Here is a 144,179-nt window from a genome sequence, read left to right on the forward strand (position 1 = left end):
ATAAGGCAAGAAAGAGGGAATGTAAATGAGGGAAACCTGAGACACTTTTTTTTTTTTTTTTATTAATTTATTTGAGAGAGAGAATGAGATAGAGAGAGCATGAGACGGGGGGAGGGTCAGAGGGAGAAGCAGACTCCCCGCTGAGCAGGGAGCCCGATGCGGGACTCGATCCTGGGACTCCAGGATCATGACCTGAGCCGAAGGCAGCTGCTTAACCAACTGAGCCACCCAGGCGCCCCAAACCTGAGACACTTTAATTCAGGACTCTGAGCTGATATGTCCACTGTTGTCACTTTTTCTAGGACAGCTTCCTTCTACCCCATTAGAACTATGAATAGTACATACAGTATTTTAAAATGTAATCTGGCTAGGGGCGCCTGGGTGGCTCAGTCGCTAAGTGTCTGCCTTCGGCTCAGGTCACGATCCCAGGGTCCTGGGATGGAGCCCCACATCGGGCTCCCTGCTCGGCGGGAAGCCTGCTTCTCCCTCTCCCACTCCCCCTGCTTGTGTTCCCTCTCTCACTGTCTCTCTGTCAAAAAATAAATTAAAAAAAAAAAAATGTAATCTGGCTATTCTACATTTCTAAAATTTTTGATCTACCGTGGCATTAGCAGAGTAAAAGTGGTATTCTCCCATGACTGAAATAAAACAGCCGCTTTTTAAATGATGTATTAAATCATATACTACATATATTTTAAGGCATCTGATACTGTAGAACTTAGTAATGATTTTGCTCTTAAGACTTTTAGTGTACAGTTCGGTGCAACTTCAGATATATTTGTTAAATTTTTATTTCAGAATAACTGACAATGAAGCTTGTCTTTATAAATTTGAATATAGAAAACAAATTATTCTAACATATGAACCCTTTGCTTCAAAAATATACAAGTGCAGTTATATTTGGGTAAACAGAATACATTGTCATAAGTTTTCTTTAAAAAAGTACCAGGAATCCAAGGTATTATAATTGTAAAATCTGGTTAAATTTCCTCCAAGTTGGAGATACTAAGTCCCTATCCCATACTTACAAAAGTCATGTTAATGTGTACCTTGGGTTTTTCATTTTTATTAATCCTCATCAGCTGTGTCTGTTTAGCCCATCCACCATCTGCTGGGTTTTTAATTTCAGTTATTGTATCTCTATTTGATACTTTTTTGTAGTTTTCATCACTTTAATAATTTTTGTCATTTAAGTCATTGAATATATAAATCAGTTATTTTAAAGTCTGTCTGAAAATTCCAACATGTAGATTATCTGTAGATTTGTTTCTATTGTTTTTTTCTTCTTTTTCTATCTTTTTTTTTCTTCTTTTTCAATCATGAGGTCTTATTTACTGCTATTTCTAATAAATTTTATAGAATTCTGAACATTGAATATGACGAACTGTAGGGAATGTTTGTGGCTCCAGCTCAGGGGTCTGTAAACTGTGCCCCATGGGCCAAATCTTACTTGCCATCTAGTTTGGCCTGGCCTTTGAGCTAAGAAGGTTTGCCATATTTTTAAATGGTTGAAAAATAATTAAAAGAAGAGTATGTGGCAACACATGAAATACAAAATTCAAACCTAAGTCGCCATAGTTTGGTTGGGACCCAGCCACGCTCATTCGTTTATGTACTTTGCCGTAGTTAGGCTGGAACCCAGCCACACTCATTCCTGTATGTACTGTCTGTGGTTGCTTTGTGCTACAGTAGCAGAGTGGGGCAGTTGCAACAGAGACCTTATGGCCCACAAACCTAAAATATTTATTGTTGCCAACCCCTTACTCTAGATAATGACATCTTTCTCCAAGAGAGGATTTACTGCTGGTAGGCCATTACATTATCAGGAAGATCACCTTAATTCATTCAGGGATTTAGTTGATTCAAAGCCAGTCTTAACATTTTATGAGGGTTGGTCAATTTCTGGCTCACCTTTACTCCTAGGGTATAGTTTCCCAGGGGTTCCAACTAAACGTCCGGTGTATTTACCCAGGTTCTCATTCCTTGATGGGCCCCCAGTACTTCAACCACAACTTCCCTTCTCTCTGAGATTGTGGCTCTTCAAATCCCACCTTAGTATGTTTGTACTAGTAACCTTTGTTTATATAGATACATAAAGAAGATCAATTTAAAGGCATGAAGGAATTACTAAAGCAGCAAGGACCTGAAGAGCTATGGTCCAGAGAGCAGGAAAGCTGTAAAGGATGACCCAACACTGAGGAGCGTGCATGCATGCATGAGTGCGTGTGTGTTTACTTTCCAGCTTTTCTAGTTCTTATAGGGAGTTTGCTCTGCTAGAAACTAGACGGACATTATCAGAAATAGAAGTTCAAGATGGTCACATCACTTCCCTACTCCAGATTCTCCAGTGGCTTTATAATACCATTTAGGACAAACCAAGTCCTGATAGTTACTTCCTAGGCCTTACACAATCTGAATGACTACTGAAATGAGATGAAACACATTTAGGCCTGAAGAGGCACAGAGGGAAGAAAGCACAGAGTTGTACCACTAGGGCACTAAGGCATATACTCACGCTAATGAGAGTTGTTTATATTTAAACTTTTTTCCCCTATTTTCTTTATTTTTAATTGAGATAATTACAGAAAATGTATGTTTTCAAGTGTTCAGTTTTGATAAATGTATTACTTATGTACCAACACCTTGTTCAAGATCTAAAGCATTTCCATCACCCTAGAAATTTTCCTCCTTGCTTATTCCAGTTAATCTTCCCTCTACAGAAGCAATCACTTTGATATTTGTATCTTTATAGATCATATTAATTTTTTAGGTTGCAAATCATATCACTACCATGCTGGTTACAACACGGCCATGAGTCTTTGGATGGTGTTAATGTATTTTCATTGTTCATATTTCACCTACTTTTCTGGATCTCAGATTCTTGGTGTTTTAAGACAAAGTCTGCTTTTTTTTTTTTTTTTTTAAGATTTTATTTATTTGACAGAGAGAAAGACAGCACAAGTAGGCAGAGCTGCAGGCAGAGGGAGAAGGAGAAGCAGGCTCTCCACTGAGCAGGGAGCCGGACGTGGGGCTCAATCCCAGGACCCTGGGATGACGACCTGAGCGGAAGGCAGATGCTTAACCGACTGAGCCACCCAGGCGCCCCCTAAGTCTGCTTTTTTAAATTTAACTTTTATATACCTCTGCTAGAAATCAAACCTCTTCAAAGAAGAAGCTCATCTTTTTTATTCTCTTTTTAGCATTTGGAATATGTAGCATAGGATCTAAGCCAAATAAAAGTGTTCAAGAAATGCTTACTAGCTGTTTTTATTTTATTCAATATTCACTAAATATTCATTATGGGTGAAAGGTATATCAATCAGAAATATCTGTACTGCGTATCATTACAGGAAAATATATTTTATGAATTTTCTAAAATGGGAAAATTTACAAATTATTTTAATCATTAAAAAAAATAACTTATCTAGCTCATAGCCTCTTTAATGAATAGAAGCTAGGCTAACACAAATGGTCATATGTTATGATTGGGTACTACAAGTAACCTGGGCTTGGGAATACTATTGTACTATACTAAACTATTTAAAAATTAATTTCTAGAATCCCAACCCTTATATTTCCATGGCAAGTCACATACATTATTTCAATCCTCCATAGCCTTTGGGAATAGGCAAGGGTGCATAGTATTCTCAACTTGCAGTTAAGGAAAAGATCCAACAAATAATCGAATTACACAAAATCCCCTTTCCATTAACCAGTGATGCCAGGGCTAGATTATTATTCTTTTGTTCATTTCACTATCCTAGGCTGCACGTACACAAGGGACGGGCCAACTTGTATTCCAGAATTCAATTTCCGTGTTTCTTCTCTGAAAATTCATAGGTTACCCATTCCTTCCATCCTCCAGCATAGTGTTGAGCACTGAAAACATATAGCAAAGTTAGTGCTGTAAACATTTCCTCCTGCTTTATAACACAAGGTTGATAGGAACTTTAGAGATTAGAGGTGCAATGACTACTCTAGACTTTAAACCTACTTAAAAGACCGTTACTTTTGAGTAGGATGAAAATACAGTCTCTTAGTCTCTAACCTATTACTAACATAGTAATTACAAAAAAATTTTCCAATCAACCAGTAAACATATAATACATATGAAACATTGCTATACACATTCTTGAATACATTTTTATAATTCATCTATGCACCTGTTAAAGCCCAGAGATATGGCCATGTCCAAAGCCTTCTTGCTTCTCACTCCGGCTAAACAAGAGAACACTAGACTGTCAGATTTGGATGGTTTTACTTCATTGTACTTCTCTTTGAAGTCTTTTGGGTTCATCTGTAGAGCTTCACCTACCTCATCCACTGAAAGAAAATGTTCAGAATTTTAATTAAATTTTAGATACAGTAAATTACTGAATATATACTTTTGTGATAAAGCAATTCAAGTCACATGTCACTTACGTGGTATATTGACAGACCCAGGAATTTTTCCATACTCGACAATTTCCCATGTCTGTCTAACATCAATTAACATAATTTTTTTGGAATTCAAGAGGTTCTTAAGTTCCTTATAAGTGACATCTTTAAAAATAGCAGTACAAAAATTGTGGCAGCTTCCTTTTGTTGACTTCAAACCTGGAAAGAATAAAATAATTTAGGCACCTTCAAAGTAACATTGCTATTAACATCTGGAAAGCAGGTCAAAGGAATTTCCCCCCTGGTTCCAGCCAGCTAGCTATAGTGATCTTTTGACTTCACTGACCTGTGTATGTATTTTGTACACAGCCTGACAGAGCCACAGGGTGTACCCCTCCCCTCTTGCCCTGCATGCTTAAGGGCTGGCCTTGTGCCAGCTCCATATTCTACTCTCTCCAAGCCCTTAATTGGATGGAACTTGTAAATACACATTCAGCATTTGGTAACTGAATTCTGCAAATAATTTGTAAGTCTAACCATAATCCAAGTTACAATGTTAAGAAAATTTTAATTTCCGGGGAGCCTGGGTGGCTCAGTCATTAAGTGTCTGCCTTCGGCTTAGGTCATGATCCCAGAGTCCTGGGATCGAGCCCCGCATCGGGCTCCCTGCTGCGCGGGAAGTCTGCTTCTCCCTCTCCCATTCCCCCTGCTTGTGTTCCCTCTCTCGCTGTGTCTCTGTCAAATAAATAAAATCTTTAAAAAAAAAAAAGAAAGAAAATTTTAATTTCCCCTTGCAAGCAAAGATAATAAGCCATATGTTAGATGTGGGAAACTTACATGTGAAACTACACTTGTAAGTAACTTAAAGGCACTGTTTGTATCTGTTAAATAATTGGTGAGGCGCCTGGCTGGCTCCGTCAGAAGAGCATGGGGCTCTCGATCTCGGGGTTGTGAGTTCAGGCCCTATGTTGGGTGTAGAGATTACTTAAATAAAAGCTTAAATAATTGGTAATATAATACAGTACTGGGTAAGAACCTGTAAAATAGATTCATGGGTCCACACTGATATAAGGATATAATTGAATAAGTGGGGAGAAGGGATTATTTCAATTGATAAATGTAGAATGAATGATGAAAAGAGAAAATCACCATTAGGTTAACATCGAGTAATAATTATTTCAGCAAGAGCCATTGACAGATGCTAGAGTTAGTGGGTGAAATTTTGATGAGAAATAGGATAGTATCTCCCCAGGAGATGCTTACTAAATAAGAAAAGGAAACACCTGAAAGATACCACTTTAGCCAATTATTCAAAGATCACTTCACTAAAAAAAAAAAAAGATCACCTAGTAATGAGAAATGTCGACAACATGTACTCTCTGATATGATGCTCAAAGAAGAGCACATCACTTTCTTAGTATTTTTGCCAAAATCCATGCCCTAAATCAAATCAGAGGAAAATCTCAAACTCAATCTACAAAATAATCAGTACTCTTAAAAAAGTGTCAACGTTATGAAAGACAGAGACTGTGGAACTGTCACAGATTGAAGCAGACTGAGGAGCCATGACAATGTAATAACAACATAGAATCCTGGATTGGCTCTGGGACTATAAAGACCGCAGTAGGAAAACTGGTGAAATTCAAATAAGGCCTGTGGATTAGTTAACAGTATTATGTCGGTATTACTTTCCTGATTTCAATAATTGTACCATGTGAGATGCTTACATTAGGGGAAGTTGAGTAAGAATAAAGGGAACTCCATTTTACTTCTGCAACTTTTCTACAGGTCCAAATTGTTTTTTAAGCATGAAAGAAAACCCAAAAGATTTTTTAAATAAAATAAAAATTTTAAAAATTTAATAATCATATTTCACAACAAAATGACCACTATAAGGTAAATAATGCTTCAAATGTTTAAAATATTAAATATCTTATAAAGTAAAATTGGTTTAAACAGTATAAACTAGCATAGGAAAAGGTTTAAAGATCTAAGTCCAGAAACACACACGCAATATACCATCTATGAGAATTCAGTATTTGGTAACAGTTATATTTCAGACTAATGGGGAAATTTTGTTCAACGAATATGTAGGGCAACTAGCTAGCCATCAGGAAGAAACTTTAAGCAGGCTATTGTCTCGTTCCTTACATGTAAATAAATTTAAATTTCAGTCTAAAAACTAGTATCTTAGAAGTACCAATAGAAAACATGAGCAGATAATTTAAACCTTGGGATAAGAAGACCATTCTAAACATGGCAAAATCAGAAGTCATAAAGTTTTGACCTCATAAAAATGCTAAATTTGTATATGGGAAAAGAACAATGAATAATTAGAAGATAAGTGGCAGGCAGAAACAAAATATTTGTAACATAGAAAAGACAAAACATTAATAGAGCTCATACAAATAGGATAAGGACAAAATTACCAAAGAAAAATGGTCAAAACACGAACAGGGAATTGACCTGAAAAATACCAATGGTCAATAAAATGTAAAAAGATGCCCTATCTCACTACTTACTAAGGAAATGCAAGATATAAACAAAATTTTTCAAATTTTGTCAGATTTGTAAAAATTAAAAGGATTGATAACATCAAATATTGGTGAGGGTATGAGGAAATGGGTACTCTTACATTGTTGGGAATGTGTAACATTAAAATCTTTTGAAAGGAAAATTTAGCAGGAATAACACTTTATGTAGGCATATCTTTTTTACCTCACAATTTTACTTTTAGGAACCTATCTTAGTACAGGAGTATTAGCATGAATACATACAAATGTATATATGTATAAATATATTCATTGGCAGCATTCTCTGTAATACTGAAAAGTGGCAAGAAGCTGGAAGTCTATCCATAAGGGAATGGTTATAAGTGGTACATTTATACAATGGCATATTATTTAGTGTAAGTTCTCCAAAATATAGTACTAAATTTAAAAAACTAGTTGGAGAGCACAAGGTATAAACTCGGGGTTCCCAGACTTTCTTGGTTCATCCTTTCATGTCTTAGTAAATTTTCTGCAGTGCGCACAGGCCAAAAGAAATGCTTCGCGGTCCTATTTATTAAGTAGTTAAGAAAAGCCAAAAGTAAGTTGTGAAAAACCAGCTTTTCTTGTAAAAACCAAACACTGTTCTATTTTCATTTGTCTTTCTCATTGATAGCAAAAGATGGAAAAATGGATAAATACAATAGTTAAAAAAATAGATTTCCCCGCAATTCTACTCCAAGGTATGTACCCCAAAAATTTGAAAACAGGGACTCAAATTCAGACACCAATGCTCATAGAAGCATTATTCACAATTACTCACAATAGCCAAAAGGTGGAAACAACCCAAGTGTTCATTCAACAGAGGAGTGGATAAACAACGGAATATTATTCCGCCATAAAAAGGAATGAAGTTCTAACACATACTACAGCATGAAATTACAACATTGAAAAAACGCTCAGTGAAGTAAGCCAGACACAAAATAACAAGTATTTTATGATTCCACTTATATGAAATATACAGAATAGGTAAGTTCATAGAAAGTAGGTTAGAGGTTACCAGAAGTTGGAGGGAGGGCTGTTATTGCTCAATGGGTTTGAGTTTCTGTTTGGGGTGATGAAAATTTTTGGAAATACAGTGGTAATGACCCCACAATGTTGTGAATATAATTAATGCCACCGAACTGTACATTCAAAGATGGCTAAAATGGCAAATTTTATGTTACATATATTTTATCACAGTAAATACATTAAAAAAAATAAAAATACAGATTTTCCCATCCTCTTCAGATTTTGAAAAATTGGCCCATGTTATCTACAAGATTCGATCTTAAAATGCCTGGGATAAAACTATTTCTCACTCAACTTGCTGTTTTGTGAATTCCCAGAAGACAAAAAGTCAGCAGGCTGAGTTCACACTTGGTACTATCCCTCATTGTTAGGAACTGGAAAACTATGGTAATTTAAAAAATTGTTAAACTCAAGACAGTGGTGGTACTTCACCACTGGGAAACAAAAATCATCTCGGCATGTAACCTGTGTAACTGAATCAAAGATAGTTATGTTTTTCTTATATATTAGAGTCAAACTGACATTTAACTTTCTCTATACTCCTGTTGGGGGGCATGGGGTGGGGGGAGATGGAGAATAGGTGTATAACCAGTGAGGACTAGATTTCCTAGCTTTCCACTCTGAGCCAAAGCACAAATACTCCCTTAATGAGTCTCAACTCCCCCAAGCCTCTCATGGTATGAGGTCCAGTCCACACTAATTCTTTAGTTAAAGCTATACTGTATTTTTTTGTACAGCAAGGCCTCTACTTGTAAATCAACCATTTCATCTATTGCTTGATCAAAGAAACAACAATCAGTTCCTACACTGAAGGAAAACCGGCTGTTTGGGATTTACTGAGATGATGTGGGGTTCTCTTGAGGGATTCTCAAGAGTAACACAGGCTATACGTGATTTTCACATTTTTGAGCCTCATTTTTGAATAAACTCCAATTTTGCTGTTTCCACACTGGTAAATCTAGCCTCACCTGCGTATTACCTACAGCCTACATAATAAGATACAGTCCGAACTTCTTAGTATGCTCTATCATGTCCTTCAATCTACTTTACCAGCATAATTTACCAGACCTCCTCTTCCCCACTCCTCCTCTCCCTCAATAACCCTACCCTCCAGCTACATTTTTACAGTGGAAAGAGCAGGGATTTTAGAGTCAGATAAACCAGGTTCAAATCCTGGCTTGTTTGTCCACTTAGCTCTGTAATCCTGGGCAGATTACTTAAACTCCCTGGGACTTAGTTTCTTATTTATAAAACAGGAATAATATTTTAACCTTTCTGAGTTGCTGTGAGGTTTAAGTAATCTATTTAGTGCAATCTTTAAATATATATTTTTGCCTTCCTTCATGATTTATGCACACTGAAGGGAAAACCTTCCTTCCTCATCTCTATCTGGCACACTCCCTTGAAGACTCTGTTAAATGCCACTTGTCACTAACCCAACAGTTCTACTTCTAAGTATCTATTCTAGTGAACTACTTGTACATATAAACAAAGAGGTATGTACAATGGTAATTATTGAAGAAATTTTTATAACAGCAGAAAAAAGGAAACCAAAATGTCCATCTATAGGGGACTGGTTAAATAAACTGTGGTAATTCATACTATGGAATATATGCAGTGGTTAAAAGAGTTCTATGTACTGCCATGGAGAGCTTCTGAATACCTAAGTGAGGAAAAAATGCAGAAAAGTATGCACAATAGATCACATTATATATATGATCTACATATGATATGCGAAAACATAATGAGTGGAAGATCTAAATAAACATTTTTCCAAAGAAGACATCAAGATGGCCAACAGACACATGAAGAGATGTTCAACATCATTAATCATCAGGGAAATGCAGATTGAAACCAGAAAGAGATATCGCCTCACTCCTGTTAGAATGGCCATTATCAAAAAGACAAGAAATAACAAGTGTTGGTGAGGATGTAAGAAAAGGGAACCCTAATGCACTGGGCGGGTAAACTGGTGCAGCCACTATGGAAAACAATATAGAGATTCCTCAAAAAAATTAAAAATAGAACTACCATATGATCCAGCAATTCCATTTCTGGTATTTATGTGAAGAAAATGAAGATGCTACCTTGAAAAGATACATATACCATCATGTTCACTGCAACATTATTTATAACAAGCAAGATATGGAAACAACCTAAGTGTCCATTGATGGATAAATGGATAAGGAAATTGTGGTACACACACACACACACACACACACACATGAATTTTCAGCCATAAAAAAGAATGAACTCTTGTCATTTGAGACATGGACCTCAAGGGCATTACACTAAGACAGAGAAAGACAAATACCGTGTGATTGTATATGTGGAACCAAAAACAAACAAACAAATAAACAAACCCTCAAACCCAAGTTCACAGATACAGAGAACAGATTGGTGGTTGCCAGAGGCAGAGAGTGGCAGGGCAGGAGAAGTGGATAAAGGTAAAAAAAAAGGTAAAAATTAAAAAATATTTTTTTTAATTAAAAAAATAAGAATCCTCATCTTCATAGGGAAAGGGGAGAGGGAATGTAGGCCTCGTAGGGGAGAGTAAATGATTTTTAGGAAAGATGAATGGGCTCTTAGAAGAATAGATGGGAGGTATGACAGTTTGTGATAAAGTTGGGGTGTGGTGCTGAGTTCCAGTCTCCTTTCCTGTGATGAGTCAATTGCCCCTGGTTGATGAAACTCCCGGGAGGGGACTTATGAAACTGAGTTCCTTTTGGAGGTAAGAGGAGTTCAGTGAAAGCCTCTCTCTGCATTTGCTGTTTTTCAAACGCCTACAGCTCAAAAAAAAATCAACCTACCAACCCAAATTTCAGTGTGAGATAAATATGATGACCTAAAAATATTTAAAATCACATCATATTAGACAATGCAAATTGAAGATCTAGTATAATTCAGAATGGTCTGATTCATACTGTATACATGTTTAGAGGTTTGTTTTTCTATTACAATTGTCAGGTCTTTTTAGTAAGGAGAAACCTATAGGAATAAGCATTTTTTTTTTTTTTCAAACAGAAAGCGTAAGAAATTTAGGATTACTTCTAGGGGCGCCTGGGTGGCTCAGATGGTTAGGCATCTGCCTTCAGCTCAGGTCTTAATCCCAGGATCCTGGGACTGAGTCCCATGTCAGGCTCCTAGCTCAGCGGGGAGTCTGCTTCTCCCTCTGCCTCTCTCCCCTGTTCATGCTCTCTGTCTGTCTCTCTCAAGTGAATAAATAAAATATTAAAAAAAAAAAAAAAAGAAATTTAGGATTACTTTTATATATCTCAAAGTTCTAGATTCAATTACTGTTTGAAAAATTTTTTTAAAGTTGATTTATTTATGTAATATCTACACCCAACGTGGGTCTTGAACCCATGACCCCAAGATCAAGAGTTGCATGCATGGTCTTCCAAGTGAGCCAGCCTGGCACTCCTATCTTTGAATTATTTAATTTCGATTAGCCTAATGTGATTTAATTAATTGTATGTTTGAAGAAACTATATATAGAAATCATATACATGATTTGGGTTTTTCATAAATTTAGCTTCTTTTCTATATTATAATATAGCATAGTTTTGTACTATGTTGTACTTTAAAAAACTAAGCTAAATTTCACTTAGGGGGCACCTTGGTGGCTCAGTTGGTTAAGCGTCTGCCTTCAGCTCAGGTCTTGATCCCAGGGTCCTGGGACTGAGTCCCATGTCGGGCTCCTAGCTCAGCGGGGAGTCTGCTTCTCCCTCTGCCTCTCTCCCCTGTTCATGCTCTCTGTCTGTCTCTCTCAAATGAATAAATAAAATCTTAAAAAAAAAAAGAAATTTAGGATTACTTTTATATATCTCAAAGTTCTAGATTCAATTATTGTTTGAAAAAATTTTTTAGTTTATTTATTTATGTAATATCTACACCCAACGTGGGGCTTGAACCCATGACCCCAAGATCAAGAGTTGCATGCATGTTCTTCCAAGTGAGCCAGCCTGGCACTCCTATCTTTGAATTATTTAATGTCGATTAGCCTAATGAGATTTAATTAATTGTATGTTTGAAGAAACTATATATAGAAATCATACACATGATTTGGGTTCTAAATTTATTTTTTCATAAATTTAGCCTCTTTTCTTCTATTATAATATAGCATAGTTTTGTACTATGTTGTACTTTAAAAAACTAAGCTAAATTTCACTTAGGGGGCGCCTTGGTGGCTCAGTTGGTTAAGTGTCTGCCTTCAGCTCGGGTCATGATCTCAGGGTCCTGGGATCCAGCCCCGCATCAGGCTCCCTGTTCAATGGGGAGCTTGCTTCTCCCTCTCCATCTGTCCCACCCTCTGCTTGTGCTCTCTCTCTCTCTCAAATAAATAAAAATCTTTAAAAAAAATTTTCACTTAGAAATAGTCTACCATTACTTCCTACCAATTCAGTTTGGTATTCTTTTTATAATTTCAAATAAATAAAGTTTTGATGTGAAAAATGTAACAAATTTGAAACATAAAAGTTTTTGCTTAATAATAATGACAATCATCATAATAACAAATCACTCTTGCCACAGCTATAAAATAAATTTTCTGGTTTATCTATACTCTTCTTTTGGATGTTGACACCTTAGAAACCCCACATCAATATCTGTTGAATATTGAAAATTATTTCTAGAGACCACGTAATGGTCAATATAAACAACACACAACCAAGAAAAAATATATTAGAAATAATGATTGTTACTCCAGAGAGAAAATATTAGGAAGAACACTTGGTGTGCTTCCTTCTCAAATGGGTACTTGGGTTTAGTGTGAACATTTTATGACTTCTAATGTAATCACTTTAATAAATATTTTGACTTTTTGAGAACCACTCACAGCAAAATTTGAAAAGCAAGTGAACCATCCCAGTGAATAAAAGGTTAAAATGGAAATCTTAGATAAGGCAATGCATTTATTGCGTGAAGTGGTGAGTTTAGTATGAAAGGGGAATACCCTATACTAGCTTTCAGCTTCTCAAAGCTACTTGTCTTCTCAACCTCCATTACTACTCGATCACAGTACTTTCCCTTAAATAGCCCAGCGAGTCCCCAGGTCCTCTGAGCTGTCACCTTCCCCAACCTCCCTCTTTATTTAAAGCATCTTCTGTTGCTGGCAGCTGATTCATATTGACAAAGCACCTCCGTGTTTTCTGTTGTTCTTTGTAGGACTAGGATCAAGTAAAGGCCTTTACACAACCTGGCTATTACCGAGAAAGCTACTTAGATTCTTAGAGAGGTCAGAACTCAGGGGAAAGATAGGACAGGATGCGGTAGATGAAAGTTCACTCACTTTGTGCCACCACCAAGGTGTGTGAGTACAGCCCTCAGCTGCAGTGTACATGACTTAATAGGTCGGGTTTGGGATCCTGCTTCAAACCCGCGTAAGTCTAAACAGAAGCAAAGAGGAAGACAAGAACAACAATAAAGCTAGCAGAATAAGACTTGAGGGGATACCTTCAGAGAATAAAGGTAGACAGCAAGTTTTTGTCCTCATGGAAATGTAGGAGACAAAGGACATTTTCAGTGTTATGGGGGGGTCACTGATTAAGTAACAAACACTCATGTTAGCAGCCTCAAGTCATTAAGAAGACAAGGATTGACAGTATTCTCTTTGGAAAGTCTTGGTTGAAAGATTAGAAACCCATCCTGGCAATTGGAAGCAACCTAAATGTTCATACAGGAAATGGTTAAATTAATTATGAAGCATACCATGCAGCATTTACAAGGAAAGAGGCAGACATTTAGTGACTTGGAGAGATGTCCATATTGCTAAATGAAAAAGCTTCCCCTTTGAGATCTATATACACACAAGATACAATACTTACGTTTTACAAATGTCCAGAAAAACATCTGGAAGGAAATAGAAAACTATTCCTGGGGAGTGGGATTGCATGGACAGGAATTCTGGGGCATAGGGGCACCGGGGTGGCTCAATCTGTTAAGTGTCTGCCTTCGGCTCAGGTCATGATCCCAGGGTCCTGGGATGGAGTCCCACATCAGGCTCCCTGCTCAGCCAGGAGCCTGCTTCTCTCTCTCCCTCCGCTGCTCCCCCTGCTTGTGCTCTCATTTTCTCTCCCACCCTGTCAAGTAAATAAAATCTTAAAAAAAAAAAAAAAAAGGAATTCTGGGGCATAAATTAAAAAACAGCAACACCTATATATTATATATGTAGTATTTTTATGTATACATTTATGCATACTCATAAAAAAGTGTTTAGAAGGATGTGTACCAAACCACTTTTGGAGAGGAGGGTGGACTATGGGAGGGTGTATAGAGGGGATCGTAAGCCGCTCTTTATCGTCAGTTTGAATATAATGGGAATACAATAATGTATCACTAGAATTTTTTTTTTAAGATTTTAAGTAATCTCTACACCCAACCTGGGGTTCCAGATTACAACTCTGAGATCAAGGGTTGCATGCTCAACCGAGCCAGCCAGGCACCCCACTAGTAAAAAATTTTTAAAATGAAAAGCACCTTTTCTCTAACACTTTCTCCAACTCGCGGAGAATAATTGCTTTTTCCATTGCAGTCTCACGGGGCTGTGTGTGGTGACTGTTTACTTGTGTCTGTCTTTCCCCAAAATGGAGACGTGAACCGCGGAGGCTGTATGCCCAGCAGGAGGTCTGCATTTCTAGGTGCTCAATAAACAACAAACTTGCATAGAAAAAGCACATTTTAAACTACAGAGGATGTACCAAAAGTTCAAGTGGAGTAACTGGGAGGGAGAGTTGGGGACACAGCGTTAGGCCACAGTCTCTGCAGCTGCATCCACAAATGAAAATTCTGCTAAAGGAGAGGCAGCATGTAAAGCAAAAAGAAGGGACTGGAAGCCTGCTCTTGAGTAATACACCCAACGCCTCCACTAACCGTTTCTCTGGCTTGTTTTGCCGTCCGCAAAATTAGGAGTGGTACTTTAATAGCTCTAACGCGTTATCATTCTAGGTGACTGTTGCCATCAAGCTCTGAGCGCGGCTCCCTAGTGGGTCACAGGTGTAACTCGCAAGCTGGGCTCATCCTTAGTCTCTCTCGGGCAGACACTGGCCGTGTTGCTCGCTCCTCTGAGCCGCCAACTGACTTCACTGCCCAGTCAGGCACCAGTATCTTTATAAAAGCCTCCCCACGCGAGCTCCCTGGAGCAACGCTGGCCTCTCTCCCTGCGTCCCCCAAGAGCACCCCCAGACCCAAGTAGCCCAGAATCTGAAGGAAAGTAGGTGCTATCTTCCCAGGTGCCAAGAGTAATGAGTCTGATTTTTAACTGGAAGCCTCAAGAAGCGAGCACCCCCACCAATGCCATTGCTTCCCCGGGCCGGAGGTTAGGCACTCTCCCTTTCCCCAGGGACCGCCGAGCTCACCCCAGAGCGCAGCCTCCGCGGACCCCAGGATCGCCCGGCGCGCACACCCGAACAGCCGCAGCGGCAGCACCATCGCCGGGTTGCGCCCACCGGGCCGCTGACTTCCTCCTCCGGCTCCTCCTCCTTGTTCTCCGCCGCCCAGCCACCCGCGCCGGGCTCTTGAGCGCCCCCGGGCCGGACGCCGGCCGGAAATGGGGAGTGCTGCAAGGAGTGATGGCTGAGGGAACCGTGCTCTACTCTGAACACTTTAAATTGGAAAGAAACTCGGGAGTTTTTAAGTATTTTAAATATTTAAATAAAATTTAAATATTTAAATTTCGACGCCTGGGTGGCTCCGGCGTTAAGCGCCTGTCTTCCGCTCAGGTCAGGGATCCCAGGCTCCTGGAATCGAGCCCCGCATCGGGCTCCCTGCTCAGCGGGAAGCCTGCTTCTCCCTCTGCCTCTCCCTGCCTGCCCCCCTGCTTGTGAGCGCTCGCTCTCTCTGTCAAACAAACAAACAAACAAATAAATAAATAAATAAATAAATAAAATCTTGAACAAAGACACTGAGAGTTAAGCTTGCTTTTTCTTTTGGATTATTATTTTTTAAGGAGAGACAAAGCTTAAAAGTGGAAAGTAGAAAATATACCAAAGATGAAATTTAAAGATTTTTTTAAAAAAGATTTTATTGATTTATTTTTGAGAGGGAGAAAATGACCGGGGGGGGCGGGGGGTAGGGGCAGAGGCAGAAGCAGGCTCCCCATGGAGCAGGGAGCCCCGGGCGCTGCTCCATCCCAGCACACTGGGATCACGACCTGAGCGGAAGGCAAACGCTTAACCGGCCTGAGCCACCCCGGTGCCGAAATTTAAATATTTAAAGTAAATAAATTTTTCCAACTTACTTTATAACAGGATTCTTGTAGATTAATTTAAAGCAAACTACATAGACGCTTTTCTAAGAACTGCTCCTAACTCCAATAGCTGGTACAACTAATGTCAGTATTAAAATAATCTCATGCTGTCATCTTTCCCCCACAACTTTGATATTTGACTATAACTGACCATAGCTTGTCAGAGTTAGGCCCAACTATTTTATAAAATGTGTTAGTTTGCAACTGCTACTGTAACAAATTACCACAAATTTACTGGCTTCGAGCAATATAAATTTATTATGTACAGTTCTGTAGGCATCAGCAAGCCTGTGTTCCTTCTGAAGGCTCTAGGGCAGAATTTCTTTTCTTGCCTTTTTCATCGACTAGAAGCTGCTGGCATTCCTTGCCCATCTTCAAAGCCAGCAGTTTAGCATCTTCAAATCTCTGACTTATGCTTCTGTTGTCACATCCCTTGCTCTTCCTCTGACCCTCTGCCTCCCTTTTATAAAGACCTTAGTGATAACTTGGGCTACTTGGATGATCCAGGATAATTTCCCTTGCTCAAGATCCTTAATTTAATCATATTTGCAAAGTCCTTTTGCCATGTAATTAATGTAACATGATCACAGGTTCCAGGAATTAGAACACCTTTGCGGGCGGGGAGTGTTATTTAGCTTACCACATAAAGTTTATTATTACTGTGGTTCATTTCCTTATTTTATTTTATTTATTTATTATTTTTTAAAGATTTTATTTATTTGTTTGACAGAGAGAGACACAGTGAGAGAGGGAACACAAGCAGGGGGAGTGGCAGAGGAAGAGGCAGGCTTCCCACCGAGCAGGGAGCCCGATGCGGGCTCGATCCCAGGACCCCGGGATCATGACCTGAGCCGAAGGCAGACGCTTAACAACTCAGCCACCCAGGCGCCCCTCATTTCCTTATTTTAAATGTATTCTCAATTTGGTCCCCCAATATAATGAAAGCTATATTTAACTGCAAATTAATTTATAATGGAAAATTTTAAAATTAATTTCTAAATGGTATTATTAAAGTGTGTGTCCAAGGAATAATTTAATTAAGCAGTTTAAAATTATTCAGTTTTCAAGAATTTATTTATTTATTTATTTTTAAAGATTTTATTTATTTGACAGACAGCACAAGCAGGGGGAGCTGCAGGCAGAGGGAGAGGGGGAAGCAGGGTCCCCGCTGAGCAGGAAGCCTGATGTGGTGCTGACCTGAGCTGAAGGCAAATGCTTAACTGACTGAGCCACCCAGGCGCCCCATTAGTTTTCAGTAATTTAATAATTAATAGCACCACTTCAAATTTCTATGCCAGTGCCATAACTTACAATTATGTTTTTCCAAAATATTTGGAATTTTAGCTATAGTTTCTATATGATCTATTTTGTGGATTAACTTTGAATTAAAATGTCATTATATGTTGTAAATTCATGTACTCCCCATGGCATCCCCAAGCTGTCCTGAATACATCAAAACCATAGGTAGTATGAACACAGGTATGGAAACAATGAAACAATGTGCTTGGCCTCAATAAATCATATTCAATTTGATTTATGCTTTTGCAAGAGCACATATTATGAAAGAATTCTTTTTCCAATGTTCGTGACTAAGTATTTGAGAAATATTTTTCTGCAGGATTTTTTATCTGAAAAGATGAATAGCTCCTCCCACAACTAGTACAGTGCCAGACTTGGTTTATTAGCAAAAAGTCTTGTCAAAAGAGAATCTTGATTATTGTTCCTTGGACAAGTGTCCAAGTTCTTCTTTCAGAGAGTCAGGAAGTCTTAAAGTGGGATGGAAAGGAGAAAAATAGTTTAAATATTCTGGGAAAGGTCTACTAGTGCTGAGTTGATATGAATCATTAATTCTCAAACAACTCATTTTATTTCTTGGCATAATGCAAGTGAAAGGCAACTGGAAAGGAGGATACTTTCCCCATTTCTTTCTAAGTCCACATCAAGCCTCCATATATTTGACAAATCAAATGAAAAATTAGGAAATGTGTTGTTTTTCATGCAGCTTTTTTTTTTTTTGAAAGAGTTTCTATCAAAACTTAAAATGAATATCTGTTGACTCAGGATTTCCATTGCTATCTACTAATGATATTTGCACAAGTAGGCAAAGATAAAGGGTACATCAACAGAAAACTGGGGAAAAAAATGATACATCCATTCACTGGAGTTTTAAGCAACTAGTCAAAAGAATGAGGCTAATCTAGAGTTATGTCCAAGATATTCTGTCAAGCAAAAAAAAAAAAAAACAAAAAACCCCACAAAACTAAGTTGTAAAATAGAATGTAGATTGCTAGAAATCAAGATAGTTTTGGAATTTTATCATTTCCAAGAAAAATTTTATGGTGTTTGCATAATTCCTAAATTTCTTTTTTTTAAAGATTTTATTTATTTACTTGAGAGAGAGCCAGCATGAACGGGGAGAGGGAGAAGCAGACTCCCCACTGAGCAGGGAGCCTGAGGCAGGGCTTGATCCCAGGACTCTGGGATCCTGACCTGAGGGGAAGGTAGAGACTTAACCTACTGAGCCACCCAGGCGCCCCTAATTCTTAAATTTCTATGTTCTAATTCAGTCTGTCTTTTTAGTCTTTTAATCCATATGATAGATTTTTAAAAATCCCATTTACAGCAATGCTATTTAGTATGGAAATTATTTAGCTTTGTTCAGGTTTGCATATCTTTTTTTCCTCCACGTTCTGTTTCAAATCTGATGTTAAAATAAATGAAAACTTCTGATTTGTGATGTAAACAGTTTTGACTTAACAATTACACCACAATACGACCTATTCTTATTTGGGGAATTTTTTTTTCCCTAAAGAAAAAAATAGGGAAAAAATTTTTTCCGTAAAGAAAAAATTTCGCCTACTCCAAAACATTACTTATCCCTATATCTAGCACAGTAACTGGCATATTTGTACTTAGTTATATTTGTTGAATGAATGGTTTCCATAAATACAATGTAAACACCTAATGACCTCCTTTGCCAAGTTCTGTGCATAGAAATAATGCTAACTATTTCGCAAGAAATGAATTAGAGATTTTACTGGAAAATCAGAGTTTTTGGTTTATCTCTGGTATCTTAGACTCTTAATCCAAGGTTCTATCATAAGGCCACCTGCCTCCTGGCTGAAGAGTTGTGAAAGATGACAAAGCTCGTAGGACTTACCCATAATTAGAGTTGATGTTTGCAATATCATTAAGATATTTTCAAACCGACTATTTTTACTAAACATATGAGTGTGCAGACCACTTTAACGGATAATCGAGCTTCGAAGAGGTATAGGTCAAGAAATTTCCTGTCTAGGGCGCCTGGGTGGCTCAGTTGGTTAAGCGACTGCCTTCGGCTCAGGTCATGATCCTGGAGTCCCGGGATCGAGTCCCGCATCGGGCTCCCTGCTCGGCAGGGAGTCTGCTTCTCCCTCTGACCCTCCCCCCTCTCGTGTGCTGTCTCTCTCATTCTCTCTCTCTCAAATAAATAAATAAAATCTTTAAAAAAAAAAAAAAAAAAAAAAAGAAATTTCCTGTCTAGTAAGTAAGCGAGGACAGGTAAGCCAATAATGAAAAAAATGCAAGATTACATGACAAATGTCAGATGTGACTTTACTGCACAGAAGAGTGTGACAGAGGGAAGTCGGAAGCTATCCCTTCAGGCCCTCACCAACAAGTGGGACTTAAGCCCGACTCCGGGAAGACCTGAGTTGCGTACTCCAGGACACTATTCGGACAATAGCCTTGAGTCCGTTGCTATTATTCTAAGATTAGTCTGGCCTACCGGGCTCTGCAGACCTACAGAACGCAGGCGCGACGCGAGCTGGCCCCGCCCTGTCCACGCCCCACTCCGGTGCGCCACCGCCATTGGGACGGCCTCAAACCCCACCCCGGATGTGGGCGGGCACACGAGGCCTCGCCTCTGCCGACCGGGAGGTCGGCCGCACAGGCGCAGTCTCTTCTAGTTGTAGACGCTGCTGCTCTGCCCTGCGTGGTGAGTCCGGACTGCGGTGCAGGGGTGGCCGCAGTGTCTCGGTCTTCGCTTCCTCTACCCCAACCCCCTCTGGCAGGACTGGCCTGGAGAGAGGCCTGTTACGCGCCCCCGTCTTTCCGATCCCGGGGGGCTCCAGGCGGTCAACGGGGGCCGCGTGAGTGCGGCCAGATTGGGCGCCGGCGGCGGAACCGGGGTTGTTTGGGCGGGAGGGGTCCGCAGGGAGGGACCCGAGTCTCCGCTTTATCTGGAAGCAGGCGCTGCCCCCCCCACTCCCCGCCGACACCCTTCCCGCCTCCCTCCCGCGCTCTCTTCTCACTACCCATTTTCTCTTGAGAAACTTGGGAAGCTATTGTTAGTGACTGGAGGGTAGTATTAGGAGCCCTGGAGAAGAGCTGCCGGGGTCAAAGTCTCCATCCACCACTTACTGGTCCGGGACCTCTGCAAGTCACTTAATCTCTGTGTGTCTCAGTTTCAAGTGTAAAATGGGGGAAGTAATAGTAACCTGTCTCATAAGGTGGTTGTGAGAATTACGTGAGGTAGTATCTTTTAAGTGCTGAGAGCCGAGCGTGATGCACAGCAAAAGTATGTAAGTGCTGTTCATCTTTTTGAGTCTGGTACTAAAAGGAGAGTGTGTCCTTCCTCTCCCCACGCCGAAAATAATTGCCCAAGAGTCCAAGGGTAGGGAAACAAAATTTTTTTTTCTTTTTTGAGACTATGGGCTTTTGTTTGTATGGCATGTTTTTTAAAAAATCAAACATTAATAAACAACTTAGTTGTACATCCTACAGCAGAGAAAAGACAGATGTTAGAGTAATACTGAAGTTGAAAACTGAAAAGTTTTGTTTGGGAAACCACATGAAAAAAAGGGCCAGAATTTATTTGTCCTGTAAAGAATTAACATATCAAGTCTGAGACTGCTATCCTTAGAAAGTTCTGCTTGCAAGGCTACACCTTGTTTGGCATCTGGAAACAGTATAGTTTATGCTGTTCACTATGGTTTATGCTGAAGTTACCAGCCTCCAGGAAAAACCCGGTCCTGTGAGTCTGTAATGAGCTTCCCTGGGCACAGACATTGCTGGATTTTCCTTACTGGGGGAAAGAGTGTGCTCTGTTTGACCCTGTCTGGCCGGAAGAGAACATAAAGAAGCCTGCACATGGATTCCTGCAAACTTCACTTGTGTCTTTTTCCATTATGCTCATGTTGTATGTCCATACTGCATTGCCGTAATACAAGTTAGCCATGAGTACAACCACATGCTGAATCCTGTGAGTCCTTCCAGTGAATCTCCAAATACATGGGTGGTCGTGGAACTCCCCAGACACAATACTGGTGATAGAAACTACTTGAAGCTCCAGTAATTAGATTTTGTCTCTTTTTGCTTAAAAAGGGAAAGAAAAAGAAAGCTATACAGATAAGTAGTTGCTAAATAGTGGGTTACTGTCCAAAATTATTTCTATGTTTAGATATAGTGCATGTGTCAGAAAAATCACTGGAAATTGACTACATTGCCAAGTTGAGTTTGAGTCTCTGTCTTTTACAGCCCTTTTATAGATTGTAGGTGAAATACCTGGGGTTTTTTGTTTTTTGTTTTTAATTCTGCAAGCACTATCTATGTGTTGATGTCTATCTTTATTAAGAGGTTATCTGTGAAGCTGGGGAAAGGTATGGCCAGTTTCTCTTGGGCCATTTTTCCTGGATTCTTTTAGTTATGCCTGTATTTTCAGGACATCAAGTTGAAAGAGTTGGAGGTAAGTCTGTAAGTTTGGGGATGGAAAGATCAGATTTGCCTTCTGATTATATCTTTTTTCCCTCAGTAAAGTAGAAGACTAGATACTATTTTGAGAAGTAGGGAGATGGAGGAGTTAGAGGTTTAGAAGAGTGAGAAAGGTTGCACATGGCTGTGTGTGTGAGTAGTAGGTAAGTACGTTTTCCAGGAAGTGTAGTAGATAATGGCAAGTCTTGATCCATTTGATGTTGAGATTGTGATTATGAATTTAGTGGATCCAGTCTGCTTTCTTACAAGATTTTCTCCAGCCTGTTTGGATACAGACATGCAGAAAGTGGTTAATTGGGTTCATTTAGGTTTGGGGTTTTGTTAGGGAGATGATGTGGTAGTCGTTAAGGCTGTGCACACATATTTTGTTCTTTCAATGTACATGGTAAGGTTGCACTCTTTTGTACACACCCCACATCCCATTCCCTTACCCCCATGTCTACTTGAGGTTAAATGTGTCATATGACTTGCTTGGGCTGGTAAAATGACAGACATCATTTCCAAGTGAAGCTTTAAGAACCAGCACTCCATTTGCTACTTCCCCATCTCCCTGCCTTGCTATAGTGATCATGGAAGCACTTGGTGAGATGCAGCCTCTTGCCAGCCTGGGCACTAAAGGTGAATAGGAGTGGCTGTAGAGGCAAAGCTGGAAGAACTCGAATTTGTGATTAGGGAACAGAATACTTGAATTAGTGATTTTGCAAGGTAGAACTATAGGGTAAGTGGGTGAGGAAGTTTGGAGGGAAAAGGCAGTCGGAAATGAAGTGGTCAAAGAACTCAGAGGCCTCCTGCATCTCTAACCCTGAAGGCCATAATTTGTTGCCGCTCTGTTCAAGAGTGATGACCCCTGGAATTAAAGAAATGGCTCTTAAAATGGTAAATTAAAAAGCTTCCATATGTGGAATATAGTATAACTGAATCAAGATTCAGAATTTATTTATTCATTTTTAAAGATTTATTTATTTTAGAGAGAGAAAGCATGTACATGAGCACGGGGAGGGGCAGAGGAAGAGGGAGAGAATCTCAGACTTCCTGCTGAGCGTGGAGCCTGATACGGGGCTGGATCCCATGACCCTGAGATCATGACCTCAGCCAAAATCAAGAATTGGCCACTTAACCAACTGAGCCACCCAGGTGCCCCAAGATTCAGAATTTATTATTGAGTTGAAAGATTTCCACCTCGATCAATAAAAGCAAATAAACAAATAGCCATAAAAATTTCAGTGTAGCTTAGCCATAGAACAGATGATATTAGGTAGGATTTAGGCTAAACTTTAACAGTGATTTAAAAAAAAAGCTTAATTTTTTATCTAAAATCTTAACAATTAACTTTGGGTTTTTAAAAAAATATAAAGGACAGAGGTAAGTAACACCTTGAAGAAAGAGACAAATTAAGTGTGGGACATTATACAATGTTGCTATTGAAAGTGTGGTCTGTGGGAGCACCTGGGTGGCTCATTTGGTTGAGCGTCCAACTCTTGGTTTCGGCTTGGGTCATGATCTCAGGGACCTGAGATCGAGCCCCCTGTTGGACTCCACACTCTGTGGGGATTCTGCTTGAGATTCTCTCCCTCTCCCTCTACTTCTCCCCCTGCTCGTGTGTGCTCTCTCTCTAAAATAAATAAACCTAAATCTTAAAAAACAAAACAAAACAAAAAAAACATGTGGTCTATGGACTCACAGCAATGGCTTTCCAGTGGGAGCTTGGTAGACAGGCAGAACCTCAGGTCCTGTGCCAGACTTGCTGAATCAAAATCCACATTTTAACAAGATCTTTAAGGTGACTCAAATGTACTGTCCTGATCTTTTAAAAAAAGCCAGTGTCTTGGGCCGCCAGGGTGGCTCAGTCGTTAAGCGTTTGCCTTCGGCTCAGGTCATGATCCCAGGGTCCTGGGATCGAGCCCCGCATCGGGCTCCCTGCTCGGCGGGAGGCCTGCTTCGCCCTCTCCCACTCCCCCTGTTTGTGTTCCCTCTCTCGCTATCTCTCTCTCTGTCAAATAAATAAATAAAATCTTTAAAAAAAAAAAAAAAAAGCCAGTGTCTTAGGAAAGTATAAGATGGGAAGAACAGTTTCTGGATTAAAAGATGCTAACAATTAACATGACATAACCAATACAAAGTGCAAACCTTGACTGAATCTTGATTTTTAAAAAAACAGTATGGAAGATAATTTTGGGTCAGCTGAAGAGGCTAGAATATGATGGAATATCAGAATAGGGAATTATTGTTAATTTTCTTAGATGTGATAATGATGTGATTATTCTTAAAAAAGATACAGGCTCTTTGCAACTTTGAAATTGTTCAGCAAAAACAAATATACTCACATACATGTATATATGTCTCTCTGTACACACTGATATTTAGATAAAACAAATAGGGCAAAATGTTCTAGATGTGGACTCTAGGTAGTAAGTATATGGTTGTTTATTATATGTTCTTTTAACTTTTGTGGAAGTTTAAATTTTTTCGTAATAAAAAAGTGGGGAAAAACCCCAGAAGAAATGCAGTAGCTTAAAACAATTTCTTTCTCAGTTGTTCAGTGCTAGGTCATACAGTGCAGGTAGGCTGGCTCTGCTGTGCTGGGCACATGGCTTCCATCCCTGGTCCACTGTGGCCTTTCCAGCTTCTACTGTTTCCTAGCTAGTGGGACGGGAGAAAGGGCAAGGGGAGCACATGACCCGGAAGCAGCACTTATTCCCTTGACCAAACCTTTCGTTTTTTCATCCACCTGGACATCATGTATCTAGGGAGTAGTTGGTAAAAGTCAAATGTAATGTGCATTTGTATATTGGTTTAACCAAGATTTCTTTGGTTTCACCTGATGTTCTCTTCTTCTGTTGATGTACTAGGGCCCAACTAAAATGGAAGTCATTTCTATTTTAATATACATTAAGTAAAATACCTAAAATTTTAATTTTGAGGATTAAAGTGTATTCGTTTCCCCCTACCCCCAACCTTTTCAGTAAATAACAGATGCGGGTGAAAGAACCTTCCAAAGCTTTGCCTGAGAAAGCCAAAAGGAAGAAAAGACCTGCTATACCTTGTGATGAAGACTCTTCAGACGACATTGCTGGTAAATTGTGATATCTGGCGTCCTGAATGGTGTTGTGGAAAATAACCGTATATGTTTTTAATCAATAAGTCCTTTGCTCTTTATTTTCACTATTTTCTGCATGAACTTTAAAATCAGCTTGTCTAGTTCCAAAACATTCTGTTGATGTTTTTATTGAGATTTTGTTTAGTTTATAAAGTAACTTAGAATTGGCATCTTTTTGTTGTTTTCCATTTCTCATGACCTGTTAAAGCCAGGCCTTTAAGCCTGGAAGATGACTGGGGAGCTGCTGGCCTCAGGCTTGCTTTTCTCTTGAACTTCATGCCTTCTGTTTCAGCTTTTCTGAGGATTTTCTTCCTTTCTCACCAGTTCAGCTCTCCATTTAAAAAGACATTTTTAGGGGCACCTGGGTGGCTCAGTCGTTAAGCGTCTGCCTTCAGCTCAGGTCATGATCCCAGGGTCCTGGGATCAAGCCCCGCATCGGGCTCTCTGCTCGGCCGGGAGCCTGCTTCTCCCTCTCCCACTCCCCCTGCTTGTGTTCCCTCTCTCGCTGTCTCTCTCTCTGTTTGTCAAATAAATAAAATAAAATCTTTAAAAAAAAAAAAAAAAAGACATTTTTAATTTTTATTTCCATTTTTGAGTGTTTTTAACTTGGATAGTGTTTCAGAGTAGTTAGATTGTTGTATTGAAGGAAGTCTGAATTATATCTTTAAACATTTGTTTTATTCTTTGAAATTATTTTTTTCAGGGATTCTGATGATTTTTTTTTTAATTTTATTTATTTATTTGACAGAGAGAGACACAGCAAGAGAGAGAACACAAGCAGGGGGAGTGGGAGAGGGAGAAGCAGGCTTCCTGCTGAGCAGGGAGCCTGATGCGGGGCTCGATCCCAGGACCCTGGGATCATGACCTGAGCCGAAGGCAGATGCTTAGTGACTGAGCCACCCAGGCGCCCCGATTCTGATGATTCTTATGTTAGCTCTTCCTTGCCTGTCTTCTAGTTATTTTTTCTCAAATTGTCTAAAACTCCTACTTCCTTTTCATTTTGCTTGGTCTTTTCCTTTTTATCTTTTACAGTGTTTTCTGCAGTGTCTTTTTCACCATATGCCCTTTTTAGTTTTGTCATCCTTTTTGTGGTTTTTATTTATTTTTTCCTCCATTTCTTTCCTGAGCTCTGCCAGTCACTTCCTCCTGTTTTGCCACCTCATGCTGGAGCATTTGCTTCTGTTTTGTATTTTTATTTCATGGCAGTGATTTCTGTGCCATTTGTTTTTCCTTTTTCTTATATTGGATAGAATTTATGGCTTTGATTTTTCTTTGTTTTCTCATTCTTTAACGTAGGGTCACCTTTCTTGGACCAGTTAGTTTTAGAATATTTGTGTAAGGAGGGCCAGAGCATTGTCAAGACCAGCTGGAGTTTTGAGTGTGAGCTCAGTTAGCCTTTACTTCTTTCCACTCAACAAGATTAGGCAGCCCTGGGGTTTTTTCAGAACCCGAAGGATCTTTTCTCGCTGCCTTAGAGACAAGACTGTTTCCGGCAAATTTGGCTTGTTTGTTTCTCACTTAGTGAATTAGAAATTGCCTTCTTTTGCTTCTTCTTTTTTTTAATATATTTTTTCTATTTATTTATTTATTTATTTATTTGATGTAGTGTTCCATGATTCATTGTTTGCGTATAACACCCAGTGCTCTATTCAATACATGCCCTCTTTAATACCCATCACCAGGCTAACCCATCCCCCCACCCCCCTCCCCTCCAGAACCCTCAGTTTGTATCTCAGAGTCCATAGTCTCTCGTGGTTCGTCTCCCCCTCCGATTTCCCCCCCTTCATTTTTCCCTTCCTACTATCTTCTTTTTTTTTTTTTTAACATATAATATATTATTTGTTTCAGAGGTACAGGTCTGTGATTTATCAGTCTTACACAATTCATAGTGCTCACCATAGCACATACCCTCCCCAGTGTCTATCACCCAGCCACCCCATCCCTCCCACCCTCCCACCACTCAGCAACCCTCAGTTTGTTTCCTGAGTAAGAATTCCTCATATCAGTGAGATCATATGATACATGTCTTTCTCTGATTGACTTATTTCGCTTAGCATAATACTCTCTAATTCCATTCTAGTCTCCCACCTTCTTTTGCTTCTTAAAACAAAACTGGAGATAGGGGAGCTCCTGCCAGGGTTGTTGCAGCACAGAGATTTAGGTTTCATTCTGTGTCTGCAAAGCATGCGGGGTTCTCTATGGGATCTACAGCTGCAGTATGCTCTCTGCTTCCTTCTGTATGCGCCCCTATTGATCCCTGCTGCGCTGAGGTGGGACTCTTCCACTGAATTTATGACTTGGGGCTTCAGTTGTCTCTTGGTTTTCCTGAAAATGAACTTGGTGTTTTTGTTTTCTATTCTTGTTGACATTGGACAGTTTCTGAGAGGAGAATGGGAAAGTGTTGATTTTAGACCATCATTTGCAAACTGGAAGACCTCCTTGTAAAGTTTTTTAATATTTAAAGTGAAAAATGTGGAGACTTTAATAATTGTTTTGATTTGTTAATGTGAAACAACTATAGACTTTAATACATTTATATATTTTATTCAGGAATCCCTAGAGGACTTATTTGGCAGATGAAATTTAGACAATTGTATGATTAAACAAATTACAGAAAACTGAGGAAATCTTATTAGCACAGAATTTTTTTTTACATCCCCCCCCTACCAAAGATTGTGAATACTATTTAAACACTGGTTAACTCTTGTAAGAAAACATCAAACTTTCAAATTTACTTATAAAAAGTATATATGGTTGAGGGCGCCTGGGTGGCTCAGTTGGTTAAGCGACTGCCTTCGGCTCAGGTCATGATCCTGGAGTCCCTGGATCGAGTCCCGCATCGGGCTCCCTGCTCGGCGGGGAGTCTGCTTCTCCCTCTGACCCTCCCCCCTCTCATGTGCTCGCTCTCTCTCATTCTCTCTCTCTCAAATAAATAAAAATCTTTGAAAAAAAAAAAAAAAGTATATATGGTTGAGGCATTTAAAAGCTAATAGAGTTAAGTTAGACTCCTGGGACCTCTTTATCATGAATTCACTTATCTCTGAATTCATTAACAATTTCAGTTTTATATGTCTGAATTGTAGAATTCCTGGCCAAATCCCACCCCAGAGATGATATAGAAGGTGTATGGAATGATTTTTCGCCTTAGAATTTTAAAATATAAAAACTCAAAGCATTGATATCTAGTAACCCACTTCTAGGTCCTGTATTTATGTGGTCATCTATCAGTCTTCCCCAGAACACCCCTTTCTTTAATGGCATGTGTCCTTGCTTTTCTTTTTTTTTTTTTAAGGTTTTATTTATTTATTTGACAGAGAAAGATATAGCGCGAGAGGGAACACAAGCAGGGGGAGTGGCAGAGGGAGAAGCAGACTCCCCGCTGAGCAGGAAGCCCGATGCGGGCCTAGATCCCAGGACCCTGGGACCATGACCTGAGCCGAAGGCAGACGCTTAACGACTGAGCCACCCAGGTGCCCCACGTGTCCTTGCTTTTCAAATATAGGACTTTGGAATTACTCCTTTTGTGTCTATTTTTATACCTTGCTCTTGGTGTAAGATTGGAAGTCCTAATCTTTCCCCAGATTTACACATTACTTTTATTGAAATTATATTTTACAATAAGTCACTTGTCAGGACTCACATACTTAGGCTTCAGGATGAAAAGGAACGAATGCTTAGCCTCTCTCTAGTTAACTAATAGGTGAAAAGGAGTGCTGTGCATTTGGGAAGGGAAGTGGAGAAAGTTGAAATGTACATACTCGTGTTTCCCTCTTCAAGTTACTCAGTCTTTCCTTTGCTGTTTAATTTTGGTGGATAGTTGTAGTTTTGGTGTTTGAGATAGATGAGGTGGAGAAGTGGAAGTGTTCAGGTATTTGGCAGAAGTGGAAGTGTCATTGTGTCCTTGGGAGAAGAACACAGTTATCTGAAGAAATAAAAACATACTGGCCGATTTTGGCCAGTTGTCTCCACACAGTATACCCAGTGGGACTCTGTTATAAAGGATAATTAAGGACCACGCAGCGTCATTTGTTATTTGGAAACATTCAGTAAGGAGAAATCTTGTTCCTGTAAATTATGCCATATTGTTTGTTCCTCTTTCTCCTTTCTCTCAATAATGATGAAAATAGCATCAGAGCAGAGGTAGGCTCTGTGGAAAGATTTTATGTGTGTATCTTAATGAGAAGAAAATATATTCAAAATGCTTGACACAATAGCTGCTCAGTAAATTATTTATTAAACTTTTTATTTTTGAACTAATTTTGAATTAATAGGAAGGTTCAAAGAGATATACAAGGGGGTCCCATTCAGTCTTCACCCAACCTCTCCTGATTTAACATCTTGTATTTCTATAGTACAATATCAAAACCAGGAAAATGACATCAGTACAATCCTAGAGCTTACTCTAATTTCACCAGATATGCAAAGCCTCGTGTGTGGGTGTCTGTGTGAGTGGGTATAACTCTGTGCACTTTTATTACATGTGTAGTTTTGTATAACCGTCACAACTGAGATACCCGACTGTCCCATCACCACCCCAACGGTTACCTGTTTATAGCCACACTCCCTGTTCTCCATCCATAGTCCCTGGCAGCCACAAATCTGTTCTCCAACTCTCTATGTTATTTCACGAATGCTTTATAAATGGAATCATGCAGTATGTATCCTTTTGAGTTGTTTTGTTTTCCAAATCTCTTTGCTTTTTAGTTACAGTATTTTAATGCTATTGACTTTGGCTTACTAATGGTAGCACTTTGGCTTAGCAAAGAAAATGTTCACATTTTGTTTTGTCTTATTCAGTAGGTTTCACTTGCCAGCATGTAAGTCATGCTGTCAGTGTGAATCATGTGAAGAAAGCAATAGCTGAGAATGTGTGGTCAGTTTGCTCGGACTGTTTAAAAGAAAGAAAATTCTGTGATGGGCAGCCAGTACTTCCCTCTGACATATGGTTGTGCCTCAAGTGTGGTTTTCAGGTGAGAAGCGTGATTTTTATATGTGAGTTTGTCTGAAATATTTTTCTTAAATGCTTATTGTGAGTTGGACTGTTGGTAATGTTTAGAACTTAAAATAAATTTATTCATGTTTAGATAGAACTCTCCAAGGCTCAACTTAGAAACATTAGTTAAGGTAAAATAAAAGGAATATTATATTCAGAAAGTAACCACATGTGGTTTAGAAATACTTTGAAAGGGAATCCAACCTACTTGCAGTAGTTCTCACGTCTGGACCTGCCTTTACCTATTTGTATTTACTTACGAAATGGATCCAAGTTTTTTTACATCTTACTAGATTAATTTTTTTTTCTCTCTATGAAAGGATTCTTTTTTTTAAAATAATTTTTAACAGCTTAGAAGCTATTGATATCTGTAATATTTTTTGAAAAACATTTAAGATGTTTTAATCAATTTTAATTGATGTCTACAATTTTTCTAAAATAAGAGGAATCCTTATTATCTCACATAGTTCGTAAGTAGGACCACATCAGGATTAGTTAATTCAATGAAAAGAACATTGAAAACTGAGCTTTCTTCCATTTTTCTTTTGTCCACCCTCAATTTCATGGCTTTTTATGGCCGAAGATATTTCATGCATTATATATCATACAGCCATCCCCAAGGCCAGAAAGAGGGCAAAAAGGACATCCCTTTCCTGTTTTTGTTTCAATTTTTAAGTATATGAAACTTTTCCCAGAAACATCTAGCAGACTGCCCCTCATGTTGCATTGATCAGAACTGGATCTTATTTCTTTACTTACCTGGTGAGGGAAATTACTGTGATTGGTCTGAGTCTCATTAGTTGCCAGTGGGTTTGGGTGGAGGTGTGGACAATTTTAGAAAATGTGTGCATAGGAGGAGGGCACTGGTCTGCGAAGATGCTCGGTGCCCCACAGTGTGCAAGGCAGAGAGTGTATACATTTTTAAATAATAGGGAAATGAACTCAGCTCATGATTGTTTTAGGCAAATACTATATAACAAAAAGCAAGTTAGCCTCTTTGCAAGAAATTAAATTTAATGAGAATCTATATTATTTTCTGAAACTTTTCCCTCCTGTTTGAAATTAAAAACCAAAACTTTTTTAATGAGTATGATTTAAGTTTTGATTAATTTGAAACAAACTTACATGTAAATTGTACAAATAGCATTCTGTTCATCTTTAGGGATGTGGTAGAAACTCAGAAAGCCAACATTCACTGAAGCACTACAAGAGTTGGAGAACAGAATCTCATTGTGTTACAATTAGTCTGAGCACATGGATTATATGGTAAGTTAGATTTTATTACTACTTGTGTCCACTACAAAAAAATATCATTTTCTTTGAGCTTTACTAAGTAAGATATTTAAAGATGTTATACCCCCCTTATGCTTTTTAGCCTGAACACAACCTGTGGAATACTTTAAGTAACATTACCCATGAATATAAAATTTAAATAAGGAAAAATTTAGTCATCCCTCTACTTTTTTTTTTTTTAAACATTTTCTTCATAGGATAAAGAAACATTCTTCGTAGTTGATTTTTCATAATGAACTTGCTAATACAGAATTCCAGAGTTCTAGAGAAGGAAGGTACTTCAAGCAGTCAGGTGGTTTGGTGATTCCCTGGAGGGGAAAGGGTAAGCCTGGGCATATGCAGTGTGTAAAAACTGCTCGGGTGATTCTACTACTTAATCCTGGCTGGGAACCAGGTCCAGTTCCCTCATTTTACATATAAAGACACTGGTTACAAAGTAAACATCCAGGCACTAAAACAAGTCTTTTGATTCCCTAGTTTCTTAGGAGCACAGCGCACCGGCTTCAGTGGCATAAATGGAAACCATCAAAAAGCTTTCCATATGTTTTACAACAATTTTTTTTTTTAATATATATATGTATTTTTTTCAACAAAAATTTTCTAAAATTTTCAAAAGCTTTCAAGTTTTCCTTGAGTGAATTTTCAGAGGTTTTCAAGTTTTCTTTAAGACAAAAATATTTTAGCTTTGTGTTTTTGCTTCCGGGATCTAAAATTAATATAACAATATTTTGACTTACAGAAGAGATCATCATCTTATAATTTAAATTCGTGGCACGGGTCAGGTCCTTGCTGCATTTGTGTTTGTGTTGTTCCCAAGTAATAATATTGGGGAGAATGAGGAAAGCATAGAGACAGCTTACTATGTAAATGATACATTGGAGCTAAGGGAGAGGGAGATGATGCCATAGTGTGGCAGCTCAATAAATATTTCTCTGTAGCCTGAATAGAGCAGTGGTCTCAAACAATGGGGCCCATCACAATCACCAGGAAGGCTTGTTAGAATAGACTGCTGGGCCTTGGCCTAGAGATTCTGATTTAGTAGTTCTTGGGTAGGGCCTAAGAATTTGCATTTCTAACAAGTTCCTAGGTATTGCCAATGCTGTTGGTCTGGGGACCACAGTTTGAGGACCACAGTAATAGAGGAAGGTGGAGGGAGAGTTGAGTGGCACCTGGTAGAATAGCCTTATTTCAAGTGAGTCTGTGTCAGAACTTCTGTTGTAGCTCTTAGGACCATAATTATGGTGTGAATCATGATGTAATTTAAGCAAAGAAAAAAAAAACCACACAAAAACCAAAAAAAGTTACCTAGCATAATAGTGTTTAGTTTTAACTTTATTGATTTTATAACTTTATGCTTAATTGTATAATTGTGTTTTCATAGATATATAGATCTATAAGGATGATCAATTTATTGATCATTTTGTCTGTAGAATGTTAAATTTATATTATAATGAAAATAATTTAAGTCATATTTGGGGGTCTGTAAAATTTTTTCCTTTCTAAGGAAGAAATTTCAAGCTGGTCACATGCATTTACAGAAACTTAAAAGGTTGGGGCTATTTTCTTTTTCCCATCTAATTCCTAAACCTTAAAAAGTTTAACAATTTCTAGGGCACCTGAGTGGCTCAGTTACTTAAGCATCTGCCTTCAGCCCAGGTCATGACCTCAGGGTCCTGGGTCCTGGGTCCTGGGGTTGAGTCCTGCATCAGGCTCCCTGCTCCGCGAGGAGTCTGCTTTTCTCTCTCCCTCTGCCCCTCCCCTCCACTTGCGTGTGTGTGCGCTCATTCTTTCTCTCTGAAAAAAATAAAATCTTTAAAAAACGAGTTTAACAACTTCAGTAGAAAACTTTACTAATTTGGATTAAAGAAAAGGCCAACTTGAACTAGAAAAAAAACTTGGAAACCCTAAAAAAGAAAGGAATATGGTAGATTTGATAAAATTATGGCTAACAAAGTGTTGCTTGATAGTGGATTTAATGCTGCTTTAACAGATAATATTTATTAGCACAGTGGTTTCTTATCTTCTTTCTTCAGAATCACAGAGGTGGAATTTGAAAAATCCATAGGTACCATTCATTGGTCCTCTGTTAGATGAGGGCTTTTGTATTGTCAAGTTCCATACTGCTTCTTATGCCTGACCAGAGGCACTGATTTAGCACTTAGAGTTAACATAGATGAGTGCTTTTATTTATCTTTTTACTTTTTCAGGTGAGTGCTTTTAAAGTACTCAAAAGTTTGTTGAAAGGTGTAACATTTACCCTGTACTTTTATTACCTTACTGATTTGTGAGCCCTCCTATGTCCCAGTTTCTCATCTGTAAAAAGGAAGTATACTTCTAGAGAGCTATTTATTTTTAAAAATGATAATACTGTTTTGGTTGTTGTAAGGAATTAAACCAGAAAATGCATGTAAAGTATTTATAACAGTGCTTGCCACAAGTAGATGCTCAATTAAATTGTTTTTGGTTATTTCTTTTTTTTTTAAGTTTTTTATTTTTTTTATTCATTTGAGACAGAGAGATACAGAGCACGAGCAGGGGGAGGTTCAGAGGGAGAGGGAGAAGCAGACTCTCTGCTGAGCAGGGAGCCGGATGCGGGACTCGATCCCGGGACCCTGGGATCATGACCTGAGCTGAAGGCAGAGGCTTAACCATCTGAGCTACCCAGATGCCCCTTTTTTGGTTATTTCTAATGGAAACAAGTAGAATTAATTTATGTTGAGCTGTCCTCTTTTCTCCAATTCACTACCATTGTATGGTTTTTATTCACATTTTCCTTTTGTACTCTTAAAGTTACAATATATTTTATAGCAAGTAAAAATTAAATTGCAGCATCAGTAAAAATTTCTTGACATTTCAATATTTTGCAAATGAGCAATTTTTATTATTTTTGGCAATAGTTATGTCAGTAAATTTTGAGGGTTTATAATAGTGTAAACCTGGTAATTCTACATTGTTTGAATTCCGTCATGGTCTATTAGAAAAGATGTTTTGGGAATGTTTTCTGTGACTTGTTTCCTTCACAGATTTATCTATGTATCTATGTATTTCTGTATGCAAGTGATAGAGTAATATTTGTATTTTGAGTATGAGTAAATATTTGACTGAATTTTGAGTGCTATTTAGAAAAAGAATCCAAACCTAGCTTATAGCCATTAATCTCAGGACCCTTATTAATTATAAGAAGATTGTGAATATGTAAGGTGGTATTGGTATAACACATTATACTTTCAATATGTTCAAATATATGTTTTTATTTGACCACTGGATCTTATGAAGTTAAAGGAAGCAGGTAATGATAATACATAGAAGAAATCTTTATTAATACTATATGCACTAATGAGTAAACTTAGTGGAAGCTAATTTTCTAAAAAGTAATGTGCTTTGAAAATCTCTTTGGGAGCTCTCTCTTCCCAACTAAGCCCCAAATAAAACAAAACACTTACCCCGTCTCTGTAAGTGGCACCTCCATCACTTAAGTATTCAGGCCAGAAACCTAGCACTTACTTTCTTTCCCTTTTTATCTTAATTTTTAATCCTTTAACAAAAGTAGACAAAATGGTATAATGAAATCCTCCGTACCCATCACCCAACTTTAAACATTCCCAACTTGCAGCAAGTCTTTCCTCTAGACCAGAATTTCTCAATCTCAGTACTGTCGTCATTTGAGCTGATAATTCTTTGTTGCAAAATTCCTCCTGTTTGAGAATCACTGACTTACCCTCATCCACTTCCCTCGTTCCATGGCAGTTATTTTTATACTTCTCTGTTTCTACCTGAAATTTCTGTAAAATAAATCTGTTCATTTTTCTCCAGATCTCCTGCTTCTACCCTGACCTTCTATTCCTGATTGCCTCCATCTGACATTAGTCCGAGTGATGTTTTTAAGATATAGATTGGATCACATCACTCCCCTCAAAAAACTCCTCATGGCTTTCCATTACACTTAGGATAAAGTACCAGAACTTTAATTTGAATGATAAGGCTCTGTATGAACTGTCTCCTGCTTATTTCTCTAGACTTACCTAATGCCTCACTCTACATGTATACTTTTTGCCCCACCCCACCCCACCCCAATTTAAAGACAAGACTGGATAAATATCAACTTTATTACTTTATTACCTGGTGTGCAACATTATTGAAGATGCTTTCATAATATCTGCTTACATATTTGTATTTTTTCAGGTGTTATGAATGTGATGAAAAATTATCAACACAGTGTAATAAGAAGGTTTTGGCCCAAACAGTTGATTTTCTCCAGAAGCATGTTTCTAAAACACAAACAAGTAAGTTAAGCAGTTGCCAAAGAAATTTGTATTAACGTATGGTATTTTATATTTCATATAGAGAGTTTGTAAATTCATAAATAATACCTTAGATTTTGCTGAGACCTTTCTGCACAAGTGCCATGCATTCTTAGGTAGTAATCTTGTGATGTTATCTTGTGTTGTATTTACGTAACTCATATGAGAAGCTAGAGAGGGTAGTGACTAGATCTTGGGCTTCTGAGTCAAACAGTGCTGAGTTTGAATTCAGGCTCCACTTAAATTACTTATTGTCTGTGTGTCTTTTACTTCTTAGTTTACTTACTTTAAAAATTAGGATGATCATTCCAATGTGTGGGGTTATTGTGAGGCTTAGAGATAATGTGTTCTAAAAATTTAGAAATAATGTATGTAAAAATGCTTGCACGGTGCCCAACACGTATTTATGAAGTGGCATCTATTCTTTGTTATGTAATCATAGTGTGGTTCTGATGCTAACCATCTAGAGTTAGGCTAACCTTACAGATTAAGGGCTTGCTTAGTCCCACACAAGATTGCCCTCACTTCAGACACCATCCTCAGGCTCCTGCATTTTCAGGCCGTCCACATTTCTGACAAACTGGCTATAAATTTAGGGGTTCCCACTACCCTTCTTAGGTTGCTAGAATGACTCAGAGAACTCAGGAAAGTCCTGTAGTTAAAATCATAGTTTTACTATAGCAGAAAAAAGATACAAATCGGGACCAGCCAAAAGAATATACACATTGGGCAAGGACTAGAAAAGTCCCAAACATGAAGCTTCCTGTATCTTCTTCTTGTGGGGTCAGGATACATCACCTTCCCGGCACGTTGATGTTTATCATACACACAGAGTATTGTTAACCAGGAAAGCTATCTGGAGCTGTGGTGTCCAGAGTTTTTAATTGGTGTTTTATTGAATAGGCACCAGTGCTTGACTCATTGGCCATGTGATTGAACTCAGTCTCCGGTACCTCAACCCTCTAATCACACATTGGTCTTTCTGGCATGGCTAGCTGCCATCCTGAGTAATCTTATTAGCATAAACTGTCTAGGGGCCCACCAAGAATAAGAAAGACACTCCTGACCCTCTGGAAATCCCAGGATTTAGGGGTTACTTCTCAGGAACCTGGTACAAAAGGCGGCCAAATCCGTTATTATTCAGTAGTAATGTATTATATATTATATACTTCATTAACTATGTATGTTGTTACCTAACATATAAACAATATATAATACATGTTGATCTAAATGAAGAGTATATAGGGAAGCAGTTTCTTCATTCAGAAATATTAAGTGCCTACCACATGCTGGGTTTTATACTTTATTCAATATTAGTGATAAAACAAAAGAACAGTTTTATCTTGCTCTTTTGGGGTATACAGTATAGTGGGAGAGACAGACAAAAAAAAATTTATATATAAACTTCTGATATGTGCAAAGGAAAAGAAGAGATTGCAGGGATAGGTAATAATCTAGTGGTCACAGTGATCAAAAAAAGCCAGTATAGCTGGAGTGTGGTTTGCTGGGAGAGAGTAGAATGAAATGAGGAACTGAGTGGGGAAAAAAAAAATGAGTGTGGGAGTTCATGAAGGATACTGTAAGGAATTCCATGGTAAAGAATTTTTATTTTATTGGAAGTGTAATGGAAGCTATTAAAGTGTTTTAAGCAGGGGAGTAACGTCATTTCATCTTTTTTAAATAACATTATTCTAATTGCTGTATGGACGGTTGGAGTTAAGAGTTGAGGTGAGGAGATCATTAAGGTCAGAGGACGTTGTTGTGGTAGGGCGGGTGAGAAACTAGTAGAGGCCCTGGTGGAAAGTGGGTGGATTAGATGTAGTGAGTGAGGGAGAGTGGGAAGAATCCATACTCACCTCGGGGTTTTGGTACTAGGTGAAAGGGTGAATGGACATGATAATTTTGAAATGCCTTTGGTGCAGAATTGAACTGCTTAGCAGGTGGCATTCAGAAACTGAAAAATTACATTAAAATATACTAGTTGTCAGCTATATTTTCTTTTTTTTTTTTTTTAAAGATTTTATTTATTTATTTGACAGAGAGAAAGCACAAGTAGGCAGAGAGGCAGGCAGAGAGAGAGGGAGAAGCAGGCTCTCCGCTGAGCAGGGAGCCGGATGTGGGGCTCGATCCCAGGACTCAGGGATCATGACCTGAGCCGAAGGCAGCCGCTTAACCGACTGAGCCACCCAGGCGCCCCTATCAGCTATATTTTCTATAGCCCAATATACAAGTGTTTCTGTTAGCTATTGCTCGAGACAATGATAGCGAACAAATTGGCAAAGGAACTGGAGGAGGTCAACACAGGTTCCAGACAGAAGAAATGATTAATTTTTTTCACTCATTTATTTATTTAACAAACATATATTGAAACCTTACTCTGTCCCAAGCATACTAGTCATAGCTCCAATTCTGCTCAAATAAAGAACCAGGAAAATATGGTGATGATAGACATTTAACACTTCAGGAATACTGTTGGTCTTAATGCTGCCTCCTGAAAACTGCACTTTTTTTAAAAGATTTTATTTATTTGTTTGCTTATTTACTTATTTATTTGAGAGAGAGAGAGAGAGAAAAAGAGAGAGTGGGAAACAGCATGAGAGGGGAGAGGGTCGGAGGGAGAAGCAGGCTCCCCGCTGAGCAGATAGCCCGATGTGGGGCTCGATCCTAGCACCCTGGGATCATGACCTGAGCCGAAGGCAGTCGCTTAACCAACTGAGTCCTAGGCGCCCCTGAAAACTGCACATTTAATGTGCTTTTTTGGCCACAATAAGATATGTAGGGGTATGATGCCAGGGGTGGCCAAAGTACAATTATAGGAAATATTTTATCTGAATTTTTTTTTTTCCATCTTAGAGGTTTCTTGAGGTTAAGGATAAAGCCAGTCTGATTTCATTCCATTTTTACAGATTTCTTGAATTTATTATCATAAAGGATATAAGGTAGGGAGCATGGAATGATATGGTAGAAAGAACATGGGCTTTGTCACGGTGTGGGGTCGGGCATTCAAATTTGACTCTTTCAATCACTGGCTATTTGACCTGGGGCAGGTTACAGTTCATCTGACCCTCATTTTCCTCAGCAGTTCCTCCCTCTTTTCCGTGGTATTTCAGGGAGTAAAGACTGATTAGACAGTTCCTATCCTAAAGAATAATGATAAGCAGAATAGAGTTGTATTCTGAGTGATGTTCAAACAAAGTTCTTTAGATACTCAAAAAGGGGGGCACCTGGGTGGCTCATTCGTTAAGCATCTGCCTTCAGCTCAGGTCATGATCCCAGGGTCCTGGGATCGAGCCCCGCATCGGGCTCCCTGCTCGGCAGGAGGCCTGCTTCTCCCTCTCCCACTCCCCCTGTTTGTATTCCTGCTTTAGCTGTCTCTCTCTGTCAAATAAATAAAGTTTTCAAAAAAAAAATAGATACTCAAAAAGGTTATAATGTTCAATTGAAAAGAACTTGAGAAAGAATCGTGAATGAGTTGGCTTTCAAGCTGACCCTTAAAGGAAGAATTTTGGATAGGTAGAGATGAGAGAAGCAATGATTTCAGGTAGTGGGAGGCACCGGTGTAACCCTTAATTGTGTTTACGGAACCACGGGTAGCACCTGGAATAATGGGAAACAGGTGTTTGAGGGAGTTTGAGTATGTGTCGAGCCTTCAAAGTTAGGGAGAGACATAGCCCTGAATTCAAGGTTTCCAGAAGTTCCAGGTCAAAATGTCATTATCCTTGTGTTCCAAGCTACAATATCTCTCAGGCAAGTTTGATTTAAAATAAGATCCATTGGCATTCTAGAAGTAAGTTTTTTTGGGATAGTAATCTGCAATATTCTTTCTTGCATGAGGCTTTATTTTTATAAAATACACTAAAAATCAGATATGAAAGTAGCTATTGAGGTTTGTAGGAATGCTGGATTATGATTATGCAGCTATTAAATGATAATTGTGAAGACTGTAGAAATATAAAAATGTCTGAATATGGCAATTCAAAAAGAATATGAAACTATATTATGTTTTAGGTGGGAGGATAAGAATGGTTTTAAAGGATTCTTTTTATATTTTGCTCTAAGAAAACTGCTGAGAAAAGCCTGTACCTGTACCTTATACATGTCGTTAAGTTACGCAAAGCCTGAGCAGTTTCATGTCTAATACATCTAATTTAGCTACTCTGCACAGAGAATCTTGGCCAGTGTCCCATCCATTTGTAAATACCATCAGCTCAGTGAATCTCAGCTTTTGGTCTCAGTAGCCCTTTAGATTCTTAAAAAAATTAGTGAGGACGTAAAGAGTTTTGCTTAGGTAGGTTATATCTATCAATATTTATCATGTTAGAAATTAAAATAAAAAATTACAATATTTATTAAATCACTGAAAAATAGCAATAATTTCCATGACATGTTAACACAATGTTTTTAGGAAAGATAACAATTTTGTAAAACAACACAAACTTAATAAGTGGCATTTACATTTTTATAAATCTCTTTAGTGTCTAGCTTAATAAAAACAATAATTATATTCTCTCTACTTCTGTATTCGTCTATGATATGGTGTATAGTCTCTGGAAAATGCATTATATAACAGAATGAATGAAAGTAAAAGCAAATAATATCCTAGGCTTACTATGAAAATATGTTTGACCTTAAGGACCTGGGAAAGGAGGAGGGTGTCTTCAGATCCACTTTTAGAACTGCTGAACTAGCACATTTCTGTCTGTATTTTCTGTCTTCAACCTTATTTGCCCTAAGCACATCCTATTTCAAGGACACTTTCCCAGTCTTTTACCTTATCTTTTCTACTTATGTGCAGCATACCTTAGAATCTAAGAACACATGGTTTTGTGGTGTTTAGTTTTCCTGTATATATGTCTTTTTAAAAATATTTTTAAAATTTAAATTCAATTAATTAACATATAATGTATTATTGGTTTCAGAGGTAGAGGTCAGTGATTCATCAGTCTTAGATAATACCCAGTACTCCTTACGTCAGGTGCCCTCCTTAATGTTCATCACCCAGTATATGTCTTTTTATAAAACTGCATGTTCCTTGAGGATTATACCCTGGCTCATAGTCTCTTTGATTCTCAGTGTGGCTAAGCAGTAAATATTGCTGAATTGAACTGAGCTAGCATGTGATGAGTTTTACTGAAGAAGTAGGAAAAGCGTTGCATTTTCACCAAAAAAGCCTTGAATGTTAATCTCAAAATTATCTTATTTCTTCATTCAGCTTTTAATATACTTGTGCTTCTACCTTGTGCCAGATGCTGTGCTAGATATTGGAGATATAATAGTGAATGAAACAGATCTATTTCTATTTCTACCATTTCAATCTTTTGGTCAAGTGAGGGATAATTGACAAATCACACTTAATTGCTTAATAATTGCTTAGGTAGTGCTGTGATGGTGCAAGTGCAGGGGACTATGAAGATACTTTGGAGTAGTATCGAATGTAGACTGGCTATTTTTATTTAGAGCCAGAGCCTTTTTTTTTTTTTTTTTTTGAGAGAGCATTTGCGAGTGCATGAGCAGGGGGAGGGGCAAAGGGAGAGGGAGAAGAAGACTCCCCACTGAGCGGGGGCTTGATCCCAGGACCTGAGCTGAAGTCAGACACTTAACAGACTGAGCCACACAGGTGCCCCTAGAGCAAGAGCCTTCTAAGCTAAGAGCTGAAGGATATGTAGAAATTAGGTAGGCAAAGAGGAAAGGGGTGTATATTCAGGTGGAGGAAATAGCTCATTGATGAAGGAGCTTGATCAGGGAATTCTATAGAGCTGTAGGTTAAGTTTTGTGATGTTGGGGGCTGGTGAGAGGGTGAGACTAGAGGTAAGTAGGAATAGATATTGAAGGGCCTTGTAAGTTTAGAGTTTATCCTGTAGGCAGTTAGGAACCACTAATGGATTTTTTTTTTTTTTTTAAGATTTTATTTGCAAGAGAGAGAATGAGAGACAGAGAGCACGAGAGGGAGGAGGGTCAGAGGGAGAAGCAGACTCCCCGCTGAGCAGGGAGCCCGATGTGGGACTCGATCCCGGCACTCCAGGATCATGACCTGAGCCGAAGGCAGTCGCTTAACCAACTGAGCCACCCAGGCGCCCCCACTAATGGATTTTAAGTGGAGAAGTAGACAATCAGTTTTGTATTTTAGGAAGATCACTTAACTGTAACATGGAGATGGCTAGAAATGCCTTTGTATATATACCTACTCATTCATGTGGCAGTATCAATTTATTATATGACTGAAGATTTTTTAAGGCTAATGGTTAACTAGGAGTTAGTGGAATTTGGAGAATAGACAGGTGAGGTAATTATTATTTGGTTCTAATGTACAGGAGTGTGGGGCCGGCAAGTTTTTTTCTTTTTACTCTTTAAAGATTAAACTTTTCAGCTGTAGAAATGGGCAAATTACATTAATGCTACATGACTGGCTCAAGTAATTGCATTAGGCAGTTGAGGAAACCCCAGTGCAGGTTCCCAGAGGAATGCTTACAGCTGTGTAGATTTCACATCTGATGCTAGGATTGCTTAAAAAAAAAAAAAATCCACACCTTCCCCTCAAACACATACCAGAAAATTAAAAAGAAGTAAAATCCCCGTATAATAAGGTCATCTATAACACAAGATTTAAAAAAAGCAAGAAAACTTTATTGTGAAAACCGAGAAATATGTATTATTAGAAAGTGGGCCACTGTTTTCTGAAGGCTCATGAAATATGTCATAGTCTTGTAAATGTCATGTAAATATTCTACAAATACTTACTGAATATAGGTATTCCTGGTGAAATAATATCATTGAATATTGGTTTACTTTTTGTGAACTACATGGATGATTGACAATCCTACATTGTTTTCTGAATAATTTTGGCCCATAATTAATACTGGTGGAATGCCACTTTCAAAGAGCTTAAAGAGGGCATAAAATATATTCTGTTAAATTCATTAAGCTTATGCTTTTGGTGTAAAAAGACACTAGGTATGTTGGTTCTTTTGGTTTTATTAGGAATAAGTTTGCTGTATCTTTTTTTGAAATAAGAAAGTAAAGGGCGGGGCGCCTGGGTGGCTCAGTCGTTAAGTGTCTGCCTTTGGCTCAGGTCATGCTCCCAGGGTCCTGGGATTGAGCCCCGCATCGGGCTCCCTGCTCTGCGGAAGCCTGCTTCTCCCTCTCTCACTCCCCCTGCTTGTGTTCCCTCTCTTGCTGTGTCTCTGTCTGTCAAATAAATAAATAAAATCATTAAAAAAAAAAGTAAATGGCATGTTTGGGATCTGAAATAATATATCTGAGGATAAAAAATATTGTGCCCTTTTATAGCAACAATTTGAATATAAAGTAATACTTTATAACTTTTTTTAAAAAGGAATACATTTTGTTTTGCTATAAAGTGACAGTCACACACCTAATAAATTTATCTGCATTTTCAAAAATAAGCACTAAAAATAGTTACTTCCATGTGTAAAGGGGTTAGGGACAAAAAGATGTTGGACATTTAAAAAACAACTAATTGTTACCCATAGCGATATAAATCCAGAGTTCTCTATTGAAACTACAGAACACAGGAAATTATCTGAGTGACTATTTTCTCAGTTCTCCCAAAGATGGCACTAACTAGTTAGTACCTTTGCAAATATATAGGGAGAAGTTAACTGCATACAGTGAGTGCCTAGGGCATTAGGGCTTTAATTCTTTTCAGGAACCCTTTGAGAAGGGCTGCTATAAACTTTAATAAAGGTGTAAATTCCCACCAAAGACATCCAGCGATTGATTACATCCAGCTTTTGCTAAAGAGTAGTGTGGCCTTTTCTTTCATATCACCACTAATATTTCATTAGTGTCTTAAATTATCACACTTATTAACCTTATAATCCATTGTTATCCAGACAGATAGTAGATCAAAACGGTTAAGTTTGTGGAATATGAAGCCAGACTGCCTCGGTTTGAATCTCCTGTCACTAAAAACTGTGTGCCTTAATTTCATTGTCATCTCTACAGTGGGGACAATTATCAGAGAAAATAATTCTTTCAGACTCTTTCTTTAAATAAGCAAACTGCAAAATAAGTTTATTTTCCCTGTGCCCATGGGAAACTCAAGAATCACCAGTGTTCCCCTTTTGGTTTAACCAAGGTAATTTACAAATATTTATAACTTTAAGAAAAGGTAGACATTTAATATTGCTTGGCAACAAATTTACTAGTCACTGTTTTCAGTTTTCTCCCATGAAAGCTGCATCTCTTTGTACTTGCTCTTTATTTCTGTAGGTTATTTATTTATTTATTTTTGGAATTTTTGGACAGTTTAGAAACACACCTTAAATTTTGATTACTGTTGTTAAGCTGCCTTCCAGAAAGATTATACACAGGGCATAATTGACAAGAATACCTATTTTCCCATATTTAGCTTTGTTTATAGTTTTTAGGGGTTTTATTTTTTGGCAATAATGAAGTTTTTAATGTCCTCATTACTAGATCCATCAATCTTTTCTGTAAAGATTTTTTAGTCTTTTGGGCCATGCTTTGAAAACTTTTGTACTCTATTATAAAGATATTCACCTACAATTTCTTTCTTTTTTTAAGATTTTATTTATTTGACAGAGAGAGACACAGTGAGAGAAGGAACACAAGCAGGGGGAATGGGAGAGGGAGAAGCAGGCTTCCCACTGAGCGTGGGGCTTGATCCCAGGACCCTGGGATCATGACCTGAGCCGAAGGCAGACGCCTAACAACTGAGCCACCCAGGCGCCCCTCACCTACAATTTCTTGTACATTACTTTTTAATATATATCTGATTTGATATTTTTAAATTTGGTTTAAAAAAAAAGATGATCATAGGATCTTTGTATTGGAATCATTTTTATGGTAGGAAAATTTGAGCTACTTAAGATTACTTTTTAGATAGCCTTAGTATTAGCCAAGTTGTTGAAAAAAAATTTTTTTTTTCTTTTCTGGTGCTGTGATCACCCAGTTTTCTGTCTTGCAAGACCTGTATGTATAGAACCTATCAGGTCTATTCAGTTAACCAGCAGCTCTTTGAGTACTCAGATTCTAGGCTTAAAGGGAAACGACAGAGATCTAAAAGAGCTTTAAAAATTTTATCTGGAATGCCTGAAGCTTTCTCTCAATGTTCTTTGATTTCTGGGTCTATGTTTATTTTATTACGAAAGTACAGTATCTGATGACAGTGTTGGTAATATAAAGAGATAAGGAAGGTGAGATAGAGTAAATCCCTTTTGATATAATAACCTTGTACCCTGAAAATCTTTGATGAATCTTTCTAATTATGGGCATTTCATGGGATCAGGTAAAAGTTGAGAACAAAATAAATAATTGGTAATCAAATTTTATATAGTTTGTCTTTTTTGTTATTGCTGTAGCAGCCTTATCCTTCTAATTATACCGTACTTCAAAACATCTTGAAGTTCAGTCCTTAGTGCATTTGGTTTTGTATTTATAAAGGAAGAGTTCGTAAAGTGAATATAATCTAAAATCACTGCCAGATTGAGAAGCGTTGTTATCTCTATAAGCAAAATGATTAGTAATCATTCCTCATTAATAATACCTTACTCTTTATTAAAACACACACATCTGTTAGTATGTCAAATTATTGAGAGACTAATTCAGATACCCTTGTTTTATTTTTTATTTTTTTAAGATTTATTTATTTGAGAGGGGGAGGGGCAGAGCCAGATGCTTAACGACTGAGCCACCCAGGAGCCCCAGGTACTCTTGTTTTAAACTAGAATCTTAAATTCTCAGCTGATAGTTTCTTAGTGAGCAAATGTACATACTTAGTTTCTAAAAGTTTTGCTAAGATGTTATTATGAATGTGAGGTTTAATATCTCTATGCTGTTTGCTGTATATCAGTCTTTATACTCATAAATCATAAGCAATTAAATATAAACATTTACAGATAGTAGTTCATATAGTACCTGATAAAATGGAAATTTAGTAAATCAATTGAATTTGAATTGTTACATTTTATAAATATTCTACTTAGTAAAACCAAAAACTTGCACTTAAAAACACACTTAGGGGTGCTTGGGTGGCTCAGTCATTTAAGTGTCTGACTCTTGATTTCCGCTCAGGTCATGATCTCAAGGTTGTGGGATCGAGCCCTGTGTCCTGCTCTGCGTTCAGCTGGGAGTCTGATTAAGATTCTCCCTCTCCCTCTGCCCACCCCCCTGCTCAGTACTCACACGCTCTTTCTCTCAAATAAATAAATCTTTAAAAAAAATTAAACACATTTAAATAGTTCTTAGAAAATGTCATTTTATTTTCTAGTTAAATTATCTGATCTATTTAATATTTAAGTCTAATAGCATAATTGTGAATATGTTCTCACAGACTTACATGAAAAGGCAATAAACAGACCCTTGCCACTTGTGTGAAGTGGCTATTTAACCATGAAATAAACTATTTTTATTGCCATTGCCCTGTGGATATGTTCTTTCTGGCAGTGCTGTCCATATTTGGTGGCTCTGCATGGAGAGCCAGGTGGTGCTGAAAAGCATCGCACAGTGAAGCGTGGATATATCTAGGTTCAACATTTGTCATCCCTTACTGCTTAAGGGAAGGGTAAAATCTGTTTTTCCATATGTTTATGCTTTTTTTTTTTGCCCGCAGTTTTGTCCAGATGGTCTTATGAACATTGTTTACTTTAGGATGTTATCCCAGATGTTTTGAAAAACTGATAGGTAAATGTGGTACACAGATACATAATAATTTGCATGTTACAGTTTTAAAAAATGTTATTCTTGTAAGAATAAAATGTAATTTATTTCTGGAAATATTTTGTAAGTGAATGATAAATGTATTAAAATACAAAAATATGAAAAATATGTTTTATATATATAATATGTATATTTATATATAATATAATATATATTTATATATATATAAAATATAAAATATGTTTTATAGATGTGTGTGTGTGTGTATGGTTAGTATAATCTGCATAGTTTATTTTCCCCAACATTTTTTCATGTTAATAAGCAAAAAAATATTCTGGCAATGTTAACTGAAGGAAATACTTTTGAGGAGTCATTTGATCAGGGTTGCATATACCTAGATATGTAAGACTCTTGCCTTCCTATCTTTTATAATTCTTCTTATTGTACTTAAATCACTGAAGAGAAATTAGGTGGTAAAATGGCAATAGATTCATAATCAAAAGATTGTCATTATGACTTTGGGCAAATCACTTAACCTGTTGGAGATTGAGTTTTGTAAATATAAAATCAGAGTAACAACTTTACCCAAAAAGATGGACTAATGCTTGGATTTAATTACTCTAGCGTCTGAAATCTCTTAAAAGTCACTATGAAGCCATCTAGTGGCAACATTAATAATGAGAGCTGAAACCTGCCTATTCTAGGCTCTAGTTGGAATCTCAGATATAATCAAGAGGTGGACTGCTCTCATTTGCAAACCCAGCCAGGATCCATATGGGGCCTCCTCTTGTTTGTGAAATGCTTCTTGACCACTGACTGGCTTATTTCATTTGCTTTTACATCCACTTGCAGGTTTGAATACTGTCTTGCTTTTTCCTGCTTTTCCTTTTCTCCATGCCTGTTCTCTGCCCTTGAATGACCTTTCCATTGATTGTACCAGCCTTTGCCCCCAAGCTCTAGTATGGGGTTTAATTCTTATTACTTGTTTTAATATATGGAAGACAGGAGAAGAGATCTATCTTGCTCATTCTTTTCTGTGTTAACTCAGAACTCTAGGGTTTGGAGTAAAAAACAACTCCTCAGTATCTGGACAACACACATCCAGTAACAACTAATAATGTTTAAAGAATAAGCCAACAGGGGCACTTGGGTGGCTCAGTCAGTTAAGCAATCTGACTCTTGATTTCATCTTAGGTCATGATCTCAGGTCCTGGAATCAAGCCCCATGTTGGGCTCCATGCTCAGCAGGGAGTCTGCTTGAGGATTCTCTCTTTGTCTGCCCCTGCGCCTGCTTGCGTGTGCCTTTTCTCTCTCTGTCTCTCTCTCTCAAATCTTAAAAAAAGAGAAAAGAATAAGCCAACAGGAATAAAGGGGAAAAAAAAAAAAACGGGCAATAGGGTTTATGGGAAAATATTACATCATGGATAAAAGTTGCTAAGAGTTGAAAGAAAAATATTTTCCATGCAATAGATTTACTTAATGAAAAAAAACCTTAGAAACCACCAGTTCATTTTTCTCAATGAGGTAAGATGTTTCCACATGTTAAAAAAAAAAAAAAAAAGATGTTTCCACATGTTAGAAAGAAAAGCCAAGAAGATATGAAAACCACAAAGTCAATAAAAAGGCAAAACTCATAGTAGCAATTCTGAAAATTAGAAATAAGAGCTAAGCTTGAGGGCAAAAACCCAGGATGTTACAGGAAATGATTAAAGAGAAGAAAAAAGTGAGGGCAGATAAACAATGGCTATGAAGGATCACTTATGAAGGTATGGATTTTGGCACAAATAACAATTTTGGGGAGGCTCTCGGGCTGTTTTCACCCACTTACGTGGTGCTTACCTTGCCAGGTGCTTTGCAGATAGTCGCTTTGCATTTAATCCTTATGAAAATCTTATAAGGAAATGTGTTAACCCCCCTTGATTGATGCTTTTTCTTTGGCAAAAGTCACAGTTGCCAAGTCACCCCTTATTTGAACCAACAGGATGCGTATGACATCAGTCTGCCCATACTTGAGATTACAGTTTCTCTTTATGGTCTTTTCTCTCTGCTTCTGTCCCTGAAAACAGGGCTACCTCCAGCCCTGTTCATCTCCCTTAATGTTGTTGCATAGAAGGGCAGGATGGGAGGGGATGTCTTATTTACTCTTAAAAACACATCAAAGCATGGAGGGCTAAGGTGCTACTGAATCTGCTGTTTAATCTGGTGTGTTTTCATTTATATTGAATTTTTATTATGTATGTTCTCCCCAACATTACACCCCTGTGGAAGAAAGAGCAGTACTAAGACATTTTCTGATCTCCATCAGTCTGATTGGGGAGACAGCCAAATATTTAAAAATTAATTAGCAATGCAAGGTAGTATGTCAGTATTAGATGAATAAAACATATAATTGCAAAGAACTACAAAATCTGAGGGTTGAAAGAAATTTAAAAGAATATTTTGGTTAAAATAAAAGATTTGAGAACTTGGGAATTTCCTGTCAAACTTCAAATTATATATATATTTTTAATAGATTTTATTTATTTGAGAGAGTGAGAAAACATGAGTAGGGGGGCAGGCAGAGGGAGAGGCAGAGAATCTCAAGCATACTCACACTGAGCACAGAGCCCATCGTGGGGCTTGATCTCATGATCCTGAGATCATGACCTAAGCTGAAATCAGGAGTTGGCTGCTTAACACACTGAGCCACCCAGACGCCCCTCAAATTATGTTTTGATTCAGAAAGTAATGTGCTGTTGAATAGATATGATGTCAGTTTGTAAATGTTAGAAATTGTTCATTTTCAGATTGTTTTGAAACATGATGAATTGATATAATTTTTAAATCTTCATTAATTATATAAACCAGTGAGCCCAAAACATGTACTTATGTACCATATATATAGGCATTTTCCTTTTTATATTATAGTTCTAATTTTTTAAGCTTTTTATTTTGAAGTTTCAAACTTAGAGAAAAGTTGCAAGAACAATACAAAAAAAATTGCCATTATATGGTGATTTTACAATTCCATTATTTCTTCTGTGTATTAGTTGGCGTTTTCTTGTAAGGAAGAGTTTTTCCCTTTTCCTCCAATTTAAAAAACCTATTATTGATTCTGACCCATTCTCATTTTGTTCAGTGAATAGTAAACTATTAACGACCCTTCTTTATTTTGGTATTCAGATTGTCCCAGAGTGGACTAGTGGGAACCTATTCAGGATGGTGCATGTGTATTTTGACCTACTCATCACTTTTTTTGAGCACTTCCTTATTTTCTGGCACAATAAAAGTGTTATAGGCTTACTTTGTTTCTTTGCTGTCCTAGGTTTAGAATCAGCCTTTTCTTCAAGAAGTCTTCATTTCTTTTAGTGGGGAATAGTATTTAGGAACTGGGATCTGGATGTTTTCTTCTTGTTTTTTTACTTTATTCTTTTATACTTAACTATTTAATTCATCTGGAATTTATCCCTCAGTGTCGTACGTGGTATTAATACATAGCAGTAAGATACAAACTGGAGACATTTATTTGTGTTTGTATTCTTGCCCTTCAGGGATACCAATTCAGGGGAAAATCTTACTTAATTTTAATTAATGTATTTAAATTATTTCAAATTATATATATATATATACACATATTTGATTTTACATCTTATGTCAGTTATGTTTTCTCTAACTTAGGTGCATTTTCTAGAATCCTAAAACTTTGTGAGGAAAAATGTGAAACAGGTGAAAAAAAGAAGGGAAGAAAAGGCAGCAGTGTACCGTCTGTGAAAGGAATTTCAAATTTAGGAAATACTTGCTTTTTTAATGCAGTCATGCAGGTAAGAGCCATCAGGAATCTTTGTAAAATGTAAAAGATAACTTTATATTTATTGACACACCTGTAAACTAGCAATTGACTGCTAAACGTTGGCCTAGAAAGGCCTGTTTTCTTTTTGTTTTAGGCTATCTGTAGCCGTTGCTATGTACATACATACATAGACACACCACCTTTTCGCACAGTGCTTCCAAAAGGCCTTCTCTGTGTTTTACCATGGTTCTGTCCATAATACTGACATTTATTAAATGTGAAATGTGCTCAGTCAAGTTTTTTAAAACTCAAAAATTTTTTTGCTCTGCTAGATGACATTTGAGAGTTGAAGAGACCATTTTTTCCATAGAATCAGAGGATATTACAACCGAATCAGAAGACTTTACATTTGCTTTCTTTTAGAACTTGGCACAATCTTACATTCTTATGGAACTGATGAATGAGAACAAAGAAAATGGGACAAAACTCAAGATTTTTCCTTCCCCAGACACTCAGCTGGTAAGAGGAATGACTACTGGGATAATAGCTCTTTTTAGATGAGCCACTGATGGCGCCAAAATTGATCTTTTGTATTTCTCAGCACTGTTAACTGAGATGGTGTTTTGAAAAAATATTTTGAAAAAATAATTCAAAAGCATTTTGTGAAAATAATCCGATTTTAAAATTCTAACGTTATACCTTCAAGATCTGTTATGGTTCAAACGTATCATGGGTCAAACAATACAAAGATATCAAGGCAACTTGCAAACAAAAGGGGTTTGGATTTAGTTGAGCAAAATGTCTAGGACTCCTGTTTTGTAGTTACTGGTAACATTTGCTTAAATATAGCATTTTAGTTCTTTAAAAGTAGATTTAATTTTAATAGTGAGCATCTAAAGATTTTTTGGAGCCTAGTCTAAAAATAGGCTTTTAAGCTAGTGAGAAAAGAAATAAAGAAAAAGAGCAGCCCTTAACATTCAGAAGCTGGCTTGGCACCCACAGTTAGGCCATATTGTTCAAACAGTCTCACAGAATGCCAACCTCGGGCCAGGTTGCTCTGAGACTGATAAAAATAAGACAAAGCAAGGCCACTTCATAATTTTATCTGAACTCAGACAAAAACAAGGTTAGTCTACCACTTAGAAAAATCTCAAGCACTCTCTCTTGACCAAAGTGAGAGACTGCTACTATTTACTAGTTACAGCTTTAGCCTCATTCTTATCTCCCAAAGAGACTAGAATTTGGGTTACCCTAACTCAAAGATAAGATTTATCAAGATACCCAGGCTAAGAATTGTCTCTACTTTCTGACAGCATTCAGTTGAGAGCAAACCTTTGCTTCCTTAGACTCTCCCCCAGATTACTCAGCCAAAGCCCAAATCCTGTATCAGTTCTTTCCAATACCCCCTTATTGAGACACCCTGTGGTTTCCCATGGTGTGTGTTCTTCCTAAATGCAACAAGTAATAAACCCCTCTTGTTCAACTACCAGTGTGTTCCTGGTAGTCTTTGGCTGGAGGGCCCTGACAGTAGTAATTAGGTTTTTAGTTAGAAATTCATTTGTGTGTGTGTGTGTGTGTGTGTGTGTTTTGGAGGAAGAGATGTATGTATAGCTCATGGCTTTTGAAAACAAGAAAGGGGAGTTCTAAAAATTCTTAGCCCAATGTAGTAATATTAGATTTTTCTTCCACAGAGGCAGTTTTGAAAGACAGTATTGTTGTATTTCTTTGTTGAAAAGGCAACCTGTAAACTTATTGCCTGTTCAGCCCTTTAAAATTTTTATAGCAGAGCCCAGTGCCCTCTTCTAAAATGTAGTGAGGTAGTGAAAACTACTAAATTGGAGTTAATGCTTAGTCATTTGAAAAGATTTCCTATTAAATGTGATTGAATGTTAGGTACTTTACATGTGGAACTGTATCTTGAGAGGACTATATGGCGATTAGATATTATAGCTGATCACTTTAGATTTGTGTTCTTCTAAGAGGAGAGTTTCAATCTTAGATCTTTGGTCTTTGGGACATAGATTTGACCTGAGCTGGAGGACTACCAGTGTAGATCACTACTCTTTGAATCACCAGTTTTACTTTGTCCTTTGCAATCTATATGCCTTTTGTTTCTTTTCCTTACCTTATTGTATTGGCTTGAACCTCTAGTAACATACTGAATAGAAATGATGAGAGAGCAGACATCCTTGCCTAAAATCCCCAGAGTAGGAGAAAAATATTCAGTCTTTCATTAACACCAGGAATGAAGTTAACTATAGGTTTTTCATAGGTGTTTTTTTTTTTTCTTTTCATGTCTGGAAGTTTGTTTTGACCTCATTCACCAATTTACCCATCCCCTCACCCCCTGTTCTCTATGTCTATGAGCTGGTTTTTGGGTTTTTTGTTTTGTTTTGTTTTAAATTCCACGTGTGAAATCATATGGTATTTGTCTTTGTCTGACTTATTTCACTTGGCATAATGCCTACAAGGTCCATCCACGTTGTTGCAAATGGTAAGATATCATTCTTTTTTATGGCCGAATAATATTCCATTGTATATGTATACCACATCTTCTTTATCCATTCATCAACTGATGGACACTTGGGCTGCTTCTCTAATTTGGCTATTGTAAATAATGCTGCAATAAACATAGGGGTGCATGTATCCCTTTGAATTAGTGTTTTTGTATTCTTTAAGTAAATACCCAGCAGAGTGATTACTGGATCATATTATAGTTCTATTTTTAATTTTTTGAGGAACCTTCAAACTGTCTTCCACAGTGGCTGCACCAGTTTGCATTTCCACTAACAGTGCATGAGGGTTCCTTTTATTCCACATCCTCACCAACACTTGTTGTTTCTTATGTTTTTTATTTTAGCTATTCTGATACATAAAGTGGTATCTCATTGTAGTTTTGATTTGCATTTCCCTGATGATGAGTGATGTTGAGCATCTTTTCATGTGTCTGTTGGCCATCTATATGTCTTCTTTGGAGAAATGTCTGTTCATGTCTTCAACATGGCAGAGAGCAGTTTTGATATTCAGAAGCTATGCAAAATTATAGCCTGTCCTTTCTGTGGTTTTAGTCAGATGGTAGATTTTTAAGGATAGTTGGTATGAAATATATATATAACATGTGTTTCATAAATACATGAATGAGACAACCATATTTGATAGTTGTCTTAGAAAATAACGTTCTGTAATGTCCTAAGATTATATTTGGGATCTGCTTTTTATTCATCATTTATAAGGAGAGAGGGTTACTGGTGAAGATAATATTTTAGAAAACAAAACTTGGTGGGGGAAAAATTCTAGAATAAAGTGGGTTTCTCCTTCACACAATTTTAGCTGCTGTTGTCAAGCTTTATGTCTCTCCCTTGTAAAGAAGGAGAGTGGTGTATCAATTTTGTGACATAATTTCCCATTCCTTACTTTATTAGTAAAATATTCGGGGAAAAGAAGAGTGTGGAGTTTTGCTAACAAATGTAATTTGTGATCATATATTAAGATGTATACATATCAAGTAGATAAGTAATTCTGCTTTTAGGAGAGCACATTTTTTAAGACTTTATTTTTTTAAGTAATCTCTACACCTAACGTGGGGCTCAAACTCACAATCCCGAGATGGAATTGCATGCTGGACTGACTGAGCCAGCCAGGCGCCCCTAGGAGAGCACATTAAGGGACAGTTATAAGCAACTAGAGATTGGTGATTTTACTCTTAAGCTAATAGTTTTACTAAGTAAGGGGCAAATGTTAGGAGAATAACCTGTGTTTTTCAAGGTAAGGCATTTAATTCCATTTTCCATTTTTTAATATTCATCTTATATATGTAGGAATAAAGTTTCTTAATACACTTAAGGCAATTTAGTTATCATCATTTAAGCCAAGTATAACTTAGATTTTTAATAATATTTAGTTTCAAAATTGCATATTTCTGACATAGAGTTGATCATGTTTTTAAAGGACCCATTAATAGTGGAACTTTCAAGTCCTGGACCATTGACCTCAGCCTTGTTGGTGTTTCTTCACAGCATGAAGGAGACTGAAAAAGGACCACTTTCTCCTAAAGTTCTTTTTAATCAGCTTTGTCAGAAGTGGGTGCATCTAAATTCTTGATATAAATAATTGAGTTATAAAATTCTAATGTATCACTTAATATGAGTAGTTTCACTCTTACTGTAACATCGCTATTATTGTCTAGACTCTCAAGAGAAAGAACTAATACTTATTTAGTTGCAACTCTGTGCTTTATGTAAATTATATCTCATAGTACTCCGAAGAAGTGCTTGTTTATCCCCATTTTATAAATAAGGAAACTGAGACTCACAGAAGTTGAGTAGCTTACCTAGTTTTATAGTGACAAAGCCAGGATTCAAATAGAGGTCTGTCCTGATTCAGAAGCCCATGATGTAATAACAAAGGTAAGAACATAGAATTAAAAGGTGCTATTAATAGGTCATCTAAATCTAGTTTTCTTATTTTTACTTTTATTTTATTACTTTTTAAGTATACTCTACTCCCAATGTGGGGCTCAAACTCATGACCCCAAGATCAAGAGTTGCATGCTCTACCAACTGAGCCAGCCGGGTGCCTTCCTTAGTTTTAAAGATGAGCTTTGAGGCAAATAGAATTTAAGTGAATTTCTCAAGATAGTACTGTATGTTCAAAAACAAAATCCTTGTGTGCCCAGAAATACATACATACCATAAAGGACCTGACTTAACTTTAATTCTTTCATCTAAAAAACTGAGAGCTTATTTGTGTCAGGTACTTGCTAGAATCTAAGGGTACACAATGTATAATATATTAAAAATAGACCCTGTCATGGAGCTCTTGAACTAGTCCCAGTCCACAATTACTAAAATATATAGAAACAAAATTCTTTAAATGGGAACTTGCATTTTTGTATATCTCCAGGCTTTAAAATTTCATTTTAATTTAAGCTAGTTATTTGTGCTATGGTATTATATTTTATCTTCCAAAACTATACCAATGTTAATTTTTTTAAAAAATTTTAATTGTGGAAAGGACACTTACCATGAGTTCTGCCTTCTTAAAAATTTTTAAGTGTACAATAGATTATTGTTGATTAAGGTGCAGTGCTGAATAGCAGATCTCTACAGCTTGTCCATCTTGCTTGAATGAAACTTTATGCCCATTGATTATGCCTGTATGTTCATTTCTCCTTCACTCCAGCCCTTGGTAGACACCGTTGCACTCTCTGATTCAATGAATTTGCCTATTTTAGATTCCTTATATAAGTGGAATCATGCTATTTGTTTTTCTGTGACTGGCTTATTTCACTTAGCAAAATGTGCCATGGTATTTTGAATGTAGTACAAAATAAAGAGGGTTTATTATGTTTCATTTGGTTGGCAAATGCTGTTTTTTTTTCAAAGCCCAAAGAACAAAAAAATCCTCAGATTTTTGTGACATTGGTGCCTCACAGAGTTGAAAAGTTTTTAGGATTCTATGTGCTTTCGAAATTTGTTTTTGGCTCTGCCAAAAATAATTGTTTTGTATCCTCTTTTTTTTTTTTTTTTTTTTTGTTTTTTTAAAGATTTTTTTAAAAGATTTTAAAATCTTTTAAAAGAGAGAGAGCGCGCATGAAAGGGGAGGAGAGGGAGAAGCAGGCTCCCCGCAGAGCAGGGAGCCTGACGTGGGGCTTGATCCCAGGATCCTGGGATCATGACCTGAGGCTAAGGCAGACGCTTAACTGACTGAGCCACCCAGGTGCTCCTGGTTTTATTGAAGATTTATACAATTTTTAAAAATGTTAAAATAATAGGTGCTCATGGATAAAAGTTCAAAATACTATTTGTACCATATTTATTTTTTTCAAAAGTGATTATGCAGGCACAGACATATATAAAATTGTTTGCAACTTGCTTGTTTTGCTTAATATGTTTTTTTACATTTTTCCATATTAGTATATGTGGGTATGACTTATTTGATTTAATGTGTGTGTGTGTATCGCACTTGTGAAAGTACATCCGTAGGATAAATAGACTTACTGGATCAAACATTATTTGAAAACATTTAAAAATTGCATTTGCTTTATTATGTTTACTTTAAAAAGAGATTTCTTTAAGAAAACTAATTTTAAAAAAATCTGGCGAAGATTTAAGCCATATATGTTGAGTCTATTTTTGGACTCTGTTCTGTTCCATTGATCTATATGTCTACCCTTACCCCAGTTCTGCACTGTCTCATTACTGTACCTTCATAGTAAGTCTTAGAATTGGATAGTGTGAGTGCTCAGACTTTTTTTTTTTTTTTTAAGCTACTCCAGGTCCTTTGCTTTTTTATATGAATTTTAGAATCAGTTTGTTAATTGGGATTGCATTTGGAGATCAGTTTGGAGAGGACATCTTAACAATGTTGAGTCTTCCAATGTATGATTTTGAAATATCTTTTCAGTTATTTAGGTATTTGATTGTTCCCATCAATTTTTTGTGGTTTTCAGCTTACAAATCCTGCACTATCTTGTTAGATTTACCTTAAGAATTTCATATTTTTAAACACTATTTATTGTAAATTGGTACTTTAGAAAAAATTCAATATCCACTTGTACATTCCAAATATAAGGAAGTGTACTTGATTTTTGTATATTGATCTTATTTCTTGTTCCCTTGTTCAAGGGTTATGGTAGTTTTATGTAGATTCTTCAGGATTTCTTATGTAGACAATAATGCCATTGGTAAATAAAGACCATTTTATTTCTTCCTTTTCAATCTGTATCCTTTTATACTTTTTTCTTATCTTATATAACTGGCAAGGACCTCCAGTACAATGTTGGAGTAGTAAAAAGTAGGCATCTTTGCTTTGTTTCTGATATTAGGGGTAGAACATTCAGTCTTTCACACGTAAGTATGACAACAGCTGTAGGTTTTTCATAGATGCCTTTTATCAGGTTGAGGAAATTCCCATTCCTAGTTTTTTCTGCGAGTTTTCATCAAGAATAGAAACATTCAGTGAACTCCAGTACTCATTTTTTTCTTAAAAAAACAACATATTTGTTATTTATTTTATTTATTTTTTTAAGATTTGTATTTATTTGAGAGAGAGAGAGAGCACGAGTGAAGTGAGGTGCAGAGGGAGAAGCAGACTCCCCACTGAGCAAGGAGCCCGCCTCAGGGCTGGATCCCAGAACTCCGGGATCATGACCTGAGCTGAAAGCAGATGCTTAACCGACTGAGCTACCCAGGCGCCCAACGAATATTTGTTATTTAAATAAACATTATTTATTACCATTGGGACACATTGATTCCTGGCCCAGAGAAACCATGAGATAATAAATGTTAGTTGTTTTTTTTTAAGAAAAAAGAATGGGTATTGCATTTTATTAAATGCTTTTTCTGCATCTGTTGAAATATCATATGTTTTTTAATCTGTTGATACAAGAATTGTATTAATGGATATTCTGAATAGCTTTAGTAAAGTATATTTGGCATGCAGTAAGCTGTACATATTTAAAGTATACCATTGGGTAAGTTTTGACGTATATATATTTTTGTTTGTTTTCTCTTTTTATATTTTGTCAATATGCCTGGAGTAGAGAGAGTTTTTGGATTATCAACAGACTGATTCATCTTCATCCACAAGACATCTCCACGAATTCTCTCTTGTTCTGAATTTCTTTTTCTTGATAATCTATTCCTGTTTTATGAGTATGCATACATTTTCCTCTTACAACTTGAGATTTTTAAGTTTTCTCCTCTTTCCCACAGTAACACTTTTACTAAGGTACATTTCCTGTGTATATTTCATGTTCTCCTCATTTTGAATACATGAATCTCTTCATATGTTTGTTGATTTTTCTCTTTAAGTTTGAAGGTCTCTTTGGTATTGGTAGATCAGATAGGCTCCATTAGAGATTCTGTAAGTCATCATAGAATTTTTTACCCAGTCCTAGGTAGAAGAAAGAAAAAAATCTAGGTTTATTAAATTTTCTTGAGTGGTTTAGAAGGCAGTACTGCTTTGTGCATAGTTAAGATGGAGATATAGGCAGGGACATGGTAGAGACAGTTTCTCCTTTGTTCAGGAACAATTTCCATTCTGTGCATCTCCTTTGAAAGCCATAGACTGGTCCTCCTACCTGCCACCTAGCAGATGAGGATCTCTGAAGGATTCCCTGGTTTCCCCTTGCAGTCTTCTTCCATTTCATTGGCCTTCCTTGATGCCTACAGCACAAGTGTCATGTCATCCAGTTTCAGCCTTATATGGATTCCAGACATGGAAACCCAAATAGGGTTGGGATTTGTGTCCATCTTGGTTTCTGTCCTCAACTCTGATCTAGAAGGTGAACAATATCTATCACATGTGGAAAGGGAAGCCCACGAGGGGAGTAAATCAGAGTCTTCTCAACATCCTATTGCTTTTGCTACTTCTTAACAAGAGTGAGTAACTGAAATTATGACTCCTGTTATAGGCTAGATTCACTACTATTTCAGATAGCTTTTTAGCACCAGGGACTCACAGTAGTGTATTACTGGGGTGAATGTTTATTATGAGATGAGAAATAATGCTTAAAGTACTGGACTTAAGAATCAAAAGACCTGGATTTATGTCAGTGGCACTTAGCTTGTTCTTCAGTTTTCTCAAGTGTAAAACAGAGTTCATATTAATTATGAATTTCATAACAGCACTGCTGTGCATATCAAATGAGATATGTTGCACATATCTTAATGAGACCATTGTGAACTTATACTACCATAACATATTCTTACTCTTTTATATTCCTTAGACAAAATTCTTTCTTTGTCTTAGAGCACTATCTAAATTTAGTACTTATTTTCATTTAAAGCAAAATGCTCATTTTAGTATTGGAGTTTATTGCAGAAAATACTACTTTTTTTTTTTTTTAAAGATTTTTTTATTTATTCATTTGACAGAGAGAGAGCCCAAGCAGAGGGAGCGGCAGGTAGAGGGAGAGGGAGAAGCAGGCTCCTGCTGAGCAGGGAGCCTGATGCGGGACTCAATCCCAGGAGGCTGGGATCATGACCTGAGCCGAAGGCAGACGCTTAACCGACTGAGCCACCCAGGCGCCCAGAAAATACTACTTTTTAATACTGAAATCACCTAAATATTTGCTCTGTTGAAGTCTCCATGAATAGCACGTGATCCTTTAATATATTACAAGGAAATCTAATTGTTAAATCCTTAAAATAAATACATTCACAGAGATATCAGTTTATAGTTCTTTATTTTAATATAAATAACCTCTTGTTTTTCTTTTGGTTATTCAAGGTAGGAAGATAATAGATCAAGGTGGCTTGGGTTTGAATACTGTTTTTTTTGCTTGCTATGTGACCTTGCAAATTCTGTAAATAATCCCTCTAAGCCCTCGTATATAAGCTGGAGAAAATAGGGCATCCCAAGCTTGTTTGAGGATTTTATGACTTGACATATGTAAAGCTTAACATATGTACTGTGCTTGCATGTAGTAGTTGCTTGATAAATGATAGCCATATTATTCTCTGTGTACTTAAGATCTCATCCTAATTGGAACAGTGACCATATCTGGTCTTTCTACTTAGTAGGAAAAGGACTAAATTGAATCTTTGACTATATGCTATTTAAAAATGATTTTAGATGGTAGTAATATATTGTTGATGAAATGATCTTTTATTCTTTCCTGTTTTGTTTTTAAATCATAGGGCCCCCCGATTTAAAAGTTTCCAGCAACAGGACAGTCAGGAGCTTCTGCATTATCTGCTGGATGCAGTGAGGACAGAAGAAACAAAGGTCAGGTTTTGTTAAGTTTATCACATATACTCTTTAAGAGGAGGGTACAAAACTGAAGGAATTAATTTCTACCATCATTTTAATGTAGCTTAAGAAGTAATTTGATTTTTTTCCTTTCTATTTATTCCTTTATATATTTTCTTGCCTCTTCTTCTAAAAGAATATTTTCTCCTAGTCTTTGCAACCCCATTATCCTTTATTAGTTAATACCCTTTGTCTATGAATAAAAAATCAACTCAAGCTAGCTTAAAGAAAAGAGAATCTAAGAATCTAGGGACAGGAAGGTCTCAGGAATCCAGAGAATATTCTCCTAATTTCCCTGGTTTCTCTGGCTCTGTAGATTTTCTTTATTCATCTCCCCACAGACTGAGTTGTTTCTGTGCTTCTCTCTCTGAATGGTAGCACATGATCTCCATATTTTGCATATGTTGCAGTTCTGCATATATAAAAACAAAACTGGCTGTTTGTGAATCTTAATTCTGAATTCCCAAGAGAGAAACTTTGTTACCCCATGTTGGATTAGGATCCACTCAGGGATCAGTCATTTGTAACAAGGGAAGAAGGATTCCAGCCTCCTGGATCAGGGAATGTTTCTGAGAAAGGAAGGAATGGCTCATGGTCTGGATAGATTTCCCTAGTGTTCATTGTAATCCTATCCCTTAATCGATTGGGTGGTAGTTGACTTTAATATTAAATGAGTGAAATTCATCTTTTTTTGGTGGGGTCCTGCAAATGGCATACAATTTTTCAGAGAAAATGCAAGATATTAAAGATGTCAAGTACATAGTACATACCCTCATTCTCCCTTTTTCACTCATAGCGGACATTATTAATCCTTCATAACAGTTCTACTGGGTCTGGATTCAGCCTCAGAATCATTCTCAACTTAGCACTGCAGGCAGGCCCTGTCAATCACAATTGTCATAATAGGTGAAATCCAGTTTTCCATTCAAGGTAAATATACTTCTTAATCTATGTTAATATGTGGTAAAGCACCATATGAAGATGAAGTACTCATATGCTTGTGGTAGCTGTTACCATGTTACTACGCAAGGTGGACCTTCCTCTTTTTTTTTTTTTTTTTTTAATCTTCAGTTGTAATGTAGTAGTCTAGCTTTCAGTGAAGAGAGAGGGTTCTGTAGATTGCTTTGGGTAGTATAGACATTTTAACAATATTTATTCTTCCAATCCATGAGGATGGAATGTCTGTCCATTTCTTTGTGTCATCTTCAATTTCTTTCATTAGTGTGTTAAAATTTTCAGAATACAGGTCTTTCACCTTTTCGGTTAGGTTTATTCCTCAGTATCTTATTTTTGATGCAATTATAAATGGGATTTTTTTTTTTTTTTTAAGATTTATTTATTTGAGAGAAAGCTCGCACATGCACGTGCGAGGTGGGGGAAGGGCAGAGGGAGAAGGAGAGAAGCAGACTCCCTGCTGAGCGGTGAGCCTGGCAATGGGGCTTGATCCTAGGACCCTGATTTCATGACCTGAACCGAAATTGAGTTGGTCACTTAAGCGACTGAGCTACCCAGGTGCCCCGGGATTATTTTCTTTATTCTGCTTCATTATTGGTGTATAGAAATGCAACAGATTTCTCTATACTGATTTGTGTCCTGCAACTTTACTCAATTCATTTATCAGTTCTAGCAGTTTTTTGGTGGGGTCTTACAGATTTTCTATATATAGTATCATGTCAGCTGCAAATAGTGAGTGTTTGACCTCTTCCTTACCAATTTGGATGCCTTTTATTTCTTTTTGTTGTCTGATTACTGTGGCTAGAACTTCAGTTGAATAAAAATGGTGAGAGTGGACATCCTTGTCTTGTTCCTGACCTCAGGGAAAAGCTCTATTTTTCCCATTAGGGATGATATTAGCTGTGGGTTTTTCATATTATGGTCTTCATTATGCTGAGGTATATCCCCTCTAAACCTACTTTGTTGAGTTTTTATCATGAATGGATGTTGTATTTTGTCATATGCTTTTTCTGCATCTATTGAAATAATCATATGGTTCTTATCCTTTGCTTATTGACTTGATGTATCATGTTGCTTGATTTGCAAATATTGAACCACCCTTGCAATCCAGGAATAAATCCCTTTTGATCACAATGAATGATTTTTTCTTAATGTGTTGTTGATTTGGTTTGCTAGTATTTTGTTGAAGATTTTTGCTTCTATGTTCATCAGAGGTATTGGCCTGTAGTTCTTTTTTTTTATGGTGTCTTTTATCTGGTTTTGGTATCAGGGTAATGCTGGCCTCATAGAATGAATTTGGAAATTTTCCTTCCTTTTCTATTTTTTTTGGGATAGTTTGGAAAGAATAGATATTAACTCTTTAAATGTTTGGTTCAGTTCACCTGTGAACCCATCTGGTCCTGGACTTTTGTTTGTTGGGAGTCTTTTGATTACTGATTCAATTTCTTTGCTGGTTATCTATTCAAATTTTCTATTTCTTCCTGTTTCAGTTTTGATAGTTTTTATGTTTCTAGGAATTCATCTATTTTTCTAGGTTGTCCAATTTGTTGGCATATAGTTTTACATACTAGTCTTCTATAATTGTTTGTATTTTTGTGGTGATGTTATTTCTCCTCTCTCCTTTGTAATTTTATTTAAGTCCCTTTTCTTTTTTTCTTGATAAGTCTGGCTAGAGGTTTATCAATTGATTTTTTTTTTTTCTTTCCCAGAGAACCAGCTCCAATTTCACTGAGCTGTTATATTGTTTTTTTAGTTTCTCTATCATTTATATATGCTCCAATCTTTATTATTTATTTCCTTCTGCTGGTTTTAGGTTTTATTTGTTGTTCTTTTTTCTAGCTCCTTAGGTGTAAAGTTAGGTTTTTATTTGAGATTTTTTTTGGCTTCTTCAGGTAGGCAAATATTGCTATAAACTTCACTCTTAGAACTGCTTTTGCTGTATCCCAAAAGTTTTGGACTGTGGTGATTTTATTTTTATTTGTTTCTATGTATTTTTTTTTTATTCTTTTATTTACTGGTTGACCCATTCATTGTTTAGTAGCATGTTATTTGACCTCCATGTATTTGTAGTCTTTCCAGATTTTTCTTGTGGTTAATTTCTAGTTTCATAGAATTGTGGTCAGAAAAGATGCATGGTATGACTTTGATCTTCTTGAGTTTGTTTTGGCTTGTTTTGTGGCCTAATATATGATCTGTTCTGGAGAATGTTCCATTTGCGCTTGAAAAGAATGTCTATTCTGCTGATTTAGGATGGAATGTTCTGCATATATCTGTTAAGTCCATCTGGTCCAGTGTGTCATCCAAAGCCATTGTTTCCTTGTTGATTTGTTTAGATAATCTGTCCATTGATGTAAGTGGGGGTGTTAAAGTCCCCTACCATTATTGTATTATTATTGATTAGTTCCTTTATGTTTGTTATACACTCTTTTATGTATGTGGGTGCTCCCATGTGGGTGCATAAATATTTACAATTATTATATCTTCTTGTTGGATTATCCCCTTTATGATTATATAGTGTCCTTTTTTGTCTTTTGTTCTAGTCTCTGTTTTGGATTCTGTTTTGTCCGATATAAGTATTGCTACCCTGACTTTCTTTTGACATCCGTATGGGTGATAAATGTTTCTCCATCCCTCACCTTCAATCTGCAGGTGTCTTTAGATCTGAAATGAGTCTCCTATAGATAGCATTTGGATGGGTCTTGTTTTTTTTTTTTTTTTTAATCCATTCTGTCACTCTGTGTCTTTTGAAGTGATTAGTAAAGTAATTATTGATATGTATTTATTGCTATTGTATTGTTTTGTAGTTGTTTCTGAAGATTTTCTCTGATCCTTTCTTTCTCTTTTTCGTGGTTTGCTGGTTTTTGGTAGTGATCTATTTCTCTAGTGATATATTTAATGATATGATTTCTTTCTCCTTATTCTTTGCATATTTTTAGTGGCTTTTGACTTATGGTTACCATTAGGTTCGTATATAACATCTTCTGCGTGTAGCAGTCTATATGAAGTTGATGGTCATTTAAGTTGAACCCGTTCATTACTCTTCTCCTTCCCACATTTTAGGTATATGATACCATATTTTATATCTTTTTATTTTGTGAGCTCCTTAACTGATTTTTTTTTTACAGAAATACTAATTTTTACTGCTTTTGTGTTTCTTACCTTCATACTGTCACTTTTGGTCTCTCCTTTCCATTCAAAGAGTTCCCTTTAATATTTCCTACAGGGCTGGTTTAGTGGTCAGAAACTCCTTTATTTTTTTATTTGTCTAGGAAACTTTTTTTTTTTCCTCTCCTGTTTTGAATGATAGCCTTGCTGGATACAGTGTTCTTAGCTGCAGATTTTTCCCACTCAGCACTTTGAATGGATCATGTCTTGGAAAATGTCTGCTGAAAAATCCCCTAATAGCCTTATGGGGTTTCCCTTGTATGTAACTGTCTTTTTTTTGTCCTGCTCTTTTTCCATTTTTTTCTTTATCACTATATTTTGCCCGTTTAATTACAATATGTCTTGGTGTGGATCTCCTTTTGTTGATTTTCTTGGGCCTTCTCTGTGCCTCTTGAATCTGGATATCTGTTTCCATCAGAGTAGGGAAGTTTTCAGCTATTATTTCTTCAAATAAATATTCTGCCCCCTTTTCCCTCTCTTCTTCTTCTGGGATCCTATAAAATGAATGTTATTATGTTAGATGGAGTCAGAGTTCCCGAAGTCTATTCTTGTGTTGTATAATTCTTCTCTCTTTTGTTCAGCTTGATTAGTTTCCATTATTTTATCTTCTAGGTCATTAATTCGTTCCTCTGATTCTTCCAGCCTGCTGTTTGTTGCATCAGGTGTGTTTCTAATCTCACTTATTGCTCTCTTCATCTCTGATTGGCTCTTTTTAATCTCTGTGTTAACGGCCTTACTGGTGTCTTCTACTCCTTACTCAAGTCCCGTGAATGCCCTTAGGATCATTGCTTTAAATACTCCATCAGGCATGTTACTCTTATTTGTTTCACTTAGATCTCTGGCCATGGCCTTGTCCTGTTCTTTCATTTGGGACAAACTTCTCTGTCTTCTCATTTTATCTAAGTCCCTGTGCCTGTTTCTGAGTGTTAAGAAGGTCAGCTCTGGGAGCACCTGGGTGGCTCAGTCGTTAAGCGCCTGCCTTCGGCTCAGGTCATGGTCCCAGGGTCCTGGGATCGAGCCCCGCATCGGGCTCCCTGCTCCACAGGAAGCCTGCTTCTCCCTCTCCCACTCCCCCTGCTTCTTGTGTTCCCTCTCTCACTGTGCCTCTCTCTGTCAAATAAATAAAATCTTAAAAAAAAAAAAAGTCAGCTCTGTGTCCTGTTCTTGAGGGTAACAGCCTTATGAGGAGGTCCTGTAGTGCCTGTCATATAATGTCCCATTACCTAGGGCCTGGCACTTCAGGGAGTGTCTCCAGCGTGTGCTGTGTGCCATCTCCTGTTATGTCCTGGCCATTTTATCCCTCAGGCCAGTCATCTGCATATACGCTCCGTGTCTGTTGTGGGCAGTGTCTGGTCCCTGGTCTGAATGTGGCAAGATTTGTTTTGTTTTGTTTTGTTTTGTTTAAGTAATCTCTACACCCAACGTGTATAGAGAACTCAATTCCAAGATCAAGAGTCACATGTCCTTCCAACTGAGCCAGCCATTTGGAGAGCCATTTGCCTCTCACATGTGGCGAGTTTTAATTAGATGTGCTCTGGTTGGTTTGTGCTGAAACCTGTTGCCACTCCTGCCAGAATTGAGGCCCTGCAAAATTCCCATGTGGGGAGATGGGGTGTCGGCAGGGGGTTGGGCTGGTCTGGGGGAGGGGACCCACCAACCACCCTGGGAATAAGGCAAATGTGAATTTAGAAGGGCAGTTCCGTGGGGGTGGGGGGGTGGGCGGTGGGTGTTGGTGTAAGAAAGTTAGGTAGTGAGTGGCTCCCGCAGGTGGCCTTGTGCTTACGCTATGGGGGGCGGGGAGGAAAATGGTGCCTACCAGTTCCTTTGTTCCCAGAGGGGTCTCTCCATGAATGCCGTCTTTCTAGGATGCACTCCAAGATGAGCAAATAACCTCCCTACTGTGTGCCTCAGGTGCTCCTCAGATTACTGGTTCCACACTTTATGCCCATGTGCTGTTTGCCTGCTTTTTCTCCAACAGCAGTGCAGTAACCTCTGGGTTCTATCCCATCCAAACCCTCTGGACCTTTAAAACTCCAGGTTTTAAGGCCTACTGGGGCTTAAAAATTTGGGCCCTCTTGCTTTCCAAGCCAGTTGCTATGGGGATTCATTTTCTTTCTTTTTTTTTTTTTTTTTAAGATTTTATTTATTTGAGAGAGAGAGAGTGAGAGAGAGAGCACATGAGAGGGGGGAGGGTCAGAGGGAGGAGCAGACTCCCCGCTGAGCAGGGAACCCGATGCGAGACTCGATCCTGGGACTCCAGGATCATGACCTGAGCTGAAGGCAGTCGCTTAACCAACTGAGCCACCCAGGCGCCCGGGATTCATTTTCTCTTTGTACTCCCCTGTGCACTAGTCTCTCACCCTTCTCCAGGACCGCAGTTACCTCCCCACTTCAGTGGCCATGAGCTGTTTCTCTCCCAAACCAGGTCTCTGCATTTCCTAACTTATTCAGTGTGTCCTCTTCTCTAACTTTAGTTGTGGGGTTTGTTCTGCCGGTCTTCCGGTTGATTTCTGGGGTATTTAGGATGATTGGTAATTATCTAGTTGTATTCATAGGACAAAGGGAGCCTAGGATCCTCGTACTCTGCCGCCATTTTCCCTCCTGGATCTTTCCCTCCTGGATATACTCTATATATTTCAATTATGAACCCTATCATCTTCTATTTAGAGTTATGTTTTTATCACCTCTCTTAGATTGTAATCTCACGGAATGACTCTCTGTATCCCATGTGCCTTGCACATAGTAGGTGCCTGGTGAATGTGTGTTGAATAAGTTTTCTGTACTTAATTTTAAATGGACAATTTCTGTTGAGAATTTGAATTGGAAAAAAGCAGTTTCTTAAATAAGTTATACTACCTAGTTTCTTGGGGGTTTGCAATTATTTTGAATATGTTATAATTTGAATGAGCTGATAAATTGACAGGATAATACTACATTATGTTTTACCTGTAATTTGTTTTAAAAAATCAGTTAAGGGATTTACAAGGCAGCAAGTTGGGGAGAGATATAACAAAACTTGTATCTTAAATGATAAATGTGTATTGATGCTTCTGAGCCTACAGACGACATAGGAGTTAGTTTAAGATTAATTCAGACTATCAATTTCTAGAATGATTGTTTTTCCACTATGGTTTGTAAGAATATGTTTACTACATGGTCCTGTATCATTGTAAATGGAATTAAAAATTACCTCTCTGCATTGTTTTTCTCTGTCAATATTAAGATAAAACTATAAAATCGGTTTCTATTATTTTTTCCCCTATTTTACTTGATGGCATTCTTTGTTACAATTAAATTATTGTTTTGTCATAATGGTGCATTAAGATTCACAGTGTCTTAAAAACTCAGGCAGTACAGGGGGAAGCATGGCTTTTTGCAAGCTCTTATCTTCCCCTATTTGAGGGCTTTAGACGGTGTGGCAAAATTAAAATGTCAAGTCCGTGGATTTATTCAGTCTCGTAAGCAAGGACAGTGGTGCAGTCAGTTACAGTGAGTCCCCGTGCAGGAGCTGCATTGTCTGGCCTGGGAACCCCACAGCTGGTAACCGTGCTGCCGTTGTAGTTTGTCACTGCCATGTGTGTTTTGATTGAAGTAAGGCTCCAGCGTTATGTCTGCCACCAGAATCTTGTCATAATGATTAAAAACTACTGACCCCCTTTCATAATGTTTCATTGAAGTTTTTTTCTGATGACTGTAAAGTTGAGGGCTATACCATGCTCTTGCCAAATAGAGTGCTAAAGGAATCATTTGTGCAAAAATTACACATTTTTCGTGGACAGAATGAAATCAAATTTACTGTAAGAACTTCTTTTACAGGCAGTCTTTTCAGCTTACAAGGTATGTGCTTCTTCACTATCTTGCTTTTAATTTGAGCTCTCACCAAATTAACAATACTACAATTTTATTTCCAAAGATACATCACTGATACATTATTGGTTAGGACTATTTTAAAGGCAGACTGTCTCAGCTGACTTTTAAGCCATGAGTGTTATGTGTTCTTATTTTTGAAAGAAGTTTATGGTGGAGATTTGAAATAGTTGAACCTTGACACTGCTAATTGATTAATGTGCTGCAGTTGTTAGCAGCTCCCTGGCCAAAGTGTGTGTGTGTGTATGTGTGTGTGCACGCGCGTGTGTCTCTTTTTTTAACTTAAATGGTTCAAAGCATGACTCTCAACAATGAGAGGCTGTAGATAGACCTAAACTCAATTATTTTATTCAACTTGATGAATTACCTATTAATTAACTCCTTTAACAGTTTAGAGAATATAAATTTGTGGCTAAGATACAATAAAAAAGCAAATGTCTAATAGTTTAAAAGTTAATAATTTGAACAACTCCATTGTTTTTATTCCTTTTTAAGAGTTTGACATTATAGTTTACATTTCTGAAAATGGCAAAGACTCGTTAAATCATATTGAAAGTCATGTTTGAATTAGTAAAATATTCAAATTGTAAAATAAATTTATAGACTTATAACTTGGTTTAGAGTTCTTTATCTTTGGTGGCTGGAGATACTTTTTACAGTTATACTAAATATTTACAAGTGAATATGGTATTTATTGGAATCTTTATTTAAGTCCATTCTCCTGCATGGAATTCATACCATTCTAATTTATTTTCATTCAATCAATTCTTTTTTAAAGGTATAAAAGTCAGCTTTAGCTCAGACGGTATCTGAATTATATCAATTTTCAAATTTATTGTGTCTGAATTGGAGATTATTTCACTATTTAATAGCTTTTGGGACATATTTTATGATTTTGATTTTCTTCACATATATTTCAAGATAGTATGACATGGCACAGATTGCTGTATGTTTACTTTTATACCCTACTTTGTATATATTTAAGTTTTTGAATCTTGCATCAACTTTCAAAATATACTTGAAGAGAATAGTGAGCAGTTCTAGGAAATATAATGTGCTGATCTTAGGCCGGTTAATAAATGAAACTCAGTTTCACAATTATTGGGGGAAGGTATCAGACACTTACCATGAAATGTATTCTATATACAGAAGAATGTATGCAGATATATATACAGTTTAAAGCATAATATAAAGAAAAGTCAGTTACCACTAGAAACCTTCCTCACCATCACACCCAGAGTTAAAAAAAAATAGAATGTTTTAGTGCCATAGAAGCCACCTGTTCTTTCTTTTCAAACATGTCTTCCTCATCAGAGGGAACGACTTTTTTTTTTACTTTTACAGTAATCATTTCATTGTCTTATAGTTTTGAGAGCGATCTGTGTATGCTTAAACAATTAGATTGTTTAGTTTTGCATAACTGGTTAGCAAGCACAAACCTATTGCCATTATTGGATGAAGGCTCCCAAAAGAAGAGGGACTGAGAGAATCTCTGGAACATAGTTTGGCTTTGGCGTCCCAGAATTTCTAAGAGTTCTTTCTGGAGGAAGTCAGTGGGCAAGGTCATGAATGTGTTCTGAGCCATGCTTGTCCAAGCAACTGACAAGAGTTATAGGAGAGACCAGGTGCTAGCTCTCTGGTCCAAAAACGTTAAAGGCTGCTCTGTATTTTCTGCTTCTGAGTTCATCATGACCCACCTCTTTGCTCTCAGGAATAGGTCAGAGCAGAACAACTTTGGGTTAGGTAATGTGTATACTCTGCTGATCCACAGCAGAGCATGGGGAGAATAAGGACAGTAGCAGCTCATTCCCCATATATTCTGTTCTCAGATTTAAAACATGGTACAGTAGCAGAGGGGATCTTAGTTTTGACAGTGTGTCTGTCTCCTGGTCTCACTGCTTCAGTTTGGGTTGGTTGCCTCCCACATTGGATGTACAGGCGTCGTTCTGGAGTTCCCACTAACTGTGCTTCTGGGAATTCTCTTGCCTCTCTTATGCATTGGCCCTGCTGTTGCCTGTAAACTATGTTGTCTTTCTTGTTTATGCTCTCCTTTGGTGGTGGTGGTGGTGGTATGTGTGTGTGTGTGTATTTTTCTCCTTTCTTTATTCAGAAGGTGGCATATACTATATGAACACTTTCTGCAGTTTTGCAGTTTTGTCTTTTTTCACTTAATTGTAACAATCTTTTCATATCAGAAGATAAGAAGCTTCTCTCTCTTTTTTTTTTTTTTTTTACCTGAACATATCAAACCAGTGTCTTAGTGATTCTCCCTTATATGTATGTTTCCAGTGTTTTTGCTTTTATGAGTAATATTGTGATGAATTAGGTATTTGTGTTATTTTGCATGTGTGTTAGTATATCTGCATACATATAGAAATGAGATTGCTGGATCAAATGATCTATCCATTTGTAATTTTGATATAATCCATAGGCATACAATTTTCACTTCTGTTAGCTACATGCCATGTAAGGGAGTCCCTTTCCCCACAGCACCACCAAAAGACTGTTTTGTCGAACTTTCTAATTTTTACCAATCAGCTGGGTAGAAAAATGCATCTCAGGGTGGTTTTAGTATACATTTCTCCTTGAATGAAGCTGAATATCTTTTCCTCTGTTCCTATTTTTTACCCCTTTTTCTGCTGAGTTCTGATCCTTTGCTGATTTCTAAAAGCTTTTTGTATAGTAGGGAGAGAATATATTTCCAAGTTTGTCATTTGTGTCTTGATTTTGCTTATAATTTGGCAGCATATTTTTTTTTAGGTAAAAAAGTTTAAAAATTTTTTGGTTTTGAATTTAACAGTCTTTTTTATTTTAAAAGCCTTCTGGATATTGAGTCATGGTTAAAAAAGGCATTCCCACTCCTAGGTTATAAAAGAATTTCCCCATGTTTTCTCCTAGTACTTTATAATTCATTTTTAGATTTAAATCTTGATCTATTGAGGTTTATCCTGTTCCCAGAATATTTCCTTTTTTTCCATTTGTCCATCCTATGGTTATCCACACTGTATAGTATGCTTTTCCCACTAAATTGGTAACACCCTAATTATACTAATTTTTCATATGTATTTGGGCTTATTTCTCAACTTGCCCTTGATTCTGTTTGCTTATCTTTTTGATTATTAGGATCATACTTTAAATTATGAAGGTTTAAATGCATTTTTCTTTATATAATCAACCACATTTTATTAATTTCAAAATGAAAGTCTAGATCTCCATATTACCTATTTTGCCTTAAGCTCTGTTATTCTCTGTTTGGAATAGTAACTTGCAAAGGAAACTTTGCATATTTTCTCTTCCTTTCATGCATCAGTCACGACTTTCTCTACATATGAAATCTCTTCATTAATGGCTGGTGGGACCTGCTTCTTGATACACTTTCTTCCCTTTGAAAAGGACTAAAAAAAAATCTAACATCATCGTCTTTATCATCTTACTCCACTCTATCCTTTCCAAGGGCAAAGAGTCTATAGAGCACATTCCAGAATTGCATCTCTCTTTCCCTCTCTCTTTTTTTATGCTGCAGCCAGTCTATTTATTCATTTTATTGTTTTTTCCTCAATTTTTTTTTTTTTTTTTTTTAAAGATTTTATTTATTTATTCATGAGAGACAGAGAGAGAGAGAGAGGCAGAGGGAGAAGCAGGCTCCCAAGGAGCAGGGAGCCTGATGCGGGACTCGATCCCAGGACCCTGGGATCATGACCTGAGCCGAAGGCAGACGCTTAACCATCTGAGCCACCCAGGCGCCCCTTTTTTCCTCAATTTTTAATATTTTGAAGTATAATTGACATATTACTTTCAGGTGTACAACATTGATTTGGCAGTTGTATACATTACTCAGTGCTCACCATAAGTATAGTCACCATCTGTCACTATACAACATTATTACAATATTATTGAGTATATTCCCTATGCTGTACTTTTCATTTCCATGACTTATTTATTTTATAACTGGAAGTTTGTACCTCTTAATCCTCTTTATCTATTTTGCCCATCCTCTTACTCCCTCCCCTCTGGCAACCACCAGTTTGTTCTCTGAATTTAAGAATCTGTTTATTTGTTTGTTCATTTTGTTTTTTAGATTCCACATATAAGTGAAATCTTTTTTTTTAATTAATATGATGAAGGCACTGAATTTTTTTAATTTAAATTCAATTAGCCAACATATAGTACATCACTAGTTTTTGATGTAGTGTTCAATGATTCATTAGTTGCATACAACACCCAGTGCTCATTACATCATGTGCCCTCCTTAATGCCCATCATCTGGTTACCCCATCCTTCCACCCACCTCCCTTTCCACAACCCTCAGTTTGTTTCCAAGGTCAGGAGTCTCTCATAGTTTGTCTCCCTCTCTGATTTCTTCCCATTCACATTTTCCTCCCTGTCCCTATGATCCACCATGCTATTCCTTATATTCCACATGTTGATGTAGAAGTTGGGTATTCATCCTTTCTGATGGCTGAGTAATATTCCATTGTATATATGGACCGCATCTTCTTTATCCATTCATCTGTTGAGGGACATCTCGCTCCTTCCACAGTTTGGCTATTGTGGACATTGCTGCTATGAACATTGGGGTGCATGTGCCCCTTCTTTTCATTACATCTGTATTTTTGGGGTGAATACCCAGTAGTGCAATTGCTGGGTCGTAGGGTAGCTCTATTTTTAACTTCTTGAGGAACCTCCATACTGTTTTCCAGAGTGCTGTACCAGATTCCATATATAAGTGAGATCTTATGGTATTTATCATTCTCTGTCTGACTTATCTCATTTATCATAATACCCTTCAGGTTCCTTCATGTTTTTGCAAATGGCAAGATTTCATTCTTTTTTATGGCCAAGTAATTATTGCATTGTATGTTCCATTAGAACATTTTCTTTATTCATTCATCTATTGATGGACACGTGGCTGCTTCCATATCTCGTCTATTGTAAATAACACTACAATAAACATAGGGGTGCATATATCTTTTCAAATTAGTGTTTTTGTTTTCTTTGGGTAAATACCCACTAGTGAGGGGCACCTGGGTAGCTCAGTCAGTTAAGCATCTGCCTTCGGCTCAGGTCATGATCCCAGGGTCCTGGGATCGAGCCCCACATCGGGCTCCCTGCTCGCGGGGAGCCTGCTTCTCTCTCTCCTCTCTGCTCATACTCTCTCTTGCTATCTCTCTCTCAAATAAGGAAGTAAGTAAATAAATAAATCTTTAAAAAAATACCCACTAGTGGAACTACTGGATCATATGGTATTTCTATTTTTAATTTTTTGAGGAATCTCCATACTGTTTTCTACAGTGGCTGTACTAAACTTATGTTTCCACCAACAGTGCACAAGAGTTCCTTTTTCTCCACATCCTTACCAACACTTGTTTTTTCTTGTCTTTTTGATATTAGCCATTCTGACTGGTGTGAGGTAATATCTCGTGGCAGGTTTGATTTGTATTTCCCTGATGACTACTGATATTGAACATCTTTTTATGTGTCTATCTACCATCTGTATGGCTTCTTTGGAAAAATGTCTCTTCAGGTCCTCCGCCCATTTTTTAATGCATTTTAATAAATCTAGTGGGACCAGTCATTTGTCACTACACTTCCTGTTCCCCCCCACCGATTTTTCATTGCTATTCTTATTTATTCCTCCATATCTAGTTTAGGACTAATCTCCCCCTTCAATCTCTCACATTAAAAAAAAAAAAAAACCTATTGCTATTTTTACTGGAATTATGTTAAATGCATAAATTTAGGGGGCAAGATTGAAATGTTTATTTAGGACCCGTTGAAGAACATGGTGTGTCTTTCCATTTGATCAAGTTTTCTTTTGTGTCTTTCAGTAGTGTTTTTAAGTTTTCCTCATTTAGATCTTACACAACCCTTAAGTTTATTCATTATTTTATCTTTTTAGTTGTTATAAATGGGGCATTTTCTTCCATTGCTTCTAACTGGTTTTTGTTTGTGTGTGTGAAGGCTATTGACTTCATTATATTTATATACCCCATATCAAATTCTTTTATTATTTATAGTAGTTTTTCATTTCAGTTTGTTCTTTTGGCTTTTCCAAGTAAAAAGTCGTATCATCTGCAAATAATTTTATCTCCTTTATAATTTTTATACTCTGAGATTTATTTTTCTATCAAATGCATTGACTAGAACACTAATACAGTCCTAAATAATAGTAATAAATCAAGGGATTTTATCTTAAATAATGTTTTGCTTCTTATATCTGTTAATATGATGGCTTGTATGAATAGATTTCCTAATATCCCTGCATAACTAGAACAAAAGTCTTAATGATAGTGTATTATTTTAATGTGCTTCTGTATTTTATTTAGAATTTTTTTCATACGTGATGTTGGTGTGTGTTGTATATATTCTGTCAGCTTTGATACCAATATTATGCTTCATGAAAATAATTTGGAGGCTTCCCTTTTTTATGCTCTGGAACATATGCTTAGTGGCATTCCTCTGTGAAAAGTTAGGGCTTGGAACTTTTTGTACGGAGTACTGTGTAACACCATTCTTCTCTTTCTGCCCATTCACCTACCCCATGAAAGCTGGAAGGTACTCTCTCTCTTCTGGAACTCATTTCCTGGAAAATTATCTATTTTTTTCTGAATTTTCAAATGTAATTACATGAGAGTGGAGCAAAGTAGTCTCTCATGATTACTTAAAATATCCTTAATTTTGTTAGTGGTTTCCTTTTTCTTAGGTGTTATGTTAATGCTTTTCAACCTTACTTTGATTAAGATTGACTAGTAAGTTTATTTATCCCCCACCCAAAAATCAGCTTTTGATTCATTTATTAGTCTCTTCAATTTATATACTTTTGTCTTCATTAACTCTTTTGTTGAGTTTTGTTATTTACTTTCGTTCAGCTTTGATATTCTTTTTCTAAATTTATGACGTGGCTGCTTAATTTGTTTTTATTCTATTCAATTGATTTAAATATTTAAGGCTGTGAATTTTCTGAACAGTGGAAAGTGTCTGGATTCTGATATGTAGTACTTTTATGATTCTCTGGCAAGTCTGCAGTTTGAGTTTCATTTTTCTTTAATATAATATTTTTTTAAGAACAGAATTAGGTATCATTTTCAGGAAGTCCAGGTCAAACAGTGGTCTCACATATGAAAACCTGTGATTAAGACTTTACTTAATTATCCTCCAGAAGTTTGTTTTTTTTTTTTAACAAGCTTTTCTCTCACTGCACTGTAAAAATGTGAATTTGAGAAGATTAAATTCATCCACTAAGGAGGGACATAATTAGTATAAAAGATGATAATTTATTAGCTCAAATGTCTTTATTCTTGGAATCTGATTTTATTTCATTCTGAAAGTTTTCTGTGATATTGGATCTTCCCTGAAACATAAAGAGCTATGGAAACATATAAATCTTGTCATTTCCTTAGAGCTGCTAAAGACTTTAATACTAGTAATCATTACTGACAACTGAATTCAAATAAAAGGATAACTGATCAAGATTTGGGGTATTCTTCTTGCTGTGGAAATTATTTGATGTTCTGGACTTTACTCATATAGGAATATATATAATCTAGGTGAAGATCATAGTGACCAGTTTAATAGCTTCTTATATAGTAAAGTTTTTTCTTCAATAGATAAGAAATTCCACATGGTCTCTGTGTTACTTTTTGTCCTGATTAAAATGACACATCATTTTAGGGACAGAGTGGTAGAGTGTGGGAGAGGAGGGAAAAGAGGGAGAACTTACTCTAAACCTATAAAAACATTCAAATATGGATTCTTACGAAATTCTTATTTGTTTTATAGAGAATACAAGCTAGCATTCTAAAAGCATTTAACAACCCAACTACTAAAACTGCTGATGATGATACTAGAAAAAAAGTCAAAGGTATGTTGATTCATTCACTGTTAAAACTTTCTCCTAGAAGAAAATTGTACGTTTCTTTTCAGGGGAAAAAGAACTGAGCATTATGTGAACTAATTCTGTAAAGTAGTGGCCTTAAAAGGAGAGTGTACTTACTCCAGTGGCTGCCAAGATAGTCTACTGGGTCATAGAAAGAAAATGTTAGAATGCGTCCATGTGAACTTTTAAAACTAGTATCAAATATACAGACTGACACTGATAACCCTAATGTGAAGTATCCTAAGGGAGACTTGAAAGGTTGTGGAAAGCAGCAGCCTCGCTGGGAGTTCTGTTTCATCATATTGTGTCATTTTGCAGTTGACCTATGCTTGGATAAGTGGATTTATGGTTATTATACAGTTTTAACTAGTCAGAATGCTTAAGTGTTCCAAAGATTGGTTGGAGAGAGTACTAAATCAAATACATGTCTACTTTACTTCTAGTGTCGACTCTTCATCAGCCAAAGTATGAGGCAAAACCAGTGATTATCTAATCAAAGCTGATTATTTATAATTATCAGTATTTAAGTGTGGGCTTATAGCTCATGATGTGAGTGATTTACCTTGTCCTAACTGTATATTTTGTCTTCAGATATTAACTGATGCTGGTACAAAGTCATCATTTTTAAATGTTTAAAATATTATTTGCATTTTATTTATTTTCTTTTCTAACTTCTATTTATTTGTGGTATTATATATACACACTACATGTCTATAATTCATAAACAAATATACACATTGTGATTGTACATGCCCAAACTATATGCAATGAAAGGTTCAAGTTTTTTTTTTTAATTAAAGTATAGTTGACACACAATGTTACATTAGTTTCATGTGAAGGGTTCAAGATGTTTTCAAATGTGGATTCTCAAGTATGCTTTGGGGTTTTTTGTTTGTTTGTTTTGAGATAGTGCCATCTAGTGTATGTTTAGAATAACTGCCCAGTTTTTCTTTCCTTCCAGTTTTGTGTAATCTTTTCTATTTTCAATCCCTTGTACAGTTTTCTTAATGAAACATCTTAGTTTATGTAACTTCTAAATAGTTATCATTATATTAAAAGATGTTTATTGATATGTCTATAAGTTGGCTGTGACATTCAATACTTCAAATAATGTTTTGAAATGACTTTAAATGTTGTTTGTATAAAATTTGAAGTTAGAGATCCAAAAAGGATAGAAGTTTGAAAGAGGAGTGAGGTTTGTTAATATATATTTTTTGTCATAATTTACTGTGGAAGGTTTTAAACATCTATTGAAATGGAGAGAATAGTATGATAGAACCTCGTGTACTCCTCACCCCTCTTAAACTACATTGAATTCATGGTGTATTATGTTTTATCTATGTTCTCCTAACTCCTGATTATTTTGAAGCAAATCACAGGCATGATTTTCTTTGATTTATAAATATTTCCCAAACACAATAATTTTACCATTTTATACTGAACGCACACACGTGTGTGTGTGTGTGTGTGTGTGTATGTAATGTTACTAATTGCCCAAATTAATTCTTTACATTCTACTATGTTTACTTGTCTTTTACTACTCTGTTGTTTCCATAGTTATGGTCCAGGCATCTGTAGCCCTAAAAGCATAATCTTTTTCATCCTTCTGTCTACCTCTACGTTAGGTACAGAGGCTTTAAAGGGTTTAATGGGAGCAGTTGAGGTATGATATGAACAGTGGTTATTGGTCTACCTATTTTGCCTCAAGTTTAAGAACTGTTCATTATTTCTTGGAGACTACTGTAGTTGATAATCAAATTTTCTCTACAGAATTGTAAAGGAGAAAGACATTATAACATCATACGATAAAATGTATTAAATGTATTGGACGTCTGTCTTACTCAGATTTCCTTTGAATCAACAGAGAAAAAGCATGTTACATTGTTAGGTTGATGGTTGACATATTTTTTGCATTAAAAAGTATTATTTTTACAGCGTATGGAAGAGAAGGTGTGAAAATGAACTTCATAGATCGGATCTTTATTGGTGAATTAACTAGCACAGTCATGTGTGAAGAATGTGCAAATGTAGGTGCTTTGGAATTCACTTCAACATGGAATAGATTACATTCATCATTTTTGTTGTTTTCTTTCACATATAATCATCAGCATTTATTTTTATTAGTGACAGATGACTACGTAATAGATTTTAAAAGTCATTAGATATATCCTTCACTCCCAGAGGAAAAACATAATTTATAATTTTTAAAGTGTTTTTTCCTCTCAACAAACCCGTGACGTTCTTTTAGCCTACTTTAGTGTGCTGCAATGTGTTAGGTACTTGTTTGGATTGAAATGAAAGAGAAACTTCTGGGAAGGGAATAACTATGTCATATAACTATGCATTGCCCTAAAATATGATTCTAATAACTTAGGGTGATCTACCACATTTTATTTAAAGTTTACATTTATATAACTTGTTGAAGTTTTGTTTAAAGTAGACTCATCTTTGAATGTAATGATAATTTTTATTTTGAATGCCATCTGTACTTTAACAACAACTTAAAACACATAAACATTTTTATAGGTTTTCAATTATTTGGTAAGGAATATTTCTGAAAATGTATGGCTTAGAGTATGATAGGTGTAAACTTCTGTTAGATTTTAATCATAAAATGGAGAGTCTTTATGTCCATTTTCCTGTCCCAGATTATCGAGTACCTTTCTTTTCTCTCTAGTCTTATAAAATCAGGATTATATGTTACATCTCCTTCTAGCCTGTCGTGTTGAAGCACAGCATTTATCAACGTGATATTACTTAAATTTCTAGTATTTTCAACATAGAAGTTGATTTCTGTCTCACAAGCTAGAGAGAATCTTTTTAAACAGAGCTCACCTAAGAAGCTACAAAACACAGTCAAGCGCTCTGGGTTGTTTTTTTTGTTTTGTTTTTGTTTTAATATTTCTATTTGATTTATGTTGTGGCACAATTTCACCAAGAATATGTTTATGTCTTTAGTTGATCAGTTTTATTAAACACAGTTAATTTAGAAGTTACTTTGAATATTATAAGTTAGTCGTATTGGCAATATTATAAATTCAACTGGGTTGCATTTATTGAGGCTTTGGGATATTTTGTTTTGATTAACAATATGTGCTGCTCTACCCAATTAAAATCACTGTTTATTCCAGGGATGTTTTTAAACTTGAAATTCTAAGTTGCCTGGGAAGTTTGATTTCTTTAAGACTTTACAAAACTACATTGTCTATATTAGAATTCTAACTGAATTTCTCAATATGTTTTCTTTTTAAGATCTCCTCTGTGAACGATCCCTTTATTGATATTTCACTTCCTATAATAGAAGAAAGGGTAAGGAGAAAAAAACTTAATAATGAGTCTTTTGTGAAGAGCATTTATTCATTCATTTACTTAGACATTTGTTGAGCATGTTATCACATTATCTGAGAATCATTTTTTTATCTATGATAATGGAGTTCATAGAGTGTATTTGATACTGGGGTTTGTGTATATATGCATAAATTATGATATAGTTCTTAACTCTCAGGGATTTCAAAGCATTATGTTTTACAGTTTGAGAATTAATGTTAAGGAAATTATCTAATTTCACATGAGTTAGAAATTCAAAAAAGTAGGTGATATCCAGAATTTATTTCCTAAATAAGTTTTGTGTTATGTACATGGCATCTATATAGGTTTCAAAACCGGTACTTTTGGGAAGAATGAGTAAATATAGAAGTTCGCAGGCGACAGATAATGATCAGTACAGTGACACTGTTACTATAGAAAATACTTCTGAACCCAGAGCCACCAAGAACCAGTCTTCATCTAAAGATAAGGTAAGATTATATGCATTTGTGAGACATCTGTTTTAAAAAAACTTTTTAATAAGAAAAGTTTCAAAAATATACAAAAGTAGAGAGGTAGTGTTATAAACTCCCATGTACCTATTTCTCAGATTCACAGGTATCAGATCATGGCTAATCATATTTTATCTGTAGCTATCCCACATTCTCCCCCTCCCCATCTCATATTATTTTGAAATAATTCTGATATAAAAGATGAATACTACTTTTAAAGACATAACCACAGTGCATCATCATACCTAAAAATATTAGTAACTTTTTAATAGTGCCAACATCCAGTCATTATTTAAATTTCTGTAGTTGTCTCATAAATACCTTTTTTGTTTTTGCTTTCTAAGGTGTGCTTGAATTTAGGATCTAAAAAAGATCTATAGATTGCAGTTGATTGCCATCTCTTAATTGCATGTCTCTTAGGTCTCGTTTAATCTACAGATTTCCCCCTCCCTTCTCCCCTACTTTGCAATGTATTTGTTGAAGAAATTGGGTCATTTTTTTTTCCCAGTAATTTCTCACATTCCCACATTCAATAGTAATTTATCTTGCTATTGCATTTCCATGGTGTTAAGAGATTTCTTTGTTCCCTTTATTTCCTCTCTAAGGCAGTTCAATCTAAAGGCCTAATTAGGCTCAAGTTTTATTATTTGATTTTTGGCAAGAAAACATTTATTTAAAATTTTATTTATTTATTTTTTGAGGGTTGGGGAGGGACAGAGGGAAAGAGAGGGGGAGAGAGAGAATCTTAAGCAGGCTCCACACCCAGTGTGGAGCCCAACATGGGGCTCGATCTCCCAACCCTGAGATCATGATCTGAGCGTAAATCAAGATTTGGATGCTCGGGTGCCTGGGTGGCTCAGTCGTTAAGCGTCTGCCTTCGCCTCAGGTCATGATCCCAGGGTCCTGGAATTGAGCCCTGCATTGGGCTCCCTGCTCAGTGGGAAGCCTGCTTGTGTACCCTCTCTCACTGTCTCTCTGTCAAATAAATAAAATCTTAAAACAAAAAGAAGAGTTGGATGCTCAACCGACTGAGACACCCAGGCGCCCCTTGGCAAGAAACCTTTTAACTGGCGGTGTATACTTCCACCAAAGAGATGCATGTAATATTTGATGTCTAATCTTTGATGTTACCAGTCACTGATGACCATTGTCTAGACCCATTATTTCACTAGGGACATAGCTGGTTGTTGAATTGTCCCATAAAAATTTAAAGAAATCAATCTAAATTTGCACTTCCATTTTTTCAAAAAACTTTTTTTTATGTGATATGATTTGTACTAACTTAGCAAATTGATATATTATCAGAATTAGCTTTTTCTGTTACAATGCTCTTGAAGTGGCAGGACTCCAGAGAGTATATACAAAGGTTTATAATTAAAAAGCCTCCCTCAGCTCTGTTCTACAAAGACCTGCTTCTTTCTCCACAGATAAGTAACCGCTATTGTGAGTTTCTTGTATAAAGATTAATTTTAAATTAGAACTATTTGTTATTCTGTCTTCTATTGATTGCAGTTTAGGTAGATTTAGGAAATGGATTTCAGAGGGTCTAGGAAAAGTATTTATTTAATAATTGTGGAACATGTAAATAAGACTTGCATTTATTTTCAGTAAGGTCACAAGATTCTTTTCTCTGAAAACACAGAATCAACTAGTTCATGGCAGAAAATGTGTAAGAAAATTGTCATCTGGAGAAGACAGAGCAGTCGTCATATGCCAGAAAAATGAGCACCTTGAGATGAACGGGGATTCCTCAGCATTTGCAAGCATCACGAATACCGAGTCGGCTCTGACTGAAAGCCCCACCGATGGCAGTGAGAAAGAGGCCAGCCGTTCCGAAAGTAGCGCTGATGCAGACAGCGAGGCTTCAGAATCCGAAAGTGCTTCTGAGCAGGCTATGTTGTTGAGGTCTAGCCGTGAATGCTGTGTGCACCCGCATGCCCCCTCTCCCCAGCCGCCAGCAGCTGGACCACCCACCAGGGAGCCTGGCACTGGTGACAAGGGAGTGGCTGAAGCTATTTCCGAACTTCATCTGAGCAGCCCTGTAACTGGAGATAGAGATTTTGATAGAGAAAATAAGCCACCAAGTGTTCCAAATAGTTTATGTTCTTCAGAGGAGAAACATATGCTGTCTCCTCGCCCCCAAAATGCTTTTCAGACCCTTTCTCAGAGCTATGTAACTACTTCTAAAGAATGCTCACTTCAGTCCTGTCTCTACCAGTTTACATCTATGGAACTACTAATGGGGAATAACAAGCTTCTGTGTGAGAATTGTGCTGAAAAGAAGCAGAGGTACCAAAAGGAAACCGGTTCCCCAGGTAAACATTTAGGTTTTTGTTTTTCTTAGTATTCATAGGGTATTTGATAGTCAATGACTAGTGGGTTATAGATTCTAAATAGAGGAACCTGAGAACCTTGTCCCTACACGTAAGCTGCTTGGAAGCAGGAATTATCTTTTTCATCGTTGTACCTCAGCACTGAAGACGGTGACTGGACTTCTAAATCGATTTTTGATGAAGTAAATTGAACAGGAAGTACCCATCTCTGCCTTGAAAAATGCAAATCCACAGAATCTTGTTTCGGGGTACTAGCTGTCTGAAATCTTTCCAGAAGAAATTTCCCTGGTACATCTGAAGCCTTGATATGGAGAGAATACTCTGATTCTTAGCGACTAGTTGTTTCAAAATGCAGGCTTTATAATTATTCAGTTGTGGTGAGGCCCATAGATCAGGAGATGGTTGCCGCTGAAAAGATAGTTTGTTACATACACTTCTGAAGAGGAGGGAGGACACTAAGCCATGCCATGCAGGGCCACATGGGGAAGGACCAGGGTTGGTCAGGAGGCAGAAGGAGTGAGGAGAAGACATGGACAAGAGCCTTTATTGTAGTTTCCAGGGAAGGAATTAGAATCAACAAGGTTTAGGATTGACTAGTTTTGAATAATTTCAGTGGACTCTGGGGCATGGGGGGCTGTCTCTAGTTGTATAGTACCTGGCCCTAGTGTGATGAGGGCAGGTGGATAGTGGCCTAGTGTATCAGAGCCCAATAAAGGAGGTGGTTTAGTATGGGCTTTGGATTGGTTGGTTTGCATATGAGAGGCACACTTACATTGTTTATTATATCTAGGAATTTGCTAGTTGTGGCTGAAGCCTTCCCTATAATGTCAGCAAGGCCCTAGGTATCAAAGTATCAGAATAAAGACATGTTTAATACACTAGTAATTAAAGAAATGTCTAGATGGGAGAAGGAAGAAATACCACCTTACATTAATCTGACGAGATCGGGCGCGTTCAGGGTGGTATGGCCGTAGACACCACCTTACATTAATCTAAGTTAAATATGCTGTTGGCCATATTCAAATCCCATCCCAACTACTTTCTGACGACCTCTTACTGAAATGCCCTGTGGTGATCTCCTTTCACTACAGTGAGTAATGACCCATTTTTTTCAACTACAGGTCTGTTTCTGGTGGTCTTTGGAGGGCATTGACATAAGTCGCTATAGTCCATCTGCTTCCCAGCTCCCAAAATTTTGTTGCAAGTTTCACCTCCCCTATTCTTTGTCCTTGTAAGTGTGTGCTTTTTAAAAAAATCCCTTTCATTTCAGTGGAGTTTTGGAAAGTAGTATAGAGGCACCCTTGTCACCAGAGTCTAATTTCTTTTTTAACATTTTCAAAAATATGGTATGATGCTTCTTTATAAATGTTAACTCTGTTATGTGGTATATAATGTATAAAATGGAATTTTACAAAAAATTATTATATTTTATGCAGAAAAGAAAGCAGAAGTTTATACTAATGCCAGGAAGCAATTGCTCATTTCTGCTGTTCCAGCTATCCTAATTCTCCATCTTAAAAGATTCCATCAGGTAAAAGTCCCTTTAGTAGCACTGTAGTAATTTTGTCATATGTTTTGCAGAACCCTACATCTTGTAAAATGCTGTCAAAGGATTAGACAGTAACTTGTTTAATTTAAAAATTTGTCATAAAGGATTTACTGCTTTTTTTAATCCATAATAGCTTACAAGACTTCTAAATAAAATGGTTTAATTCATGATACTGTATTTGGTGATTTAGGTGGTAGGAACCTAAGGGGTGTGTGTGTGTGTGTGTGTGTGTGTGTGTGTGCACGCACGTGTATGGGAGAGAGAGAATGAAAAATAAAGTTTATTAAGAATCCTTAGAAGCAGGGAAATAGCAAAGTGCACATAGCTTTCTGAGCTCTCAGGATCCCAGTGATAGGGGTAAGTGGGCTGGGCATGGTTGGCTTGGACTAAATGCAAAAAGGGCTACAAAATGCAAATGTAGGGACTCTATAATGAGAGGGAACCTAAATGTTTTTAATGTGTCAGGTTTTCCTCTATGCTTAGTTTTAATCCAATGCCTTGTCTGGTTTTTTGTTTTATGTGGGGTTTTTTTGTTTTTTTGTTTTGTTTTGTTTTTGCATTTGATGTAATGATTTTAAAGTTTCTCTGAAAGAGTAAATAAGTGAAATACTAAAACATTTTGGAAAAAGTTAGAATGGGTGATTTTTTTGACACCAGTTTAAAAATAAAACTGTATAATTAAAACGGTATGGTCAAGATTGTCAATAAATAAAACATGAGTATTATTTAAAGCTCTTGTTATGATAAAGGAATAATCTCAAATCAGTTGGGAAAGCGGTAGATTATTTTGTTTTTAAGTTTATTTATTTTTAAGTAATCCCCACACCCAATGTGGGCTCAAACTCATGACTCCAAGATCAACTCCAAGATCAAGAGTCGCTTGCTCCTCCAGCTGAGCCAGCCAGACACCCCAGGGGTAGATTATTTGATAAAGGATTTAGGAAAAAGAGCTGAAATAAAAAATGTAAAGCTTCCCTCTATACCATGTATCAATACTATTTTCAGATAAATATTTTAACTGTATGAAACAAATCTTCAAAAGACTAGAAGAAAACTTAAATGAATATTAACCTGACCTCTGGGAGGAAGATTTTTTTTTTTTTTTTTTGGTGGGCAGCAAAGCAAGGTTTATTGAGTGATAGCAAAGTGATAGTACAAAACTCCCAAGGAGGGAGGGGACCTGAGGGTGTTGCCTAGGGGAAGATTTTCTAAGTATAAAACCCATGAAAGAAATCTCAAGGAAAAGATTAGGAGTTTTGATTATATATCTGCAACATTTCAGGTGGGCCGTAGGTAGGCAGGAAGAGATTTTTCTCTATACAGCTCCATCCATATCCACAGAAAAATTAGACTAAGTTCTTGATTTTTTTTTTTTTTTTTTTTAAGATTTTATTTATCTATCTGACAGAGAGAGACAGCGAGAGAGGGAACACAAGCAGGGGGGCTGGGAGAGGGAGAAGCAGGCTTCCCACTGAGCAGGGAGCCCAATGCAGGGCTTGATCCCAGGACCCTGGGACCATGACCTGAGCTGAAGGCAGACGCCCAATGGCTGAGCCACCCAGGTGCCCCTAAATTCTTGATTTGTGATAGCCAAGAATGTAGAAACTCAGTGGAAGTGAAATGGCTGTGGACAGCAGAAGCAGATGTCTTGTGTCTCATTACATGAGAATGCCTAGTGAAGGGTGTATATGTGCAGTTACTCTGAGCAAGATAGGGTCATGTCAGATCTGAGAAGCTGATTTCATGATGTACCACAGTTATTTTATATTTGGTACTGCATCTCAATTTAGGAACTTACAGAAAGAATGCATGCCCTTAAAAGGAAATACTTACAGACTAATCAGTAGTCTCAAACTTAAATGTCAGTTTTGGACTATTCGTTATTCATGTTTTTATAGCTATTAAAAAAACTAACTTCTAGGATTCCTCTTTTGGTTTTATTAACAATGACGTAGATGAATTGTTTGTTGCATTAAAAATTATTTTTTGGTCTTTTTAAGGCTGGCTTGAGTCTTCGAAAAGTAAACAGACATGTAGATTTTCCACTTATACTTGATTTAGCACCATTCTGTTCTGCTACTTGTAAGGTATAGTATGTTATTAAGATGTTTAATTGACTTGTAAATAATATGCTTAAAAGTATTAGGTCATTCATTCATTCATTCACCTTCTCTGAAAGGGAATTTTATAGTTGGTGAAGTTAAATCTGTAACGTGGAACATTTAACACACTGAATATGACTTTTGTCCTTTGGGAGACAGAATAAGGGACAGTTGAAAAGCTGTGTGAACCATTAGCATGGTGGTCAGGAAAATCAATGCTGCTTGTCAGTGCTACTAGAAACAGATAGTTGGGGAGAGAAGTAAGCAGATTTTGTGCCCTCTCCTGTTCCTTGTGAATGACGTGCTTAATCGACAATAGTTTTAGCAGTTGTGGAGTTCATTCTCTTTTGTGAGTCAATATACTAGTGCATTGTTTTTCATGCTATATCATGTACACTACTGAAAATAGTGTACTTGTTAGCTGAGTAGGATACTGTAAAATTGATAATACTTTAATTAGATATAGAAGCAGACTGGTTTATAATTGCTTGTATTTATATGTGAGAACTGTGTAGGTGAATTCAATGACTGTCTTCCTTGAGGGAACCACACATGTTATGGGTAACATATTGTTCTGTTCATGATTATTGGTTAGCAGTCTAGGTTTTGTGGTATGTAATGGAATGCTTATTGAACTTAATATTTTCCATACATTGATGAATCAAAACAAAAATAGCTTAAAAGCAACTATTTGGTGAGTCCAATTTATCTGCTGTAGAATACCAGCACTGTCTATCAAAATTATTAACACTCTATTCATAGAATTTGATAATGTGGTAAACAAAATGAAATTTAACAAGCTTTGTATTAAATTTATAAAAACACATTTTTAAAAGGTACTTTTTATGGAGAATTTCCAACATACACAGAAGTAGACAGAATAGTACAGTGAACCTATATAGCACACATCCCCCAGCTCTAAAACCTTAGGTACAGGGCCAGTCCTGCCATATCCACATGCTTACCTACTACTTCCCACATTATTTTGAAGGAAATATCAAGCATTATTTCATAAATATTTTTCTGTGTATCTATAAAAGATAAGAATCACTTCCTCCCCCCTTTTAAGAACATAACCACAATACCACTTTCACACTAAAAAAAAAAAAATCGGTACTAATTCCTTCATATCATCTAATGTATATATTTCCAGTTGTCTCACAAATGAAATTTTAAAAATGAATTAGTATCCAAGTAAGGGCTACACATTATGATTGGATAATGTCTTTTAGTCTCTTTTAATGTATAGTTCCCCTCTCCCATCCCTTTCCCTTTCTCTCCCTTGCAATTTATTTTTTTAAGAAACTGAGTCATCTTTCTGGTAGTTTCCGTTTAGATTTTGATGGTTCTTACCCTGTCTTCTTTATTTCCTCTGAATAGATAATTGGCTCTTAAGAGGCTTGAACAGATACAGGTTTGATGCTCTTTTGTTCCCCCTGCTAAGGCTATCTTATAGGGCGTGTTTTGTTTTGTTTTTTTATTAGGTGGCACATAATGCCACTTATCTTTCTTTCTGTGATATTAGCAAGCAGTGATGCTCAAATGCTAGATCCAGAAGTTCATTAAGAATTACAGAATGGTGATATTTTAAATCTGTCATTCCTTCTTCATTGATTAGCTGGAGCAGTTCCCTTTTTTTTTTTTTTTTTTTAAGATTTTATTTATTTATTTGAGAGAGACAGAGCACACAAGCAGGGGCAGTGGCAGGCAGAGAGAGAGGGAGAAGCAGGCTCCCCGCCGAGCAGGGAGCCCGATGTGGGACCCAATCCCAGGACCCCAGGATCATGACCCGAGCCGAAGGCAGACACTTAACCAACTGAGCCACCCAGGCGCCCCAACTGGAGCACTTCTATACAGAGAGAAATTCCTTTATCTATTTAGTTATCTTATAATATAGTTTTTATAGAAAAGGCTAGATAAATGTTTGATTCTTACCTACCCCTACCCCTTCCAAACCAGTTCAGAATAATGAATTAATTCAGTGGCATCCTTAAACTATGATCAATTAATTTATCATTATTAATTTATGGATTGAAACACATTAAATATGTTTCAGCTTACTACACTTTTCTTTTTATTCGTGGTCTAATATATTAATGGAATATAAATGGGTCCATAGTTGGCTACTGAAAGCCACTTCAAGCAGGCTTCTGGGTTCTTTTGACATGACCTTAGTGGAATGATTATGCTGCCAACTGGAATATATTATTCACCTGTTTAATTTTTATATTTTCATTTTAGGGATTACTTTTTAAATTTAAATTTAAATGTTTAAAATTTTACTAAATACATAAAATATTTATATAGTTCCAAAATCAAATGTATCAAATGTATAAAACAAGATAAATTCAAATAAGTATAGCTTTTCTTCTCCATGTCCATTCCACTTATTTCTTTCCTCCCTTTATATATAAGCCATTTAAAAATTGTTTATTCTTCTGTAATTTTTAAAAATATAAGCACATAGATATGCATATATGCATCTTCACTCTTAAATAATCACATCTTAACAATATGTATCCTTTTTTCTACCTTACTCTTAATATTATATCCTGGAGATTATTTCATAGCCGTATTTTGAGATAGTCTGCACTCTATTTTTCAAGCAAAAAACACTCAATGCATCATAATTTATTCAACCAGTCCCCAATTTAATGGGGACCGATTTTTTTGGGTTTATTCCATTTTCTTTTTAGTCAAAGTATAGTTGACATACAATATTATATTATTTTCAGGTATACAGCATAGTGATTCAACATTTATATACCTTACAAAGTGATCATGATATATCTAGCTACCATCTGTCACCATACAAAATTGTTACAGTGTTATTACCTATATCCCATGTACTGTATATTATATCCCCATGTCTCCAGTTTTTTGATATTACAAATATTCCTGCAGTTAAGAGCCAAAATAATAACTAATAGTATGTCTTTTTACATTTTGCAAATGTACCTGTAAGATAGAATCCTACAAATAGGATTGATAAATCCAAGAGTAATACCTGTGTAATTCAGCTAGGTAACATGAAATACCTCTGCATAGGATTGTACCCCTTTGTGTTCCCACAGGCAATGTGTGTGAATACTCTTTTCCCCACAGCCCAGCCAACAGAAAATGTTGTCAGGCTTTTGCATTTTGCCAGGCTAATACATGTGGAAACACATTTCAGTGTTGTTTTAACAATGCATTTTTTCTTAGTTTAAGCAGGACATATATTTGACTTAATTTTCCCTATTATAATATTTCACTAATTACTAATTCCAGTTTTTTCTTTGTCTAAAAGAATGTAAGTGTGGGAGATAAAGTTCTCTATGGTCTCTATGGCGTAGTGGAACATAGTGGCTCAATGAGGGAAGGTCACTACACGGCTTATGTGAAAGTGAGAACACCCTCCAGGAAATTATTGGAGCACATCACTGGAAAGACATATGTACCTGGTATGGCATCCTGAGTTTTTGTTATTCCTAAAAACAAATGAATGTATTCTTCCTTTTCTGGAAGAGGTAAGCTGTTTCATGGATATTGCAAGTGGATTCACTTTGTTAAAGTTAAGTGAGAAATACTTTTAAGAGTACTTAGATAATCTTAAAGAACCTTAAATATCATAAGACTGTACCCTTCTAGATGATGTGAAGTGACACACTGTTTTTCAGGGTGCTAAGTCATTGTGTATTGAGGTGGAGTGGCATTTTACTTAACAACACCAAAAGATTTTGAAGACCTATCAGGTCCTCAGAATAGAGTTGGGGTTGAAAATTTGCAGACTCTGCCTATGGATCAACAAGCTGACTTTGTTTTTTTTCTTTCTATTTCAGGGAAAATGATTCTTTTCCTTGAGCAAATAAATATTTACAAGTCTATCTAATATTTCACTAGATACTTAAAGTGAAGTGATGCCAATATTGCTTTGAAAGAGTTAGTTGATTTTGGAAGATGTTTAACACAAGAAGAAACACACCAATAAGATCTAGCATTAGATAAATATAGTTTGTGATGAATGTGTTGTTATTTATAATGTAGAATAAGAACATACTTATTGTAAAATTATACTTCTTTTTGTCTTGTTAGGTTTGAAAGAACCTGACAGTGAATCAACAGGCCAGTGGGTCCGTGTTAGTGACACTTACGTGCAGGTGGTTCCAGAAGCAAGAGCACTTAGTGCACAAGCATACCTTCTTTTTTATGAAAGAATATTATAATTGTCTGTTAATAATTAGTGATAATGATGATTTAGATCGCTTTTGTTTAAATGCTGCAACAATAACCATAATATGTAATGTGCCTTTGTAATCTTTTCTCTTCTGTAGGAATAGCATGTCCCTCAAATGCCCCTGAAGGTTTTTACCATTTTGGTGAATCCTTTTAAAGTAAATTAAATTTACTCAATGCTTTCAAATTTATATTCTTAAAATAAATGTAAACACAAGTTTTTAAGGAATATTTGTCCTAGAAAAAAAACAGAATTTGCAGCAGTAGAGGAAACCCCCCCTTATAATGTGGCTTATTACCATGAGCATTCAGAAATGATACTGGCTAATGAAATTGTTAAAACAGTGTTTACCAAATGTGAGTCGCATACCACCTTTCTGATTTCATATATACATAATCCTGTGCCATTGTTTAATTATTTTTAACCTTAGTTTTCAGCCTTACATTTTTAAACGTAGCCTTGTTTTGAGCATATTCCACATTTTATGTACTAGTTATATTATTTCTAATAAACATTAAAATAAATATATAACTATTAGAAATTGTTCATCCATGTAGCACTCCACTTAAAATCATCTCAGGGCTGTCCAGTGGTGTACGTATACCACTGTGTGAGAAACATTGGTATAACATACACTTACACAGTGACCTCATCATATTTTGTGTGATTCAACCATATAAGAAGATACCACTGTAGCTTCAGTAATAGGGTTCTACAAATAATTTATTGATTAGCTTATTGCTTTGAGGTTTTGAGAACTAGAACAATATTGAAATCTATCATTAACATTATTTGCAGCCTATTCATGATGGCGTTGAGGATAATTTGCATGTAATCAGCCAGGGTCAAAATATAATTATTGAAAATTGTAAAATGCAGAATTGGTAAATAGAAGTTGTTAATCCATATGGGACCATTGGATACTTTTAAATATAAATTACCAAATTATATTTGTAAGCGACAGAGAATTATATTCTTATTATACTAGACAGGGAAATATAATTTTCTAGTTCTGTAGGTCAGTAAACCTTAATCATGGTTTTGGGGTTTGAGATCACTTTTCTTTGTCATCAACAAGCATCATTAATAAGTTCAAGTGGGTTTAGCTTGTATTTTAATGAGGTGTAAAGTTGGCATTTCAGATTTTAAATAAATAATAGCAAAAATATGGTAGTTTACAGCTCCCCCTCCAGAATACAAATTATTAAGCTGTCAAAACCTGGCATGAAAATATTACTATTACTTAGGCTTAAAATTTAAAAAAATAATGGGTACTTGGGCCTGACATTACTGAATCAAAACACATACGTGCATGGTTCAAGCATCCTAATCATTAGTGCCAACACGTCATACTACGGGCAGCTACTGGCTAAGTGCCTAGTCCCAGTTCATTTTCCTCTTGGGAAGGAAGGATAAGAATAGGGCCTGTAGATACCGTGTGGAAATATTTAACCAAGCCTCTGACCCCTCTTAACATTTAAGGTTGTATGACATTGTCAAGTTTACCAGTGCTGCCTTTTGATCTGTGGATGAGAGGAATTGTGATTATCAGTGTTAAAGATGGTAATAATATTTAAAACTCAGAGCTTAAAAATGTCATTGCACAAATTCTATTTTTAAGGTATTGAAATTTGAAATAATAGTGTTTTCTTGATTTTAATGTGAAATGATGGAGAAATACACCTTTATAAATTAATCTGCAAACTCAGGTTGTGTCCTATAAAAAGCAGTTTAAACTGTTTAAACGATGTTTTATGTTTATTTGTAATCCATTAACGTTGAAGTTTTCAGTACCAGAGCAGTGAATTTTTTTTTTTGGAGAGTATTAGTTAAATCTCTTTATTCATGTTAGCCATATTGGTAATGACAATTACCAGCCTTTCCCCAAATGTAAATATTAAGTCACCTCATTTTTCTCCTAAAAAAGATACCATTATGAGGCACGTATTTTTCATTGGGTGGTCACTTGCTTCTTGTTTCATTGACAGATGAACAAGAAAAACAAGAAAAAGAGAGAAAGAAGGAAAGAAAGGGAAAGGAAGGAAAAAGGATAGGAAAGAAACAAGAGCATTCTTTTCTGTTGCCCCTTGGCTTTATCCCTTACACAGCTAAAGTGAGAGATGGTGAGATAGGTGAGGGCAGGAATCAAGGGAAGTGCCTAGTCCTCTTTTCATTAATGGGATGCCAGGAAATGCGCCAGTGCTGTATTTACCAAAAAGGAGACCTTTTGAGCTTTATTTTGAGTGGCAGTTAGGACTGATTTTTCATTGAGTGATACATTGTAGCTTTAGAACATTACCTCTGTACTCAAGTACTACACTAGTTTTTATGCTTAACATTTATTCAGTAAGTATATATTTTTTGAACACCTGTTATGGGTCAGGCACTGTGCTGACACTCTTTTAACATGTTTTAAAATGGAGAGGCCTATATATGTTTTAGACATTATTCCAGAAGTAACATACAAAGAGATACTTTATTTTCATTTCATGGTAAAAGAGCAAAGTCTGAAATCTATTTTTTTTTTTTTGGCCTACAGTTTATGAATATTTTTCAGGGTCTGCTGGTAATGGAATAAATTTGATTTTGATACCTAAGAATTTCCTAAAGATAGACTTGTAATTAGGGAGTATGTTAAGTTACACATGGGCCTACACTTAATTTTTTGTTTTTATTCTGAACATTTTGAAAGCACATTTGCAGGGGTACTAAATTGTGAAGCTGCTATAATAACAATAGTTTCTAGATGACCTCAGGAAACTATATAAATAAGTGAGAAATGTTTACAGATTCTCGAAACAACTACGATAGCGCTTGGCCAAATGAGTTTAAGAAGTAGAACAGAAGTTTCACTAGCTATTTAGAAACTGGTTTACAGGGTAGGTCTAACCCCAGTTTCCTCTGGTTTTTCCTATTTAAAATGATAAAATTGTGATTATGTGTCAATTATGAGAATATTTTTGTCATAACCAAATATATATCTGTATTTAAGATTTTGTTATTTAGTGTTTTTATTTTATTTTTTTTTAAAGATTTTATTTATTTATTTGACAGAGAGAGACACAGCGAGAGAGGGAACACAAGCAGGGGGAGTGGGAGAGGGAGAAGCAGGCTTCCTGCCGAGCAGGGAGCCCGATGCGGGGCTCGATCCCAGGACCCTGGGATCATGACCTGAGCTGAAGGCAGACGCTTAACGACTGAGCCACCCAGGTGCCTCTGTTACTTAGTGTTTTTAAAACAGATGTGAAAACCGCCTTTTTGGGTGGCAAGGCGAGTGGTAGTTGGTGTCAGTTCTAAGAGTAGTTGATTCCTGTTTTCTTATTTTAAATGCTCCAACAGAGCTATTTTACTATATGTGATAGCTCTTAGCTCGCATGTGTGATGATTTTAGTGATTTTATACAATAGCTGAATAAAATTTTCTGAAGATTAAGCTGTTAAATGTATCATTCACCCAATTTTTGTAGTACAAAATAACACTCTGCCTTTTCCTAAATTCATATTCATAATTTGTCTGCATGTTACCTGATCAAATAAGCCTAAATCAAATACATTATGTGCAATAAAATTGAGGCTTTATATATTATCCAGTGCATTAAGAAAGATGATTTTTAGATATTTAAAATGTTTTGGTTCATGTAGAAATCATCAATTTAAATCTGTTTAAAAGATGACTATATTTTTAATTTTGAGTAGTGCTGGTTATATAGCATTTCTACTGTTTTATCTTTTTTTTTGCAGTGTTTTTAGAAAACAGCTATGTAACTTATTGAGCATAATTTTGATGTTACTGTATAAAAATGCATAATAAATATTTTTCTTTGTTTCACAGTTGGTCCTGGAGTTTTTGCAATGCACATTACTGATAATATTTTATTTATCAACACTGCATTTGCTTACCTAGGTATATTCCAAATATCCTTCTCATTTTAGAAATTCATTATTTCAGAACAAAATATCTTATTATAGGTCACTTTCACTCAAATTTCAGTATCTTACCAAGGGTGAATCTTCATCCTTTCAGATGTTTCTCAAAATATTTGGATTATTTAGACAGGATAATTTATTAGGAAATATTTTGTCTCCCTGTTTGGATTTAAGCTCTTTTGGGTCATGAAGTTCTTTGAGATTATGATGAAAGTTACAGACCATCTTTCATTTGTTCAGTAATTTAATAAGTATTTATCGAAGCTGTGAGTTGGGGGAAGAGGAGGGTTTTAATTCTGGGGCCCTCTTCACTCTTGCTAATGACACTGTAGAGTTTGGGAAGGGACATCTTGACAGTTATATAGTCTCAGAAAAATATATAACCCAGATTTTTGTATGTAATTTCAGAGGTTCATGGACCCCCCCAAGCCAATTTCATACATTTTTAAAGTTGCACTAAAGCAGAAATACCCAAAATGTTTGCATTACAGTATGTTTTAGGACAGCCTAGTTTTTGCTGCAGTAACAAATAACTCCACATCCCATTGGTTTAACACAACAAAAGTTTATTTCTTCCTCACCCAAAGTCCCCTCGTGAATCAGGGCAATCTGCATAGCCAACTATTTTCCAATTGATGATTTTATAATCCAGGCTTTTATATTGTGCTTCTATCATTTTAACACCAGGTCTTCCCACTGTAGCAGGGGAAGAGAGCACTAGTCTTGCACCAGCAATTAAATTCATCTTGGATGTGTCACTCACAACCCATTGGCCAGAAGTAGTCACATGGCCCTGCCTAATTGCAAAGAGGGATGGGTAGGATGAGTAAGAATAAAACAGAATAAGAATAAGTCTCCCATGGGCTGTCTTGTTTCATCAGCATAATCTTTCCAGAGTTCATCCATGTGGCAGCATGTATCAGAATTTCATTCCTTTTTAAGTCTAAATCTATTGTGTATATACCACAGCTTTAAATAATTTTATTTTTAAATGTTAAGATGGATGTTATATGGAATTGACACTGTAAAGATCCATATCTTGAATGGTAGGAATACTTCTTAATTCTGTATCGTGCGCATCTCATTTAACTTTTTTTTTTCCCATTTAAACTTGAGGCTAACTTGATTCCACAATAATGCAAAGTACTAACTTGAACATACCCTCCCTTTCAATTTTCTACTTCAAACACTGCAAACAGGGAAAGTTAATAAAAATTTAATTTACAAAGTCCGCTAATCTGTTAGTCATAAACAGCAGATTGCTGAGACTGGCAAGATGGTGGCTGCTTCAGCACTTTCTCATCAAGGTGCAGAATGACCAGACTGTAGCAGATAACGTACATGATCACTGTTCAAACAGACACTTTAATACAAAAACATTCTGAGAAAGTTTGGTGTTGAAGTACATGTGTGTGTGATGTTTCCTTCAGATCCTGACGTTACAGGGAAATCCTAGATGATAGTGGTCAGGGAAAGGGAAATGGGACTATAAAACTCATTTCCTGGGGCTCCTGGGTGGCTCAGTCAGTTAAGCGTCTGCCTTCGGCTCAGGTCATGATCCCAGAGTCCTGGGATGAAGTTCCGCATGGAGCTCGCTGCTCAGAGGAGAGCCTGTTCCTCCCTCTCCCTCTCCTGCTCCCCCTGCTTATGCTCTCTCTCTGTCAAATAAATAAAATCTTTAAAAAAATTAAAACATTTCTTGATTTGGCAGTGACCACTGAGAATGTCTTAAGTTGGCACAAGGAACAAAACATGAGTTATTTAATATCTCTATTTGGCAGTGGGTTTCCAAAATGATTGGCCTATATTGGTTGTTCAAAATATTCACTCATTTGACAAATGGAAAAATTCTTGTATGATAAGTAGTATGCTGACTGGTTGGAGAACAGAGATGGGGCGGGGATAACAGTACCAGAAAATTGCTTCAACTCTACTAGGGAAATGGCAAACAATTACAATATGATTATAGGAGATAGGAACATGTGAAAGTTTCAGTAGGGGAATCAGATTTCACAGAGCACTTTCTCTGATTAGAATGTTTCTCAGAGGGGTACCTGGGTGGCTCAGTCAGTGAAGTGTCTGACTCTGGCTCAGGTCATGATTTTGGGGTCCACGGATCAGCCCCTAGTCGTGCTCTGTGGAGAGTTGGCTTGAGATTCTCTCTGCCCCTCCCCCCATGCACACACACGCTCTCTCCCAAATAAATAATCTTTTTAAAAAAGTAATTTCTCAGAGAAACAAATTGGAAAATCAGGCCCTGTGCAAAAAAATCTGGAAAATAAAATCACAGACCAAAATCAGAGATAACCACTGATAAATTGTGATAGGTCTTATTTTTTTTTCCACAAGTGATTTTAAAAATCTATTAGACTGTTGTGTGTCTTTTTGTGCTACGTGGAAATTAGGGAAAAGGGCTAAAAGAATGGAAATTTTGCATCCTGTAGTTAATATTCATGCACTCACATCATGGTGTTGCCAGGTGTAATTTGTAAGCGTTTCTCCCAAGATAAAATTTTATTTCTAAGGCCACTTGGATTTGAGGACCAGCACATCTTTAGCTTTTGAGGACTTTCTTCTAATGCTCATCCAGGAGTATCAAGGTTTCAAGTGTTTTATTAAGGAAGACTGAATTTCATGCAAATGGCATCTATAGTCTCACATCTATATTTATCTTCTTTATCCATCTAGAAGCACTTAACTTGGGGCGCCTGGGTGGCTCAGTCGTTAAGCATCTGCCTTCAGCTCAGGTCATGATCCCAGGGTCCTGGGATTGAGCCCCACATCGGGCTACCTGCTCAGCCCGGAGCCTGCCTCTCCCGCTCCCCCTGCTTGTGTTCCCTCTCTAGCTGTGTCTGTCAAATAAATAAAATCTTTAAAATATATATATAAATAAAAAAATAAATAGAAGCACTTAACTTTATTTCTACTGTATTTTGCCTTTTTTTTTTTTTTTTTGCACAATTCCCAGTGAAATAACTTGGTTCACTCTTCAGTCACGCAAAAGTTTCATGTTACTCTCTAGAAAGGCACTTTCCAAGATTTAGTTGAGAAATAAATACCGTATCTTCGTAAAAATTTTGTTTTCCTTGTAACTTGTAGTTCCTAGCCTGGAAATAGATACCTTTGATATTTTAATGTTCATATTAAAACAGCGGGCAATCGAAGTATTCTATGCGAAGCATTGCATTGCATAAACCCTTTCGGGAGGCCATCTTGTAGTCGAGAGACAGGAGTAACAGGACAGAAACTGATTTCCCCACTTTTCCGTAAGGGTCCCGGGTAAAGAACGAAATATCGGGACTAACTGGGTGACGTAGAGCTGAGCAAATATCGCCGGAAGGGGGCGCGATGTTTTGAGGTTAACAAAGAGAGCAATCGCCGCGGGTTCAGTTAAGGTCTCTGCAGACGCTACCATCTAGCCTGGCCATTTCACTAACGTTCGCCGTAGCCGTCAGCAACGCTCTGTAAGACCCAAGCCTGGAGTCCTCCAGAAGTTCCGACGAGAAAAATGCCGCTCTGGGCGTACCGAGCAGCCCGCCGGAGTTGGTTCAGTTTGACCCTCACGCCTCTCCGTAGTCTGAAAGTAGCGCCGCGAATTCAGCCCCCCTTTTCCGAAGCGAAAACGTTCCTGGCGGGGAACATACTTCCCGTTGAAGGAGGATCACGTTGCTAAAGTAAAAAAAAAAAAAAAAAAAATTGAGGGCGTTTTGTACTGAACACTTAAGCTCCTGGCTTTCTGGCTATTGTAAAGATGAAAACGGGTTCAGCATGACTCAAAAGGTACCCTACAGGAATGTTCAGACACTTGCACGGTGTTGACTACGAAGTGCCGGGGGCTTTGCCCAAAACAAAAATGGCATCGAGACAAGTTAACTGGGTATAGTCACGTGCTCAAAGACCAGGCCAGGGGACAATATGGCTTCAGATGACAAGCGGATGTTATTATTATTCACTTCCGGGTGCAACCAATCGGGCGCCATCTTGTCTTGTTCGTGAAGAAGTAGAAGCATCGAAAGGTTTGGAGAGGTATTGCAGGAACGGTGGCGACAACGGTGTTCCGGAACCAGAGTGGGTAAGTGGTGGAGAACAATTACGCGTGGGGACTTCGCAGGCCATTACAGCCTTCTTGGTTTCTGTGGCGAAGCTAGCATAACTTAAACACGTAGGCTGCGTACGCTGCTTGGCGCGACCGCTGGAACCTCATCTCCTTAAAGCGGCGGTGTCCGCCCGACTTGGTGAGTCAGAGCTGTGCTCTCAGTGAAAAGGAAATGCTGTTATTAACGAGAATGCTCACGACCCCTTCCTCTTAACTATGAGAGTTTTCTCTCGGGTGAGAAGGGACTAATTGTTGGGCTCCTGACCGGCCGTTAAGCACTGCGCGTGCGCAGTGGGAACCCCCTTATGGGGAGGGGGTGCTAGGGGGCCGAGGAGGCGGGGGCCGGACCTGGACCTTTTGCGCTGTGCAGTTCGACTACGCAGGCGCAGCCAAGGGCAAATGCGTCCTGTTAACTACAATTAGGTTCCCTAGTTTGTAATTTTGTGTTTTTATCCAGTGATGGACATTATGTGTTAAGGTTCACGAGGGAAGAGTATATCCAACATTTCAGTTGTGTTACCTTGTGGTGAATATTGTTATCTGAACATCATGGGCGTTCGACAGGTTTTGATTGTTGATGGCTAATTCATAGAAGAGCAAAATAAACTTGGAATTTGTGACTTGAGTGCAGCTAAGAAAAAGTGAAAACAAACTTGAACACCAAAGAGTCACTTGTAGGACTATCGTGGGGCTATAGGGATAGTAACAGTAAACCGGTTCTTTGAAGATGTTCATGAGACTATATTTTTTTAAAAATTATTAATAGACTTTATTTTTAAAAACCGTTTTAGATTTACAGAAAAATGGAGCAGATGGTACAGAGTTCCCATATAAACACCCCCGCCTTACACACACACAGTTTATTATTAGTATAGGTCAGTATGATATATCTGTTACAATTAATGACTAATATTGACAAATTATTATTAACTAAAGTCTGTAGTTTGTTCGTATATCCTGAGTTTTAACCTAATGTTTTTTTCTGTCCCAGGATTCCATTTAGGATAGATGTTAAGTTGTCATGTGTCCTTAGCTTTCTTTTGGTTGTGACAGTTTTCACGCTTTCTTAGTTTTTGATGACTGTTACAGGCTGAATTGTGTCCCTCCAAAATTCATATGTTGAAGTCAGTACCTCAGAAGTAGCCATATGTGGAGATAGGGTCTTTAAAGAAGTAAAATGAAGTCATTATGGTAGGCCCTAATCCCTTATGACTGGTGTCCTTATAAGAAGAGATTAGGACACAGAGGGGAGACCATATAAAGATGTAGAAGACAGCAATCTATAAGTCAAAGAGCGAGGCCTTCAAATGAAACCAACCCTGCTGTCCAAGTTCAATCTTGGACTTCTAGCCTCTAGAACTATGAGGAAATAAATTTCTGTTCTTTAAGCTACCCAGTGTGTGGTAGTTTGTTATGGCAGCCCTAGCAAACTTAATACAGTGACCTTGACAGTTTTGAGGATTACTGGTCAGGTGTATTGTAGCGTGCCCTCCTACTGGAATTTGATGTTTTTCTCATGGTAAGACTGGCAGTAGGGGTTTTGGAGAGGAAGATTGCAGAGGAGCAGTGCCTTTTTCAGAATATCCTATCAAGGGTATGTAATATGAATGTGATTTATCACGTTGGTATTGACCTTGATCACCTCCTTAAAGTAGTGTTTGTCAAGTTTCTCCACTGTAAGATTACTCTTTTCTATCCACCTCCTCCTTTCCATACTGTACTCATTGGAAGGAAGTCCTTTTGCACAGTCTACATTTGAGGATTAGAGAGTTATGTTCTCCCTCCTTTAGGGTGGAGTATCTACATAATTTATTTGGAATTCCTCTGCATGGGAGATTTGTCTGTCCCTGCCAATTTACTTAATCATTTATTTATATCAGTATGGACACATGAGATATTTATGTATAATTTGTGTTATAAGCCAATGTTAACTTTATTTTGTTGCTCAAATTGTTCCAGCTTTGGACATTGGGAGCTCTTTCAGTTGTCTACAGTGAAATGCCCCCATCCTTTTAATTTTTTAATTAAAAAAAAATTTTTTTTAGCACTTCTTGGCACTATAAGATGCTCCAGACTTTCTGTATATTTTTTTTATCTCAGTCTGAAGAATCAGTTATTTCTCTAAGGATTCTGATTCCTTTTATTGGAGAGTGGTATTAGAACCAAGATATGTGTGCTTTCTGCTACTGGGGTGTTGTTTCCTTTAGGCTCGCTTGCTCTCCATACATTTATTTTTCAATTATTACTTTTTTTTGTATCTGTATCCAAACTATCCAATTCTCCAGTGTTTTTTGAGTGCCTCTTCTGATCTACAAGCTGCAAAGTATTTAAATATATACTAAAATTTGTGTCCCATCAAGTAGCAAAAGTTTTTTTTTTTTTTTTTTTTTTTTTACTACATTTCACATGATTATAAGGTTAGCCTTTACTGGGGCCATTTCCACCTAACCTGAATTGAACAAATTAATTCCTTTTGACTTTGAGGTCAGTCAGCTGGTATGTAGGGTTGAAATGGCAGGGGAGAAGAAGTTTGTTGCATTTTGTGGTTTTTAAACTGTGTATGTGATGTGAGAAACATTTCACCATATGGATCAAAGCATAGATGTGTTTCTGTATCTCTGATTTTGCAGTTAATGCTTAAGTGCTTTATTTATTTTTTTTTTAGAGAGAGGGCGAGTGCATGCACATGCACGCATGCCCCCCCCCCCCCACACACACACAAGGAGAGGAGGGGCAGAGGAAGAGGGAGAGAATCTTAAGTAGGCTCCATGCCCTCCAGTGTGGACCCTGATGCGGGGCTCCATCTCACAACCCTGTGATCATGACCTAAGCTGAGATCAAGAGTTGATGCTTAACCGACTGAGCCACCCAAGTGCCCCTTATTTTTTTGATGCTAAATGCTTTAAAACAAAACACTACATTTTCATCCTCATTCATCTTTCTCGGTTTATGAGAGGACTTTTGCAAATATTAATGATTGTCATTTAAACAAGTAATTTTAAGAACCCCAGAGCAGGGCGCCTGGGTGGCTCAGTTGGTTAAGCAACTGCCTTCGGCTCAGGTCTTGGAGTTCCAGGATCGAGTCCTGCATCAGGCTCCTCTCCCTCTGACCCTCCCGCCTCTCATGCTCGCTCTCTCTCTCTCATTATGTCTCCCAAATAAATAAAATCTTTAAAAAAAAAAAAAAAAGAACCCCAGAGCAATATTTTAATACAGAGTCATCTAAGAAATGATAAGATAAATGATGATCATTTCTCATTGTGTTAGTTTCTTAGGGATACTATAACAAATTACCACAAACTGAGTGGCCTAAAACAACAGAAATTTATTCTTTCACAGTTCTCTGGGCCAGAAGTCTGAAATAAAGGTTTCTGCAGGGCCATGCTTGCTCCACTCCCAACTCCCCACCCCTGTTTTAGAGGAAGATCCTTCCTTGCCCCTTTGTCTCCTTCTAGCGCCTGGTGGTTCCCAGCAGTCCTTGGTTTTCCTTGGCTGTAGACACGTCACTCCAGTCTCTGCTTCTGTGGTCATAATGGTGTTCTCCCTGTGTGTGTCTGTGTCTCTAATAAAAACACCAATCATTGGATTAGGACCTACATTAATCCAGTGTGACCTCACATCTTGAATACATCTGCAGAGACCCTATTTCCAGATAAGGTCACATTCATAGTTTATGGGAGTGTGGCTAGGACTTAAACATACCTTTTTTAAGGGGACACAGTTCAATCCATAACACTGGTCATAGTCAGAAACTAGATTTTTCCAGCCATATGTGATAACTTGGATGATCGGATGCAAACCGTGGTTATTGGTCTTTCAATTTTTCCTAAATCCCAGTTGTTTCCAAGGAAATAGCAGTTAATTTAATCCCATAAAGGAAAAGGCTTCCAGCCTGGCTGATCTATAATCAAATTTTCCAAATTTGAGTTGAGCCTGAGATCTTTAAAATTAAGGCTAAAGGAAGGACAAATAACTTGGAGTTGATTTTTGATGTTATAAAATCAGAATAGCAGTAATAAATGTTACTTTCTTCATTGAATATTAGTGTACTTACTTGTTAATAAATTTTAGTGAAGAGTAAAGTATTTCACTACTTAATATGGGCAAAGCACCATGGAGAATTCAAATAATTATAAGACTCTGCCCTAAAGAAGATCTTGTTTGGGGAAAGAAAAAAAAATGAAAATTCATTGTAAGTCTCTATAACTGTATACTGCATCATCTTTAACTTATTATGGAAATTTTCAAACAGTGCAAAAGTAGAGTGTAGTGAACCCTAATGTACGTATCACTCACAGTTATCAGTATTTTCTAAGTCATTATTAAACCAATGTTTAAATGTCAGTTTTAAAGCTACAAGGCTGTTAGGATATAGGGCTGTTATTTCATTGAAAAATACTGAAATTACAAGATAAATTTTTTTATTATTGCCATATGTGCCTTCATATTCCTGTTTTCCAGATTTTGCAGTTATGTTTATTAGTAAAGAAGATTATATGGTGAAGATGAAGAAAGTGTGGGGTTTCTGAATCCTTTCTATCAAATCACGTATAATCAGTCATGTTCTTTAATCAAGAATTAATTGATGAAATCCATTATCAAGCATTGTGCTAAATGCTGAAACATATAAAAGTTTATATTAAATATTTGAGTATACTAAGTCTTTTCTTAAAATCTGTTCCTTTACAAAATTCAGTATAACTCTATATTTTATTCTCATGACCAGAGATACCCTTTTTGGACTAGATTATAGAAATTTACTCCAAATCCTTCATAAGAAAATGAGACAGAGGTCACCTAATTTGTCCAAAGTCTCATGGTTATATTACTTGTGTGATGTTTATTGCCTGTATCAATGACTGTGCTGATCAGCTTCCTTTGATTCTTTAAAGATCTATAGACTTATTTTTATTTATTTTTTTTATTTTTATTTTTTTTTAAAGATTTTATTTACTTGACAGAGACACAGCGAGAGAGGGAACACAAGCAGGGGGAGTGGGCGAGGGAGAAGCTGGCTTCCCGCGGAGCAGGGAGCCCGATGGCAGGGCTTGATCCCAGGACCCTGGGATCATGACCTGAGCCGAAGGCAGACGCTTAACGACTGAGCCACCTAGGCGCCCCTAGACTTTTTTTTTTTTCTCCTAGGCAAAGAACTTTATTAACCTTGTTTCAAACTTTATTCCCAGGCTTCTTCAGCTTAATTAGCTGCAAAGAATGAATTGTGTATAAGCAAAAACTGAAAAGAGCTGCAGTGTCCAAGGGGCTTGGGCTTAAAAATATTAGAGATCTAGATTTTATCGGATCCACGAACAAAATTTTAAAAAGCAGTCATAATGTAAAATAGTAGCTCCCAGTAACTTCTTCAAGTTTTATGTTCTTCAGAAGTTGACTCAATTCAGTTTGCTTCATTCTTGGAAGCTTCATCAAAATTCTTCACAAGATCTGGAACTTCATCATCATCATCCTCTCTGGTAACAAGTGGTGCTTTTCCATCCACAGATTGTTTGGGCAGAGCTTCAGCCAGTCTTCTTAAACTAGTCAGACTGTCTGCACCAAGTTGGTTTAAGATACTGGGTAGCATTTCTGTCAGCTGCTTTGTCTCAGCATGGCCTGTAATGGTGAAAGTGTTCGCTGCCAGTGATGCCTGAACTTCGGGGTTGTTAAAGTGGATCACTGTTCCTTGGTTTGTGAACATATTCACTTCTTCAATACCAGAGATATTGTTTACCCCTAACTTCTTTAAGGAGAACTGAAATTTTTTATCATCTGCTGTAGCCGTTCTATGAACCACCTTCTTCTTTCGGCGAGCAGTTCCTTTCCCACCAGTGCGCACTTGTGCTTGCAGTTTGGCGAGTTTCTCCTGGTTCATGATAGTTTCTTTCATCTTGTTGGAGCGGAAATGGGACCGCACGGGGGAATAGGGTTGGCACTTGGGGTCTCGGGCGGACCAGCTGAGATTAGGTGCACACTGCCTCTAGACTTATTTTTTAAAAATACACACTTGGGACACCACCTGGGTGGCTTAGTCGGTTAAGCATCTGCCTTTGGCTCAGGTCATAATCCCAGGGTCCTGGGATCGAGTCCCACATTGGGCTCCTTGCTCACTGGGGATCCTGCTTCTCCCTTTGCCTGCCTCTCCACCTGCTTGTGTGCTCTCTCTCTCTGACAAATAAAAATCTTTAAAAAAAAAAATAAAAAGACACACTCATGGGGCATCTGGGTGGTTCAGTCAATTAAGCATCCAACTCTTGGTTTTGGCTGGTCATGGTCTCAGGCGTATGGGATTGAGCCCCACATCAGGCTCTGCCCTCAACGCAGAGTCTGCTTGTCCCGCTCCCTCTGTTCTCTCCTGCTTGCTCTCGCTCTCTCTCTCAAAAAGATCTTTTAAAAAAAATAAAAATACTCATGGTAAAATCATTCAAAGAATACAAAGATATAAAATAATTAACATTTCCTGATCTCTGTTTTTACTTCCTAGAGCTTACCAGTTTTTAAACTTTTTTTGTAATTTTAGGAATTTTCTATACTAAATTGCATTCTTTTTTTTTTTTTTAAGATTTATTTATTAGAGAGAGAGAGTGGGGGGGGCAGGGAGGGGCAGATGGAGAGAGAATCTTAAGCAGACTGCACTGAGCGTGGAGCCTCACATGGGGCTTGATCCCAGAACCCTGAGATAATGACCTGAGCAGAAACCAAGAGTCAGAAGTGACTGCGCCATCCAGGCGCCCCTAAATTGCATTCTTTTTTTTTTTTTTTTAAAGATTTTATTTATTTATTAGAGAACAAGCAGGGGGAGCAGTAGAGGGAGAGGGAGGCTCTCTGATGAGCTGGGAGCCTGACGCTGGGCTTGCTCCCAGGACCCTGAGCCATCCAGGCACCCCTAAATTGCATTTTTTTTTTTTTAAGATTTTATTTATTTATCTGACACAGAGAGAGCACAAGCAGGGGGAGAGGGAGAGGGAGAAGCAGGCTCCCTGCTGAGCAGGGAGCCCAACGTGGGGCTGGATCCCAGGGTCCTGGGACCATGACCTGAGCCGAAAGCAGATGCCCAACTGACTGAGCCACCCAGGTGCCCCTAAATTGCATTCCTAATAAGAAAAAAATCTCAAGTGGGATCATTATTCATAGTGTATCACACTTTTTTAAAAGATTTTATTTATTTATTTGACAGACACAGCGAGAGAGGGAACATGAGGGGGAGTGGGGGAGAGAGAAGCAGGCTTCCCGCCAAGCAGGGAGCCTGATGCGGGGCTTGATCCCATGACCCTGGGATCCATGATCTGAGCTGAAGGCAGATGCTTAATGACTGAACCACCCAGGCACCCTAGTTTTTTTCACTTCTTAAGGCAGTTTAGAAGACTTTTATATGAAAGTCCATCTAACTCATTGTAATGGCTGAATAACAATTGACTGTATGGTTTACTTTTATCTCTGCCTTAAAAGTGACCTTAAAAGCAGATGTTCCCAGTTATAAACATGTTGCAGGTTTTTGGGTAATCTGGTGAGTATACTCCTCTATGGTTTAAGTTCTTTAAGTGGAATTGCTAGTTCAGAGGGATGTGCATTTACAATTTTGCTAAAATACGGTAACGCTAAATTGTCTCCACAAAAGACTATTGGGTATTTTACCTACTCCCTCATTCAACACTCATCCTCTGTGGCCAAGTCAAGTTTCTCAACTGCAGACTTAATTGAAGCATTTTATTAAATACCTCCTAACTTCTTCTTTGACTTTTACTGTCACCTTCTTTGCTATGTTTTTATTCCATTCTGTTTCTCACAATTTTGCATCTCTTTTCGTATTTTTCTCAGCCTAAGTGTATTAAACACTGTATATGAATAGTAGCTTCCATAAAAACTTGGGGTTAAGAAGCCTTGGAAAACATAGTAAAAGTAGAAGTGACTGGTTTCAACAAACAAAAATGGCTACAAGTAATACAAATCAGTCTGTTGAAAATATGCAAGTAAAAACTTATTGAGCATAGGAAAACTTTTGAAGTTTCTTCTTTTATTTTTAAATAATAAAAGCTTCAATTTATGATCTTGTGAAAGGTAGGGACAGGAAGATATTTTTCCAAAGATAAAATGAAATCTGGTTAAGTCTCAAATTGCTTTTATTTTTTATTTTTTTTATTTTTTTTTAAAGATTTTTTTTTTTTTTTTTTAAAGATTTTATTTATTTATTTGACAGAGAGAAACACAGCAAGAGAGGGAACACAAGCAGGGGGAGTGGGAGAGGGAGAAGCAGGCTCCCCGCTGAGCAGAGAGCCCGATGTGGGGCTCGATCCCAGGACCCTGGGATCATGACCTGAGCCGAAGGCAGATGCTTAACGACTGAGCCACCCAGGCGCCCCAAGTCTCAAATTGCTTTTAAAGAAGAAAAAAGAGTTGAGTAAAAATGGCTTGGCTTGATTACCAACCCCACGCTCCCCCCCCCCCCAGCCCATTTGTAAACTTGAGGAGTGCTATCAAAAATGATACTGAGAAAGTCTTTGTGGTGATATTAAGCACTACTTTTTGAAGGTTCTTTTGCTGAGTTTTCATATGTTTCTCATTTAATCCTCACAAGAACTCTATGAAGTAGACACTATGTCCTCTGTTTTACAGATGAGAAAACGGAGAATTAGAGAGTGGTTAATTTGCCCATGTTCATACAGCTAGTGAATGGTTTAGGTAGGCATCAACAACCAGAGCTTGTGCCTGAAGTCCAGGTTACAGGTGATGGTCAGAAACTAAAAAGGAGAACTGAACAAGTTGTTCGTGACAACCATTAAACATGAGTAAGTGAAAGTAACTTTGGAGTGATTTTTAGAGAAGTAAATCTGTATTGGAAATTATGGTAGGGAGTAAGTACACATAATTTTCTTTTTTTTTTTTTTTTTTTTAAGATTTTATTTATTTGACACAGACAGCGAGAGAGGGAACACAAGCGGGGAGAGTGGGAGAGGGAGAAGCAGGCTTCCTGCAGAGCAGGGAGCCCGATGCGGGGCTCAATCCCAGGACCCTGGGATCATGACCTGAGCTGAAGGTAGACGCTTAATGACTGAGCCACCCAGGCGCCCCAGTACACATCATTTTCATCATTAACGTGGTTTTACTGAATGCACATTTCTTTGCAACTCTAGGAGGCACTGTATAGAGCTAGTTATAATGCCTACATTGTATGAGTTTATAACCTATGACAGAAAAATCCATACATTGAGTTCTGATATACAATTAGAGCTTTGGAAAACACAGCAAACCATGCTTACACCAGCTTTTTGGATCTCATAAATACAACCATTTCCTTATCGATAACCTTTAAAAGTAAATAGAAGGAGCCAGAGACAGTTCATTTTCTCAGTTGGTATTTAGTGACTGCTGTGTGCAAGAAGCTGGAAGATAAAAAGAATACACTTGTCTTTCTATCAACTTTTAAAAGCTGTTGATCTAATGGGAATAAAATGCAAACGTTCGAGGGACAAGTTGTTTTCACCTTGCTGGTGTTAATTTTTAAAATCAGAATTTTATAGAAAAATCTAAATTAAAGCATTTTATTACTTCTTTGTGCCATTTAAGTTAATACCAGGTGGATGAGATCGTCTTTTCAAATGTTTGTTGTTCCTTTTTTCTCAGCATGTATGACAGTACCTAAATTGTTTGACATTATTTTGTATTAATGAGTTCTTCCAGTAGATAAAAAGATATTTTGAGAGGAAAAAAATGTTAAGTTTTGCTTTCTTATTTGTGATGTACCAATTTCCCTTAACTTTATAATGGTAAATAGTTTCTCATTATAAAGTTAATGGAAGAAAAAGCTCCAGATTAATTTGGAGATGATCACACTTTGATGTTGCATCTCTAGAATTTATTTTTATTCTAGTAACTCTTCATAATCTAAGAGTAAACATATACTATTTTTCTTTCCCCCCCTCAGGGCATAAGTAATCTTGCTGCTATGCTTCCAAGCTGTAGTCTGAATCAACCTAAATTTTAAACAGAAGGTGAACCTCTGAGGTCAGTCAAAATAGCAGTTGGTATTTCTTCTGGGTGTTCCTCTTTTGTTAATTGTTACCTTTTAATTAAAGTTATGAAGGGTTCTAGTAAGTCATTTAGCTTTTAAAGTGTTTAAAGGCATAATTGAAAAAGAGGAGAGGGGAAAAAGGAGAGAAGAAAGAAAATCTGAAGAGAGATTAGAAGCAGCAGCATATGTAGCTTGGAACTGATACCCAGTCCAGTCATTGGTCTTATGTGTGGTGCTGCTTAGTTTCTATTTTGCCATATTCCAATGATGCCATTATAGTAGACTGTATTAGCGTAACTAGAAGTCAAGTGCACTTGACTATTAAGAAAGTCAAGGTAACAAAGGAATGCATCTTTCCTAATTTACAGTGTTCTTCAGTTGAAAGGTCAGGATCTGCCATTGATAGAACTCTGTAACATTCTGTGAATGCTGCAAAGACTAGAGCTGCAAACTCTTAAGAGACTGAATTTAACAGCCAGTTGTCCTATTTGAGTGGGTATTTCTTACTTCCTTATTAATCTGGCTTTTTTATTTTTTGTGATCCTGCAGTGCTGAGCCTTGCTTTTGTCTTGTTTTTAGAATAGAGGAAAGGGTCCGTCTAAAAAGATTCATTTAGTAAAAATTTATTTAATGCCTGCTCTATGCTAAAAATGAAGAAACATACCCTACTTACCATGTCTGTCATTGGTTCTTGAACAGGGTTGTATATCAGTGTTGGATAACGTACAAATATACTAGACTTGTAGGAATTTTAAACTTTTTATTATGAAAGTTTTCTAAGTAATTTAGAGAAAAGTAGACTAGTGTGATGAAACCCCTCCTCCACACCTATCACCTAGATTGAGTAGTTACTAACATATATTCTCTCTCCCTTTGTTTTCCATGCTATTTACATGTTAAGAAACTTGGTCTTGTAGACTGTCTCACCTTCTGGATTTGTCTGATTGTTTCTTTTGATACAGTTTATGTCATTCTTTTGTTCGTTGTAATTTCTTTATCCTTATCCTGGAAGTGAGATCCAAAAGCTCAAATGGATTCAGTTAGACATATTTGGTGAAAATATTCATAGTGATTCTGGGGACATAATATATCCAGGAGGAGACTCCTGATAGTCTTGTAGGGGTGATATTTCAGCAACCTTTGAATTTGATTTTCTATCAACTTTTAAGATTTCCTGAATCAGTTGTTTCATAATTTCATTCATCATCATCATTCTAATTCTCTTCTACTTCTGCATTTGTTAGCTGTAATTATTTGTAAGGATGAGTTTTCCTTCCTCAGCTGGAACTGTTGTTTGGTTACCCTTTGTAGGGAGTCTTGGTTGGGGAGAGACTAAATCACTTTTTTCCTTATAATCTTTAAGATAACTATATTTTCAGAGATCTGTATTGGAAAAAAATAGATTTTTTCCCCCATCTTTTTGAGCTAAATTGATTAGAGCTATGCTTGCTATCAAGCTCTGACACCACCATTAACATGAAATTTTATACTCTTGCTTGCCAACCTAAAAATTTCAGTAGCCTCTGGCAGCCTGTTGACCAGAATTTTAGAGCTCTAATCACATAACTGTATCATCCTATGATAATTTTTGATGTGTGAGCTTTTAAAATTCAAGAACTCTCATTCTCATTTTTTAACTGTTTATTTTGTTAAAGGTAGAAAATCAAATATATTTTAAAAGGCAGGATGTGGGATCAAGGAGGACAGCCTTGGCAGCAATGGCCCTTGAACCAGCAACAGTGGATGCAGTCATTCCAGCACCAGCAGGATCCAAGTAAGGAAACAAATTGAATTTGGAAGTTGTGGAAGGGGAGATAGAGATGAGTGGGAGATAGGCGATGGGATTAAGGGAAATGAAATTGGGATTGATTTATTGGAGCATTTTATGAACAAAATTTTATCTTTTCTCATAAATAATATAGCTATAGGATACATATTAGGGAATGGATTTCTCTTTGGAGGACTTCCCCAAAGAGTAGAAAGCTTTATGAATATTTTACATTTTCAAAACTGATTTAGTTCTTGTTTTTCTAAAGAAAGAGAAAAATCTTCCTTAAATGTGTTGCTTAAGTAAAACATACTTCTGTTGTTAATTCCAAATCTTACAATTCTATGTAGCTCATAGTCAAGTGATGGTATGCTATATATATCATTTGGAATATTTCAAGCATATATGGAGGTAGAAAAGAATATAGGGAGCCCCCATTTATTATTTAGCTTTAATAGTTATAAACTCATGGCCAATTTTGTTTCGTTGATATGACCCTTTCCACTGCCCTGCTTTTATTGGGTTAATCTGATTGTTTCTTTTTTTAATACCTACATAGATAGCATTCTTTTATAGGACTATACTGTAATTTAATAAATCACTTTTGGATGATTGGGTGTAGCTTTTTACTTTTTAAAATAATTACCATAATTTTGTATACATGTCATTGCATTGTTACTTGTCCAGTTATTTGCTGAGGAAAAAAAAAATCGAGGAACTAGGTTTCTTAAATCACTGTTGCAGATTTGAAAAGTTTTAGATACACATTGCTTAAGTTCAGCTCCACCTGGGTTATACCAGTTTATGTTTCCACCAAAATGTATGAGAATACCTGTTTAATCTTCATGAGATGTGAAAAAACATCTTATTCTACTTTGTTTCCTTTATTTATAATATTAGATTTTAAAATGTTATGTATAGATATTGGAGAAGGGAAGAGGACCTTTAAGATAGCAGGGCAATACATTTCGAGTAAAGAATGACTAAGGAGATGTGTTTTGACTAGAGAAGGGAGCCATAGTAAAAAAGGGTGATGGTGAGGAGGAACAGGGGTAGATAACTGTATTTCTCCTGTCTTAAGATCCAGTGTAGGCCTGGGTAGGACCTGTTTGAAGAAGTGAGTTTGATCGTTTGTTTTTACAGTAGTTAAAAAAAAAGAAAAGACTTTTAAAAGACTAACTAAACTAAGGTACAAGGGATAAATTTCTTATGAGTTAATATTAGAAATCAGTTAAAAGTGTTTTTGTAGAGTTGTTAAATTATTTTGTAGCCTGGATATGGGTTATTTTCTAAGCATCCTTCCAGCCATAACATTCTGTAGTATTTAAAATCTCTAGTAAGGAATAACTGAGATGGTTGTTTTACATAGAGGCACTATTCCTTTTAGCTCTTAAATTCTGAATGCTAAATTCTGCTGTGTTAAATTATGTTAGGCCAGATTGACTGGGCTGCATTGGCTCAAGCTTGGATTGCCCAAAGAGAAGCTTCAGGGCAGCAAAGTATGGTAGAACAGCCACCAGGAATGATGCCAAATGGACAAGATATGTCTACAATGGAATCTGGTCCAAACAATCATGGGAATTTTCAAGGGGATTCAAACTTTAACAGAATGTGGCAACCAGGTTTGTTGTTTCATGTTATCCAGATTTTAGGACTATTTTTAAAATAAAATGTGGATTAAATTAAACTGTTTAATTTGCTTAGTTTTATGACTTCTTGAAATTAATGCTCCTTAAAGAATAGGCAGTTTCATTAATTTTGTGGTTAAAGTTATTCTGTACTCAATCTGCTAGCATTGTGGCACTCAGTTTGATTCTTTTCTTGGTTCTTCATTCCTAGGCTGACAGGGGCTGGGAACACTGGAAACCTCACTTGGCATCTAGGGAAGAGAGCATTCTATGTCTCTCTGTTGCAACCTCTGGCCTTTTCAGAAGCAGCACTGGCAGAGCAAAATATGTCTAGTCTCTAATTAAAGAAATACTGTGTCACTACGTGACAAATTAGTCTGTCAAATATACTCTGCCCCTACCATCCACCCATCTTTTTCTTCCCTTTTTTTTCAGATAGTGAAGATCTTCCATAAGTTTTTATCTGTTTTACTTTTTTGTTTGTTTGTTTGCTTTTTTACTTCACAGTATGATTTAGATTTCTTGATGCTAGTTCAGTTTTCCATGTCTTGTGTTATTATTTTTAATAGTCACTTCAAAACATTTATGGAGGAATCTTACATTTGAGTATGCTGATGGTGAAGTTTTAATCTCCCTTTCCCTGTTGATACTTATTATTGTTTCTCAATGTAAGAGTGGAAAATTCAGGAGATAATCCTCTAATATCACTTTTAAAAGAATAATGAATATTCTAATCTTTGATACTCTGAGGTAGTTTATTTCTAGTTTTCTTGAAGCTACACCAAATTTCCCCAAGTTTGAAAATGTTTTGGTTCCCAAGTTCAAATTCATAAATGACTCACCCTGGCATTCCCACTCCCCAACTTTATTCTACTGGCTTTCTTTGTGACTTGGGCAAGTGATTTACCTCTGTGTGCCTCAGTTTCCCCTCCTTAAATTGGCAGAAATAATACCTGATTTCTCCCTACCTCACAGGGATGTTGTGAGGATAAATGTGTTCATGGAAGAAAAAAATTATATATAAAATCTCAAGGTGTTATTTTTTATGGTGTTGTTATTGAACAGAAATAGAAAAATTCAACAAGAAAATTGCTTTGGATTTTGTTACATTTATTAAAAAAAATAATTTCAGGCATTTGATTTCTATATGTTTAGGATATGAATTAGAGTGGAGTTAGCTCATTTGAATTATTTATTAGTTTAATTAATTGCTTATTTTTAAGATATACAAGAGGAATTTGACCAAGAAGTCATAAATTTTTAAATCTGTTTCTTTGCTGAAAAATCTTTCTTGAGATCTTAAAAATTTGTGTTGATTTTGTTATAACCCCCTGTTGAATGTTTTTATGCCTAAATCCTAAATAGAATGGGGAATGCATCAGCAGCCCCCACACCCCCCTCCAGATCAGCCATGGATGCCACCAACACCAGGCCCAATGGACATTGTTCCTCCTTCCGAAGACAGCAACAGTCAGGACAGTGGGGAATTTGCCCCTGACAACAGGCATATATTTAACCAGAACAATCACAACTTTGGTGGACCACCCGATAATTTTGCAGTGGGGCCAGTGAACCAGTTTGACTATCAGGTGAAAGATATTTTGTTGCTTTAATATTGTAGATGTGCACGTAATCCATTCTTTGGAAGTGTCTCATCAAGAGTACCTAAGATCTGTGTTTCACTTTTCAGTCTTGTACAGATAAGGGTATATTATGTCTTAGAAAAGTTATCAATTTTTGGGTATTAAAATCATTAGATTCTTATTTTCTGGTTTTTGATTTGCTTAGGACAATGATATAAAGGATTGTTAGGGAAAAGTTTGGAGAAAATGAAAAATGTGTAAGTGCAATAGCTATATGATGTTTTGTTTTCTAATAATTTCAAAATGGTATATTTAAATGTTGAATAAAGTTTAGAAAATGCACAGTAGTTGAATACATTATTTGTCAATAATAGATTATGGATAAGACATGAATAAAATACATGAAGAACAGAGTATCTTCCTAAATGCAGTTCCTTCTGCTATGTAGAATTACGACTTCTAGTGATGTCATTTTTTTTTTCCATTCTGACATGACATGTTAATGGAATTGTACATAATTTCCTTTGTAGCATCTAATTCATTCCTAGGGACATAGAACTCTATGGGGAATAGTAACATTATGTGGGGCTTTATTTTCTCTAACTGCTCTGCCAAGGGTCCACCTTTAAACTGCAGTGCTAGGTATCATTTTGAAATAACTGATTGCAGTTGTTACCTTATAAACTGAGCGATCATAATTCAGAAGTTTGAAAAAACTCACACATTATTTCACTAATTAGATTAATAATGGACATAAATGTAACCAGTATTCACCTTGAGAGTAATCTTTATTCATACATATTCAGATAAATGTGGTATACTCATACTTGGTATACAGATATGACAGTTTTTGTTTGGTTTGGTTTTGAAGAAATGTAGTGGCAGGGAGCTTCTACTTACACCCTATTGATGGATCCCTATGCTAACAAGCCAGAGAGCTCTGTTGGCAGTGGGCTTAGAAAAGCCTCTGAAGATAGCAAAATTGCAAAAAATATTTAATGATTCAATAACTTTTATTTTGTTTAAAATAGATACTTATTGCAAGATTATAGAAACAAGTTCCCCTAAGAAATAACTTAGAATTGATTTAAAAATTTTTTTCTTGTATTTTCTAGTTACAGAAAAATTGACACGTAATTTCTTGGTAGTGGAAGGACTAGTTTATAAATGGATTCAGAATGAAAAAGGTCATATATATATATATCCTTTCCTATACTTCTTGGAAATAGTGTACTAGCTGAAGTTTAGATGGCTCTTTGCATTTACATAGGCAGAAAATCTTTATCTTTCTTAAGAAGAGTAAGCCTAGGTTCTTGGGGCTACAGAAATATCGGTGGATATTAGAACCATGGAATTCTTGGATTTGCTGCACACATGGATTTCTACTGTCCCAGTTCATAACACACGTGTATCCCAGAGAGTATATTGTATTAATGTGAAGAAAAATAAACTGCAATACTCTTTCAGCATGGGGCTGCTTTTGGTCCACCGCAAGGTGGATTTCATCCTCCTTATTGGCAACCAGGACCTCCAGGACCTCCAGCACCTCCCCAGAATCGAAGAGAAAGGCCATCATCATTCAGGGATCGGCAGAGATCACCTATTGCACTTCCTGTGAAGCAGGAGCCTCCACAAATTGGTAGCTATTTAAATTTAGTGAACCACAGTTGGCATGATTTCTTGATCATGTATCTTAAATTGTTCTCACACTTCTGATATGTTAGGAATTGATAGTTTAAAACCCTATCATTTTATAGTCATAACCCTTTAAGTTACAAAAAGGATACTGGTATAAAATATAAAAAGTTCTGAATAATTTTCTTTAAAAAATATTGTTACCTTAAACTCCAAATTTTGTGATAAATTATAAATTTATCATGGCCATAGCATCTTGATATTTTTTCAATGTTGACAATTTGATATATATGCCAGTTTATGAACAGTTCCCCCTTTTAAAACCTGTTAGTTGTTCTCTGTCTCTGGTCTCTTTCCACTCTCCATTCATCTGATACACTAATGTCAGATTCATTTTCCTTTTATTATTTCAAATTTCCAGAAGTATTTTGGGAGAAGATTTAAATTTTTAACATAACTTAGGCCTAGTGACAAGTTACAAACTTACACTACTTTATATCTAGAAATTCAAATCGAACACTTAATAGACCAGAATGTTCAAGTCTTAACTTTTTATTACAAAGTAGACATTTTAAGAAGATTCTAACTTTTTTAACTTACGGAACCATACTTGTTCAGATGAATTCTCAGGGTGAAAATAGACTTATGCTTTGGTTTGACTCTGTTCTGTTTTCGTATTTTAGGAAGCAGTGTAGTGTAAGAGTTTGGCTTGGAATTAGCCCACATCACTACTACCGTCTCTTTTTTTAAAGATTTTATTTATTTGAGAGAGCGAGAATGAGAGAGAGAGAGCACATGAGAAGGGGGAGGGTCAGAGGGAGAAGCAGGCTCCCCGCTGAGCAGGGAGCCCGATGCGCGACTCGATCCCGGGACTCCAGGATCATGACCTGAGCCGAAGGCAGTCGCTTAACCAACTGAGCCACCCAGGCGTCCCACTACTACTGTCTCTTTAATTTTGAGCACATCACTTAATCTTTATGAGCCTCAGTTTTCTTATTTGTAAAAGAGATTGAGTAATAGTGATTTTTTTTTTTTTTAATTAAGCAAGATGATGGTTTAATGTGCTTTCATAGTGCCTGGCTTATTATAAGCATTAACACAGTATTCACTGCTGTCATTAAAAATGATCTTAAAGAGAAGCATAATGGTTAATGGGTTGCTTTACCACTGTCTTACTGGAGAATAATAGTTATAAGTACTCAAGTGGCACCAGGATTCTTTAATTTACTTAAAAAGTTTTAGAAATTCAAGAATAAGGAACTCATGCATTTATGATTTTTACTTAACTTAGAAATACTTCTTTTCATGTGAAACAGATGCAGTAAAACGCAGGACTCTTCCAGCTTGGATTCGAGAAGGTCTTGAAAAAATGGAACGCGAAAAGCAGAAGAAGTTGGAGAAAGAAAGAATGGAGCAACAACGTTCACAATTGTCCAAAAAAGAAAAGAAGGCCACAGAAGATGCTGAAGGAGGAGATGGCCCTCGTTTACCTCAGAGAAGTAAATTTGTAAGTGTTAGGATCACTTAACATGAAAGTCCGTGTGATTTATATGTGAAAATTATTGAACTAAATTAATTTAGCCTATAGAAAAGTATTAGTATAATATTCTTGAGATTACTTTTAGTAAGTATTTTGAGGATTATGTTTTTATGTAGTTATTGAGGGTAGAGTAAGGAGAAAAGAGGCAGTAAGTTTATAAAACATTTCTTTCCAGAGAGAAATTATTCTGTGGGATGCTAGATAGGTCTTACCTTGAGAAACGAATCTATTTTCTTGTTGCAGTACAGCTGATACCCTAGTGGCGGATTATAAGACAAAACTAAGTTAAAATGGCAAAAGAGGAGTAAATCTGCCTTTTTTGAACATTTAAATGTGTGTTTATACCAGAGGATGTAATAACTTTAATAGTTTCTGACATGAGCACTAAAAGTAACAAAGTTAAATTTAACTTTAAAGCTTCATCATTTAGATGGCGTTGAGTGGGTTAGGAATTTTTTTATTTACCAGTAATGTGCTCTCAGATGACATGATAGCCACAGCATGGGCCAGTATGCAACTCTGGAAATAGGTTGGCCTCCCAAGGCCATTTTGTGCTTCAGAAATAAATCTCAGGGAGACAGTAGGGTAACTAGATTTAAGCAGACATTGGTTTAGCTTAAATTTCACAAATGCCATAAGTTACTTTTATCTTTTGACAAAAGAACCATGCCAAAGATGTGTTTTTGTTGAAGACAAAGAAGAACCAAAAGACTGCCACTATTAAAGTTCACTTTTTTTTTTTTGTAATTTTTAACTCTTTAGGTGAAATAGTGGATTTCCAGATTTAATAGGTTTAAGTGTCAAAAAATTGTTTGGAGATTATCTTCCCTCTCTTCCCAAATGCCTTTGGCCTTGTGTTCCATATAGTCTTCCCCTGATTCAAATAGTCTTTCCAAACTAGTATTTCAATGATCACCTTGTCTTTTACTTAGTAGGACTGAAAACCTACAGCCAGAAACAAACTGCTGGCATTTCTTCCATCTGAAGTACATCTCATTTCTTATCTGTGCATTTCATAGCAAAAAAGAAGCAAATTAAGTCATAAGATTTTAGGTAAATACCTTAGAGTTTTAAAAGTTACACTGAATAATATAAATGTGGTCCACTTACCCAGAGTTTTACAAGCCGCTCATTTCAGAACCATCATATATAATGGATATTAATTAAGTTAGTCTTGGCATGATATATTTCTAGTTATTTATAAAATAAAGTCAAAATTGACTAAGGAAAAAAATTTGAGACGTAATTAAAATAATTGAATATCATAAGCTATCTTGTAATCTTGTATTTCCTTTCAGGTAACACTTTATACTACTAAATGAAGTCTGTAGTATAAAAGTGTAATTTAGAGAGAAATTTCATTTTTATATATCTGTTTCATAGTCTTTTTAATTTGGAGTTTTAAAATAGAGTGTGTAAAATAATGATTTTACATTATAAGCCTGAATTTGGGCTACCCATACTATTACTTGTGTTTAGGATAGTGATGAGGAAGATGAAGACACTGAAAATGTTGAGGCTGCTAGTAGTGGAAAAGTCACCAGAAGTCCATCTCCAGTTCCTCAAGAAGAGCAAAGTGAACCAGAGATGACTGAAGAAGAGAAAGAGTATCAAATGGTAGAATGTTAAATTTCTTACCACATATGTACAGGGTTTTTAAAAATTTGTTATTTTTATTTATTTATTTTTAGAGAGGGAAAAGGGGTGTCGAGGGGGAGAGAGAATCTTAAGCAGGGTCCATCCACGCCCAGCATGAAGCCCGACATGGGGCTTGATCTCACAACCCTGAGATCATGACCTGAGCTGAAATCAAGAGTCAGACACTTAACCAACTGAGCCATCCAGGCACCCCAGTTTTTGTATTTTAGAATAATTTTCAAGATACTCAGTTCCTTGGAATGGTTGATATGATCTCTTCTTTAAAAATGTTTTATAAAATGGCTTTGCCCATTAAATTTTTTGAGAATATCAAACTGTATTAGTAACTATAATAATTAAATTAGAAATAATATACATAAATATATATAAACACATAAAATACCATTTCATAGATGTTGCTGACAAAAATGCTTCTGACCGAAATTCTACTAGATGTCACAGATGAAGAAATTTATTATGTAGCCAAAGATGCACACCGGAAAGCAACGAAAGGTATATTGTGGGTGTTCTTGGTTTTGTTTTTCTGGGAGTGTTTTGGTTTTGGTGGCTATTTTGGACTTTTTTTGGTTGTCCTTGCTGAATTCTAGCAGATATTTGAATATTTTCTTCTTGCATGTTTTAACTCTCCAGGAAAGGTTAGGTTTGTAGACACCATATTAAAACTATACAAATATTTTTCTTTTACCCAGCTTGCCTGAGCACAAATTAGCAATTATACTGTTGTTCTATAAAATGTATAGTGGAAAAATTCTTGATGTTCAATTTATTTCACCTGATTTTGTTTTTTTATAGATACCATGGTATTGGTGTATAACTTCTAATACAGTTCAGTTTCACTAATGAATTGAATTATGAACCTTCAGTTTTCACAGTTTACCACTTGTAGTTCTTACAGAAGCAAGAAATTCACCCATCCCCCCATTTTTAGTAACACAAAATATATTGAAAGGAAAATTAAATTATGGACCATACCTCAAAAATAAAATACTTGATGTACTGGTCAACATTTTTCATCATTATAAACCAATTTCAGCTCACTTCAGAATTATAATTTCAAGGCCAGACATGCTACTGGTTTAAAGTGAATGTTATGTTTTTAATGTTTCTTCTCTCCCCAAAAAGCAGCAATAGTAGTAGATTTAACAATACCATAGACTCTCATGACTATGAAATCGTGGCTATTTGTGTTAACATGTTGTTCCTGTTGTTGATGTGATACAAAGCTCCTGCAAAACAGCTGGCACAGTCCAGTGCACTGGCTTCCCTCACTGGACTCGGTAAGTGTTTTCCTTATTTGTGAGAGGGCCTTAAAGGGAAACTCACACTTACCTTGTCTCTCTACATGTTCTGTTTTGAAACTGTACTGTTCCTACTCAGTTTATAAAACCTAGGTCTTAGGGTTATATCAGTCTCTAAAAGGTTTGCCTATTTTTTTGACTAAAGCATTCACAGAGGGATTATTATAAATCATTGTAAATGTGACTAATTCATAGTTTATTGGGGCAAATTGTAATAGTTCATAATTTAGCTGTGATAATATTTAAGCTCACTTTCAAAACTATTGCATACATGCTTTAGGGAGGAACCTATCCACTAATGCTTTTAAGCACCTTTATTTAGATTGTGTTGTAGTTAAGTCGAGTTTTAACACAGAGGAAAAGAGTTTATCTTATAGTATCATTGTATAATAGTAGTGATGTGTTCATAATTTGCTCTTTGCATGGTATATTCTCAGGTATATAAAAGCTTAAACATGCCTTTTCCACATCATATCAAATTGATCTTTGTGGGGACCAACAGAAATGGGTAGAACCAAATGCCCATGTGATTTTGTGATGATTACTATTTAGGTCACTTCAGGGTGGGGAGTAGTTTTAGCACCATACCATTTCTGATCAATGAGAATTACAGTATTCTAATTTTTTTAGGGAAAAAATACTTTGCATTCTACCTGGGATTTCTGAGCTTTGAACAATGAAATAATTTTAGAAATACTTTTAGGATCATTGGTAGTTGAATTGACTGTGCTTTAGTGAGGCTTTGTTATTGCCCTGTTAAATGGTTTTGTTGGTTAGGGTGAACAGTAAAACAAAATCATTATCACGGTTCCTTTGTGGTGAGAAATATATGAAATACTCCAGAAAGAATGAGATTCTGTTAATTTTCAGGAGGGATTTATGAACACCTTAAGAATTGAAATTTATACTCCTCCCCACCCCGAATAAGCATATTCTTCCAAGAAAAGGCAATTAAAAAAGAAATTAGCTTTCTTCTCGGACCTTAAAAATTTTTTAGTGTATAGAATAACTTTTCCATATGATAGACTGGGCTTTATGCACACAGGTGGACTGGGTGGTTATGGATCAGGAGACAGTGAAGATGAGAGGAGTGACAGAGGCTCTGAGTCATCTGACACTGATGATGAGGAATTACGGCACCGAATCCGGCAAAAACAGGAAGCTTTTTGGAGAAAAGAAAAAGAACAGCAGCTATTACATGATAAACAGATGGAAGGTATAGCTTTTAGACTCCCTTAATTTTTGTCTAGTTTTGATTGTGTTTCTTTTTATTTTTTTAACCAACCTAACAATATCAAGGATAGAATTAAGGTTAGAGTATGGATAATATGTGATGTAACTGAGACTAAGAGTTTTGGCTTATTTGTAGTTTTTATCAAAATTAATTGTAGTATTCAAAATATGTAGTTTACAAAAGGTAAACTTTGTCTTGTTTTGCAAGATGTTAATTTCAGTAGCTGTAAATTAAGATACAGTGTATTTTTATTTCTTTCTAAAGTTCTCAAAATGGAAAAAGGCTTTTGAAATTTGTAAAACTATTGAAAAGTAATTTGTTGCTAGGATATTTAATGTGTAGCTAGTATATTTGAGGAAATAAAAAGAGAACTTAATAGAAGCTTTTTTATGCAAAATATTGTATATGACTGTAGTTCTTTAATGATATTAGGAATATTAGGAATACTGACTGAAAGAGTATTTTGAAGTTTTTGGAAAAATCCTACTTGGACAGTTGGGAAGGTAATTATTAAGAGTTAGCAGTTGAAAATTCCCTATAAATTACTTACTTACCTTTAAGTTGCCTTATTGGACAAAAGGGAAATCTTTTCAAATGGCTTCAAATGTACTTTTACACTTTGGTACTCTGTTGCTGTATTGTCCAGGAGCATGGCTAACTACATGGTAGCTATTGAGCATTTGAAATGTAGCTAACCCTAAATTGAAATATGCTGTAAGTATGTATAAAATACATAATAGATTTGAAAGATTTTATGAGGCAGAATATCTTAGTATTCTTTTAAATTTATTACATGTTGAAATGATAATATTTTTGATATATTGGGTTAACAAACTATTGAAATTAAGTTCATCTCTGTTTTTTTAAAGTAGTCACTAGACAATTTTGAATTGCTTATGTGGCTTGTATCCTATTTCTGTTGAAGAATGCTGTTTTACTGTTACCATCTAATAGCTTGAAATTTGGTAATTTGGGAGTTTTTTTCTTTATACATTTGACTTTTCATAGTATTTTTGTCTTTTTCTGTTTCAGAAGAAAAGCAACAAACAGAAAGGGTTACAAAAGAGATGAATGAATTTATCCATAAAGAGCAAAATAGTTTATCACTACTAGAAGCAAGAGAAGCAGACGGTGATGTGGTTAATGAAAAGAAAAGAACTCCAAATGAAACTACGTCAGTTTTAGAACCAAAAAAAGAGCATAAAGAAAAAGAGAAACAAGGAAGGAGTAGATCAGGAAGTTCTAGTAGTGGTAGTTCCAGTAGCAATAGCAGAACTAGTAGTACTAGTAGTACTGTCTCTAGCTCTTCATACAGTTCTAGCTCAGGTAGTAGTCGTACTTCTTCTCGATCTTCTTCTCCTAAAAGGAAAAAAAGACATAGTAGGAGTAGATCTCCAACAGTTAAAGCTAGACGGAGTAGAAGTAGAAGTTACTCTCGCAGAATTAAAATAGAGAGCAATAGGGCTAGAGTAAAGATTAGAGATAGGAGGAGATCTAATAGAAATAGCATTGAAAGAGAAAGACGAAGAAATCGGAGTCCTTCTCGAGAGAGACGTAGAAGTAGAAGTCGCTCAAGAGATAGGCGAACCAATCGGTCCAGTCGCAGTAGGAGTCGAGATAGGCGTAAAATTGATGATCAACGTGGAAATCTTAGTGGGAGCAGTCATAAGCATAAAGGTGAGGCTAAAGAACAAGAGAGAAAAAAGGAGAGGAGCCGAAGTATAGATAAAGATAGGAAAAAGAAAGACAAAGAAAGGGAACGTGAACAAGATAAAAGAAAAGAGAAACAAAAAAGGGAAGAAAAAGATTTTAAGTTCAGTAGTCAGGATGATAGGTTAAAAAGGAAACGAGAAAGTGAAAGAACATTCTCTAGGAGTGGTTCTATATCTGTTAAAATTATCAGACATGATTCTAGACAGGATAGTAAGAAAAGTACTACCAAAGATAGCAAAAAACATTCAGGCTCTGATTCTAGTGGAAGGAGCAGTTCTGAATCTCCAGGAAGTAGCAAAGAAAAGAAGGCTAAGAAGCCTAAACATAGTCGATCGCGATCCATGGAGAAATCTCAAAGGTCTGGTAAGAAGGCAAGCCGCAAACACAAGTCTAAGTCCCGATCAAGGTAGTATACTTTTTAAAGTATTTTGTCTGATTTTTAAAAAAAATTTGACTGAATTTATTCAAAGTTGAAAGTGTCCTTTCTCTCTCTCTCTTTAATAAACTCAGTTTGGTACTTGATAAATGATCATAGTCTTAAATAATTTTAGAAATCCTGTATAATAATATTTATTTAAAAATTGCAGATTCTTTAGTGTAAAATACATTTTTATTTTTAAATTTGTCTTTTCCCTTTTTTTTTTTCAGATCAACAACCCCTCCCCGTCGTAAACGCTGAGGAATGATGTGGCAAGAATGCCATGATGTTTAAAAAATTCCATGAGTTTTAAGGGCTTGTCTCATTATAGAGGCACATTGTGGCTGTGTAGGTGAAACCAGAATCTTTTTTTTTTTTTTAATCTGTAAATAGGTGTACTTTTTCCAAATGCTGCTCCAAGTTACTTAATAGGATTTCTTTGTATTACATTTTTTTCAAAAAATAGTGCTTAATAAGACTATAAACATGCCATTCTCTTTCAGCTGTAATGTTCTTAAAATTATTCTTGAATGTACTGTGATGTCAATAAAGCTCTTCAGTTCATTTTTGTTAACCTCTTGCACCTTAATTTTATGATTTTAATCTAAGGAACGTACTTTTATAAAAAGGCAGCTGGAATTTTGTATAACAGGTTTTAAAGGTACTTCCTCTCATCTTCCCCAAAGAAAATGGTTTTAACTTAATAGTTTGTCAAAGTTTGTAAATTGTACCCATGGATTTTTGTCAAATTCCAACTTTAAGGGTGTGGAAAAGAGCCAAAAATAGACCTTTACTTTTCATTTGGAAACATTTGACAGCTTTCTAAACTTTTCTTCCTATTTTGAGGATTTTCAAGTAATATATTCTCTGTATATAAAGTATGGTTTACTTCTGTACAATGAAATTGCTGGAATCAATCAAGCCAGTGCACCATTAGAGTCATTTATAAGGAATAATTGTGTTTGACACTAATAGTCAAGTCTGGAACTATATTCTGCAGTTATCCACTTCTGTTTTAGAAGCATATTTCAAACACTGGGGGTATTACAAAAATAAGACTCAGAATTCAATATATTTATTTATATTTTTAAAGTATAATATGACCTCAGCTCAGTGGAGGAGTGCTATATTATGCAGGTTTGTGTCAATTTCATGACATTAAAATGGTCTGGTTTTGTCACTTTCTTACAATTATGATCAGTGAGTGGTCTAGCTATTTAAGGCAGTCATAACTTACAAGTAAAATGAGGCTCTGCAGCCATTTAAATGCTCAACTGCTTTCAGGGTCTTTTTATGTGATTATTCACTTATGCCACAATAGTCAGATACATCTCTGAAAACAAATACTTTTAAATTTTAATTTGAAAAGAGCAGGTGCAGGTCACGGAAAAGTTTTAAAGTATGCCTTCTTACCAGCAATAGTTCATTCTAAAATAAGCCAGACTTTTGCCAAGATCAGTGTTTCTTCAAAATGAAGGTAGAAATAGATTTGTTAAGTGTGCTCTTGTACCTCTACATAGGTTCTTAAATAATTTTGAGCAGTTATGCATTTATCTAGAGGAAATAAATCAACTGTGAATAAATGCATGTTTACCAAAATGGTTGTTTTACAGTGCATTTAGTTCTGATATTTATAAAGTTGATATTCACAGAATAACTTTAGTTTGGAATTCTATATAGTTTAGACATCAGTCACATGTGGAGACAAAATGAAAATGTGCAATATTTTTTATGTAGGTGAGCTAACACAATGTACCTAATTGCAGAATTATCAGATTAATTTGTAATAGATAAGTTGTATAACATTTTCATATCTTAAAATGTTTTTTAGATCAATCTTCAGGTGAAACTATTTTCAAAATAAAATTCTACAGAAAAGTTCTGTTGGCTATGATACGCACATTTTTGGGCAAGACAAATGACTAGAGCCAAAAATAATATTTGACAGTTTTATTTACTCTGCCATAATATGCAAGCTTCTTATCATTGAAATCTGTATTTTTTAAAACACAGTCATGATATATGTGATTATTAGTAGATACATCAGTGTTAGAATTAGATATTTGGGTTTTTTAGGTTTTATGGATAATTTAGAGAATTCATCATTTCACTGACATGTAATGAAGTATGTTTACCTTAGTGGTAAGATTTTATAAAATAGGGCTTCCATGATTTGGGATGTGAATGCTAACACACATAAGTTAAATAGATACATAATTTGGTTATGAAATCTAAAATGACACCACCAGAAAATCAATAGATTCAATTTTTGAGACAATCATTGGTCTGAATTGGTTAATAAAACTGTCTTGGGGTTCTCTTTTAAAATATTTCTAGTGTGTTAATCATACTTGTTTTTGTGCAATGGGGGTAAACCACACCATTAAGAGAATAAAATGTAATTTGGAAGAGGTAATTACGAGATTTGTTTCATGAAGGCCCCAAAATATAAATAAAGACTGGTGTGGAATCTCAGTGTATATGTTTTCTGCCATTGTAACATGTCTTTTTTTAGCATCTGTTTCTAATGGTATAATACACAATAGGTGAACTTCCCAGACATAGTCTATTTTTTTTTAGTGTCTAAGTTACTGTTTCTTCAAAGAAACACACCAAGTATAATTAATTAGTAGGTGAGATTTTTTATTTTATGTGGGAATTTTTACATAGGAATTGTATAAGGTTCAAGTTCTGTAATACTGTCTTATGGAAACCTTTACATTTAAATGGAGCTTTTCTCTTATATACATTAAAGTCTATTTTCATTTATTGAAGTCTCTAAAATGTACTAATCATGGTTTAATGGAAATACTAGATCCCTTGGATTGTCCTGACTCTGCTGCTTAATATATTTTGGGCAAATCACATAAACACTATGAGCCTCAATTTCTTCAACTGTGGAAGGGGGGAATTCAGTTATTTCTAAGGTCTTGAATACTTGTAGCCCTTAAGTTTTTCAGTTTTAAGTAGAATTTGGCTGTGATGTCTAACACTCTAAAGAAAATAGGCTTTTTTAGCCCTTAACATAACTCGTGTGATGAGTTACATTATATACCACAAAGGTTTATCAGGTATTATCTATAGAGTTTTCCTCTAAATACACAAAGGATTAAATCTGCCACAATCTGATTATGGTAGTATAAATTGAAATTATCCTAAGTTACCAATTTATGTGGAATTCTGTAAATATGAAAATTTACCAGTTAAACTCTGAGTAGGTTTATATCATTTCAAAGGGATAAAACTGTTAGCTGTAAGGGAGCCCTTTACCCTTAATTTGAATGAGAAAAATTTTTATAAGTAGTGAATTTCACAATACTAAATTTTTAGTTTTATAATAAAATAAATTGTAGACGCTGATTTACAACACATGGGTGAGAACATAGCAATCGTCTTCTCCCAACAATGGCCATATACCACATTACAACTGCTAGTCTTACCAACACAACTCTGGGTTTAAGCATCATTGGAAGAGACTTTGTTGATATTTGTAGAGAAGACTATAATGAGCTAGTTTTGCTTATCTGGGCCAAACTAGTGGATATTAAAGAGGCTTTTGTTTCGTGTCAGTATTATGGCAAATCACTGATTGCTTTTGTTGAATTGAAAAGGTAATGGGAAGACTCTGAAGCCCAGTGAAGAGGTACATTCAAAGAACGTACATTTAAATAAAGCTTTTAAAACTTTATTTAATCATACTTGCACTCTTTTTCCTTGGATTTGTCATTCCAACAAATATAACACATGCTAAATGTTCTTTTGTGCCAGAGCTTTGTGCCTTCATTTGAAGAGATGGTCATGTGTCCTGAGAGAGGAACTCTGAAGAGGATATAAAAAAATCTTCAGCCACTTAGGAGGAGGTCAATATTTTACTAAGAAGCCATAAGCGAAATACAGTTACTGAGCATTAGATTTAACTAATTCAAAGAACCTTTTACCAATTTGACCCTGCCTGTTGAAAATGTACAATGATTTTTTGCCTTTAATCTTGGAAATACATCATTGCTCTTACTCGAGGAAAGGCTTTTGTACATTTAGAAGTAAAGTATTAACTGATCACCGTTTTAGTTTTCAATGAGGTTTGCCTAGCTTGAGTCCTACTACATAATGTATGCCCTATCCAGAATATTACCAGGTCACTTGGAGAAACTAAATTTTCAGTTTAGACTTTTAGCCCTCTGCCATTTGAGTGCCTTGAAAGGGGAAAAAAATCCTACCTTTAGAAAAGAAGTGCTTCCATGCATTTGGGATTCTAAGGGTCAGTGGCTTAAAGGAGTATAAATGTCTTTGGGACACCTGTGTTAAATATGAAATAATTAGAGCTACACAAGAACAAAAGCTAGTTTACGTAGTACGAAGTAGCAGGATCCATGACTACTTTGGCCGTGAGGTTTAAGGTGGTCATATAAAAATAGGCATAATAGAGACTTTTGGAAGTTCTCTTATGATAACATAGTTGCATGCACAACTTGACGGAAGTTGAGCGTGAAGAGTAATTATAGTCCCACGTATGTAACACCCATTAATGCAACCATGGTTAGACTGGTTCCAGACAGTGCGAGAGTGGATCTCGGAACCTTTCTGTTGGGGATCTTTTGCGGGAGGGACCGGAAAGGAGGTGGATCCTTTCACGATGTGGCGAGGCCGCAAGCTGAGCTCCTCCGGGAATCGGTTTTTAGGAGTGCTTAGATCTAGTTGTTGGGGCACACAGGCTGAGGGTGCTCGCTTAACCAGTTCAGCAGGTGAGTGTCGCTTAACCAGGTCGGCATGGTGAAGGTCCCTCACACACCCACCGTGCGGGCCGCTGTTCTGCGCAGGCGCGGGAGAGGGCGGCGGGCTGTCGCTGAGCTCCGCGCAGGGTCAGCGCAAGACTTGACTACTTTCGGTCCGGTCCCTCGCTGTCGGCTGAACACCCGGCCTGGGCTCTCGCCCTCCTCTTCCCGGAGACTGGGAAAAATAACAGGACTACTGGTCCTGGCCGAGGAGGGCACAGCCTCCCGGCCGCCGCCATGTATCCAGCGACCTGTGCCTTTTTTTGGTTGAGCGCTTGGCTCGGAAGCCGGCCACCACTCTATGCCTGCTGGAGTCTCAAGGTCATGTGCTTTCTTCCTTTGCAGCAGCGAGAAAAGACACCAGCTGCTGTCTCATAGTTCTTGATAGCGTTGTATTTGTGTTTTGTTTGCACATATCTTGCCTTTTTTCAGAAAGAATTTAAGGCAGCCATACTGCTTTTTTTTGGTTAATTCAACAAACCCTATTGGCAAATAAGATCAAGAAAATAACGCACTGAACCTGATGCTTGTAGAAGACAGTTTGATTATTTAACTTCCAGTATTAACCAGAAAGTTAAGTTTACCCTTTATATGAAACTCATTTAACAAATACTGTGTGCCAGGCACTGGGAGTTTGTTTGCTTTTAAGATTTATTTATTTTTAGAGAATAAGAGCCAGCCTCTAAGGGCGGGGGCGCAGAGGGAGAGAGAATCTCAAGCGGACTCCCCTCTGAGTCCGTTGATGGGCAGAGCGTGATCCCTAGATCTGGAGATCATGACCGGAGGCTAAACCAAGAGTTGGACACCCAACCAGCTGAGCCACCCAGGCGTGGCAGGCACTGGGAATTTTTAAATGAACGATACCTCAGAGGTCTCTTTAAAAAATGTTAGAACTGAAATTAGGATATAATGGGTCAAACGGGAAATTTATAGGCCCATGAATAGAATTGGTAAGTTGGTGCTCTAATACAATGAAAAATAGTGCAGCCAATAAAAATGATTTAAATCAATGTGTGTCTACATGGAAAAATGATTCGGATATAGCGTTAAGAAAGTTACAAATCAGTATTATGATCTTAGATATATAAATGGAGCTATATGGAGAGAACAGAGATACATCGAAATTTTAGCAGTGATTATATGCGGTGGAGGTGGTTATCCATCATTTTATCATTATATATTTTCAGAATTTATTTTTTTCAGCAAACATGTCTTTTATAATCAGAAATTTAGAAAAAAATATAAATATTTTCAGATTTGGGGACTGAGTATAGAAGGAGCATCTAATACATATTTGGGATCAGGGAAAGTTTTTGAACAAGGTATTTAGGAAGCTGTCTTGAGGGAGTTGGGCAATTTTGGAAGTCGTTGGAGTGGCCAAAGGACTAACTTGAGTATCTGTGAGATTTCTGGGAAAGTGCAAAGTGTTCCTTGAAAAGGAAGGCTGGAGATGAGGGCAGAGACTGGCAGGGGATGAGAGAGACTTTTTAGGCCATGACAAGTCTATGAAAGGCTACGTATACCTCCTGAGATTGACTTTACCTTGAGGACAGTGGGAAATTACTGAATGAGCAATATAATCAGACTTCTATTTAAGAAAGAACACTTGGCAACTGTGTAGAAAGTGGAATGGTGGCAGGCGAGACTAGGCTCAGGGAGACCTTAAGAGTAATCCAGACAATAAATGATGATTGCTGGAACTAAGGTATTGGCAGAGTAGAGGTTTTGTTCACTGTCGGCATGGCACATTATAGGCTCTGAATAAATGATGTTTTGAATGAATTAAATGAAGTTTTCCTCCATTTCTTTAAAATCTCAAATACCAAAATGATCACACATTCAAAGTAGAGAAGAAATCGGTAACATTCTATTTATTAATACAAACTCAGTTTCTGTCAGTTGTGGTGTGGTGGTTGTTAAAGCTCTTGAGAATTCTGGCAATACTGATAACTGAGAGGCTAATTTTACAGAAATAGGGGAGGAGAAGGGAAGGTAGGGGTCATCACTGAGTACAGAGCAGGGACTGTGTTAAAATCTCTGATGTGCAGTTTCATAATAGTAACAACATATATTTTTATCTATGTATCACAGTTTACATAATTCTCTATAATAACATTTCATTTATCTGCCTAAAGTCATAAAGAAGGTAGTATTTGAACTAGGTCTTAGAGGTAGTATAGATAGAAATGGTGGAAGAGAGAGTAACATGAGCAAAGGCCTAGAAGCACAAACTGTTTTTTTGTATGTGTGATAATGTTGAAATGGCCTTGGGCCAGACTGTGAAGATCCTATTAAAAAACAAAACAAAATTTAAAAAACAAAAAGCTCAAGAGAAAAATATTCAGACTGTGAAAAGACAAGTCATGAAATATAAATGACCATTTGTCTTAGTCCATTTGAATACTATAACAAAATACCACAGACTGGTGGTTTATAAACAACAGAAATTTATTTCTCATAGTTCTGGAGCCTGGGAAGTCCAAGATTCGGTGTCTGGTAAAAGCCCATTTCCTGGTTTATCGATGGAGCCTTCTTGCTGTGTCCTCACGTGGTAGAAGAGGCGAACTTGCTCTCTGGGTTCTTTTATAAAGACACTAAACCAATCATGAGGGCTCTGCCCTCATGACCTCATCACCTCCCAAAGGCCCTACCTTCTAATATCATCACTTTAGGGGTTAGGATTTCAACGAATAAATTTGGGGAGGACACAGACATTCAGACCATAGCACCATTAAGTTAAGAAAGGATACTTAGCCTCATTTATGATAAACTCAGATAACACTGAGATACCATGTTCACCTATTGGATTATCAAAGATAAAAAATTTTGATAATACGTTGCATGAGTGACTATCAATGTATTATTGGTGTGGGTAAGCCAACACTAGAAACTGGTCTTACCCATGGGGTTGGGAACTGGTTCAACATCTATGAGTGGCAATTAGAAATTTATAAATGCACATGCCATTTAACAGTAATTCTTGGGATTTCACCTACAAGTACTCTCTAAAATATATGAAATTACCTATGGAATTCAATCTTATGTTTTTGGAATAGCAAAAACTTTTGAATAACCTAAATAAATGTCCATTAATAGGAGACTGCTTAAATAAACTATGAGAGAGCCATGTAATGAATTACTGTGCAGCTCTAAAAAGAAAGAAAGGAAGTTCTTTGTGCTTGGTTATGCAAAAATCTCTACAATACCTTGATAGGTAGAAAAAGCAACGTAGGAGGGGTACTTTGTAGTATAACCTTTTGTGTTTTTTAATTTTTAAAAATTAATTTTTTATTTTGAAATAATTTGACTTATGAGAAGTTGCAAAAACAGTACAGAAATTTCCATGTGCCTTTCATCCTATTCTTCAGTGATAATATCTTACCTAACCATAATACATTGTAAAAGTCAGAAAATTGACATTAGTATGATACTATTACTAAACCACAGACCTTATTTGGATTTTACCACCTTTACATGCACTCATTTGTGTGTGTGTGTGTATTGTGTGTGTGTGTGCATGCACATGCGTGTTACCACATACATAGATTTGTGTAATAACTACTACAATCAGGATGTGGAACTGTTCATAATCACAAAGAAATTTCCTGGTACTACTCCTCTGTAGTCAGACCCTACCCTGACCTTAACCCTTGGTAATCATTGATTTGTTCTCCATTACTATAATTTTACCATTGCAAGAATGTTATATAAATGGAATCGTACAGTATGTACCTCTCAAAATTGTCCCCCCCAGCATAAATACCCTTGAAATCTATCCAAGTTCTTGTATCAAAGGTTATTCCTTTTGATTTCTGATTAGTATATTTCACAGTTTGTTTAAGCCATTCACCTATTTTGGGATATTTTGGTATTTCTGGTTTTTGGCTATTACGAATAAAGCTACTATTGACATTTATATACAGGTTTTTTGTGGACGTAAGTTTTCACTTCTCCGTGATAAGTGTCCAAGAATGCAATTGTTTTGTATGATGTGTATGTTTAACTTTTATAGAAACTGCTAAACCACTTCCCATAGTGTGTATCACTTTACATTTCCACTAGCAACGTATAGGAGATCTAGTTGCTTTCATATCCCAGTGCACCCTTGGTTATACCAGGATGGTTATATTTTAGCCAACTTGATAGGTATGTAGAGGCTTTCATTTGCATTCCCCTAATGGTTGTTGATATTTCACATCTCTTCATGTGCGTATTTGCATCTGTATATCCTCTTTGATGAATTGTCTGTTCATGTCTTTCTATACCCATTTTATAATAACCAGACCCATTGTATAATTGGGTTGCTTGGTTTGTTGTTTGTTTTATGGGAGTTGGGTTTTACTGTTGAGTTTAAAGAATATCCTCATATACTCCAGATATAAGTCCTTTGTGGGGTATGTGTTTTGTAAGTATTTCCTCCCTGTCTGTGATTTGTCTTTTCTTTTTCTTAACAGGGTCTTTTGCAGGGCAAAAGTTTTCAATTCTAAGTCCAATTTAATCAATATTTTCTATTTTGGATTATGCTTTTGGTGTCAGATGTAAGAAGAACTCTGTGCCTAACCCTAAGTCATGAAGATCTGTGATAGTTTCTTCTAAAAGTATTATGGTTTTGCATTTAGATCAATGATGTATTCTAAGTTTATTTTTATATAAGATTTGAGATTTAGGTTTAAGTTTTCTTTTTTGGTCTATGGTATCCAATTGTTTCAACACCATTTATTGAAAAGACTATTTCTCCTTCATTGAACTGCTTTTCACCAGTGTCAAAAAATCAGTTGGGTGAACTTTATAATGTCCCTAGTAATTTTCTTTGCTCTAAGGTCTACTTTGTCTAAATATTTATTGAACAATTGAATGTTCTGCAGTAGAGTAACTACTTCATAAAGCAAGTCTCTATGTAAGTTTGAACATATAGACTGGATGAGTGATTCTTTTAGGATGATACATATACACACACATATACATACGGATTTTTCTTTTGGAAAGGGTTTTGAGCCTATGTATAAATCCATTTCATGTAGCTAACATGTGACAGAATTTGAACTAGTTTTGACAAAAGAATCTCAGAATTAATATTATCTTAGTTTAAAAGGGCACATAGTTTTATTTTAAATATCATTTTTTATAATTATGCGGCATAATATTGGTGCAGAAACTAATGGTGTGAAAAACTTTTACATATACGTTACTTATTTTTGCCAATTAAAATTTCAGAAATTTCTGATTAGAGTTAAATGGCAGAATGCAAGATCTTTATTTTATTTTTATTTATTTTTATTTTTTAAAGATTTTATTTATTTATTTGACAGAGAGAGACACAGCAAGAGAGAGAACACAAGCAGGGGGAGCAGGAGAGGGAGAAGCAGGCTTCCCACTGAGCAGGGAACCTGATGCAGGGCTCGATCCCAGGACCCCAGGATCATGACCTGAGCCAAAGGCAGATGCTTAATGACTGAGCCACCCAGGCGCCCCAAGATCTTTATTTTATATTTTAGAATAAAATCCAAAAGTAAGGGGAAAACCCTTCTGTTTATCAATTGTAATAAGAGATTGCCATGTAAAATAGTTTCTTCAATTACATGCATATTAGGGATTTATAGTGTGCAGAGCTTTCTCTAGACATTTAATTTTTATTTTCAGAGGCGCCTGGCTGGTTCAGTTGGTTAGAGCATGTGACTTTTGATCTTGGGGTCATGAATTTGAGCCCCACGTTGGGCATGGAGATTACTTAATAATTTTGTTTTCAATTTATTCAGAGAATCAGTTCAGTTGGACTCCACAAAGTAAACCATGGGTTTTCAGTGACTACAGAATCATGTGGTTCAAATCCTACAGAATGACTTTTGCCTGCTTGAATAGAATGAAAATTTACAGGTAAGTTTATTCATTACTGTGGCAAATATTTACGTAATTATGTACAGTAATAGTTTGGTATTGATTATGTTTAATAAACACTGCTAGTATGAAATAGCTTATGTGGTTTGATTAAGGTATCTTTTATTTATCTAAATATTCTTATTCTTCTAACAACTTTTACATCCGGAAAGTTTCAAACCTACAGAAAAGTTGTAATACAGTATACATGTAGAGCATACCCTTCATCTATATTCAAAGGTAGCTTTTATTTTTAATGTAAGACTGTATTACCTGGAGAAATACTTTTTACTTCCTCTTGTATCTTGTGACAAGATACAACTAATACAGTGCTTAAAATCATAAATGATTTGGGTACAACATAAATATGGTAAGGTAGATAGCTATACAATTCTAGGTGGTAAGATTGAATCAAAGTAATATCTTTCTGTAGTTGTATTTTATAAACCAATTTCTAACCTTGTGAAAAATATTGCATAGAGTTAAGGTATGAACTCTGTTTTCCAAGTGCATGCTCTACTTCTTGTAAATAAGCTAGCTCCTTTAAAATTAGGTGTATGTGAAATCATTGGTAGTCAACTGAGCAACCACCTACTGTTACCTGTTGTATGTTAGTCATTGATTATTGAGGCTTTGTATGAAGCACAGAAAAAGATGGTAATATTCATAAGGTAATATTAAAGAAGCATGATATTTAACTCTTAAAAGGATAATAAGTCATCAATGTAGAATGTACTCTATGTAGCTAAGAAAAACACAGTAAAAATTTGAATAGTATTCCCTATTCTAATGTAACAACCTTATTCTTTTTTATCCAAGAACTTCTGGAGGATTTTCCTATTATATACTTTGACATGGAATTTGGTATAGTGTCTGATTTGTTTGGTCCCTGTTTGATCCCATTTGATTTTTTAAAAAAAATTAGGTGAATTATATACTTTTCTGGGCCTTCTTTATTAGATTATTTATTTGACATATGTTTCCCAAGTCCCAACTGTGTTCTAGGAACTGTGCTAGTCACTAGGAATAAAATGGTAATGAGACAGTCCATACCTTGCCCTCATGATGTTTAGTGGGGAGACATGATCAAATTGTCACATAGCTCCATGAAGAAATATAAAGTTATATGGGAGTTAAAATAGGGGAATTGTACAAATTGTACTTTGTACAAAGTATCTGAGAAAGGGGCATGTGGGGTCAGTGCAAGGAAATGAAGGAAGGCCCATGGGGCTGGAATGGGGAGGATGAGGAGAGTAGTAGAGAAGAGAGTGCATTTGGGCAAGGAAGAAATTGGGGACCAAATAATTCAGAGCATTGTAGGCCATGCTAAGGATTTTGAGTTGTTTTCCTAATATCACTGGGAAACCATGGAAGTATTTTAAGTGGGAAAATGGCACAATCATATTTATATTTTGGAACACTCTGGATGCATTGTAGGGAACAGATTGAAGGGAGATGCGGTAGGAAGCAGGCGGACTAATTAGAAGGCTAGGGCAATAAATAGTTCAACCAAGAGATGATGGTAGCTTAGACTAGGATGATAGTAGTAGAAATGAAGAGAAGATGGGGCACTTGGGTTCAAATCCTGGCTGTACCATTTACTTAATCTCTCTAAGCCTCACTTTTCTTACCTGTGTAATAGGGATTATGATATGACCTACCTTACAGAGTTGCCAGAATAATTAAATAAGATGACATATGTCGTATATAGAGTTCTTAAATAGTACCCACATTTAGTAAGTGCACAATAAATGGTTACTATTACTATTTCTACTTCTACTACTACTATTCCTGTTATTATGTTATTATCATCATTACTATTAGATATGACCCAGAAGACCAAGTCTTGTAACTTTCCATTTCTGTTGTAATTTACTTTGAAAACAAATCAACTCTCTTCCATCTATGAATATATATATTTGCAGTGTGATTATGAGAAAACCTGGTTTTAAAGCATCAAAAATGAGCCATACATGTATTTAGAATCTAAGAAATTGTAAACTAGAATATCTTTCTGCATGAATAGATCCTATATTATATTTTTTTAAATGTCTGTGTTTGCCTGGCTCTTCATTTCGACCTCGTAGGTACCCTTGGACAAGACTGTACAGTACTTCTCAAAGCACTGTAGACAGCAGTGAGATAAAAACATTCCTGGCCCTGGCTCACAGGTGGTGGGATGAACAAGGAGTATATGCACTTCTTCATTCGATGAATGACCTGAGGGTGCCATTTATTAGGTAACATTCCAGAAACTCTAAGTCTTTTAAAATGCAACTCTTTTCGGGGCGTCTGGGTGGCTCAGTTGGTTAAGCGACTGCCTTCAGCTCAGGTCACGATCCTGGAGTCCCGGGATCAAGTCCCACATCGGGCTCCCTGCTCAGCAGCAAGTCTGCTCCTCCCTCTGACCCTACCCCCTCTTGTGCTCTCTCTCTCACTCTGTCTCTCAAATAAATAAAAAATTTAAAAAAAATAAAATAAAATAAAAAATAAAATGCAACTCTTTTCAATAATTTATCTTCTTTTAAGTTTATTTTTCTCTTGGTTTATACCTAAGTTCAAAATGCTACATTTTAATTTTGCTTTAGAAATTAGAGAGATTCTGGGGCAGCTAGCTGGCTCAGTCAGTAGAGCATGTGACTCTTAATCTCAGGATCATGAGTTCAAGCCCCACATTGGGTGTGAAGTGTCCGTAAGAAAAAAAAAAAAAAAAAAAAAAAAGAAATTAGATCCTTTTCAATATCCATTGTTTGAGCCAGTAATTTTTAAATAACATTACCCAAAATCTAGGCTGCTTTTATTAACTAACTTGAAGCATTTTTGGACAATTTTGGGTTAATTAGAATTAAATCCTTATGAGAAGGAACTAGGATACTATGGCATCGAGGTCATTTTATACTGACTTTGACCTTTAGGCAGTCTTGATAAAGGGGCACCTGGCTGGTACAGTCACCAGAGCATCTAGCTCTTAATCTCAGGGTCATAAGTTCAAGCCCCACATTGGGCGTGGAGCCTACTTAAAAAAAAAAAAAAAAAAAGATATCCTAAGGTATCCTTATTATATATAACATTTTATTTATTTTTTTTAAAGATTTTATTTATTTATTTGAGAGAGAGATTGAGCATGAGCAAGGGGGAGGGGGAAAGGGAGAAGCAGGCTCCCTGATGCAGGGCTCAATTCTAGGACCCTGGGATCATGACCTGAGCTGAAGGCAGATGCTTAACTGACTGAGCCACCCAAGTGCCCCAATATAACATTTATTTTAATATAAATATAATTCAAATTCATATACAGTCCAATTTAAAAGTATAGTTTACAATACTGTTAGGTCTATATATCTGGGTGTATATGTGTGTACTTGTGTTTGTTTATGTGGTGAAGTGTTACTATGATTATCTTAGAATTAAGTTAACTTGATTTGGATGCCTATTTACATGATCATGAAAACACCACTAACTTAGAAGATCAAGAGAATCCATTTAGAAGGGAATCTAGGCAAAATCTCAAAATATAGATCTCCAGTATGCTGCTTCTAAGCCCTGTAAAATAACCTATTTGTTGCTGACTTGAAATGGGTCTAACAAGTACTGACAATGTAGCTAATAGATTCCTCCTTTGACATGCTATCTCAAGCAAATAAAATTAGGTGAATCTAAACTAGATTGTTTTTAAAGTTTTTCTTTAGATTATTAGTGAAGTAATAGTTAACGCATAATTATTACTAGTTTATTTCAAGAGCTTTACTTGAAACCTCCTTCCTGCTTTTGATTATTAAAAAAAGTCTTTAATGCTGAAAATAAAAGGTCTGTTTACCCCCAAATATCAATAATCCATTTAAAATGAGAGTTTAATATATCCTTGAAAATTGTACACGTTTAAGATTTTACTGACAAAATTAACAATTTGTTTTTTTTATGTTTTGGATTTTTAAAAAAGAGACAATCTTTTAAAAACAGTTGCTCAGCACCAGCCAGGACAACCTTTGTCTGGGATCAAGATTCTTGATGTTGGCTGTGGTGGTGGATTATTAACTGAAGTAAGTGGTCTACAACTTTCCTGCCATTTTTAACTGGGAAAAAAATTGAGAAAAAGTAGGCCTGTGACTCATTTATCCTTTTAACAAGTAGTATTGTTTATTTAAAAAAATGAATAATATTCTTAATATTTTTACCATCACAAAACTAATATATGCTTTTCACTTTCTTAAAAAATATATAAAAATTTCAGAAAATTATAGAGAGGATTTTTGCGGTGTTTTTTGTTTTTTTGTTTGTTTTGCACAAAATTGGACACTGGCCTACCAAATAGCTCTGAAAATTTTGTTGTCTCTTCTAAGAGATTGGGCAATTTCCACTGGTTTAAAATGCAATGATAAGCCATTCTTTTGCACTTGCTTCAATATCAAAACCTAACAGAGTACTGCCTGCTCAGGGTGCCCTCCCCTTCTTAGGTGCTTTAGAGTGCTTGGAAGAACACTCACTCACCTTCTGTAAAAAATATTTGCCTCAACTTGTAGTATATTTATGCCCTGCAGCTCTATTTTGTAGTCTTCTATCAACACAATAACTTCCGTGCACTTTAAATATGTTAATACTCTATTATGTGTGTGTAAATGTACCTATAAAATACAGAACTCCCCTCTCAAATGGTTCTTCATAAGTTTTTTATTGTTGTGATTATTGTTCCCTCTTAAGCTTTTTATTATGGTAATTGTCAAATGTGTACAAACTAGAGAAAATGATATAATGAACTTCCACGTACCCATAAACGATCTCCAATAATTATCCTCTCATGATTAATCTTGTTTCCTTTTTGATAAGCTCTTTATTGCTAACATGTATTCTGTTTTCTTCTTGAGGATAACAGTTTTTTTTATCCTATTAGCCTCTAGGGCGGCTCGGAGCTTCGGTTATTGGAATCGATCCTGTGGCTGAGAACATTAAGACAGCACAGCACCATAAATCATTTGATCCAGTGCTAGATAAGAGGATAGAGTACAGAGCATGTTCCCTGGAAGAGATTGTGGAAGAGACGGCAGAAACGTGTGATGCTGTTGTAGCTTCTGAAGTTGTAGAACACGTGATTGATCTAGAAACATTTATACAGTGCTGCTGTCAAGTGTTAAAAGTAAGACTTACCCGGTTTACTTGTTTGTTTTTTCTTTTGAGTGTGTGTAGGTATCCATAGCAATAAGTGTTTCGTAATACTTGAAACCAGGACGCTAGGATTAGGGGATAGCATCTCTGCTGGGGATTATTTCTGCTTCTCAGCTTGCACTCAGTACTAGGGTTTTCCAGATACAGTATCTTGATATCCAAGGATCTTGAAAAGTGTTGGTGCTGAACACAAATTACAAACAATAGATTTAAATTGGTTTTTTTCTCTTTGGTATACTCTGGGTTAAATACCTAATAGATATTGAGTGGCAATCACTAAGAAATTGATTGGGATTGATACTTAAAAAACAATAAAAACCATTATTGATTTGTATAAACTGACTTAGGTAGCATTTTTTAAGTAACTTTGTGTGTGATATATATAACAGTTTTCAGCTTATAAAGGAATATTTCATATATATGATCTCACTGATTTTCCCTACAACCAGATGAGGAAGTTAAGCAGGTACTGTTGTGACCAACTTGGACCAAAGGAGATCAGAATTTGAGAGAGGTCAGCGGTCACTTGGCCTTTTTGTTTTTTGGTGTTTTATGGTTTATGGTGTTAATGGTCTCATTATAGTTTTGATTTACATTTCTCTGATGATTAATGATGTTGAGCATTTTTTCATGTGTCTGGTGGTCATCTGTATGTCTTCTTTGGAAAATGTCTACCAGTTCCTCTGTCCATTTTTTAATCAGGTTGTTGTTGTTGTTGTTTTTGGTGTTGGTGAATTGTAGGAGTTCTTTATATATATTTTGCAGATTAACTCCTTACAAATTTTTTTCCCATTTAGTATGTTGTCTTTTGGTTTTGTTGATGGTTTCCTTTGCTGTGCAAAAGGTTTTTGGTTTGATGTAGTCACAGTTGTTTATTTTTGCTTTCATTTCTCTTGTCTTAGGAAATAGATCCAGAGAAATACTGCTAAGGTTGATGCCCAAGGGATTGCTGCCTATGTTTTCTTTTAGGATTTTTATGGTTTCAGGTCTTAGATTTAGGTCTTTAATCCCTTTTGAGTTTATTTTTATGTATGGTGTAAAAAAGTGGTCCAGTTTAATTCTTTTACATGTAGCTGTCTAGTTTTCCCAACACCATTTTCCATTGTATATTCTTGCCTCCTTTGTTGTAGATTAATTGACCATGTAAGTGTGGGTTTATTTTTGGGTTCTCCATTCTGTTCTATTGATCTGTTTTTGTACCAGTACATACTGTTTTAATTACTATAGTTTGTAGTACAGTTTGAAATCTTGGATTGTGATACTTCCAAATTGGTTCCTTTTCAATATTTGGGGTCTTTTGGGGTTCCATACAAATTTTAGAATTATTTCTTCTAGTTCTGTAACAAATACTATTGCAATTTGATAGAGATTGCATTGACTCTGTAGGTTGCTTTGGGTAGTGTAGACATTTTAACAATATTCTTCCCATCCATAAGCAAGGTGTATCTTTCCATTTATTTGTGTCGTCTTCGATTTCTTTCATCAGTGTCTTGTAGTTTTCAGAGTTTAGGTCTTTCACCTCCTTGGTTAATTTTATTCCTAGGTATTTAATTCTTCTTGTTGTGATTGTAAATGGCAATTTTCTTAATTTCTCTTTCTGCTAGTTCATTATTAGTATATAGAAATGCAACAGATTTCTGGATATTAATTTTGTATCCTGCACCTTTACTGACTTTATTTTGTTCCTGATCTTAGAGGAAAAGCTTTCAGCTTTTCACCATTGAGTATGATGTTAGCTGTGTGGGTTTTCATATATGGCTTTTATCCTGTTGAGGTATGCTCCCTCTATACCCACTTTGTTGAGAGTTTTTATCATGAACAGATGTTGAATTTTGTCAAATGCTTTTCCCACATCTCTTGAGATGGTCATATGATTTTCATCCTTCATTTCATTAATGTCTTGTATCACGTTTGTTCATTTGCAGATACTGAACTTTTCTTGCATCCCTGAAATAAATGCCACTTGATCCTGGTGAATGACCCTTTTAAAGTATTGTTGAATTTAGTTATAGGGATATTGGTCTGTAATTTTCTTTTCTTGCAGTGTTTTTGTCTGGTTTTGGTATCAAGGTAATGCTGCCCTTTGTCAAGGAATTTGGAAGCATTTATTACTCTTCTACTTTTAGAATAGCTTGAACAGGATAGGTTTTAACTTTTTAAATATTTGGTAGAATTCCCTTTGAAGCCATCTGATCCAGGACTTTTGTTTGTTGGGAGTTTTTTGATTACTGATTCAATTGTTACTAGTAATTGGTAACGTTCAGATTTTCTATTCCTGATTCAATCTTAGAAGATTGTGTGTTTTGGGGTATTTATCCATTTCTACTAGGTTGTCCAATTTGTTGGCATTTAATTTTTCATAGTGGTCTCTTACAATCCTTTGCATTTTTGTAGAGCTGGTTATAACTTTTCCTCTTTCATTTATTTGGGCCCTCTCTTTTTTTCTTGATGAGTCTGGGTAAAGGTTTATCAATTTTGGTTGTCTTTTCAAAGAACCAGCTGTAAGTTTCATTGATCTTTTCTATTGTTTTTTAGTCTCTATTTAATTTATTTCTGGTCTGATCTTTATTATTTTCTTCCTTCTACTAACTTTGGGCTTTGTTTATTCTTTTCCTGTTTCCTTCAGGTACACAGTTAGGTTGTCTTATTGGAAATTTTTTTTGTTTCTTTGAAGTAAGCCACTGTCATAAACTTCTCTCTTAGAACTGCTTTTGCTGCATCCCAAAGATTTTGAACCATTGTGTTTCCATTTTCATATGTCTCCAGGTATTTTTTAATTTGCTCTGATTTCTTTGTTGACCCATTGGTTGTTTAGTTGCATGTTGTTTAGCCTCCATGTGTTTGTATTTTTTCCAGTTGTTTTTTTTTTTTTAAAGATTTTATTTATTTATTTGACAGAGAGAGACATAGCGAGAGAGGGAACACAAGCAGGGGGAGTGGGAGAGGGAGAAGCAGGCTCCCTGCAGAGCAGGGAGCCCGATGTGGGACTCGATCCCAGGACCCCGGGATCATGACCTGAGCCGAAGGCAGTCGCTTAACCAACTGAGCCACCCAGGCACCCCAGTTTTTTTTTTTTTTTCCTTGTAATTGATTTTTAGTTTCATTCTGTTGTGGTCAGAAAAGATGTTTGGTATGATTTCAATGTTCTTAAATTTATTGATTCTTGGGGCACCTGGGGGGCTTAGTTGGTTAAGTGTCTGCCTTCGGCTAAGGTCATGATCCCGGGGTCCTGTGATCAAGCCCCGTGTGCGGCTCCCTGCTCAGCAGGGAGTCTACTTCTCCCTTGCCCTCTGCCCCATCCTCTCCCCTCCTTGTGCACTCGTGCGTGCGCTCTCTTTCTCAAATGAATAAATAGAATCTTAAAAAAAATTATTGATTCTTGTTTTGTGGCATAACGAGATCCATCCTGGAGAATGTTCCATGTGCACTTGAAAAGAATGTGTATTCTGCTGTTTTTATATAAATGTTCTGTATCTCCCTGTTAAGTCTATTTGGTCTAATGTGTCAATCAAAGCAACTGTTTCCTTATTGATTTTCTGTCTGGATGATCTATCTATTGATAGATAGATAAGTGGGATGGGTATTAAAGTCCCCTACTATTATTGTATTACTGGCAATTTCTCCATTTATGTTTGTTAATATTTGCTTTATTTGTTTAGGTGCTTTCATGTTCATTGCATGTAAATTTACAGTTGTTATATTTTCTTGTTGGGTTGATTCCTTTATCATTATTAATATCCTTCTTTGTCTCTTGTTATAGGCTGTTCTGAAGTCTTTTATTTAAAGCTTTTTTTTCTTTGTTTCCATTTGCATGGACTATCTTTTTCTACCCCTTCACTTTCAGCCTGTATGCATCTTTAGGTCTGAAGCCAGTCTCTTATAGGCAGCATATAGATGTTTTTTTTTTTTTTTTTTTTTTTTAATCCATTCAGTCACTCTGTGTCTTTTGATTGGAACATTTAGTTCATTTACATTTGAAGTAATTACTAATAGGTATAGAATTTTGTTAATTGTTTTCTGGTTGTCTTTGTAGTTCTCTGTTCTTTTCTTCTTCTCTTTCTCTCTTTCCTTGTGATTGATGACTTTCTTTAGTGTTATGCTTGGATTCCTTTCTCGTTATTTTTTGTGTGTCTATTAATAGGTTTTTGGTTTGTGGTTATCATGAGGTTCACATATAATATCCTACTTGTATAGCCCTCTATTTTAAGTTGATGGTCACTTAAGTTCAAACACATTGTAAAAGCACTACATTTTTACTACCCCCTCTACGTTTTTATGTATTTGACACCATATTTTACATATTTTTATTTTTTGTATCTCTTAACTCATTTTTGTGGATATAATTGATTTTACTACTTTTGTCTTTTAACTTTCATACTAGCTTTTATAAATGTTTGATCTACTACCTCTACTGTATGTTTTCTTTTACCAGTGAAATTTTTTTTTCCTTTTATAATTTTCTTACTTTCAGTTATGGCCTTTTCTTTTCTGCTTAAAGAAGTCCCCTTAACATTTCTTGTAGGGCTAGTTTGGTGATGAACTTTTAATTTTTGTTTGTCTGGGAAACTCTTTATGGGTCCTTCAATTCTGAATGTTAACCTTTCCAGGTAGAGTATTCTTGGTTGTAGGTTATTCTTTTCAGCTCTTTGAATATATCATGCCACTTCTATCTGGCCTGCAAAGTTTCTGTTGAAAATTAGTTGATAGCCTTATGGGGTTTCCCTTGCATGTAACTATTTGCTTTTCTTTTGATGCTTTGAAGATTCTCTATCCTTAATTTTTTACTTTTTATTGTGTATTTTTTACTTTTTTTAAGGTGTGGATTTCCTTGGATTTATCTTCTTTGGGGCCACCTGTGCCTCCTGAACCCAGATGTTTGTTTCCTTCCTTAGGTTAGAGAAGTTTTCAGCTATTATTTTTTCCAATAAATTTTCTGCCCTTCTCTCCTTCCTCTCCTTCTGAGATCTAATGCAAATGCTAGTAGACTTGAGGTTGTCCCAGAGGTCCCTTAACCTATCCTTAGTTTTTTATTCTCTCTTTCCTTTTCTTTTCTTTTTCTTTCTTTCTTTTTTTTTTTTTTTTTTTGCTGTTCAACTTAGGTGCTTTCTACTACCCTGTCTTCCAGATTGCTGACCTATTCTTCTGCATCTTCTAATCTGCTGTTGATTTCCTTGTGTATTTTTCATTTCAGTTATTGTATTCTTCATCTCTGATGGGTTCTTTTTTTATGTTTTCTATCTCTTTCTTGATTTGAACTCTCACTGAGTTCATCCACTCTTCTCAAATCTGGTGAGCATCTTTAGTACCATTACTTTGAGCTCCTTATCAGGTAGATTGCTTATCTCCATTTTGTTTAGTTTTTTTGTTTGTTTGTTTGTTTTTGCTGAAGTTTTAGCTTGTTCTTTCATTTGAAACATATTCCTCTATCTCCTCATATTCTGTGTTTGTTTCCATGTATTAGGTATGTCAGCTATGTACCCTGGTCTTGAAAGTAGTGGCCTTGTGTTAGAAGGCATCATGTGGGGCCCTAGAGTGCCATCCTCCCAGTCACCAGAATCAGACATTCTGGGCTCTGTGTGTCCACCTGTGGTGACTGGGCTGTAACTTTGTGCAAGCAGTGGTAGGCAGGGCTGAGCCTCAGCCCAGCTATGCACAGTGACCAGCTGTGACTTCTGTGAGTATACTGGTATACAGGGCGGCTTCCCAGCCATGCTGTCAGAGTGGCTCAGCTGTAATTGCTGCCCACATGCTGGTGTGTGGGGCTGCCCATCCTTCCCGCAGGGAAGGAGTTGCTTTGGAGAGGCCCTGGTCCTGCCTGGGGCTGCCACTAGGTGTGGTGGGGCAGTCATTGCTTTGGGGGAATGCTGATCCTCACCAAGGCTGCCTGCTGGGTGTGGCAGGGCGGGAGTTAATTTAGAGGGGCACTTTCCAGGGCAGGTACATCCACAGGGGAATGCCAGGGCAGGGTGAAGGAGACACTCAGGCTTAGGTGCCAACCCTGCATTTGCACACTCTGGAAAGTGAGTGCTTCCTTCAGTTTTGTTCCTTAGGCATCTCACTTGCCTCACCATAGTCCTAGCCCTGTATGTAATCCATTGTACATTTCTCAAAACTGAGAAATTAACATTGACATTATACTATTAACTATACTACAGACCTTGTTAAATTTCATTAGTGTTTCCACTAATGTCATTTTTCTGTTCAGGATCCAA

The 144,179-nt window shown here is 36.5% G+C and overlaps 5 protein-coding genes across 12 annotated transcripts in view; 3 read left to right on the forward strand and 2 right to left on the reverse strand.

Annotated features, from left to right (window-relative positions):
- Positions 1-3,090: 3,090 nt before the first annotated feature.
- On the reverse strand, positions 3,091-15,429 carry TSTD3 (thiosulfate sulfurtransferase like domain containing 3). Its single transcript, XM_032408180.1, has 4 exons — positions 15,293-15,429; positions 4,423-4,596; positions 4,164-4,323; positions 3,091-3,879 (listed from the first exon to the last, which is right to left on the reverse strand). The coding sequence occupies exons 1-4, from the start codon at positions 15,363-15,365 to the stop codon at positions 3,807-3,809; spliced, it is 480 nt and encodes a 159-aa protein (XP_032264071.1). The 5' UTR covers positions 15,366-15,429; the 3' UTR covers positions 3,091-3,806.
- A 4,644-nt stretch (positions 15,430-20,073) lies between these two features.
- USP45 (ubiquitin specific peptidase 45) lies at positions 20,074-92,664 on the forward strand. Of its 3 annotated transcripts, XM_032408181.1 has the most exons (18): positions 20,074-20,158; positions 24,897-25,006; positions 29,828-30,000; positions 31,186-31,289; positions 35,499-35,599; positions 49,916-50,058; positions 50,451-50,546; positions 53,976-54,106; positions 59,672-59,759; positions 75,549-75,630; positions 77,581-77,672; positions 78,898-78,954; positions 79,299-79,442; positions 81,106-81,778; positions 83,233-83,327; positions 85,346-85,432; positions 88,737-88,890; positions 89,522-92,664. In XM_032408181.1, the coding sequence occupies exons 2-18, from the start codon at positions 24,907-24,909 to the stop codon at positions 89,650-89,652; spliced, it is 2,451 nt and encodes an 816-aa protein (XP_032264072.1). In that variant the 5' UTR covers positions 20,074-20,158; positions 24,897-24,906; the 3' UTR covers positions 89,653-92,664. The 3 variants fall into 3 exon arrangements, with proteins under 3 accessions (XP_032264072.1, XP_032264074.1, XP_032264073.1); XM_032408183.1 differs by lacking the exons at positions 77,581-77,672; positions 81,106-81,778; positions 83,233-83,327; ... (1 more) ...; positions 88,737-88,890; positions 89,522-92,664 and having other exon boundaries at positions 79,299-79,389; XM_032408182.1 differs by lacking the exons at positions 20,074-20,158; positions 24,897-25,006; positions 29,828-30,000; ... (4 more) ...; positions 53,976-54,106; positions 77,581-77,672 and having other exon boundaries at positions 59,673-59,759.
- Positions 92,665-97,550: 4,886 nt separating this feature from the next.
- Positions 97,551-125,279, forward strand: PNISR (PNN interacting serine and arginine rich protein). 3 transcript variants are annotated; one of them, XM_032408184.1, is made up of 13 exons: positions 97,551-97,661; positions 107,602-107,681; positions 109,344-109,462; positions 110,890-111,078; positions 112,450-112,673; positions 114,135-114,306; positions 115,619-115,809; positions 117,322-117,459; positions 117,894-117,993; positions 118,725-118,778; positions 119,845-120,015; positions 121,066-122,152; positions 122,395-125,279. In XM_032408184.1, the coding sequence occupies exons 3-13, from the start codon at positions 109,375-109,377 to the stop codon at positions 122,423-122,425; spliced, it is 2,445 nt and encodes an 814-aa protein (XP_032264075.1). In that variant the 5' UTR covers positions 97,551-97,661; positions 107,602-107,681; positions 109,344-109,374; the 3' UTR covers positions 122,426-125,279. The 3 variants fall into 3 exon arrangements, with proteins under 3 accessions (XP_032264075.1, XP_032264077.1, XP_032264076.1); XM_032408185.1 differs by lacking the exon at positions 107,602-107,681 and having other exon boundaries at positions 97,564-97,661; XM_032408186.1 differs by lacking the exons at positions 112,450-112,673; positions 114,135-114,306; positions 115,619-115,809; ... (4 more) ...; positions 121,066-122,152; positions 122,395-125,279 and adding an exon at positions 111,296-112,443.
- Positions 103,081-103,686, reverse strand: LOC116634642 (transcription factor BTF3-like). The gene has a single exon (XM_032408187.1). It carries the CDS (start codon positions 103,567-103,569, stop codon positions 103,081-103,083), a length of 489 nt encoding a protein of 162 aa, XP_032264078.1. The 5' UTR covers positions 103,570-103,686.
- A 1,428-nt stretch (positions 125,280-126,707) lies between the features above and the next one.
- COQ3 (coenzyme Q3, methyltransferase) overlaps positions 126,708-144,179 on the forward strand; it is a 36,572-nt gene continuing 19,100 nt past the window's right edge. For 2 of the 4 annotated variants that reach the window (XR_004300010.1, XR_004300011.1), the window contains exons 1-5: positions 126,708-126,906; positions 132,693-132,810; positions 134,898-135,050; positions 136,748-136,847; positions 137,696-137,938. Coding sequence is in view for 1 of the 4 variants with exons in the window: in XM_032408193.1 (XP_032264084.1) it covers positions 126,798-126,906; positions 132,693-132,810; positions 134,898-135,050; positions 136,748-136,847; positions 137,696-137,938 (723 nt within the window). In the remaining 3 variants the exon portion in view is untranslated. The remainder of the gene's footprint in view (positions 126,907-132,692; positions 132,811-134,897; positions 135,051-136,747; positions 136,848-137,695; positions 137,939-144,179) is intronic. The other 2 variants (XR_004300012.1, XM_032408193.1) reach the window with 1 other exon arrangement.

Source organism: Phoca vitulina, unplaced genomic scaffold (assembly GCF_004348235.1).
Source record: "Phoca vitulina isolate PV1807 unplaced genomic scaffold, GSC_HSeal_1.0 scaffold9, whole genome shotgun sequence".
NCBI classification, from domain to species: domain Eukaryota; kingdom Metazoa; phylum Chordata; class Mammalia; order Carnivora; family Phocidae; genus Phoca; species Phoca vitulina.

What these genes read in the sequence shown, in the direction of transcription:
- TSTD3 (XM_032408180.1), bottom strand. Translation starts at nt 15,365, where the DNA reads ATGGTGCTGCCGCTGCGGCTGTTCGGGTGTGCGCGCCGGGCGATCCTG. An exon ending in CGCGGAGGCTGCGCTCTGGG is followed by an intron (nt 4,597 to 15,292) that starts GTGAGCTCGGCG and finishes TATTCTTTCCAG; the next exon opens with GTTTGAAGTCAACAAAAGGA. An exon ending in ATATCTCTGGGCTTTAACAG is followed by an intron (nt 3,880 to 4,163) that starts GTGCATAGATGA and finishes ATATGTTTTCAG; the next exon opens with TGCTCAACACTATGCTGGAG.
- USP45 (XM_032408181.1), top strand. Translation starts at nt 24,907, where the DNA reads ATGCGGGTGAAAGAACCTTCCAAAGCTTTGCCTGAGAAAGCCAAAAGG. An exon ending in CTGAGCACATGGATTATATG is followed by an intron (nt 31,290 to 35,498) that starts GTAAGTTAGATT and finishes GTATTTTTTCAG; the next exon opens with GTGTTATGAATGTGATGAAA. An exon ending in TTTTTAATGCAGTCATGCAG is followed by an intron (nt 50,059 to 50,450) that starts GTAAGAGCCATC and finishes GCTTTCTTTTAG; the next exon opens with AACTTGGCACAATCTTACAT.
- LOC116634642 (XM_032408187.1), bottom strand. Translation starts at nt 103,569, where the DNA reads ATGAAAGAAACTATCATGAACCAGGAGAAACTCGCCAAACTGCAAGCA.
- PNISR (XM_032408184.1), top strand. Translation starts at nt 109,375, where the DNA reads ATGTGGGATCAAGGAGGACAGCCTTGGCAGCAATGGCCCTTGAACCAG. An exon ending in CCAGCACCAGCAGGATCCAA is followed by an intron (nt 109,463 to 110,889) that starts GTAAGGAAACAA and finishes AAATTATGTTAG; the next exon opens with GCCAGATTGACTGGGCTGCA. An exon ending in AAGAGAAAGAGTATCAAATG is followed by an intron (nt 117,460 to 117,893) that starts GTAGAATGTTAA and finishes ACCATTTCATAG; the next exon opens with ATGTTGCTGACAAAAATGCT.